At 45.5% G+C, this 138018-nt stretch overlaps 3 protein-coding genes across 4 annotated transcripts in view; 2 read left to right on the forward strand and 1 right to left on the reverse strand.

The window, feature by feature from the left end:
- Positions 1 to 3861, reverse strand: part of GRIP2 (glutamate receptor interacting protein 2) — a gene marked incomplete at its 5' end in the record, with an annotated part of 76788 nt that extends 72927 nt beyond the window's left edge. The window contains one exon of the mRNA XM_079794367.1: positions 3807 to 3861. Coding sequence (XP_079650493.1) covers positions 3807 to 3861 — 55 coding nt within the window. The remainder of the gene's footprint in view (positions 1 to 3806) is intronic.
- Positions 3862 to 30520: 26659 nt separating this feature from the next.
- Positions 30521 to 54479, forward strand: CCDC174 (coiled-coil domain containing 174). Of its 2 annotated transcripts, XR_013814814.1 has the most exons (13): positions 30521 to 30634; positions 33058 to 33162; positions 34168 to 34268; positions 35303 to 35361; positions 37358 to 37535; positions 41017 to 41112; positions 42879 to 43021; positions 43461 to 43555; positions 44102 to 44234; positions 45918 to 46070; positions 47148 to 49976; positions 54117 to 54173; positions 54423 to 54479. XR_013814814.1 is itself a non-coding variant. In XM_079794685.1 (11 exons), exons 1-11 carry the CDS (start codon positions 30593 to 30595, stop codon positions 47444 to 47446), a joined length of 1404 nt encoding a protein of 467 aa, XP_079650811.1. In that variant the 5' UTR covers positions 30521 to 30592; the 3' UTR covers positions 47447 to 52180. The 2 variants fall into 2 exon arrangements, 1 of the variants encoding a protein (XP_079650811.1); XM_079794685.1 differs by lacking the exons at positions 54117 to 54173; positions 54423 to 54479 and having other exon boundaries at positions 47148 to 52180.
- Positions 54480 to 54606: 127 nt separating this feature from the next.
- On the forward strand, positions 54607 to 112886 carry LOC307113223 (uncharacterized protein C3orf20; the record flags this gene model as incomplete). Its single annotated transcript, XM_079794681.1, has 15 exons — positions 54607 to 55072; positions 55846 to 55983; positions 60027 to 60146; positions 69302 to 69434; positions 70576 to 70839; positions 82836 to 82988; positions 83762 to 83882; positions 92701 to 92832; positions 99636 to 99759; positions 101124 to 101373; positions 104642 to 104945; positions 106852 to 106959; positions 108426 to 108571; positions 112084 to 112218; positions 112790 to 112886. The coding sequence occupies 15 exons, from the start codon at positions 54607 to 54609 to the stop codon at positions 112884 to 112886; spliced, it is 2691 nt and encodes an 896-aa protein (XP_079650807.1).
- Between the last annotated feature and the right edge of the window lie 25132 nt (positions 112887 to 138018).

Consider the following 138018-nt stretch of genomic DNA (forward strand, 5'->3'; position numbering starts at 1 on the left):
TCACCTCCCCTGGAGCTCGCCACCACATCACCCTCTGCTCCTGTGTTGTCTTCATCTCCCTGATGACTCTGAAACTATCCCATCCCTGTTTATTTGTCTCTGTCTTCCCTTCTCCCAGGATGTAAACTCCATTACAGCAGGGCCTTTGTCTTGTCCATGGCCATATTCCCAGCCCCCAACACAGGGCTCAATAAATATTTATTGACTGGCTAAAAAGTCATTTCCTCCTCACTGCTTCTGTAGTTCCCCATCTCTCTAATAAGAGGGTTGGACGTGATGACTTCTATTAACCCTCCTGGCTGATATTCTAAGAGTCCATTAGGGAGCAGAGAAGACTGGCATAAGGAGGGAAATTAACCAGGCCGCACCACGGGAAAGCTCTGCTGGTAGGAATCTGACCTCGACTGGGTCACAGCGCTCTCCTCCTCTGAGCAGCCTCCCTGAAAGGAATGTGCTGCTCTTTCCACTTCACATCCCCCAAGCCCTAGGCACCTTGAACTTTTGTTATCTGAAGGACTGGGGACAACTGGAAACTGAGGACTGGCTTCTTGCACAGAGATCATCAAATACTGGGGAGTGGGAAGGGGGGTTGCGGGGGGGGGGGAGCGGTCCTCCTGAAGTAATTACTGTGGTGAATAGAATAAAATGTTGTTGTCTTTAGGACGGTAAAATGTCAAGGTGGAGGTTCATTAGAACACAAGTCTCTCTCTCTCTCTCTCTCTCTCTCTCTCTCTCTCTCTCACACACACACACACACACACACACACACACGTCTCAAAAACATCATGAAGCTAGAGTCACAGAGTTCCCAATCCCAGTGGCTGGCTGCATGTGTCTCTCTTCAAGGGACATGACTACTACTTTAAGTTCTAAAAGCTGCAGAGTGATCCTGACACGTGTGCTGTGTAAGTGTGTGGTGCACATAACCCAAGCTTTTGGTCAGCCTCATTGGGCAAGGCTAGGTGATGTATTCAAATAGCCACATGGTAGACACAACCATGGGTCCCCCAAACCCTAGGAGTGGAGAGCCTCAAGCTGGCCACTCATAACCCAGAAATCCACCCTTAGTCCTGTTCTCCACTGATCAACGCACCAGATCATTTCCCTAAATCTGAAATTACAGTGAATGTAAAGATCAGGAAAGGAAGAGCAGGGTTAGTATTTGTCAAGCACCTATGTGCCAAGCTCTGTGCTAGGATATGTTAACATTGACTCTTCAAGAGCACCCTGCTAGGTTACCCTTTCTGCTTTATGGGTGAAAAAAAAAAACAAAACAAAAACACAAAACAACAGACACTCAGAAGAATTAATTAGCATGCCCAAGGTCACAGAGCTGGCAAGAGGAGGCGCCTAAGTTCGGGACATGAGTCTGGTCTCCAAGCCCACTCTTCTTTCCCTAGAACCTTACATTACAACACAGAATAAGAAGATAAGCTGGTCTTGTTCAAAATGTCCCTCCCCCTGGCTAAAGCTCTTCTCCGAAGATGCCAGGTTTAAGGGCCTATTTCTTCATCTCTGTCACTCTTGGGCTTGGCTGACCTACCATGAGCCTCTCATCAAGCTGGATCCACATCCCAGAACCTCTCATTTGAGACCCAGTCCACAGGAACCAATTTTCCTGTGGCCCAGAGACAGCCAGGGATTTGTCTCTTTAAAAGAGTAATTTCCTGCTGGCGCGGGTAGATGCACCAGCCGCCCTCTGATTTAGTGCTGAGCTCAAGGATCAATCTCAAGTAAGATTTTCCATGGAAAACTCAAATGCTGGGCACCTCCTGGCCTTGAGGGAGGGAGAAGTGGCCTCCTCTCAAGAGATGTGGCCAGTGGCAGGCAAAATAGCTATCAGTATCACAAGACTGCATGCCTCATACATGTGACATGTGAGCCTCATGCACACCCACACGCATCTCAAATGCATCACCCACATGCCTTCACACACAATTCACATGCACACCATCCACATGCCTCACCCATGCCACACACACACACTTGTATGCATATACTGTGTACAGACACACACACACACACACACACCACATGCACGGAATGAGGGGGGAGGATTGGGAACTAAAGAGCAACTCCCTAGAAACCCCGCAGGACAGGTGTTAGGCCCTCCTCTTAAAGACACAGAAAGTGAGCCTGGGAGAGAGGGAATGACTGTCTAAGATCAGAGCCTGCTTGTGGCTGAGCTGCCCCAATTTCTGAAGAACGGAGCTCAGAAGGTTGGTGGTGGGCACAAGGCTCTGTCAGGTTTCCTTCTTAATTTACTCCACTCTTTGGGGGCAGTTCCATTGAGTAGGGGCACGCCTCCACGATCCTCTCCTTACTAGCAACGTATTCATCTGCCTCCTCCCTTAACCCCAGGGAAGAAAACCTGGGCACCTAAAGCTGTGCCATCAGCACCTACTCCGGTGGGAGGAGGAATGAGTCAGCCCCCTGGGTTGGGCAGAGCTGCGGGCCTGCTAGGGGCTTGGGGCACCAGCTTAGGCCTGATGGGGATCTAAGCAAGACCCTCCACAGGCCCTGCTTCCTGCCCTCAGAACCTAGGGCCGCAGTCGGGGCAGGGGTTACAGACCTGACTCAGCCCTGGGGACAGGACAGGAGGGGCAGGGACCAAGTCTCAATACATCCCACCCCCAAGCCCCACACAGGAACTTGTGGTCTGCGTCGCAAATGCATCCTTTCTCATGGCGCCAGACCCAATTTGGGGGAGCAGACAGGAAGGGGGTAGGGGTGGGGGTTAGACACCACCAAAATCTCGCAGTTTGCATCTCAGCTTTACCACCTACTGGCCGTGTGACCTTGGGCAAGAGGCTTCCTCTCGCTGAGGCTCAGTATCCTCACCTGTAAAGTGGAAAGAAGAATAGCGCCCCCCTGAGCGGGTGGCTGTGAAGGTTAAACACAGAGGCAGAGGTGAGGCGCCAGGACTCAGGGCGCGGGGCCTGTAAGTCCGCCATTGTGACCCCTAAGTGAGCGGGGGTGGGCAGCCGTCATTCCGCCGCACTCCGCCCCCAACTCACAGTCTGGCGATTCTCAATTAGCACCGAATCCGAACTTTCCAGGGTTATGGCCACTGGACGCGGGTCCTTCTTCCCACTCCCTCCACTACACCCGGTTCTGACAACAGGTACAGGGGAGGAGGGGGCCCCGCCGCAGCGCTGCGGCACGGCCGGCCCGGGCCGGGGGCTGGGAGGCAGAGTCTGCCCGCCCCCAAGCCGCCTCCCGCCTTCGGCCTCTTGGCAACTTTGAGGAACTGCAGAGTCTGGGGTCGGCGCGGGGGTTCTCCCGGGCGTGCGAAGGAAAGTTGGGTACCAGCGACTGCAGCCCCGGGATCCAAAGCCCCCGCCCCCGTTCACCCCATGAGCGCCCGCACATTCCGATCCCCCGGCAAACTCGGGGCAGCCAGGAGGCACGTGGTCGCCGCGCCGGCTCGGGCAGCTCCAGGAACCGGACTCGCGGGCCGCTCGGGAGATGCGCCCTCGAGGGTTCGGAGCCTGCGCGCCAGCCCCTGAGGGTCGCCCGGTTCCGGGTCCCATCTCGGTGCGCCCTGCGGAGCTCCCCTGCACGCTTTCCGCGGGCCAGGCTGCGCTCCGCACCCGCTGTCCTGCGGTGACCCCTTCAGGCTGCCGGCTTCAGGTGCGCTCCCCTCCCGCTCCTCAGACGCGGCCGCCTGCCCTTCGCCCCCTGCGGGGACCCTCGCCGGGCGCCCCCCGCGTGCGCGCTTCTGGCCAGCTCAGCGCTGGTCCGCCCGCCCGCCCTGCCCCGCGCTGCGCCGGCGCCCCCCGGCCTGGACAGCCGCCGCGTCCTACCTTCGTCCGGCAGCCGCTGCAGGCAGAGCGTGAGGTTCCTCCGCCAGCTCCGCATCCCGGCGGCCGCCCTGCGGCCCGGCTGGGTCTCTCCAGCCCGGCCCGGGCCCCGGCCCCGGCCCCGGCCCCGCCCCCGCCGGGCCCGGAGGCGCAGAGCAGCGCTGGGGAGGGCCGCGGGCCCGGGGCACGGTGGGCATGGGCGGCCGGGGAGGGTCGGGAGTGTGGGGGCGGCCGCCAGGCGCTCCGCTCGGCTCCCGAGCTGGAGGCTGAGCAGCGACGCTCTCCGAGAACGCGCACTTTCTCGGGCGCGGGGGCGGGGCGGCGGACTCGGGCGGGAGCGGAGAGGGAGGCTGGAGAGGGACCCGACTGGGCCAGAGGCGTATAACCCCCCTGCCTCCCCTGCCCGCCCCCCACCCCCCGTCAGTAACCTCCAACAGCCCCCTCACACATCATCGCCAGTCTCCCCCACCCCCGCACTCCAATTCTCATTCTAGTAACGCTAATCACCACCAGTTAGTCAATGAATGAATGAATCAGTGAATGCATGAATAATAGGTGAATAAGTAAATGAATGAATGAATAAGGATGAGATAATGAATAACTGAGTGAATGAATGAATGAATGAGTTAGTGAGTTGATGAGTGAGTAAATGAGTAAATAAAAGATGAAGAAATATGTAAATAAGTGACTGATGAATTAATGAATTGGTGAATCAATGAATGAGTGAGTGCCCCCTGGCCTCAGGCCTGCAAGAGGCAAAGGACTCTCCACAGGCGCCCTCACCCCTGCCCTGGGAGGGAGGCCTTGGGTTGCATCTTGCAGAGGAAGCAAAGGGGACTCAGAGAGGGAGGTCCCTGTCCTTAACCACACAGCACAGGTGAAGGATAGTGAGGAGGAGGTCTGTCTGTCTGTCTGCAGGCTTTGTCTTCTGCACCCAATCTCAGTTCCTATCCTTCTGCTAGACAGCCATTGAGCTCACCAGATCTCAGAGGTTGAGGAAGAACAGCACGAGAAGGATGTGGGGGGTGCTACCCTCAGCAATCAGATTTGCTTGTTCTTGTGGGAATGAGGTGGGAAATCGGGGAGTTGTAATTAAGATAAAGGAGTACTATGCAGCCAGAAAAAGGAGAAGCATTCTTTGGAAGAGGGTAAAATGAAGAGCAGTGTTTATAATATGCACAGAAACAAAAAGGGGAGGATCTATGTTCATATTTGCTCAGGTATCTGGAAATTCTCTCCAGTGGAAAGACTGGTCTCCTCCAGACGGAAAAAAATCATGTGGCTGGGGGCAGGTGGGAGAGACTTGCTTTTCATTGAATCCCCTTTTGTGCCTCTTGAAATTTGGAACCCTGGAAATGCATCACCTACCCCCAAAAAATAAGTTAAAGTTTTTAACTAAATAAATTTTTACAATACTAAAAAGCATTCATACGTCAGTAAAGGCTGACTCCCCAACCCCAAACCCCTGCCCACCAATCAAATCAACCTATTTACCTGGACACCTTCCCTTTGTCCTCCTGCTCAGAGAAGGAGAGGGTCTTGCTGTCGACAGCAGAGTGAAATATGAACATGGTGGTCAGCACAGAGCACGTTCTACCTCCATGAGTGTTGGGAGGAGAGAAAGTGGCCTCTGCTTCAGTCCTGGGTTTGTCAGTTTTGAGCTGTGTGTCCTTGGGCAAATCTCTTTGAGCCTCAGATGTGCAAACTAGGGATCATCATAATGTCCTAATAGGATCCAGTAAAGCTGAAGTCAAGTGCTTGAATTCCAAAAGGAAGTTCAATGATGGAATTCCAGGCATCTTGATCTTTTCAAGGAAGCCACCTAAACTTTGACCTTCAGAATTACCTCTTTTGTAAGGTGAGGGTATGATTTTTATGTGACCTTAGATTTCTCACTACATTTTCGAGGTTGGTATAATTAGCCCCATTTTACACAGTCCATCTGATATACTTATTGCTTATGCGTGCTCCTAAGACCCTCAGGTGGGTCATATTCAAGCCCCATATTGACCCTGAATTATTAATCACTCAGTAAGTAGAGTTCAGGCCCAGGGTGTGAGGGTGAGAAAGGGGCAGATCAAGATGCAGACCCAAGTCTGCAGAGTGCTGACTCCAGAACTTGTCTGAATGGCTGTGAGCTTCTGACAAGGCAATGAGTCTCCCCCACAGCAGAGTTGTAAATCACTCCTGTCTACACCCAGATGGATGGCTTCCATAACCAGGATGCCCATTGCTCAGAGGATGACAGGACTGGGATCTCTGATGGGAGACACAAAGATACCAGCGTTGAGGTCAGGAGGCCCAGCAGAGGAGTCCAGTCAGGAGGGCAGGGCACAGGCCCAGTACCTCTCCTGTGTCGGGAGAGGAGGATACAAGGAGAGGAGTGCTCCAGTTACGCATCGCTGTCTAACAGGGCACTCAAAACTTAAATGGCATAAAACAACCATCTTATGATGGCTGGGAATTCTATGGGGCAGGAATTCAGGCAGGGTGGAGGGGTGTCTCAGCTCCATGATATCTGGGCCCCAGCCCAGAAGAGTGGAAGATGGCGGGGGGGGGGGGGGGGGGGGAGGCTGGCATCACCTTGACTTCCTAGAGGCTTCTTCACTCACTGTTACCTGAGCTGGAATGACTCCAAAATTACAGAGTGTCACTTCCTGCTATCCTCCAAGCAGTCACAAGCCTCCCAAATTCCAGGGAGGAGGCACACACTCTGCCTTTCATGGAAGGATTGTCAAAGAATTTGCAAGTATTTTTGAAACCCACAGAAGGGAAAAAAATATTCAAGGAAGGAAGAGGAGAAAAAAATCATAGAGGAAGTCCTATGAACTAGAGAAGTAAGGAAAAAGGTACTAGGGATGAGGAAGTCAGAAAAAAAGAAATGGAGGGAGAAGGTGCCAATAGAAGAGCAACATTTGAGGAGTAATATGAAGGAAATAGTAAAGGATGGCACCCGTGATCCACCTTTCAGTGTAATAGGAAAAGGGGGAGATGTAGTGGCAATGGGAGGAACAATAGGAGGATGTGATCAGAGAAATAAAAAAGGAAGAGGAGTACTATTGGGGGAGAGTGAATAAATGAATGAAGATGGTGACAGTGGAGTGGTAGAGCAGTGTAGGACACAGGTTCCTAGTCTCAAATCCACCTCCAAATTGCTTGGCCTCTGTTGAGTTTCTGAACTCAATTTCCTTATCTGTGAAATGGGCATGGTGATCTTCATCATACCTCTCTGATAAGGTTGTTGTAAGGGTTAATGAGTTATATGTGTAAAGCACTTAGTGCCTGGCTCATAGTGGGGCCTATGTAAGTGTTAGCTCCTGCTACAGGTTCTATTACTGCTGTAGAAATGGGAGAGGCACCCTGAAGTAGCTTGGAGGGAGGTGCGGGGGAGCAGAGAGCTGTCAGGGAAGCAGAACCAGCTGACCCAAAGCCCTGCCTGGCCTGCTGCTTTCTTGGTGGTGGCCAAGGCATCGCTCCTCCTCAAGGGCCCAGCTTGCCCACCTACCACACTTGGTTCATGGTGACTACTGAGCCTTCGGCCTCTGAGAGGGTCCATGTGCAGGAGGTGGCTGAGGACTGTGAGCCCTGCCATAGGCAGGAATCCAGAGCTAAAGCAGGGACAGAACTCAGCCAAGGTTACTCAGGGCGGCAGGACCTGGGCCATACCCAGCCTCTAGTTCCCTGGCTGGGGTTTGCTGGGAAGGAGAGGTTCAGGTTTGGCTCCAAGTGTTCAGGGATGGCACACTAGAACCTTCTTGACTTGGACTGTGACTGAACTCCCTGGGAATCTGCCGGTCAGTGGTCGGCAAACTCATTAGTCAACAGAGCCAAATAGCAACAGTACACGATTGAAATTTCTTTTGAGAGCCAAATTCTTTCAACTTAAACTTCTTCTAACGCCATTTCTTCAAAATAGACTCGCCCAGGCCGTGGTATTTTGTGGAAGAGCCACAATCAAGGGGCCAAAGAGCTGCATGTGGCTCGCGAGCCGCAGTTTGCCAACCACAGGTCTAGGTGGAGTCACAACCTAGTCTGGTGAGGCAAGGGGCACTGAGAAATCACTGTGGGGTAGGAAGGAATTATTCCTGCTTATAAGAAAGTGAGCTTTACTAATATTTAATAATTGACAGTGGTACATGTACTTAATTTATAAGTATGTGCACATTTGGGGCTACGTGCTCCGAAATTGTTTTACCAGTAGGGCTGTGAGACCACAGAAGTCAGAGAGCCCCGTGTGAAGGTGCTCACCCTCTGAGCACACCAGCCTCCGGGGGCGTGTTCTGTGTAGTCACACACTAACAGTCACCCTGCAGGGTCCCAGCAGGCTCCAGGAGGCTTTGTGCTCTGGTCGAGCTCCGGTACAAAGCCTCACACCTTGCTTCTCTTTCTGAGCTCCGAGTCTGAGACCAGCCTTCCCATCAGCCTGAGCTTTTACTTCACTCCTTCCCTGCTCATTGCTATCAAACAACTGGTATTCTACACGTTTATGTTTCCCCCTTCCAGGAAATGAATCCAAATATTTCCAACTGGATGTAACTAGAAATGGCCATTGAGGATTGGAAAGAGCCGAGTTCAGATTCCAGCTCCACCATTTTATTCCCTTACTCCGTAGACATTTGTTGAGAGCCTACTAGGTTTGCGTTACTGCACTTTGGGCAGGGGTATAGCAGTCACTTTGACAAAATTCTTGCTCTTATGCAGCTGACATTCTCAGAAAACAGCTTCTTTGCTGTGTGACTTCAGGCAGATCACTGTACCTCTCTGAATACAGTGGGGCTCATAAACCCCAACTCTGCAGCATAGCTGTCATGAGAGGAGATAAGGGGTCTGGGGTCTTTGGTGGAAGGCATCCCAGGTACCTAGAGCTGGAAGGAGCCTCAGTCCTATCCTCTTATCCTGCAGCTATTGACAAATGCAGATGACAGAGGGACAGTGATTCATCCAAGGTCACTCAGTGATGTGGGGCAGAGCAAGAACTGGGGTTCAGGGTCCTCTCTTGTCCCTCTTTCCTCAAGATTGAGGCTCCCTGCCTGGTCCAGCAAGGGCGGAGGAAGGCCATCACATTCCGGGGTGGAAAGAAAGCTCTCTGACACCAGAGTCTATCTTCATCCTCACACCAGCCAGCCAATGAACGGGGAAGCCAACTTCTCCCCGCTCATACCACCACCAAGTGGGCATTGGAGGAAACGTGCCCCAGCTCCCTTTTAGAAACAGCAGCATCTAGTGTCTGGGCCAGAACCATGAGTGGGAGCACCAGGCAGCTCAGCATTTGAGTTGCATGGAAACAACTTTTCTCTAAATATCAATTCAGCCACAGCTGCTTAGGATGAAGGCCCAGCACAGCCTGGGGAAAGGTGAGGAGAGCATGCGGGGGCCAAGATCGGTGTTCCTTTCCTCATCTCCTGCAGTTCAGCTCTGGCCACAAAACTGCACATCTTACTCAGCAAAACAAAAGGCGGATCCCTGCCCCACCCTTCGGTTAGAAGACCATTTAGTGGCCATGCTCTCAGAGGTCTCACCATTTCTTCAGGACAGGGGCTCACTAAAGGATGATTTTGTTCAACCCACAGAGGACTCTCCTCCAAGAAGTCCTGAAAAAATATATATATATATATGTATTTTTTTTCTCCATTTTGATGCATCTGTAGGCATGTTTTATGCCCTACGATTGGGGCACCAGGCAACTAACTGTCTTGCTTGTCTGACCCTTAATCCAGGTCAGTGTCCATGGGATTAGGCTAAACATGTCCAGAAAAATGTCTCTAAATCAGAGCCCATAGTTGAGATGTGGCCAGAAATGCCTAAAACCATCTCTGTTTGTCCCCTCACATTTGTACAGTTAGTTTTTTGTTTGTTTGTTTGTTTAAACCAATCATGATCTCTTCAAAAAAACAATAAGGGGAAATATTAGTAGCCCCATTTCATATTTAGTTAATGTATCAGAGGGCTGCCCAGGCACCCAGGACTTGAGGAATCAAGATCCTAGACAGAAGGGAAGCTTGTTGAGATGAGCCCAACATTCTCCCCTTAGGTCATTAGCTGATTCTTGGCACAGGTGAGAGGTGGAGAAGCCAAATGAGCTCTAAGTAGTCTCATGGGGCTGATGAGACAAAATTTGAAGTTCAGGGCTAGCAAAGCCACCAAAACTTGAAGATCCTAGAGAGATGGGAGGTCCAGAAAAGTAAGCATGACCCTCAGTACCAACTTTCCCCTCAACAATCACCAGTTCTCAGCCAAGCAAAAAGCGACTGAAGAGCAGATGGCGTATTCTTCAACCTCACAGAACTTGGGAGACAAATTAAAGTTTGAAGCTCAGCAGGGAAGATAAGCTCTAGGAACTGTCTCAGGCGTTATTTGGGATCACTGGAGGTTCATAATGCAGAATTAAGGGGTGAACCACAGGTAGATCAAGACTTACAAAAACTGCAATTCAGACTTGAATCAGTATTCAGACCCTGAGTAGATTAAGGTGATAGAGCCCAACTCCAGCCAAGTCTCAGGAAAGGGCAAATCTCCTCCGGAGGGAGATAATAGCATGAAGGCCATTCTTCAATTTTTCATGTAGAATATCTGGTATTCAATTAAATTTTTTTTTACCAGTCATACCAATAAACAGAACCAAAATAAACAAACAAAAAAAAAAGAACAACCAATAGCAATGAACCCAAAGGTGACTCAGATATTAATGTTATCTGTGACTATATGTTCAAGAAAACGTAACAAGTGCAGAATTTTAACAGAGAACTGGAATCTGTAAGAAATAACCACTAGGAAATTCAAGAACAGAAAAATACAACCACTGAAGTCAAGAACTCAAAAGATGGGTTTACAGATAACTGGATACCTGAAGAGAGGCTTTGTGGATTGGAAGAGAAGCCAGTAGAAAATATGCAGAACACATTTCCAGTATAAAGATCTGGAGTCCTAGAAAGGGGAGAGAAATAGAATGGAGCAGAAACAATAGTTCTGATAATGACTAGTAACATTCCAAAATTGATAAAAAGACATCAAACCACAGTTCCAATAAATGCTACCAGACCTAAAAGAATAAATCTATGGAAAACTATACCTAAACCCCTAAGAATAAAATTGCTAAAATTTTTTCCAAAGGCAAAAATAATAGCTTCAAAACAGTCAGGAGGGCTGGGGGAAGACACATTACCTCAGAGGAATGATAGTAATAATGACAGCTCATTTATTTTTTCTTGTTTATAATACTAACCTCAGGATATGTTTACTGATGAGAGAGAGAGAGAGAGAGAGAGAGAGAGAGAGAGAGAGAGAGAGAGAGAGAGAGAATATTGATGTGAGAATGAAACATTGATTGGATGGCTCTTACACACCCCAGGGATGGAGCCCACAACCTGGGCATGTGTCCTGACTGAGAATTGTACCAGTAACCCTTCAGTGCATGGGATGATATTCAATCAACTGAGCCACACCGACCAGGGCTGGATGACATCTTTAAAGTGCTGAAAGAAAAACAATTATCAACCTAAAATTCTGTACTCAGAGAAAGTATCCTTCAAAAGTTAAGATTAAAAAAAAAAAAAAAAAGACAGACAACTGAGAGAAATGTTACCAACAGACCACACTACAAGAAATTCCATAAGGAGATCTCCAAGGGGAAGGTAAATAATCCCAGATGGAAATATGAACATGCAGAACGGAAAGAAAGATAAATCTGGAGTGAAGTGAAATGAAACTTGATTGTACCAAAAAGCTATAATAATGTCTTCTGGGGTTTAAAATATAAAGAGCATTAAAGTGCATAACAACAATGGGAGAAGTATAAACTGAGTTAAAATAGTATAAGGTCCTAGTATTATCTATAATCTGGTAAAAGCATTAACTTACACTAGAATCTAATAAACCAAAGATGTATGTTGTACTATTGTGGGCAACCATCCCATTATGAGGGGCCACCCTCATGACCTCATCTAAACCCAGTTACCTCCCAAAGACCCCACCTCCAAATACCATCACAGTGGGGGTTAGGGTTTCAGCACGTGAACTTTGGAGGGATACAAGTCAGCTCAGAACAACCATCTCCTATGTCTTGCTGCAGGGCATAAAAGGTGAACAAGATGGACAAAGCTTACACTCTAGTGGGAAGCGGGGAAGAAAATGGGAGAAAAAATTTAAAATATATGAGATATAATATGTGGTGAGAAGAAAACAAAAAGAGGCTGAGACTGAGACAAAGCAGAATCAACTTCAGGAGGCTAAGCACAGGAGGCTTCTTGGAGGAAGTGGTGGCATTTAAGCTGAGACTTAAGTGGCAAAGAGAAGGCAGTCCTGAGAGGGGTGCACAGAGAACATTCTGGGTCCAGGGAACAGCATGTGCAGAAACCCTAAGAGAGGAACAGCTGAGCCATTCCGAGGCACAAAGTGAGGGCTCTGGTAGCTAGAAGATGCAGACGCAAGCAGGCAGTGGTCAGAAATGAAGCTGAGAAAAATGGCAAAGCCTCATCCCCATAAAGTTTGGGCATGGTCAGATTTACATTTCTAGAAGTTCCTTTGGGATTCTAGGTGTGGAATGGCCTGTAAGGGTCCATTCTGCAAGAGAACAGGGGAGGGGGTGAAAGTGGGGTGGACGTTAGAGGCCAGGCAGGGGTCTAGAGTTGAGGTAGTGGTGGTCTGGGACAAAGCAGTGGCAATGGGAATGCAGAGAAGGTGAGGGGGGTGACACCATTTGGTCCTAACGTCCTAATTCTTTGCCCCTCCTGTAGCCTCACCCTTTGTCATTTAAATTTTGAGCACCCCGCTCTGTCACCCTGGGCTTGGCCACATGGGATGATCAATGGGATGTCAGCAGAGGTGACGCCAGCAGGGGCTAAAATGGGTCCATGCACTTGCGGGGTGCTCACCCAGTTCCTCTGCCATTCCCATCCTTTGGGCTGGCCTGGCAAAGGATGAGAGACGTGGTGTTGCCCCAGGCTGAGGGTGACCTAGATCCATGCCCAGCTAGCAACCCCCAGACATACGAGTGTCAAGATCAGCAGAGCCGCTTAGCCTACCCCCGGCTGATCCTAGGCACATGAATAAACACTTATTGTCAAATGCTAGCATTGTGTGCACGAAGTGCACATTTGTTTGTTATGCAGCAGCATTGTTTTACTGGGTAGCTGATATAGGATGGAGAGCTGCTTTAGAGGCAGAGCCAGCGGAATGTGCTGATAGTTTTGCATTGCAAATAAGAGCGGAGGTGAGGGAGGAGTCAAGGAGAATCCCCAGGTTTCTGGGCGGATGGTGTGCCCTAAATCAGGATGAAGAAGAAGGGCTGGGAGGCTAGCAAGGGAACAGGATAAGATACAATGTCCCATTTTATTTGCCCGGAATCACAAAGGAGTCCGGAGGGCTATTGAAGAAGACAGGGACCCGGTGACAGTGATGAAGGGCGTGTCCAAATGCCTTTCCTGCCATAGGGATTCCCAGAGGTTGAACTTAAACAAATGCTTTTTTTTTTTTTTTTTTTTTTTGGTCCATTCTGTTCCCAGAAAGAAACAGACCGTTTCCCCCTTTCCAGTTGCTAGGACACTAATCTGTTTGAGAAAGGCATAGGAACATCTGGTTGGCGGAACAGTGCTTCTGGGAATTTCCTTTGTATCTGTGATTCCAATTGCTTCTCCTGGTTCTCCAACCAGGAAGGGGCCGTTCCCATGGGCCACGTGGGCAGCAGCGAGGAGAGCAGACAAGGGCACCCTCAGCACTGACTAGATGCCAGGACTGGGCCACACACTTCCAGTTGTATGGGTGTCACTGTTTACCCCAGAGGGGCCAACGCTCAGAGAGAAAGGGAACCACCTTAGCTTTATCCTGCTTTGTCTTTTTCTCAAAGACATATTCGTTTTGTGTGTTATTATCTGTCTCCCTCACTAGAACATAAGCTCCCTGAGGCTGCTGATCCTTTGCTTGCTCACCCCTGTATCCCTGGTGCATAGACAAGTGTCTGACGTGTAGTGATATCAGTACCTACCATCTGAGCAGTGTTTACCAGCGGGGGAGCACTTTGGTGAGTCTTTTAGGTGTACTAGGTCTTTTAGATTTTAAAATGACCCCAGAAGTGGGTATTCCTTTTGTCCCCAGTTATAGGTGAGGAAGCTGAGACACAAAGAGGTGAAATAGTTTGCCCAAGGAAGCAGGAGAACTTGGGATCCCAAGCGGTCTAGCCCCAGAACCTGTGCTCAGAGAGGTAAGATGATTTGTTGAATAAACCAATGAGCTTGTCCCCGGTCACACAGGGAAATTGGGATCAGCAGGCCCCTCCTGGGATGTTCCGTTACCCTCCCTTGCACACACACAGCTGCAGGCTTCAGCCATGATCTTCTTCACAGGTATGAGCTTCCAGCATGGTGGGCTCTGCTCAGAACCACCTAAGTGCAAGGTCACAGGCTAAGCCACCAGCATCTTGCCAGGCTCCAGGCACCTTTGCCACCTCAGATGGAGTGGGCAAGTTCATGTAGGGTGAGCCGAGAGATGCCTCGGGGCACGGATGGTGACCTTCCAGCTACTCTCCTGAGCAACAGACAGCCAGACCCCCTCAACCCTGGGCCCTTGTCTGGACCCCACTGACCTTATCCCTTATCATTGCCTCTTCTATCACCTTCCTCAATCCAGAAAACCCTTTCTTTCCTGAGGCCCACGTCACCTGGCTCTTCATCTGTTTTCCCCAGATCTATTGATTAGAACATGAACCTGTGCTCTGACGCAGGGTTTTACTTTTTGAAACCCAAAAGGCCAGACTCAGGAAAATCAAAATGGCATTTGAAACTTATCAAACTTGGCCTTGGAATTCAAAACTTCTGGCATTTGAAATTCAAAACTTTTAACTTTTCAAGCTAAAAAGTCTTAGCTTTTGAAATTCTTGGCGTTTGAAATAAAAAAGTTTAGACTTTTAAAATTCAAAACTCCGTGTGTGTGTGTGTGTGTGTGTGTGTGTGTGTGTGTGTGTTTACATCTATGGGATGGAACATCAGTAAATATTTGTGGATGAAGGGCCAACAAAATCCTTTCTCCTTCTCTTAAGAACAAATTAAACCTTGGCTTAACGTACTGTCTCTGTCAATCCTAGAAACCAGAGAAAGGTGGAATGTCATTGTGTTGCCAGGCAACATTACTTGTGTTAAAAATGAGTCTTGATTGGTGAATTGATCTAGCCTGGAAGACCCATGAATGAATTATATATGCCTATTGGGAACACCATACTGTTGAGCTTTCCTCTGTGCAAAGACTTGTGACTGGGTGTGTCCCTTGGGAGGACCTGGAAGCTTTGCATATGGAGCTGTTGTTACAGAGGCATTGGCTCCTGAGGCATGAGTCTTTGAGGCCCATACTTGCCCAATGAGGACCTCATCTCCTGGACCTAAGCTGTCACCCGGGCTCAAACGTGAGTGGCTCCTGGGCTGCTGTAGGAACTCCCAGATGTGGGAAAGGCCTGGTGCTGCCCTCGGGCAGGCTGTGTCTTGGACTGTGTCCTGAGTGACAAATGTGTCCTATGGTCAGGTGTGAATTTCATTTTCTAGTTGAACCCCTGGTGGCCTTCCCCCATTAGCTCACATCTCTATTGCAATGACAGCCAGGGAAGCACTTGGCATATAAAACTTAGCTTGGTACAACATCAAAAAGGAGGGGAAGGCAGAGTTTACTGCATGCCCAGGACTTCCACATACCATCTTATAACACTCCATTTTATACATGAGGAGACTGCGGCTCCCAGAGGCAAAGAGACTTGCTGAAGGTCGTGCAGAAAGAACTGGTGTCTGGGAGATATCAAGCACTGGCAAGAACTGGTTCAACTACTAGTTCTATTAGGTATGAGCTGGCAGACTTTGTGGGCTACTCTGAACCCCAGTTTCTTCCCTGAATAAATGAGTGTAACTACCATACATGAAAGCTGTGGGGCTTGAGATAGTCCACCTTCAGATGTCAGGTGCTATAATGCAGCAGAATTCAAAATCTCCTTCTCTCTACCCTGTCTGCTGCCAACCCACCCCAGAGATTATACCACGTGACAACGGTTTCTAGTTGGAAACAGATATTCCCAGTTCTGCAGAGCTGCATTTCGGTCATTCCCCGGGTACAGCTAGGAAAGAGGTTCTGGCCGTGTCAATAGCCAAATCTGATTCAAAATTGGGAGCTTGATTGCCAGCATTCCAGAATCACCTCTGGCAAATGTGAGTAAACACAGCTGTTGTTAAAGCAGTTGGAATGAGTCCATTCATTGAATAAATATTTGATGAACACCTAATATGCATGGGGCATTATGAATACCATTATCTGCGAGCACACATAATCCTTGCCCTTAGCATTTCCGTGAAGTTGGGGAGACAGGCATTAACAAAGAAGCTATTAAAATTAATATATAGTTTTAAATTTTTTATTTTTAATCCTCACTGAGGACATGCTTGGAGAGGGGAAAAGAGAGAGAGGGAGAGATCATTGTGAGAGAGAAACATCAATTGGTTGATCCCATAGGTATTCCAAATGGGAGATTAAACCAGGTATGTGCACTGACCAGGAATTGAACCCATAACTTTTCAGGACGATGCTCAACCAACTGAGCCAGTCTGGCTGGGTGAAATTAATATGTAGTTTTTAAAAGCCAGCAAATGTTACAAAGGCAAATTGCAGGGTGCTATGAAAAGTTGTAACAGATGGTCTGTTGTAAACTGCCTCATGCCCTCATTTTCCCACTTTTGCCTTCCATCAGTCCATGTGATTCAGGTGGGGATGAGTTTAGGGTAGGCACATGATCCTGGCCAATCAGAGCATTCCACTCCTTGACACTTCAATGATTGATCAAAGACATACATATGACTTATAGTAAGTCTGGCCAATGAGATTCAACTCTGGGACTTTTAGAGGGATAGTTGGAAAAAGAAAGTTGTTTTTCTGTTGGATTTTCTAAACAAGAGGGACAAAAATTGGGGTCTATCATGGAGGTTCCCAGGAGAGCCTACTTCAAGAGGAAGGTTGAGAAATTTGTCACAGGCAGCTTCCTGATAATGTCATTTGAGACCCTACATCCAGTGATACTTGATGCCATTTCACCCTGGACTTTTCTGTTCTCTGAACCAAGAGTCACCCTTTTTTGGCTTATGTCAGTTTAAGTTTGTTTTTCTACCACTTGCAATTGAGAGCTCTGCCTAATATAGGACTGACAAGTCTTGGAAGGCTTCCCTGAGAAGTGACATTCACACTGAGTGCTGAAGGACAAGTGAGAGTGAACTAGGCGAAGAGGCCAAATTGAAGTCAGCAGTTTTGAGGCTTGAAACCCTTGAGAATTCAGGAAAGGGGAGGGGCTTTCATCCTGTGTTGGCAGAAAAAGGATTAATGAAGGGAGATCATCATGGCGAAAAGGCAAGTCACAAATCACACTGAATGCTTCAATCATTCCTGTCTTTCATTTCAATTAACAGAAATCTCTATTTACTTTCGATAAGACCTTTATTAGAATGAGCTCCCTTTGCAGACAGAAAGATGCCCTTCCCTGCACTGGCCATTCACAAGAGGGCAAGGCCCAAGCCTGCCTTCAAAAACACCTCTGCTTCTGGCTTTGAGGCAGAAGTTTTTCTTTTTTAAATATATTTTATTGATTTTTTTTACAGAGAGGAAGGGAGAGGGATAGAGAGTCAGAAACATCGATGGGAGAGAAACATCGATCAGCTGCCTCCTGCACACCCCTTACTGGGGATGTGCCCACAACCAAGGTACATGCCCTTGACCAGAATCGAACCTGGGACCCCTCAGTCTGCAGGCCGATGCTCTATCCACTGAGCCAAACCGGTCAGGGCTCATTTTTTTTTTTTTCTAAAGGGAAGAGGGAATTAAAACAAAAAGTGATGCCCGGATGGTGTGGCTCAGTGGTTGAGCATTGACCCAGGAGCCAAGAGGTCATGGATTAGATTCCCCATCAGGGCCCATACTGGGACTGCAGGCTCAATTCCCAGTAGGGGATGTGCAGGAGGCAACCAATCAATGGTTCTCTTTCATCATTGATGTTCCTATCTCTCTCTCCCTCTTCCATCCTCTCTGAAATCAATAAAAATATCAATAAAATATATTTTAAAAAAACACAAAAAGTAATAACAGACTGAAAATGGGGCCCATTTATAATGCGAGTAACCATTTCTTAATTTACCAAATTTATAACATTGTGTAGTTTTGTGTTTCAGACTTCCTTAATTTTAAGTGTTTTTTCCCCTCATTATGAAAGTAATATAACCACATTTTGAATATGCAGAAAATAAAAAGATAACTCTTTCCAACTCCCTCATTTCAACTCAACCAAAGTTAGTGTTTTGTGTTTTATTTGGCTAGTTCAATGCAGTGCATAGCCCGGTGCTTTTAAAACTTTGATGTGCCTAAGGACCACCTGGGGATTTGTTAAAATGCAGATTCTGAGCTAGTAGGTCTGGGGTGGGGCCTGGGATTTTGCATTTCTGGTAAGCTCTTGGATGATGCTAGTGCCGTTTCAGACCATGCACTGAATCGTGCAAGCTGAGGTCAGCTCTATGCTGTGTGACCTTAGGCAACCCAGTCAGCATGTTTGCCCTAGTTCATGAGTCCTGGTTCTCAGGGGTCTCCTATTGACCCCCAGATAGGATTAAAGGGACAGGCAGTAGGAGGTGTCCAAGGCATCAATGTCTAAGCACTGCTTAGATGCTGCTGCTGCTGCTGCTGCTGCTGCTGCTGCTGCTGACTACTACTGCCAGGTGATTAGCTTATTCAGGTACCTCAGATCTCAGCTTTGACTCAGGTTCACTGGTGTGTTCCGAGCTGAAATCTTAGCATATTTGCTTGAGAGGGGGCTTCTTTCTACAAGAGATATTCATTAAGTCTCTTCAGCTTTAGAGAGGCTTGATCCACCTTCCCTTCTGCTTACCACACTCAGGCAGCTGGCCTTCCACGATCCAGCCCCTCCTAACATCTCTGCCTCATTTTCTCATGTCCCATACTCCAGGTATGAATGACTCCCAAGTCTTGCCTCTATGCCTTTGCCATGTTACTTCCTTGGCCTCAAATGCCCTTCCCTGCCTTGATCATTGAAGAACAAACGTCTATCCATCCCTCAAAACTGAGATAAGAGCTCCACTTCTTCAAAAGTCTTGTAGACCCTTTCTGGAATGGCTGACCTCTTGCCCCATGCCTCCTTTGTAATTTGGTAGTAGATGGCTTAGGAAACAAGAGGGAGGAGGACTCATTGGTTAATGTAATGGAAAAGTCCAGATGGTAGAGCTGGCTTTGGACACAGCTAAGACAAAGGGTTAAACCGTGCCACGGCAACTCTGTTTCTAGCTGTTGATCGGCTCTGCTTTCCTTTGGGTGGGCTTCTCTCTCGGGCAGCTACCAGAAGCTGCTGGAAGTTCCACACTTTACCCTTTTAGCTTTTAGTTCAGCCAAAGGAGCCACTTTCTCAGCAGCTCTGCCAAAGTCCCAGAATTGAGCCTCATTGGTCTGGCGTGGGTCACATGCTGATCCTTGAACCAATCACTGTGGCCGGCGGTCAACAGCTCTGACTGGCCCAGCCTGAGTCACATGGCCACCTCTGGAGCCAGAGGAACTAGAGTGGGGAAGGGCAGCTTCTGGAAGGAGTTTAGGGTCCTGGAACCCCAGGCTACAGGAGGGCCAGGCAGTGAAAGCCCATAAGTGCCTACCACAGATGTCTCTTGAAGCATTTTTCAAACTATTATTATTTGCTTTTATGACTCTCATCCAGCTAGGAGGGAACAGGGGTCCTTCTAATTTATAGCTCCAGAATATCATTCCAGCCCAAGGGAAGAGGAGTTTAATAAATCGCCATTAAATTGTACTTTTTAGGCATTTCCTTGCTATGTGACCTACAGAGCAGGTAAATCACAACAGAGTCTGACAAAGATTTTTGTGACGTTTATATGAAGGAAATGCTTCCTGACGCTTTTAAAATCACAAACCAAGTTTTTGCTCAGTGTCTGTGTCCACACAGGGCGAGTCCATGTGTCTCTCATGGATCCCTCACAAGCTGGGGAAGGAGGGCTCCTTCCTTGATGCGTGAGAGAACTAAATGAAGCCCAGACACCTTAAGAAGCTTATCTGAGGAAACACAGCTGGCCGGCCAGTGGCATTGCTGAGCGTTAATCCCAGGCAGGCTGACTTTCTAAGACTTTCTGATGGTTTGCTGAAGGCGTTCTCCATTCAGGAAGACAGAGAGGGAAGGATTTTGGAATCACCTCTGGGGCTCTTTGAAAGTATTCCTCTGCCTTAGTTCTGGGTTCCTCAGAGGCAGGCTCTGAGACAAGGATTCAAGTGGATGCATTTTACATGGGAGGGGACCCTGGGTGAACGCTGAGAGAGTGCCCACGGGAGACAGAGAAGGAAGGCGGCCAGTGAAGAGAGCTCTGGACGCAGACACGGCTGTGGGCACCTGGAGCGGAGTGCTGTGGAGGCTACTGCGGGGCAGGGAGGAATGTAGCTCAGAGCTGACCTCCCTGAGAGGTGAAGGAGCTGGCACGTTTGTATCCCAGCTCCTTCCAGTCATTGGTGTGGCTGCTCTCAGGGGGCGGTAATTTGCCAGCGCATTCAGCAGCCAGATGGACAGGGGTGTGGGCAGAAGCAGGCCAGAGGCCTCCCACAGCGGCTGACAGAGGCTGCGGTGACCCTGGCCTCCCAAGCTGGGACCCACTCTTTATAGAAAAACAGGCCAAAGTATTTGGAATTGGGGCCAGCCCTGACCGTTAATGGTGGAGCATGCCAGGTGCCTCATCCTTGGCACCTGAGGCGGATGTGGCCGGCTGGGCCCGTGTTTGCCTGGATTTTCTTCTCTTTGCTTTCCCGTCACTCTTCAGCTGCTTCCATGAATATTTACAAATGTCACACAAAGATGCTCATGCAGAATATACCGGGGATTGGAAGTGCAGAGACTGGGGTTTGGTAAACAACGCAGCTTAATTATTTTTCATTCCTTCTAAGAAAATTATGATAAAAGATTTCAGATGTACAAAGTGGAGGGAAGAAAATAACATAGTGAACATCCATGTACCCATCCCCAAGCTTAAGCAGCAGACCGTTTCCAGCCGATTCCATCTTTTCAGGAGGCGCATCCCTTTAGAGAGTGTGCGATGTGGAGGCAGAGCCGGAGCCTGGAGGTGTGCCCTTGAGCCTCAGTGTCCTTATCCGTGAAATGGGGGATGATGCTAGCACCTACTTTTTGCAGTTGGCAACACCAGTGAAAAGAGAACTTCTGTTTCCCAATAACTCCAGCTCAGGTCCCAGGCTTGTCTCTCCCTGGACCAACTTGGGTCATGCGCCCATCCTTAAACCAATGACTGTGACGATGGCAATGGAATTTGCTGATTGGCTAGGCCTGGGTCACATCTCCATCCTTAGAACTAGATGTGGGGGTCAGCTCCTCCCTCACCGTGTAGTCTGAGAGTGAAGGAGTAGTGGCTCCCCACAATAAAGTGGGGTGCTATCACCAGGAGGGAGAATGGACACAGGATAGACAGAAGCCTCAGGTGTCCACTAGACCTGCAGTCGCCAACCTTTCGGACCTCACAGACCACCAGTGGTCTGCGGACCACCAGTTGGCGACCGCTGCACTAGACCCCTGGACCCCACTGTCTCATCTCATTTATGACAATGTGATAGATCAATGACTGAGAATGTGCCCCAGGTGAAGTTAGTGAGATTGAAGAGCTAGCCCCCTAATGGTCCAGGGGAAGAATAAACAAAAGCCTTCATAAAACTCACTTTGGCTTGGTGTCCAAAATTGAATGTGAGAAGTAAACAACCTGCATTGATTCATTTATGCAAAGAGAAACCCAATTTCTTTAGGATAAAGTACTTCTCACAGCAATGAGTCTCCCCAAAACTTGCAAAAGTTGGGGCTTGATTTGGTTTTCCTGTTTCCTCTGAATTACCAGGAAGACATGTCCCCCTCTTAAGTAGCAGGAAGCAGCATTCCATCTGAGAAAAATCATCCTCATCAGGCTGCCCTTCCCCAGTGGCAGTAGGCTGACTCACTCACGCGGCTGCGTGAGGCTCAGCCACCCGGTGGGGGGCTGTGTGTGCATGAGTGTGCACACCCACAAATCACCCATGCACACACAGCTCCAAAACACAACCTTACTTATTTTCAATGCCAGCCGCATAAATGCAATGTGCCTGAAGGGGGCATGTCCCCCCACACCTGGCTGCCCACAGAAGCCATTCTGCTAAGGCTTGTTGATTCTTAGACAATCTGGTGTGAATACCGTGCTGACATTTATAGCATAGCGTGTCCTCTGCACTCCTTGCCCACGCTGAGCCATGCACCTGCAGGAGGTGGCACAAGCATCACTGCAGCAGAACTTGTGTGCCCTGGCAATGTTTAAATAAGTACTCTATTAAAGACACGTGTTACCTAAATAGGGGATCTGAGGGAGGAAGAGGGGGAGGAGCAGGAAGGAGAAAGGGCCCTGGCTTCCCCAAGCCTATCTCTGGGTGACCTGCATGGGGAGCCTGATAAATTCCAGCCTTGGATGAAAACAAACACTGTCCTAAATGTATTTTTTTAGGTTTAGGAAGATGTTAGATTTTATTATCCTATATAATAAAAGGCTAATATGCAAATTGACCGAATGGCAGAATGACCAGTCGCTATGATGCACACTGACCACCAGGGGGCAGATGCTCAGCACAGGAGCTGCCCCCTGATGGTCAGTGCGCTCCCACAGGGAGCGCGCTGATCAGCCAGAAGCCAGGCTCACGGCTGGCAAGTGCAGTGGCAATGGTGGGAGCCTCTCCTGCCTCCATGGCAGTGCTAAGGATGTCCAACTGACGGCTTAGGCCCGCGGGGAGCTCCCGGACTGTGAAAGGGCACAGGTCGGGCTGAGGGATTCCCCTCCCCCCCCAGTGCACGAATTTCGTGCACGGAGCCTCTAGTATAGAATAAATACTGAGTGTGCCTGATAATAACTAAAAACAAAATGCATGGGCTGTGGAGTCAGGAAAACCTGGTTTTGAGTCCCAACTCTGCCATTTAACTAGCTGGGTAACCTTGGGTCACTTGCTTAGCCTCTCTGAGCTTCCCTACCTATAAAATAGGCATCTTAGAGTTACCTATTTTTCAGAGTTGTGATCAGGGCAAGTTAGGTTAGTGATTCATATGCCAGAAGCATTATTGGATATTATCTCCTTTATCTGAGCTTTTCAATCAAAGGCGGCATGTCAGAATAACTTTGTCCTGATAATGGAGATATTACAAACCTTTTCCAGTTGCCTTCGATCTCAGCTTCCTGCCCCCCACTCTGGCCTTCCCACCCCTCCCAGAGGTGGGTCCACAGATGTCTCCCTTGCAGATTCAGCCCATTCCCAGTTCCCAGGTATCTCTGGGCTTGAGGAGAAAGTGTGTTGTTATATAGTGATTTTTTGGTTGCAAGAGACAGAAAACAGGAACTTACTGGGTTGTGTAATTCGATAGTTCAGGAGTATATCTGACTTTCAGAGTGCTTAGACACCAGGACTCAAACAGGCCACCTGTACCTGATTTTTCCTGTCTGTCTTTCTTCCCCACTTTCTCCAAGTTGGTCCCATTCTCAGACAGACTTTCCCTCATGGTCACAGATGCTGCTAGCAGCATTGGTACATGGCCAGCTGAGAAAAGGTGAGTCTCTGCCCTGAGATCCTAAGCAAAATCTTACTCTGACTGGGCAGGCACCCTCAGCATTAGATCCTCCTCCCATCACTTCCTGAGTCCCTGTTATCACACCACGTCGCCATTACCTTTTCACAGCCATGATGGTGGTTTACGATGAGGCAATGTGCTGGTTACCTGGGGTGGGGGGTGTGTATCTGTCTGTCTGTCTTTCCCCTGGCATGTGAGGGCATGAGGACAAGCACCATGTCCATCTTGTTTATTTCTGCATCTCAAGTACAATAGCTAGCACATGTGCAAGAGTCAACAATAAATGTGTAAAACAAATGAGTAAATGAACGATGGGTGGAAATAACTGAATTTTTGCAGTCAGACACCCCCGGATTGAATTCCAGTACCACCACCAACTGTGAGTCACCTTCACTCTCCAAGCCGCCATATCCTCATCTGTGAAATGGACATAAGAGTCTATCTGTGAGCTGCCGTGAGGATGAAATAGCCCATGCAGAGTGCCTGGCACGACTCCGAGTGCAGAACAGGCACTTATAGGGTGGGCTGATTATCAAACACATGAACAAAAGCATGAAGACCATAGATCCCTGTGAGCTGTCATTTTGAGGGTGAACACTTGGGGAGAAAGATGGAGTTGGGGTGCCAGGGGAGGGCTCCTTGGAGTGGAAAGATGGAGAAGGCATGCTTGTGAACAGAGCCTGTCTATCCAGGCAGCTTCTGTTTCTCCCTCTCTTTATTCTGCCCCATTCCTTTATGACCATGACCCCAGCTCCCTCATGACAAAGTCAAGGTCCTCAGGCTGACGTCCAGCCTCCCTGCAGCCTGCCTCTCCCTTGAAGGATCCAGGAGGGATGCAGACATCGTTATGGTTCCTCTTGTGGAATGTACAGCCTCTGCTAGGCGGGTGCTTCCCTGCTTTGTCTCTATCTGTGTCCATCTAGACCATGCAGGAAATGAAAGGGGGCATCGGGGCATTTGTAATAAATAGCTCATGTCCCAGGCCCTGGGACCCATGAGTGTCTGCAAAAAGGAATGGGACTCAGGGGCCTCTTTCTTTCAAGTACAGTCTCATATCAGACATGCAGTCGCAGAGGAACTTAGATTGTTCCCACCTCTAGATGTGTGAATGATGAGGATCGGCAGGCAGGATGCAGAGAAGGTGGCAAACTAGAGGAGAGATGGGTGCAGGAGCCCCATTTTCTAGGAGAGACAGGAGTGTGAGGTTGGGAGTTCCCCCACAGCCTCACGGGGGCCAGCCACCCAATCTCCCTGAGCCTCAGTTTTCTCATCTGTCAAATGGAGATAGGAGTCCCTGCCAGGTTAGGTTATTATGAAAATTAGATGAGCTAAAATACATAAAGCATCACTTGAGAGTGGGTTGACCCAGGTGACTTGCTCCAAAAGCAAGGTATTCAAAACAAATCCTTTTCAAGACGGGCACTGGGACCTCTTCTGGGATGAAACGTGTTCCTCTGTGTTGGCAACCCCAGCATCTCAAAATATGACCTTATTTGGAAATAGGGTCCTTACAGATACAACTAGTTAGATGAAGTCACACTGGAGTAGGGTGGGCCCCTAATTCAATATGACCTATGTCCTTGTAAAAATATGGCCATATGAAGACAGCGATGGAGGGAGAACATCAAGTGAAGACAAGGATTGGCGTGACATCGAAGGCTGCCGGCAAACCACCAGAAGCTAAGCAGAGGCAAGGGGGGATTCCGTATAAACTGCAGAGCGAGCATGGCCCTGCTGACACCTTGATCTTGGGCATCTAGCCTCTAGAACGACGAGACAATCAATTGCTGTTGTTTTAAGCTACCCAGTTTGGCCCTAGGATATGAATACAGGGCCCAAAGGAGGGGTCAGGGGCCAAGGGGCAGTGCTTTGGCTTTTCCAGCCTCTGTTGTTTCTTGCTTTCCCCCCAGGTTGCAGCCTTCAAGACTCTGAAGCATATCCCCACCTGACTTGCTTTCTGTGCCCCATCCTTGGAGCCTCTCACTGGGCTTCAGGCGTCCTCTGGCTCCTCCCAGCTGTCTCTGGACATGCAGTGGGACTGGGGTGGGTTTGAACATGGGAAGGCATCTTTTCCTGCTCTTAGTAAGCCACTGGGTTGAGGTTGGGGCAGCACTGGGGACCCAGTGGTTGGCATTTTTCTGGAGGCTGCAGAATTCTATCACTTCTTGTGTTCAACTTCTTGTGGCCCCAAGCACCAATTTCCCAGGCTGCAGGAAGAGCCCCACTCACCATGCTGTTACTCCAAATTTACAAGCTCGGGGCAAATAAGCTCCAGGCCACCAGATGATCTTTGTCCAGTCCCAGCCTGCACTATCAGGGCGCTGGCATTTACTGTCGATTCCTTCTGCCTACAATGACCTAATGACAGGTCCCTCCTGCATAAATATTCTGGGGCCAGCTCCTATAAAAACTTGCCCCTTCCCCAGTAGAGTTGAATGGAAGGATGAATAAGTGAATGAATGCAAAGCTAATATAGTCTCAGATCTACCAAGGAAGGACAGTGCGAGGTGCTGAAGGTAGGCTACCTGGGTTCAAGTCCAGGGACTAAGACTAGCTGTGTGACCTTGGACAAGTTACTTAACTTCTCTGTGTCCCAGTTTCCTCATCTACAGAATAAGGATAATAATAGCCCTTGCCCCTGAAGTTGCTGTGGGGATTCAATAAGATAATGCCAATAACAGATTTGTGTGCCTGATGCTAATAAAGGTTAGCTTCTTTGTCATCCAGGGCAAGAATCTCGGTATCTTTATGCCTCATCCGGTGCCTGTGCTTGGAACCTCATTTCCTTACTTAGGTCCAACCTAATCTTTTTTCACACATTGGACACAGCTAATTCATCCACTGCTGAGTAATTTATTATCAGAAGCAGTGTGCTGGAGACGGAACAAAGGCTGAGAAGCTGCAGGCTAGATGCATGGGGGAGAGAAATATTTTTATTTCAAGAAAACAGGCTATGTAGAAAAATCATTCGTGTGCCAAAAAAGGGCCTGGACTAAATTAAACCTTTTGACTTTAATCGCCGATTAAAGCATCACAATAACAGCACAGGCTATAGCCTGTAATCATGTTGCTATGAACTTTCATGTTGGAAAATGACTGCAGGGCCCCCTTTAAAAATCAGAGCATAGTTTGGTGGCTATTCTCACAGGGAAATAATTGCTGAGTGTTTCTGAAGGTCTCCTCTCTCCCCCTTTATTTAAAGCACCTAGGAGATCAGACAATTAAAACCCAGTAAGAGATGAGAAGGAAGAAGATAATGGATCTTCCACCGATCCCACCACCTTGGGACCCAGCAGGGAAGGGGACAAACTGGAGCTGAAAACACTGCAAAATATGCAGCATCATTCCACAGACCGTCATCAAGTGCATGCCTCCGGCTGCGAGAAAACTGGAGCTGAGCAAAACTTCTGTATCCCACATGTGATGCAGGCACAGCACTTTTCAGCTTGAAAGTTATTTCCATACTCTTTATTTCAAACATCCTGGGTATGAGAACCAGGCCCAGCGGATGACATGATGTTCTCAAGGTAACTCGAGGGATACAGCTGGGACTGGTCCCGGTCTCCTCAGAGGGAATCCTGTGCTTTTTCACCAGACTAATCTATCCCTGCCCTCCTCTTTCCTGCAGAACTGACCCGGGTCTGTGCATGAGACACTGGCCTGAGATCTGGTTTAGAAGATGACGCCCTAGGAAGACAGTGTGGCCTCCTAAAGAACATAAGGATCAATTTTTGTACTTGACATAGGAAGGCAATTCCAGATAGACCCAGATGTTTGGAGAGCATCGACGGAAGAGGAGAACTTGAGGAAACAGGGTAGGTGAAAAATCGTGGGTGTGCCAGGAGGGCATTCTGGTCAATCCAAGGTTAAGCCTTCCATGCTTCTCCAGACCTGGATGTGTTCGAGGGTTGGGGAGAATAAAGGAGACTCGCTGGCTTTTTCTTAGTAATTCCAATGGCTTGGAAGGTAATTAAAATCAGTTGGATGCCACTCTGGTGTGGACTTCTGGTGAAGTCCATTAGATTGTAGGGTGATGGTACAAACCTGGCTAACAAACATGCAGATGACAACATGGACACTGACAGGCATTATACAGAGAAAACAAAACTCTCAAGGTCTTCTGGGATATCCATGAACAACTAAAATTACTTTCTTTCTAGCTTCCCAAGATCAAAATACTCTGGCCTCAGTACCAACAGCCTTGCTATTGTAAGGAAACAAAAGTTCATGATTTCCAATCTGTTTACAGCCCTTCCTTCTCCCTACTTCCTCTTTCTTTTATGTAAATCCTCTTCTAGCCTTTTTTAGATGAACTCAAGCTATATCGGTTCTTCTCTTTATAAGTGAACTAGAGGCCCAGTGCACGAAATTCGTGCACGGGGGGGAGCGGGGGCGGGGGGTGTTGTCCCTCAGCCCAGCCTGCAGTCTCTCCAATCTAGGACCCCTCAAGGGACCTTCATTTTTTTCTCCAGGAGTGTGGTGGAAAAACCCTAGATCACCTTATTGGATTCTTATAATCCAAATTACCAAGAACACTGCAAGTGGCGGCCCACAGGGAGCTTAGCCAACGAGTTGTCAGAAAAGGTATTTACTCTCAACCTGGTTTGGCTCAGTGGATAGACCGTGGGCCTGCAGACTGAAGGGTCCCAGGTTTGATTCCTGTTAAGGGCATGTACCTTGGTTGGAGGCACATCTCCAGTGGGGAGTGTCCAGGAGGCAGCTAATCGATGTTTCTCTCTCATTGATATTTCTGACTGTCTATCCCTCTCCCCTCTTCTCTGTAAAAAAAATCAATAAAATATTTTTTTAAAAAAGGTGTATCCTCTGCAGCTCATGCAGACCCTGGGTTGTGACCATTGGGCTAGGGGTGTGTCCCTGCCACTCGGTGGTGGCTGCCGGGATCTCCGCACACCCCAGAGGCCAGCAGCCCTCCCCCTGTGGAGGGCGCTGGGCTGGGGGCGTGGAAACGAACTGCCACTTGGTGCTGGAGCTTGGAAAGCCTCTGGGGTGGGGCAGGAACATCCCCGTCTCCAAACGCCCCGAGGCCAGCAGCCAGTCCCACCATGGGCCCCAGGCTGGGGGCATGCAGGGACCCTGGGCAGCACGCAGCAGTGGCCGCCAGGGTCTTGGCACACCCCAGAGGCCAGCAGCCAGCCCCCGGTCCTGGGCGCCTGGCTGGGGGTGGCACCCCAAACCGCGGCATCATGCGCGAGCCTTTGCAAGCTGCTGGGGGAGGCCAGCAGCCAGCCCCACCATGGGCCCCAGGCTCGGGGCATGCAGGGACCCTGGGCAGCATGCAGCGGTGGCCACCAGGGTCTCGGCACACCCCAGAGGCCAGCAGCCAGCCCCCGGTCGTGGGCGCCTGGCTGGGGGCGTGGCCCCAAACCGTTGCTTCGTGCAAGAGCCTTTGCAAGCCGCCTGCCAGGTGGCTTGGGGCCTGCACCCATAGGCTTTGAGTGGCCAGGGGGCATTCTGGGACCCCTGCCGCTCAGGACCTAAGCGCGGGCCTACAGGCTAGGAGAGGCCTGGGTCCGGAGGATGTTTCCGGGACCCAGGCCGCTCAGCGCTCACATATGCAAATTAACCATCTTGTTCGCTCTGATTGGCTGTGGGCGTAGCGAAGGTACGGTCAATTTGCATGTTTCTCTTTTATTAGGTAGGATAGGGTGCAAACAATTAACTCAATGTCCGAGTTATTCTTTGACTCTAGGCTCCCTCACTTGCAAACTGGCAAATGCCCCTTGGCACGTCAATTAACCTTCTGGGCCTCATTTTTCCTCCTCTGTATAATGGAGATAATAGCTCCCACTAGTGGGACCATTTCAGTGATTAAACAAGGTAGTCCATGTTACACATATTTCACATGCTCCTGTCATGTAGTAATGCTTTGCTACAATCATTACCATTGGTATCAGTTTCCTATTGCTGCTGTAACACACTACCACAACTTAGTGGCTTAAAATACCACATATTTATTCTTTGTCTTTTCTTTCTTTTTCTTCTTTGAGTTCTGGAGGTGAAAAGTCTGAAACGAGCCTTACGAGGCTAGAGTCTAGTTGTCAGCAGTGCTGCATCCCTTCCGGAGCGTCCAGAGGAGGATTAATTTGGTGTGTTTTTTCCCAGCTTCTAGAGGCTGCCTGTATTTCTTGGCAGTGGTCCCATCTTCCTTCTTCAAAGCCCACTGTGGAGCATCTTCTGATCCATCTCATTGATTCTGACCCCTCTGCCTCGCTCTAACAAGGACCCTTGTGATTACATTGGGCCCACCCAAATAATCTCCCCATCTCAAGATCTTTAATCACATCTGTAAATTCCCTTTTGCCACATAAGATAACAGTCACAAATTCTGGGGATTAGAAGATGGACATCTTTGGAGGGGGGAGGGGTCATTAGTCTATCACAATTATTAATATTTTTATCGAGTAGCTCATTTAATCCTCATTAAACCCCATGAAGAAAATACTGTTTCATTCTCATGTGGGGACTGAGGCACAGAGAAGTTAAGTAACTTTCCTAAGGTCACATAGCCTATATTGTACGTGGTGAAGGAGCGTTTCCAACGAGGAAGTTGGTCTTATAAGCTGCAATATGTGAAGTGGCACAAAGTAAGCATTTTATCAAATGCTACTATTATTATTATTATTTCGACTAAAATTAATAATTCCCATATCGTATGACTCTTGTGAGAATAAAATAAAAGTGTGAAAATTGCCAGACAGTGCCTGGCATACAGCAGATCCTCAAATGGTATTTAGATCTTTCCAGTCTTTATTCGCCTTTCTTTTCGTACAGTCCATTTCTCCCTCCTTGAAATAGCGCCTTCGCCACCCCTAACTGACCCACTCAAGATGGCGCCGTTCGCGCCCAAGTTACGAGACCTTCTCAACATGGCGCCTAACAAGTCCTTTCCATCTTCCGCACTCAAGATGGCCTCCGTAGTTAGCCTCACCCCTGGGCATCCTGACCTTCTTAAAATGGTGACAGGCGCGTTTGCGTCACATCACGACCTGCCTAACTTGGCGCCAGCGTCGTAAACTCAGCGTCGCTCTAATAATAGACACTTCCGGTTGCGCCGGAGGCGGGCTTAGAACCCTGCGGGGACCTGTGAAGGATTCAGTTTGGGCTGGGACACTCTGGCTCCACCATGGACCGAAGGAAAAAGCCCCTGGACGTCACGGCCTCCTCGGTGAGTGCGGGGAGAGGTGATGCCACGGGTTCCGAGTTCTTCCGGCCCCCAAGAATCTTGGCCTGGTTTGTTTCTTAACTCGGGGTCCCAGACCCGGCCTCCCCTCAAACAGGAACCGGACTTGGCTTTTCTCCGACGGGAAACCGGACCAGCTTGCTTACCTACCGGAGCCCGAACGTGGCTCCCCCCCTCGGATGTGCCCTCGGACCGGGCTTCCCCCTCAGACACGCACCTGAGCCTGGTGTCTTTCCTCTGTCAGGAATCTCCCGGCCTCCCACTGAGACACCCAGTCCAGGCCTCCTTGCCAGCCCGCCTTCCTGCCGGTCGAGGGGGAGCCCGGGCCTGTGCTTGCTGACACACACATCCCCCTTCCTGGTTCTCCCACCCAGACACCAGGAAGGTCTCCCAAACACCAGTGTGGCCTTTCCCCTGACCAGGAACTAAATCGTTGTTAATGCAGCGCAGGATGACGCGGTGCCTGGATGCTGTCAGGTCTCACAGGGTGTAAGAGGCTGTTTTTTATTTGTTTAATTTTTTAAAAATTAATTTTAGAGAGGAAGGGAGAGAGAGAGAGAGAGAGAGACATACATCAATGATGACAGAGAGTGATTGATCGGCTGCCTCCTGCATGCAACACACTGGGGATCGAGTCTGCAACCCAGGCATGTGCCCTGACCGGGAATCGAACCGGGACCTCCTGGTTCATAGGTCGAAGCTCAACCACTGAGCCACGCTGCTGGGCAAGAGGCTTTTTTTTTTTTTTTTAAAGTTAGCTACTTCTAGGAAGAAAATCTGTTCTGTGTACTTATTTTAGTGCCACCACTTTATATGCACGGTCTCATCGACTTCTCCCAAAGTAGGTGCTGGTAAGATCCCCATTTTATACATGAGGAAGTACCAAGATGCACTGGCATTCCCAGCTTATATACAGAATTCTTGGTGATAGAGCTGGCTCACTCAGTTTGGTTGCCTTTTTCATTATATCAGAACACATTGCCTAACCTTTGGTTTAATCTTGAATTTACTGCAGAGTTATTGGGATGCAAGGGAAGTATAAGGAAAAATCTACATGTCCCAATATTTGAACCCCATTTCCTCATCTCACACTGAAAATTGGTATTAGTTATTATGTTTGAGGGTTAAGAATGAAAAAAAATTATAAATGTTAAAGTTATCCTATCCTAACAGCTTAAAATTAACAATGATAATAATAGGAAGGCCAGCTGGGAATTGACAATTTTCTGAGTAGCTTCCTTTTAAAATTCAAAAGTTGTAGAATAGGAAAATGTGTGGCTAGGTAATTGATGTGGTTAAGAGCTTAGAAGAAAAGGTGAAAGGCTTTTAATTTTATTAAATTTAGAATATTAGGTCCTGGGAAGAACTGCCCTTTGCATTATTCCTGCTAAGGCTACTTTTAAATTGATTTCTTCCATTTGGACTTAATCATTTTGGTTTCCCTTAAAATTCAGTCCATGATGCTGGGCTTTAGAAGTTGATTTACAAACGCCCACGTGTATAAGCAACTGGACCAGATCCCTAAGAAGGAAACTGCCTTTATGTCCCTTTGTGCAGAGTAGACAGTGGTGACTGATACAGCTGAGGGCTAGACCTGGGTATTCAGTCAGTTGTGCTGTTTCCTTTGCCCTGGCCTTCCCTGCTCTTGAACCCCGTGATTGAGTTGAACTTAAGAGTTTCTGGAAGATACTAAAACAGACTTGGAAGCATTCTTACCATTCACTCACTCCACTTTATGTTTGGCTGTTGAAATCTGCCTATCTTTTAAAGTTCAGCTCCAGGCTGCTTCTGATCACTCTGGACAGAAGGAAATGCTCCCTTACCTGAACTTTTATGCTACTTTCTACCACTCTTAGAGCATTAATTACTTCTTACTGGTATTATAGGTTTCCTTTCTTATTAGATTGTAGGCTTCATATGAGGCCGGAGTATGTCTAATTCATGTTTGTATCCCACTCTTCAGGTTAAGTGCCAGGTACATACTGGGGACTCAGATAGTTGCTAAACAAAGAAATTTCCCTATAGCAATAATAAATTGTGATGATCACATGAGATTATATCATATATACAAGCCAAGTACAGTGCCAATTAGAAAGGTGTTTAATGTTAGTTGAATTTTACTCTAAAAGATGCCGACTTTATTTACTTTGATTTATCAATCTCCCTTTGCCCAGAAAAAAGCCTTTGACTGTTGAAAGTTAGAGTAAAAGTACATTTCCAACCTAGCTAGGATGAAATATGACTGTTTTCTTTTAGATTGGATTCTACATGTAAACTTTTAATTTTGTATCAATTTTTGTCCATTTATAGGAACTTGGGATCTTGCTTTGAGAATTATAATAACTTAGAAATCCAGTCAGTCATAGAATTAAATAAATGTTTTTGTTTGTTTATTGGTTTTATTTTAGTTGGTAGACCTTAAGGCCGAACTCTTTCGAAAACAAGAAGAATTCAAACAAGAAAAACTTCTAAAAGATTCTGGAGTTTTGGGAAAACCAAAAACAACTAATAAGGTAAAAATAAGGTCTAATTATCTCCATTGATCTGAAATAATGCCAGGAGAGAGTTTGGGAGTTTTGTTTTTTTTAAGTGTGTGTGGTCATATAAATATTAAGGAAAAATTCCTTGTCTTGTATTTGAATATCTGCATGAGATGTCTTAAATATTAAAATAGAAATTAGTAAGGTTATTCAAAAGCACCTTTTAAAAAGATATATATATATGTCTATTTTTATATGTATATTTTTAAAATATACATATATATGTATATTTATTTAAAAACTGTTCATTTTTTTATTTAAAAACTGTTTATTTCAGAGAGGAATGGAGAGTGAGAGAGAGATAGAAACATTAATGATGAGAGAATCATTGATTGGCTGCCTCCTGCACGCCCCCTACTGGGAATCGAGCCTGCAACCTGCACATGTGCCATTGACCGGAATCAAACCCAGGACCCTCTTTAGTCACAGGCTGACACTCTATCCCCTGAGCAAAACCAGCTAGGGGAAAGCACCTTTTAATGCTCTAATTCTTAAGCACTTGTTTGAGAAAAGTACATGCTCTTAATAATTGGTTTGTTACATTCTTATGGAAGATTATCTAGTTACATATGCGTTATAAATCCAGACAGAGACAAACAGATAATATAGAAATACAACAAAAAATATCAGGGTTTGTAAGAGTTGTTTTCCAATTTTATAGGTAATGGTATCTATTATTTGTATTACTAATTATTTGTAACATATTTTCATTATAGTCTTGTGTCATTCAGGAGATAAAAGATAAAGAAGTAACCCTATGCAGTGTATAAAGAAACTTTTTATATAATTCAGGGCTTTTCTTTTTACTCCAGCTTTGCCATGTATACTCTATTTGCAGGACATAAGCTGGCTGTCAGAAGATCTAGTTATCTCCATTGATTCATAAGATCTGATGGTCCCTTTTTTTTTTTTCTGATGTACAAGTAGAGATGTTTTGCAGCCATTTGGTGGTTCTGTTTTGTTTTTTAAATTCTCCAGAAACCAAGTATCTGGAACAAACAGAATGCAGGAGTTTCAAATCGTGCTGAGAAGGATGCAGAACAGAAGATTGAGGAACAGAAGACTTTAGATAAAGCAAGGTAAAGCTGAACTCTGGTCAGTGTAGTTATCACTGAAGCTGCCCAAGCCAGGAAATGAAAATTCAACTTTTATTCTTTTTTTATTTACAATTTAAATTTTTATAATCTTTCTAGCCAAATACTCTGTAACTATAAAATAGACTCTAAAAATAATGTGATTTGCAGATGTATTTACAATCTTAGAAGAAGATAAGACATAACCTCAGTTCCACTTTGAGCCTCTTTTAGGCACTAAGATCATGGATCTTAAGAAGTACATGGGAGTGTGGTTCTGGACTAGGGGCATATGATGTTAGCATTTAAAAATAAATTTTTCCCCAAACTTTTTTTTAGTCCTCACCCGAAGATATTTTTTTCAGAGAGTGTAGGAGGGAGGGAGGGAGGAGAGAGAGACAGAGACAGAGACAGAGACAGAGACAGAGAGAGAAGAAAGAGAAGCATCGATGTGAGAGAAACATATGGATTAGTTGCCTCCTGCACATGCCCTGAGTGTGGGCAGGGAACGAACTGCAACTAGGTATGTGCCCTTGACCAGAAATCAAACCTGAGACCCTTGGGCCCTAGGGTGAACACTCTAACCACTGAATGCACCAGCCAGGGCTCCCCCAACTTTTTAATATGAAAAACTTTAAATCAACAGAATAATTGAAAGAAAAGTACAAAGAACATTTTAATACTCTTCACCTAAGTTAACAAATAAACATGTTTCTACATTCTCTTTCTATCGTGTGTATAGAGAAACTTTGTTAAGCATTATACTTTACCTTTACATATTTTGACATGTATCTTCTAACAAGGACATTCTTCTATATAACCACACTGATAAAATAGTATTATCTATTATATATTATCTATTAACTAGAGGCCCAGTGCATAAAATTGGTGCACGGGTAGGGTCCCTAGGCCTGACCGGCAATCAGGGCCGATCGGGGCCTTCCTTCCCTGGCTGCCAGCTGTGAAGCCGAGGGTGGAGCAGTCTTTTCAGGGACGTCAGTTAATAAGACATTTCTAATACTTGTTCTGTTTTCTCCAAGGGAAAAATTGGAAGAAAAAGCTAAATTATATGAAAAAATGACCAAAGGAGACTTTATAGGTAAAAAATTATTTATACTTCTTTATTTTCTATACTTCATATATCCCTATGGTATTTCGTTATTTGTAAATAACTAAGAATAAGGAGAAATTTTAAAAATCAAGCTGCTTATTTTCTGTGCCAGAGATAAGAAAATTAGCAATAATTTTCCAATTGCCTAGTGGGTGCAGGGCATATATTAGGTGCTTTGAGGGAACAAGCAAGTACAATATATGCCAGATTCTCTGCCTTAAAGAGGGGGGAGGGTGTCATCAGTAGAGGGAAATGGTACAGAACAAAGCAAAGTTAGGAAACAAGGTCTAAATAGGCCACAATTATGAACAATTACAGCTGTGTAAAGAACAAAGGAGTTATGGCTGTATCATGGTGATAGGGTTGTTTGCTATTGCTCTATTTTTCTCTATTTTCTATTTTTTGTGTGATGTGCTTATGAGTGCTTTTTAAATGATAATAATAAAAAGAGATAATCACCTTCCTCATACCCCCCCAGAGAAAGAAAACCCAAGCTACTGCTAGACAACAGTAGAAGAGCGTTTGCAAAGCAGTTTACAAAGGAGGCATATGTGGAAGTGTTTAGGGAGAAGTCAGGCTCTAATAGGGCTTTTTAAGCAGAAAGGGGGAGGGTGGTGAGAGCAGATCAGCAGAGGGAGGAGAGGGCCAGAGTTGGCAGGGCAGCCTGGTGTGGCTGAGGGGCTAGGAAGGGGAGCAGCAGGGCAGCAGGAGAGAGGTGGCTGGACCCCGATCATGGGCTGCTCACCCAGCCGAGCTCCCTCTTCTCAGACAACAGGCCATGTTCCCTGCATGGCAGGGAATCAGCATGGGGAGATCGGAAACGCCAAAGTTAGGGGCCATGAGGAGAGGCTTTGCCTTCTTGAAGCAGCAGCAGGTTGGCCATTAACCAGATATCCTCAATATTATGTGTCTTGTAACTCAGTTCTGAGAAAGTACACCTCTTTTCCATTTGAGGCATTTTGTGGCCTTTAAAAAAATTTTACTGTCTGGAAAAGCCTTTATTAAGAAAAAGTTCAAGTCTTTTTTGATTCAAACTTTACTTGAATTGTTAATATGGGATTCAGGTCCAAAAGAGTATGCTTATAGGGATTTGGTTCTGTCCAAACCGCAAGCCTACCTCCTGATAGGCATATTGGGCTTACATATTTGGGCAAATTAAGTTTTGGAGCTTCCATTATTCTTCCCTGTCCAGTGGTATAATACCGGTACCTAGTTCTAGGGAACCTAATATCTGTTCCATCTCAGACAAAAAGACTCAGGTGACTGTATCTGAAATCCCACACAGGGAAACTTCACGTCAACATTATTTGTGAATACATCAGACATCCTGGGTTAAATTAAGTCGTGGATTGCTATTTAATTTTTCATTATATGTTTTAGCTCAAGTAGATCTTAAGTCCTGAGGAAGATAGCATCTCCCACATTTCTGTATGTCCTGTAGATCCTGGCAACATGTCTTGTCTGAAAGTGCTGTTCATTGGATTGAAAAGAATTTAGATGATTATTTACCTATGTCATGACCCTTAAAACACTTATCATACCATAACAATATAATTAGGATTAAGTGATACAGATCACCTGATTAGAGAGGTCTATTGTTTTGGTCTGACAACATGAGAAATGCACTTCTCCTCTGTAGTATGTAATTGGCTGTATGAGTCTCTTGAAATCAAATGGTTTTGTTATCTTAAAATGACCTTCTGAGACAGTATTGCTTACTCAGTGTATTGACAAAGCAGCAGAAACTTCAGGCTTTTTAAAGACTTTTTGCAAGGTGTATGTTTCCAGTGGCCTATTAATAACTTCCCTGGCAGGTCCTGAGGTGGCTTTGTCTTTGTAAGTGTTCCAGGGGGTGGAGTCATCAACTAGTGAATCTTCAGGGACGTGAAGCCACCCATCGATGACTGTGACTGCTTCATATCAATTCCATGTGTGGTTTTCTTCTTAGATGTCAAGAATCTGATACTTGATTTTTATGTCCTAGATGAAGAAGTGGAGGATATGTACCTTGTGGATTTCACGCAGAAGATGATAGATAAGCACAAAGAAATGGAGTCATTTGGTGCCAATCAAGATTCTAGAAAGGCAGGAGAAAGAGATGAGGATGAAGAAAATCTTTCTGAAACAGATATCCCTCCTCCCCAGGACCCCAGTGAAGAATGGTTGGTGATATTACGTGATTTGGTCATATTAACATTGTCAGATTTGTGTTTACCTTTTAAGAGTGATTTCATTTGGTTGTTAACAAACCATTTCTCTTTATCCTTCTTTAGTTTTTTTCTTTTTTCTTTTGAGACTCCACTTGAAGTAAGATTGGATTTACAGATGTAGAAACAGTAGCTCCAATGAAGAAATAATTACAAATAAAGACTGAGCTCTCGCTCTGTGCCAGGTGCAGGAGGCATTGATGTGAAAGAGTTGCTTAGTCAGAAGCATGTCCCTTTGCTACCATGTCCTCATTCAGACTTCATGGAGAGTCTTTTGTCCAGGCAGTGGTGATCTCTGTTTCTAGTAAGCCTTACTCTGGCTGTGACATTTTCTGGCAATTTAATAAAGGCATTGTGGACTTGGACCTGGACAGCACCAGCTCCACCTTTCCCTGACAGTGGGACCTTGATTAAGTTCCTCACCAACCTGAGGCTCATTTTCCTCACGTCTAACACAGTGATGTCAATGCCTACTTCCCCTGATTGTTTGCCTTAAACTTTCTTCACAAAGTAAGAGTATTTTAGAATACCTAAGAAACTGCTGTCTGTGGAGTATAAGCAGACATTTTGTAAATCTTTATTACTGAAATTCTGAATTTTATCTACATGTAGGTGAATAATGGGGAAACCAATCTAGTTGTTTCCTTACAAAGAGACAATGTGTCAATAAGTCCAGAATGCAAATTCCATTTTGATGATATTCTCCACTTAAAATGCTGTTTAGAAACTTGTTTGTAAGTGCTTAAAACCATGTAGAGACGCACTGACCCTATGGAAACATCCTGGTAGTAACTAACTCTGCTTGCCCACCCTCGTGCCTGTGCAGAGCCCACCTATCTTCTCTTCAAGGCTCAAATATCTCCTCATCATGGCATCTTTGTCAGGAACTGCTTAGGATTGTTTGCAGCATTTGGTGACTTTTGTCAGCTTTGGGACCAGTGGACAGGGGCCATTTATGAGTTGAAGAGAGCAGTCCCTGTTGTGGAGCACAGACTGCACCTCTTCATACTTGTGAGGGTGTCCACATCGGTCCAGATAAAACGTGTTGCGATAGAACAGGTGTCTTCTTACCTACCTTCTAAAAACTTACATTTGGGGGAGATTATCTGACTGCATACTTGCTGTAAGTAACCAAGAGAGAAGTACATGCAATGCAGTCTCTTCTATCAGTGCTGCTTCATTCTTAGTGATTCTTCCCTTGAACTCTGGCAGCACTTAAATCTTTCCTGCTCCTTTGGGTCTTACCGTTTCTTTATTATTGACACACTAGAGGCCCAGTACACGAAATTCATGCACTAGGGGTGGGGGAGGGGGGCTTGTCCCTCAGTCCAGCCTGCTCCCTCTCCAATTTGGGACCCCTCGGGGAATGTCTGACTGCCGGTTTAGGCCCAATCCCACAGGCCCAACCCCCTAACCACTCCCCTGCCAGCCTGATTGATGCCTAACTGCTCCCCTGCTGGCCCAATTGCCCCCAACTGCCCTCCCCTACAGGCCCGATCGCCCCCAACTGCCCTCCCCTGCCGGCCTGGTCCCACCCACTTGCCCTCCCCTACAGGCCTGGTCCCACCCACTTGCCCTCCCTCCCCTGCAGGCCTGGTCGCCCCCAACTGCCCTTCCCTGAAGGCGTCACCCCCAACTGCCTTCCTCTGCAGGCCTGGTCCCTCCCAACTGCTCTCGCCTGCCAGCCTGGTAGCCCCTAACTGCCCTCCCCTGCTGGCCTGATCACCCACAACTGCCCTCCCCTGCCGGCCATCTTGTGCAAGGGTGTGACGGTCAATTTGCATATCACATCTTTATTATATAGGGTAACTGGCCTCATTAACAGAAAAATAATTGAGGCAAACTTTGATACTTTCAACATCCTGCCTGCTGTTATTAGTGAAGCATTTCATGGGCATGTACTTTAGCTTCCCCCAGTGTTCTTTGAAGATGACATGACTGAGGTCTCGTGTTAATTCTGGTGCTTCAAGTAATTGTTTCCCTGAGAGCTTGCTCAGTGTCTGATTACATAGAGCAGTTGCTGTTGTCTTGCATATCCCATCTATTCTATTTTGATGGGATCTGCATGTTTTGGAGGCCTTCTCCAGAAACAGAATAGCCTATGATTGCTTTTCATAGCCGAAATCCCATCTCCTTTGAAAGGTTTAGTGCCTTTTTCTTTTCCTTATTAATGCCTGTAAGATTATAGCAAATTGTCAGTGATTTGAAGAGTTTGGAGGGCAGTTGAAGGTGTCATTGCCACCATATGGAAAAGGAAGACACACTTCAAGCAGTTCTGACACTTTTTTTGTTTTTGAATTAGGCTCTAAAATTGTAACTGCTTGTGAAATCCTTTCAGTAGTTAAATTCCAGGTGGTGGAAAATGTTTCTGCAAAAATAGTGTAAATAATTATTTAGACATCTGGCTAGATGGTATTCTTCCTCCATTCATTTTTAAAAAAAGGAAAAGAAGAAAAAAGAAAGAAACTGCTTTCAGCAGTTGGAGGTTTTATTTCTTGTGCTAATCAGCTTTAGGACTGTAGCAATGGATTCCCAAACGTTCAGATTTTAAATCATGGACTGACAATTGGAATTGCATGTGTGAAAAGAAAGAAATTGCTGACAAGAGCCAGGTCACATACATGGGAATCTGACATTGAGTTGGTCCACCAGCAGTACTGGCCCCTTTCTGTGTTTTTGTCCCCTACCGAAGTCTGTGGGAAATTCCCTGCCCATAATTATAAAAATAAAATCTGTTGCATCATAATGCAAATGAAATGTTTTCTATGAAAATCTGTCTATATTACCTGTTGTGATAAGTCTAAGTGTTTCATTTGCCTTCCTCTCTGCCTGACTTCTCTAACTACTACCTAGTTTGGACAAGATTAGGAAAGAGGAATGAGTGATAAAAGATAACAGACTGGCCTACTGATATGGTGCTTTTTGGTACAAAGAGTGTGTTGCTTGGCTTCCTCCTAATTAAAAAGAGTTTCAAAATACTGTGACTTATATTAAGAAATAAATTTCTAATTCATTGGGAAGAATCATACCAATTAGAAGAAAAAAAGGAAAAAGTAAAGTGTCAGATTTGGGAAGACTGAGGAAATTAGAGTCTGGTTCAAAGCAAAGTTATGCTGATAAACTATTTGGAATTTCCTAAAGTAAGTTCTGAGATGTGGCAGCAAGGATCTGTATAGGTATTTATCTTTGAAATCAGAGACATACATGATCAATCATTTTCTGCATTTTCTAAAACTAAGATTTAATAAAGGGCACAATGTGTTTATTGTGTGTCAACTTTTAACTTTAAAAAGCATGTTATCAGTGATAGTCTCTCAGATTGGGGGGTTTTCTTGGTTGTAAGCCCTACGTTAATTTTTTACTGTGTAGCAACTTCCTAACTTAGGGAACTATATGTCCTGTACAAAGCATTCACATCTTTTCACTTTTATTTCAGGGTGGACTATGTGGATTCCTTAGGGCGATCCCGGCGTTGCATGAAAAAGGATTTGCCACATCTGCTGGAGATGGATAAAAATCTTCAGGGGAGGCTGTAAGTGTGTTATATGCAAAGTTTTGCCCAGGTCTGAAATGCAGACACAGGGCTAGGTTAGTGGGCAAGTCTGTCTTTAGTCAATTATCTTTAGTGCTCCAGTAAGGAGATCTTTTTTTAATGTATAAGAATATTTGCCGAAGCACTTATTCATGGTTAGTGTACACATACACACATAATTCACACTCAGGGAACAGCCTGAATGGATGCTCCATATCCTGTAGCTACTAAAAGGGATGAGTTAGAGCTATATCTGTTTGCAGGCATACTCCAGAGCTATTGTGGATTTAGTTCCACACCACCACAATAAAGTGAGTATCACAATAAAGCAAGTCACACAAAGTTTTTGGTTTCCCATTGCATATCAGAGTTATGTTTATGCTATACTAAAGTCTAATAAGTGTGCAATAGCATTATGTCTAAAAAAAATCAGTGTATGGAGATCAGATGTACTCAAAAGAAAGAAAAATTATGTATATGCAACTTTTTCATAAAGTTAATGGCAACCACACACAAAAACCCCCAAACTGAGACACATAGCTTTAAAAAAGAGGAAAAGGAGGAAAGAAGTTTGGAAAAATGACACCAATAGACTTGTTCGGTGCTTGGTTGCCACAAACTTTTTGAATTTGTAAAAAACACAGTATCTGCAAGTGCAATAAAGCAGAACACAATAAAGTGAAGTATGCCTGTACTTGGAAGGATGTCTAATTATAGGGTAACAAATATAGAATAAACTAAACCAAATCAACCAACAAAGCTTTGTGGAGAAAGGTGTTTAAGATATACACTTGGTTATTCCACAGCAAGTGGGGGGCAGGGAGGCAGTTAGCTTATTAACTTTTTTTTTATTTAATCCTCACCCCAATATATTTCTCCCCCCCCCCTTTTTTTTTTTTTTAGAGAGACTAGAGGGGAAGGAGGAGATGGCAGGGGGTGTGGATGGAGGGGGACATTGATGTGAAAGAGACACATCGGTTGGTTGCCTCCCACATACGCGCTCCAAGTGGGGACTGGGGATTGAGCCTGCAACTGAGGTATGCACCCTTGACCAGTATCCGAACCTGTGACCTGAACCCATGACCCTTTGGTCTGTGGGCAAATGCTCTAACCATTGAGCAACCGGCCAGGGTATTAACTTTTTCTTTATACATCTTTGGATTTTGAAGTAGGGCCTTACAGCTAGATTTTTTTTTTCTGTGAGGCCTAAGACACCTAAGAGATAACTTGCTAAAACATTCTAGGGAATAAAATTCCTCTTACTAAGAGCAGGTTTTATGTGCAGAGTATTGGGAGAAGGTCCACCCTGTCCAAGTCCTCCAGGTTTAGGTGGGCCTGGGCTTGGCACAGAGGGGGAAGGGCAGAATCCCTAAGCCATCTCAGAACACGAGGCACAGTCCAGGCCACGGCGTGAAGGAGCTTCCTCATCCCTGCACGGGAGACCATCCAGAGGAGGCCTGCACTTTCTCCTCCCTGCCTGGGTGCCTCCCTCCATTCAGCCCGGACCAGGGTGGGAAGGAAAGTGGTTTGTCTTGAGTGCAGGCAAGATTCCATTATGCTAATGTAACAAATCTGCTGCTTGATTTTTAAAAGGTGAAAATATTTTCTCCTCTCTTTCCCAATGATCTGGTGGGTCAGAAACCTCTGTAAGGAACTGTCTTTTTTATCAATTAGAGGTACTGATTCATGATTCAGTTTAATGAACTGAAGCATTGTTATCTCACAGCTCTTATTTAAAGATAGTTTTTGCTCTTTTCTCCTACTAGTTTTGTTAGTCCCGCTAATGAAAAAACCTTACTATCTGAAGACATGAGAAAAGAACTTCAGCGCCAGCAATGGGAGGAAGAAGAACGGGAGGCCCTGAAAAGGCCAATGGGGCCTATACATTATGAAGACATTCGTGAAAATGGTATAATCTCTTGCAGCTTTTAAATCATGCTTTTATCTTGAACTAATGACAAGCATAAAGGGAAGTATTCATTCATAAAGCAGCAGTTCCTATGCAGAAATAAAAGATTCTGCTTTGGAAATTGAAACTATCCCCTTTGTTTACTTCATAGCCTAAAAAATACTCATATTGGAAATATCTTAACAGAGAGTCTATTAATCTAAGGGTTTGTTCCCCAAGAGAAGTGGGGAACAGTCTATGACTGAAAATTAATGAATTTTTGTTATGTTTATCACTTGACAAACAGGATGAAAACTATTTCTAACTTGGTTTGTCTGCCTTTTCTTTTTAAAAACTTGTGCCAAATATCACTGTATTTCTTTTTGCCAAATTTCTTGTAGGATATAATTTACTGATCAGGGAAATCTATAATCTCTCGTGTAATTTTGACTTATTTCAGAGGCCCGGCAACTTGGTGTTGGATATTTTGCCTTTGCCCGAGATAAAGAGTTAAGAAACAAGCAAATGAAAACTTTAGAGATGCTGCGTGAACAGGTATAAATTAAATTCAGAGTTAATGTAAAGAAAGATTTGAGCAGTTGGTTTCTTGTTGGACCATACTGCAAAAAAAATCTAGTAAGTTAATTAGGGATTTAAATTGATATTTAGAATACAGTTATAGGTTTTTTAACTGTAATTGCCATATTATTTTGGTGTTTCAAGGTTTAAGATTATGGCTGCCCACAAGTAACTTGTGTAATTTTAAATTTGGTTTTTAATATATTTTTGGAGTGGTCTGGGTAAGAAAATAGAAAGTTGCTTGAGGGATTAAGGAATAGAACAGAATTGGTTGGTTTTCTTGAATCTTAAACCTTTCAGAATGCTCTGTGAATGCTTTCTAAACTTCAAAAACATCAGAGGCCTTGTGTAAGAGAAAACTTTACGAGTCTTCATTTTGATGATCTCAAGGATAGCTTCTTAGAGGTGGCATGAGAATCAATTAGTCTATTTTTAGAATAAAATTATTTCATCGTTCTTTAAAAAGAAGTATTATGAATTTGGCTTAAAGCAAATAATTTTATAATTTTCTGTTCTCTTCAGACAACAGACCAGAGAACAAAACGAGAAAACATAAAAGAAAAGCGAAAGGCTATGTTAGAAGCAAGACTTGCCAAACTTCGACAAAAAAAGATGAAAATATCAAAAGATGATGGAGCAGAGGAAGAAAGTAAAGGTATGTCATGGCTCATGTTAAACTTCAGAAGGAAAAGTTTTAGTTCCATTGATGTCTCAGTAATAAGGCTCAGAAATTAGCCATTAAGAAAGCACTTCTAAGGTACTGACAGGAGCAGTTTTTATAACCAGTGTGATGCGAATGACACTCTAGGGAATAATTTAGGTTATAGATAAGGACATTAACAGTACATTGAGTCACTTCATAGAACAGAACAGTTTAGTAACTCACACTTAGTTTAGTTGTGTACATGTTTAACCTAATTTGTTTTGCTGTGGCTACAGTTTTTGTTGATTATATAGTAACTTATTTTAAAGAAGAAATACACAAAGTCAGAATTAAATAATTTACAAATATGACTATGGTCAGCTTAATGAAAATACTGTTAAAACACTTGGAAATGCTGTTAACTAGTATTTTCAAACTAGTTCACTCTATGAGTTATGTTGGTCTGGGCCAAATTGTCATGACAAAGAGACCCACATAGACTGCCTCAAACTAGAGGGAAATCTGCTTCTCTCTTTTAACATTTCAGAGGTGGTGGGTGTCCAGATAGGTAGTAGATCTGCCTCAGATGGCCATCCAGTCTTCAGCTTCCTCCTGTCTTGCCATTTCTGTCATTTCCTAGAGGGTTGCTCTAACCTGAACAGTTGAAACTTGCTCCCCAGCACCTGTTCATGATTCAGCCTTGGGGAAGGAGGAAAGAAGGAAGGGAACGAGCTTCCTTTTGGGGAATGTGAGTCAGAAGTCAGGCAGAACCTATGTGTTTACATTCCAATGGCCAGAACACAGGGAGGCCAGTAGCCATAAGGCAGGGAGGCTGGGGATCAGCCTCTCTGGCGAGATGCCTTGTATCTAGCTGAAACAGGGCATTCTGGTCCCAAAGGAAGAAGGGGAGTATGGGTGCTAGAGGCATATAGAAGCCTCCAGCCTTTACAGTAGCTTGTGCTAAGCCATGGGCTGTTTTCTAATTCTGAACAGAAATTCAATTTTGGGGTGTTTCTTTTTTGTTTTGTTTTGTTTTTTAAATTCAATTTGGTTTTGAATGGAAACCAGAAACATTTAGTAATTGGAAAATCATTCATTTAGTTTCATATAACTGTTGTCTCCCTGTAACATGTTATCTCTGTATGTTGTTTATTTTTGCTCTACACCTGAACATCTATCATTTCCACAAGTTGTGAAGTGTCACCAAAGTGTTTTAAAAAATCTATTTTCATTTAAAATATGGCCAAAATTGAATAGCCTACAGCCCGTCGCCAGGCTCCAGCTCTTCATCACCCCAAGCCCCCTTGCTTTGTTTGAGATTTACTTTAGTTGAGTAACAGAGATTTCTGGTCTTTTTATTGTTGGTCTGGGGATATAGATACTTTGAAATCCATCCAGCTTGGGTTTAAGTCCTGATTCTTGTCACTTCTGACTTGTGCAGTATTTCTGAGCTTAATTTTTCTCATCTACAAAATGGGGATAAAATGGGAATACCAATACTGGCTTTATTAGGGTTGTTACAGAATTAAGTGAACTATTATATACAAAGTACTTAGCCCACTGCCTGGGACGTAGTAGGTGCTTAGTAAATACTGGTTATTACTTCTACTCCCAGGATTAGTATATTCTATTTTTAAAAAATTAAGTAGCTTTAAGCTTTATTATAATGAAGTCTTATTCCCTTGCAAAAAATAGATGGAAATGTTATTGGGCCTTTGCCACCAGAACCAGAGGCCATGCCAACTCCGCCTATTGCTGCCCAGCGTAGCAAAGTAGAAGTCATCGTTCAGGAGAGGAAGGACACCAGGCCCGGAGTGCCACACGTCCGGGAGTGGGACAGAGGAAAAGGTAAGAGGGGGTGGCTCCAAGGTGTAAAAACCTCTCCAGTAATGGGCCCTGCACAGGAAATTTTTCTGGTTCTCCTGATCCAAATGTGATTCTGATGAGTCTTAGTGGTCCTTTGAGTCTTAAAGAATTCTTCAGATCTTTGAACTTGTTTCTTCTTGATACCCAGACAGAGCTGTTTATAAACAGGACCTCTAGCCCTAACTGGTTTGGCTCAGTGGATAGAGCGTTGGCCTGCGGACTCAAGGGTCCCAGGTTCGATTCCGGTCAAGGGCATGTACCTTGGTTGCGGGCGCATCCCCAGTAAGGAGTGTGCATGAGGCAGCTGATCGATGTTTCTCTCTCATCGAGGTTTCTAACTCTCTATCCCTCTCCCTTCCTCTCTGTAAAAAATCAATAAAATATATAAAAAATAAATAAAATAAAATAAACAAGAGCTCTAGAAAGGGTGATTATAAAAGACCATGATCCATAAGGCATCATGTCGAAGGATGAGGGTTTTGTTTTTTTGAAGTACTTGGAGGAAGTTTTCTGAAGTTCATGCTGCCTCATTGCAGCTTTGGGATGTCATTTCTTAGGAACTGCTTTCAAAATTAATGAAGGTTTGATAATTTAATGTATTGTGTTTTTAGCACATTTCAGTTGGAAATAGAGATGAAAGACCAACTTAGATTTGGACAAGTTCCTTCTTGTCTAAAACTCAGAGGACAACACTTGTGTTTGTTGTGAAGTACCTGCAACATAATGTCAAGCAAATGATTGAGTGTTTAATTTTTCTGTATTTCTCTCTTAAATTTAATTTTAGTGCCTTTTTGGCAATGTTTCTAGAGTCTGCAGACTTCTCCACACAGCCTTTCTTGAACCTTGGGCCTTCAGGAAGTAGTCACTCCCTTAGCGTGGTTCCTTATACTTCAGTAGGCATTGCATGGGCCTCATACTACATTTTTGTATTGCTATCCTTGCTTTCCAGAGAATTTGAGGTGGCTTTTAAGAAATACATATAATAATTGAGAAGTAATAACAGTAAATTCATCTCATTCAATCATCAGTTCTAATAACATTCTTTCTTATTTTTACTAGAATTTTCCTTTGGGTACTGGTCGAAGAGGCAGTCAGATCTCCGGGCTGAAAGAGATCCTGAGTTTGCTCCACCGTCGGATTACTTTGTGGGTCAAAAGAGAACTGGTTCTTTCAGTAGCCAGACATGGAGCAGACCTGCACCTGCACAGAGTGACGCAGGGCAGCACCCTGGCCAAAGCCATGACCCCAGCTGTTCACATACATCACCCACTCCTGCTCCCAGCAGCCCACCACAAGCCCCCAAGGTCACTTTTGAAACTCTGGATGATATGATATCTTATTATAAACAAGTGACATGAACTTAAAAAGCATTCTGACTTGTGTCCATGCTGTTGGTGGTGTCTTTTTCTCTCAGAGCAGAGAAAATGACTTGATTTTAGGAACTGAAATGTAACTTTGTTTTCCTGCCCTTTCCCTAGAAGGTAGAGGTTGGATTTGTCAGCAAGGAAGAAGGTGAATGGTACCTTGGGAAATCTGTGGCCACATGGCCATTCATTTCTTTCTAATTTGTATGGCGAGATATTCATGTGGCTTTAAGTGTGATGGAATAGAAATATTCTATAATATTTGACACCAAGGAGTTTGTAATCCTGTCTTTCATACCTGCTCCCATGGCTTACTCAGATTTAAGGGTTCCATTCCTTCTGCAGATGTTAGCATGTAGATTTCTTTTTTCCAAGGATTCAGCTTTCAGATCAGTTGATGGAGCATCTATCAGGAGGAACTATCGCCTGTCAAAGAGTGGCAAATGAAGAGACACTGTGTGGGCGACGAAGTGGTCTAGTTTCCAAGAGGACATCTCGGTGTCATCTTTTCAGCAGCAGACAGGCAGTTGGAGTTGGCCACCAGGCCCACAAGACTCCTACAGCTACCTCCCAAGCCAGTGAGTCCTGTAAGAATGTGCTACAACAGTTCCTCAAGCACCCACAGGAGCCCACCCTCCTCTGGGCTCTGTGGTGCACATGTTTTTTGTTCCCACAGCACAGTGGCATTGACATAAGTGCCCCCATTCTCATTACAGATTGCGAATTGGAGCGTAAAGAAGGTCAATGACTTGTACAAGGTCATATGGCATCTAAATGGCAGATCTAGGACTTGAACACAGTTTAAGCTCAGGTTTGCTGTAGACTCATGCTTTCTCCAACGCCTTCTACTCTCAGTCTTGTTGCTCCAATATCAAGCAATATTAGACAAAATTTCCAAATTCCTGAGAACCTCTAGACTACATATTGGGCAAAGTTGCAGACTTATTAATGGTTATTCTGTCAGCCTAATCAGGGAAATACTTCTTATCAAATACTAGAGTCCTGGTGCACAAAATTCATGCTTTGGGGGGTAGGAGGTTCCCTCAGCCCAGCCTGCGCCCTCTCGCAGTCTGGGATCCCTCTCGCAGCGGGGCCTTGCAGTCCGGGACCCCTTGCTCCTTACCGCCTGCCTGCAGCACTCGCCAGCTGTGCCCAGCTGCCCCCTGGTGGTCAGTGCGCATCATAGCAACCAGTTCCGGTCATTCCGCTGTAAGGTTCACTTAGGCTTTTATTATATAGATACATTAAAACCAACTAACCTGGCTGCCTTTTTTATAGAAATTGGACAAACTGATCCTAAAATTTATATGGAATTGCAAGGAACCCAGGCTATCCAAAACAATCTTGAAAAAAACAAAATTGGAGGATTCACACTTTCTAATTTTAAGACTTGCTACAAAGCTATAGAAATCAAAACAATATGGTACTGACATAAAGATAAACACATAGATTAATGGACTAGAATTGAGAGTTCAAAAATAAATCCATACACTTATGGTCAACTGATTTTTGACACTGGTGCCAAAACTGTCTAATGAAAGAATAGCTTTTTCAACAGGATTCTGGGACAACTGACTACCCACATGCAAAATAATGAATTTGGATCCGTATCTCATGCCATATACAAGACCAACTCAAAGTGGGTCAAAGACCTAAATGTAAGAGCTAAAACTATAAAACCACTGGAATAGCTTGTAGAACAAAAGAAGAGGAGACAAAAAGAAAAACTGGAATATTAAAAAAAAAAAAAAAGGAATTATTAGCTCTCCTGACTCATAAGAAAAAGAAAAGAAGGAAAACAGACAAATATGAGAAAGAATATATAAAGTAAAGCAGAAGGACTCAAGGCAAATTGTGGAGAAGGGATGGGAAGGCTAGTTAGCAATAAGCCCAAGAGTATGGGTGCCAATAGTCATGGAAGAGGCCACCAAGTAACCTTTTTTAAATTTTTATTGATTTCAGAGAGGAAGGGGGAGAGAGAGAAACATCAGTGATGAGGGAATGATGGAGCAGCTGCCTCCTACAGGCCCCGCACGGGATTGAGCCCGCAACCCAGGCATGTGCCCTGACCAGTAATTGAACCGTGACCTCTTGGTTCATAGGTCAGCACTCAACCACTGAGCCATGCTGGCCAGGCTCAAATAACCTTTTGTTTCTCAGAGCACCTTGGGTGGACATAGCAAAGCAGTCCGTGGTCTGGCTCATGATCACTGTCAACTAATAACTGTAAGTGAGGTTTTCTCTAGGCTTTCAAAAACTTTTAACCTATTTTCAATGCCTTTTTTTTTTAAAATTTTTATTTTTCCCATTACCATTTATCCCCTCTATGCCCTCTTTAACAGCATATCATTTAGTGTTTTATGAACCCAGCTGTTACATTGTCTTCCATTGCAGACCCGGAGTTCAAGTGTTAACGGAATTTGTTTTACAGTTTCTCATGGGCCTGTTTTATATGAGTGCATCCAGCAGATGGCATTAGAATTCTTAGACTTCAGATCCACACTTTGCCCAATAGAAATACCATGTAAGTCTTCTGTGTTATTTCCAATTTTCTAGGAGCCACATTAAAAAAATGAAATTAATATTGTTATATACTTTTATTTCAGCATTTAATCAATGTACACAAATATTAATGAGACATTCTACATTCCTTTTCATACAAGTTTTCAGAATCCACTGTGTATCTACTGTAAAAATTTTCATCAGGAATACTTGACCTATATTTAGATTTCATAAAATAAACCATTGAAAGGGTAGATTCACATACCCTAAATTTTCCAAACATGCTTAACCATGTTTAAAGTTTCCCAATAACTGAGTCAAGTGTGAAGTTTTAAATTTAAATTAATAAAGTGAACATTTAGTTTCTTAGTCATTCTAACCACATTTCAGGTGCTCAAAAAGACGTGGTATAATGCTACTATACTGCACAGCATAACTAAATGATCTGTTTTTATATGCTCTAGGGTCTGACTACACATGATCCTCCAATTAGTAACTAAAGGATTAACAAACAATTTCTTCCAGATGTACATGAAGCATTTAATATATTTTTATGGCTGTGTTTATCTTGGGAGCAAGTAGTGGTAAAATCTCTTCTCAGAAAACATGACCACACCTTGTTCATGTCTTTGTAGAGCTAAGTGAAATGTTTTAGATCAGAAAGTGCTTTGAATTATTTGTTTTCTCTTTAATCTTTTCTTCAGGCCTTTGTGTGTTTTGATACAGTTCATTTGAATTGGCTAAATAAATCATTTTGTTTGCTTGCAAAATTCCCAAAGGAGAAACTTTAAATCCATATACATGAGATTCCTGCTATGTGTAGCCATACATTTGCCCAAACCTTGTGTATAATTTATTTCTTCTTAAAGCCATAGTGCAGCCCATGGGGTGGTTTTCAGCTAACCTTGTGACATAAATATGAGGCAATAGAACTTAGAATTTGGAACAGGGTAAGTACTGGTTTTTGCAGTTAATACAACATAGAGTAGCCACTCCATATAGGTTTAGTGTTTTTTTTTCAGTCAGTAAATTGAATTAAGTTACTTATACATCAGGCAGTTCCTGTAAAAAAACAAAAAACAAAAAATAAACGGCTAAGGTAAGGGATGATCATTGAAAAGAATTTATTGACCTGCTGAGAACTGTGAGCAAAAATGGAACTCCTCTGGCCTTCCCACCTACCCTCGCCAGCTGTCTTGGTGAGGCATTTTGTTAGTATAGGTGTGTACATTTAGCTTAATGTTTGATGTATGTGTGTGAGGAGTAGGGCAGGGGTTGGGGAAGGGAGAGAATGATGTGATAGGTGTAGATCTAGAAAAACTGAAAAATCAAAGTAATCAAATGAAGTAAGGTGTTTTTTAATGAAAATCTGTCACCCAGGTCTGGAGTTGATCTTTTGTTTCTATATTTCTTAATCAGTCCTGGGCTGCATTTACTGTATACATTCACTAGAGGCCCGGTACATGAATTCATGCATGGATGGGGTCCCTTGGGGTGGCCTGCGTAGATTTGGCCCCAGCTCATGCCCCCAGCCTCACAGCCCCACAGCCCTGCCTGGCACCCCACCTGGGCCTGACACCGCCCCCTCACCTGCTCCACTGTTAGTCACTGTCTGCAGAGTCATCAGCGGCAATCGGGCCCCTGCTTGCACCCACCTTACCCCACCTTGGCCCGCTCACCTGCTCCACCATCCTGTCACAGTCCCACTCATCAGGGCCGGCAGCACCTCCACTGCCACCTTTAATACGTGGCTTCATACTAATCTCATGGCTTGAAATGGCTGCTGGAGCTACAGTCATTTCATCCATTCCAGAAGAATGAGAATAGCAGTAGGTAAAGAAAACACAAAAATTTTTACATGAATGTTCATAGAAGCACTAATCATAGTAGCTAAAAAGTGGAAACAACCAAAATATCCATCAACAGTGCCTAGATCTGTTGATTGTGGTTTAACCATGTAATGGGATATTATTCTACTAAAAACGAAGTACTGATACCTACTATAACATAAACCTCAAAAACATGATGCTAAGTGAAAGAAGCCAGTCACAAAAGGCCACATATGATTTCATCTATATGAAATGTCCAGAACAGGCAATTATATAGAAACAGAAACTAGATTAGTAGTTGCCTAGGGATAAGGGGAATAGAATGTAACTGATAATGGGTTTCTTTATGGGGTGATGAAAATGTTCTAAAATTAGGTAGTGGTGTTGGTTGCACAACTTTGAATATACTAAAAACCATTGTATACTTTTAAAAGACTGAATTGTATGGTATGTGAATTATATCACAATAAAGCTATTGTAAAAATCAGCTTTTATCTGTAAGACATATCTTCAAAATTAACCTCAAAGGAAAGGAACTGGTAGGGGGTAGAGAAAAGTTCCTCAAACCAGTTAACATTTCAAGGATTTTATTTGTCTTCATCTGAGTCCTGGCTTAAAAAAAAATAAAAAATCAGCCCCTGTATGGTCAGGGTCAGATCCTCTGGCTGGCTGCCCTGATGACAGATTCTGAATGGTTTCTTTGTTCCGTAGCCTTATCATTTAAAAAAATGAACCTATTTTTCCGAGTCTTCAGAGCTGAGGAATAGATGCCGGGGGTCAGCAAATAGACATAGGAAGCCACTTTATCTGCAAGTCAGCCGGATGTCAGAAGGGTTTGCTCTATGGGATTCTTGTTCTTTGGAGACTTGTTGCTGATAGATGGGCAGAGGCAACTCAAAGGGCATGAGGAAGTAGTGTTGCATTTAGAACCTATGTCCTAAGAGCTCTGACTCCTCATCAGTAAAACCAGAGAGATAACAGCCTTCTCACCCCAGGGTGGTCGCACCAGATTATGGTGTGAACCTGCTCTATAAACGCGGACGGTGTGCACCAGAGGCGTGGTCCTGGAATGGTGAACTTGGGGTAGCTCCAGAGGACATGGTTTGAAAAGTGAAAGATTGAAGATTGGTGGGAGAAGATGGCCATGGATATGGTGGGGAGTAATTGTCAGGCTGAGGTGGTAGAATTGATGGTTGGCGGGCTGTGGTAACAAGAATTGTCAGAAGGCACCAGCCAGAGACCCTTCTGCTCTAAGGCCACCATTACTAGCAAGTATGCTCATGAGTCATTTAAGTCAGACAACAGAGGCGGCTCACTGACATTGTATGGAAATGCTGGCAAAGGTGATGGGGCGGGGGGCTTCTGCTCTCAGCTTCCCGTTGATCAACCTTTTTTATTTAATTTTATTTTTTAAGTAATTCTTTATTGTTGAAAGTATTACATATACCCTCTTACCCCCCATTGACCCTCTCCAGCTGATTCTTATTTATTTATTTATTTATTTATTGTTGAGAGTATTGTGTTCTGATTCTTGAGCATCTTTGACAAAGGTCATATTTGCACAAAACCCCTCAGAAATTAAATCGTTTTTGTGTGGTGTAAAATCAAGAAGTGCCTTTATATTTTTTATTAATGTATTTTAGATTGTCATATGGACAATGGTATGTCTTTATGGGATTTATTTTGATCAGATGAACGAAACTTTCAGATCTGATTACAAAACCCTAGAGGTTTATTTGCGGATTTTTATTTAGCCATTTTGTGTTCATTAAATTGTTCTTCAAACTCCCTCTCCAACCAGTGGTCTATTTTTTATATAAAGTAAGACGATAAAAATAAAACACAATTTAGAAGAATGTTAGGGTGAATACCATCTAGTAGCATCTAATGTTCAACTGACCCAGATATGAGTATGCTTGTCTGCTATCTTCACAGCCACATATGGCCATTTGATGAGCACTAGGTGCTCTCAAGAAGTTTTATTAAAGTGGGAAAATACTTATTATAGTTTGCTGATTTTAAGGTACACATTTTCCCCTTTTAACATCTCTGAAATTGTGATATGTCTTACAGTCTATGGTATCTTGCACTGATATTTTTCTTATAAGATGTTGCATTAGTTACATCAAATCTTGGGTTTTATGAAATGTGGCAAATAATATTAGTCATTAAATTAAGAAAACTCATTCTCCTCATTCTTTCCTGTCTGCCTTTGGGTGTACATGTTGAATAATTCTATACCCATCCTTTCATTGCAACCAGGAGCTTACCCACCCAGGAAGCTTATCCCCTTCATCCAGAGAAAGCCGATGAAATATCTTTTGTTTTTGCAGGTTTTTATTAATAGACCACAAGCAGATCTTCCAGTCTCGGGTCTCTAACTACAAAAGGTACGATGGAACCTTTCTCCCTTCCCCATCCTTTCCATTCCTCCAGCCCCTGGGGCTCATCCATAGGAACTTAGTTTGTGTGACTGTCCCTGGAACTATTTCTGGAACCTACTCATCCCCAGGCCCTCCCTCCCCAAAGTGAATCACTAATGTGGGTCTATCTGAGGTTTCTTTGGGAAGAAAAGGGAGGAGGGGCATCCCCTTACCCTACTGTGGAGGATGTGACCAATTATTATCCTCCCTGGATAGGACCCAGGCTCTATGACCTGTAAAGGCCATTTCAGCACTTCCATTCTGTCTGTCTCCAAGCCTTCACCTTAGGTAAGAACTTTCGCTTTCATTCACCTCTCAGGGTGCTCTGACTCTTTACAGCTGAAGGTCCCTCTTGTCCGAGATTAACAGTATTACTTAGCAGTATGCATGCTCTAGCAACATGAATGACATCAAGAGTAACCGAGAACTGTACCTGCAATACACATCCACAGCCCCTAAGCTGCTGGCCAACATCTCCAAATTACTCCTCGTGTGCCGGAACACAGGCATTGCTATACCTAAGGGCATCAGAAACATCTTTGAGTTTACTTGGGAGGAGCTCATCACTGACCCTATGGTGCCTACCCCGTCTGACATTCTGGGCCTAGAGATCAGCTTTGGGACCCCACCTGTGGTGCCTATAGAATCAGCCCCTGTGCAGATCCATGTCCAGAAGAAGCCGCCACCACCACCACCACCAGTACCACCACCACTGATGCTACCCACTGGGCCGGGCAAGTTCACCACCCGTGGCCATCGGGTGAACTCTGGCCAGGAAACCCTGTACAAGTTCCAGCGGCAGTCCATCCACCTGCTGACTGAGCTGCTCACCCTGAAGATGAAGGCCATGCTGGAGTCTGTGTCTGGTAAGACTGGCTTATCAGATTCTTCTCCATTTTTTCTGGGCATGGAATAGTCTGTCTGGACCGATGTGTCTACTACACCTACCCCAAACAGGTATATAAGGATGAACTGGGAACAGGTGGCTGCCATGGATCTGCTGTAGGAATTGAACTCCTACCATGACTACCCACAAGAATCATCCTCTCACCCCTCTCTGTTCTCCACTTTTTCTTCCATTCCATCAACTTTGCAGAGCCAAGACTGGAAGGTTGGCCGTGGAGAATTGTGCGAGGTTAGAGGTACTGATGGGTGGAGTTTGTGGAAATGACACAGAGGTGGAGAGAGGCGGCACCCAGGAGGAAGGGGCTTGTGGAGTTGCCAGTCAAGAGGGACGATTGGTGGGTAGCAAGACAGAGCCCAGTAGAGCCAGAATCAGGGAGAGTTATGAGAACAGGTCCTTCTATTGTGAGGGTATCATCTCTAGATCAAGGCCAGGACCTAGAGCCATATCAGTAAAAAAAACTTCTAAGTACTGCATTATTTTAAATACCAACAGCATTGATACCCAGGCCTATGAGTATGGAAGAGAGAAGGACAAGGCAGGGCAGAGAGTAACATGCCATTTGAGAGGTTTTGAGAGCTAGAGACCCTCCCATTAGAAGCCCCCTCACACTTTTATCCTAGATATGGATCTACACTCTACCCTTATTTCTCAGGCCATTTATGGATGCCCTTTTCTGAAAACATTAGCCCATGCTGAGAGGAAAATGAGTTGCTTTGTTGATTCCTTTATTAGGTGCCAACCCCTTGGACATCACAAGGCGCTTTGTGGAGGCCAGCCAGCTCCTCCACCTCAATGCCAAGGAGATGGCTTTTGACTCCCTGGTTGGCACATTTGGGAGAAGTAGCTTTGGTGCTGGACTGATGGGAAAAGGTGGGTACCTGAGCTTCAGCCCTTAGGTGAAAATTCAAACAGTAACAACCAGAGTGCAATGGAAAGGTCAAATCCCATTTAAATGGTTGACATTTCCAAGTGTTAAGATGGATGTGGAGCAATGGAGATTCTCAAATGCTGCGGGTGAGTGTATAAATTTGTGCCATTCCCCATGGAGAGCAGTTTGGTGGCATCTGTGAGGAGGGAGATACAAAAAACAAACATGAAGGGACTAATTTTATTGTTAACATACAACCATTCAGGAAAAAAATTAACACAGTCTTTATTTCTTATAACAATTAGCATGTGCTCCATATCAATTCATTTTTGTTAAATACAAGATAAAAGAAGGTGTGTTTTTTTTTTTTTATACATTTTGTTTTCCTTTTCTAAGATAAAATCCCAAACATTTCCTCCCACACTATTTACCATGCAATGGATGTATCTTATGCCAGTTCTGTTCAGGATCAGCTATGTCCTGGTAATACAGTCCCCTAAATTGTTCTGTAACTATTTTTGCAGATAGTTACCAGCATATATGGAGTTCTGCACCTTGTGTTCCATGTAGGGCTTAGAGATCCATCTCATTTGGGGTGGACAGCTGCCTGTTGGTCTGTTTCTGAGTAGGGAGAGTCCCACGGGGGTGTCATGGTAGCTCTGGCCCAAGCACCTACTCCCAGACCTGCCCATGGTGCTCTCCCACCCGAATATTCTGTTCCCTCACCTTGAAACGGTTGTCAGGAATCACACGCCACCTCATGAAGTCTTTAAGCATTCTTGCAGAGTCACAGGCTTTCACCTGTGCTGCAGTAACTTCTGGTGTCCCTCATAGGCTGTGGCTAATCTAGTGGAGGAGAATTTGCAGAAAGCTGAACCTTGGAGAGAGATCCTTTTAGTGATGTCTGTGCCCTGCTGCATTAGCAGAGCACTGGGAAAGCCTCCCCATCACACTCCCCAGGAATTCTCTCTCACTTGTTGCCACATCGGTTCCAGACACTCCTTTCTTTAAACCAGCCTAGAGTTTGGGGGGGAAAAATCAAAATGACAAAATATGAATGAAGAAGCTATCCATTTCTTTTGGGAAAGCATTCATCTTAGAAGGACTTGAGTTAGCTCTCCCAGGGCATTATAAAGAAGATGCTAATAAATTTATTTTGCATGAATATTGCTTTTCTAGACCATATTATTATGTGAAGTAGACCAAAGCTATAACTGAGTCTAGAGTAGTTTTGTTCCCTTAAAGCTGTTGCCAGAATATACATAGTAGTAAGACTAGTTCTAGCCTTTTCTCCTGCCCTTAATACCTGCTAGTCCTGGCTTGTCATGAAAGAAAACTACACTACTCCTTGATTTTTGGTTGATGGCAATATCTATATTAATAAAAGAGTAATATGCTAATTAGACCAGGAGACCTTCTGGAGACCTTCCGGATGTACTTCCGGACAAAGCTTGGGGCTTGGCCGGCCTGCAAACTGCCCCCAAACGGCCCTCAGCCCCTCACCAGGCTGGCCACGCCCCCCCCCGTGCGGACCCTCACCCTGATGGATGTGTGGCCAGCCTGCAAACGGCCATCAGCTGCTCGCCCAGGCTGGCCACGCCCCTCGGTGGAGACCCCCACCCTGAAGCGGGTGTGGCCAGCCTGAAAACAAACCTCAGCCCCTCACCCAGGCTGGCCCCACCCCCCAAAGGGACCCCCACCCTGATCCGGAACCCCCTTCAGGGCAGACCAGCAGCCCCCACATGTGCCTTTATTAGGCCTCTATACTAATAAAAGCAAAATATGCTAATTAGACCGGGAGACCTTCCGGATGTCTTTCCAGACAAAGCCATGGTGGTAGGGTCCAGGCAGAGGCAGTTAGGGGTGATCAGGCCAGGAGGAGAGGGCAGTTGGGGGCGAGCAGGTCGGCTGGGGGACAGTTGAGGGCAAGCAGGCTGGCATGGGGGCAATTGGGGGTGAGCAGGCCAGCAGGGGGGGGGGGGACAGTTGGGGGCAAACAGGCTAGCAGGGGGGTAGTTGGGAGCAATCAGGCCAGCAGGGAAGGCAGTTGGGGGTTATCAGGCCAGTGGGGGGGAAGTTGGGGGCAAGCAGGCCAGAAGGGGCAGTTGGGGGCGAGCAGGCCAGCAGGGGGACAGTTGGGGGCAATCAGGCCAGTGGGGGAGGGGGCAGTTGGGAGTGAGCAGGCCGGTGGGCAGTTGGTGAGCAGGCCAGCAGTGGGGCAGTTGGGGGCGAGCAGGCCAGCAGGGGGGGGGGGGTCAGTTGGGGGTGATCAGGCTAGCGGGGGGGGGGTCAGTTGGGGGCGAGCAGGCCAGCAGGGGGACAGTTGGGGGCTAGCATACCAGTGGGGGGGCAGTTGGGGGCTAGCAGGCCGGCGGGGGGGGGCAGTTGGGGGCCAGCAGGCCAGCGGGGAGGCAGTTGTGGGTGAGCAGGCCAGCAAGGGGGGCAGTTGGGGTGATCAGGCCAGTGGGGGGGGGCAGTTGGGGGTGATCAGGTCGGCAGGGGGGGCAGTTGGGGGCGAGAAGGCTGGCAGGCAGAGTGGTTAGGGGCGATCAGGCAGGCAGACAGGTGAGCTGTTAGGAGCCAGCAGTACCGGATTGTGAGAGGGTGCAGGCCGGGCAGGACACCTCTTCCCCCCACCATGCACGAATTTTGTGTACCAGGCCACTAGTCATTGTATAAAACATACCAAAAAAGAAAGCAAGTAATCTTGCCATCTTTGCATATGTAACTATTTTTCTTCCATTTATTCAATTTTCTCACTCCCTCCTTCCTTCCTTTCCCCTCTCCCTTCCTCTTTCCCTTTATCTCTTTCTCCCTGTGTGTGTATAGTTTTAAAAGAATACTGCAGTGTTCTATTTCTCAGTATCCTTGACTTAACAGACAAATGTTTTCCAACATGGCTCTATGCTTTTAATAATTGTCATTTTGAGTAGGTGTAGATTTCTTCTAATATGTATGTTTCATAATTAACCAAATGCTTAGGTTTCCAGGTTTTTTTTTGTTATTAGTATTTTGTGCATTGTAATATGCAACTTTATATATGTCACTTATTTCTGTTGTATTGGTGATTAAGATTGATTACCCAGGAGAGGGCTTATTGGGGCAGAGGGTCTCAATATGTGTTTAGCTCTTGCTAAATATTGCTTTCTTGATGGGTTTTCTCTACACCAGCAGGGTTGACTAGTTTTATTCCATCTTTACCAGCATTGGCTATTGTTAGTTCTTTTCTTTTTTGCTAAGTTAGAAGGTGCTGGAAGTTGTTCTGATTTCAATTTTTGGATCACTAATGATAGTGATTGTGTGTTACATCATCCAGTGTGCAGTCTCTGGTTATTATCTTTGTCTACTTGTCAAGTCAGGTTTGCCATTTTCTTTATGGATTTGTATAAACCATGTCAATAAATGAGATGCTTAACATTTCCTAACAATTAACCAGTGAAATGACCATATTTGGGGGGAGAATAAGGAAAGGATTTGATGAGGTTTATGTAAGAATGATTAAGATTTTCCAGAGTGATGGGGCTACTAAATTCTAATTCTTAAGTGTTCAGATAATCAAATGATTCTACAGAAGATTGCATGATTCTGCAAGAGGTTGATCTGATTGTTGGAGAAGCATCTGATTTCTATGGCTTGGATAAGGGAAAATAGGTAACTTTAAATGTCCTTCTAGTCAGCTCATTGCTTATTTTCTCTACTTTTTTTTTTTTTAATGCAGCAGTTATACCTGCATTTGCCCTTTAATCATACCATGTCACCTTTTGTGTTTGATTGCTGCTCCCTGCTCTAGTCATTTCACTCTTGAGAGGTATTTGTGGGGGGGGGGGGGGTAATGTAGAAAGGAACCTTAATTTCCCTTAATTACTCAGAGCCTGCTTGTTTATTAAAACGTCTTTTTATTCCAAGAGGTGGTTGTTTTGTACAATAGGGCACTAGAATATCTGGTCTAACATACTGCTAGAACAAAAAATCCATATTATATTTTTTGTTAAGAAAAAATAAAGTTAAAAAATTAAAAGAAGGATCCCTGTCTCTTCCACTCCAGAGCCCTTCATGAGCACCTCAATCATGGGAGTGAACTCGCCTTACCAGCTTATCTATGAAGCCTCTACTGGCTGTCTGAGCTTTTCCCTCTCAACTGGAAGGGAAGTCAAGAAGAAAGCAGGTAACAGTGGTTCCAAGCAAGACATCCTAGCCCATCTGTGGAGGTAGGGAGGTGGATGTAAGATTTCCCGTTTAGGTTAATAGCATAGTTTGATTTGGTTTTCTGATAGGAAGGATATACAGTTTCCCTGGCTGATGACAGAAGCTATTGAAACAGATTCTTTCCAATAAAGTCGACACATCTCAACCCAGTTACTCCAAAGTAGAATCTTATCATTTGAATGTTTACATGCCCTCCATTCCTGGTGATGTGGTTCTCTTCACCTGGGACAACACTTCTCTCAAACCCACATTTTCTATTCCCTCAGTAGCCCAACCTGAACCCCTTTGATCAGAGAGATCTGTGTTGCTCTTACTCACAGAGCAAGTGGGGGAACCAATATCTGAAGAGAGATATTTGTATACAAAATCTAACACTGTGTCTTAAACTGGGCCTGTTCATGTGGGCAGAGAACACAGAGAGCACTCCTATTCTATTGAGGAAGACATACAACAGAAGGAAAGGCTTAAGGGAAAGAATGGGTGGCAGATGAGGCCAAACAGTATAGCAATGACTGTGCAGACAGAAGCTTAGAGGAGACATGAGTTGGAGAAGGTAGGGTAAAGCCTCAAGGAAATTCCAGGCCTCCCCTCACCTCCCCAGGCTTTGATTGCAGAGTGGTGGAATGGGGAAGGTAGGGGAGGACTACATTCAGAAGAGGTGGTGGGAGGATCGATATAAGGTAGGAAGAAATGCTCAAAGACTGTACAATTGATTCCCACAGACACTGGAGGTAAGGCTGGAAGTTGAGAAGTTTGGATTTTATTCCTGCCCCTGCCCCTGGCTGGCTCTGTGATTTGCCTTCCTCCAGTCCTCACTCTCCGTATCAAGCTGATCCTATATCCTTTCAGTTAGTGAACAAATGTTTATTAAACAATTGCTAGTTGTCAGTCACTGTTCTAAATACCAGGGGTGCACATGTGGACTCTAAGACAAAGACTGCCTTTTCTAATGAAACTGACAACCTCAGCTTTCCTGAACAGAGTAGACTCAGCTGTCCCCTCTCATTTCCCTGCTTCCTTTACTTCTGTTGATGCGTTTTCTCTCACTGTGGTTCAATAGCCCACATTACTTCTGGAATCCTACTTTATGTATTCCTGGTTTTATCATATCCCCTCCTGACCCTAAATTGAGACAATCACTTTAAGGCAAAACAAAGTATCCTCAAGACACACAGTGATTTCATGATTTTTCTTTCTAGTGACCTCAAGTGTAATGCCTTGAGTAAGCAAAAATGAATTATGTTTGTTGGTCTCTTTGTCTTCCTCTGGTTGTTTTCCTCTGATACCCCACCAAGATGCAATTTGTCTTACTGTTTCATCATTCTCACTAGGATATATGTTCAGTGATGCTGCATTTCTTATTAATTATGGAATTATTCTCATACATACATGCTAGAATGGAACCTTCCTTAATAGTTTTTTAATTTAATTTAATTTAGCTTTATTTTATTGTTGACAGTATTACAGATGCCCCTTTATTTCCCTCCTCCTCACCTCCTCTTCTTTTCCTATCTGTTCCATGCTCATGTGCTATTACACCTCACCAGCTAACCCCATTTGGAATTATAGGGCCAGGAAGACTTGGAGCAGATAGGTTCCAGGAGTTGGACTTACTCCCAGAGGACAATAGTTCTTTCTGGAAAGTAACTCAACTTTACAAGGAGAGAACTGAGATAAGTCTGTCAACAATGGTTCCTTGTAGGGGCAAGAGACTGCCACCCTCGAGGACCCAAGGCAACCAGGTATAGGCCAGACATGGATGCTCAGACCAGCAGATGTTCCAGGAGTCAGCTAGCTGGCAATTGGTCCTCAGGGTCAAGTCTCTAGTCTCTGGTGGTAGGAAGAGTTGGGGAAGTGACCAGGAATCATGCAGGGTGTCAGAAAGCAGAGATGGCCCTCAAGCACTAGCCAGAAACCCCAAGACTTGGCTAACAGTGAGGAAAAATCCTTCTGAGGTCCTCAGAGCTGACTTGGAGCCTGATAAATGCCCCTGACATGAAGCCAGGTTTTATTCTTGAGACCAAGGTGAAGTTGAGCCTGCATATATCCAGGGAAAGCATGTGGCTCCAGCTGGGTGGGCAGTAGAAACTCAGAAGCAGGCAGGACCTGAATAGATGCCTTTGGAACTTCAGTCATGGAGGATTATCTCCAAAATTTCATGTCGTCATATCCTCAGATCACCTAACAACTGTCACACACAGAAAATAACTGTAAAAAAAATGTAAGACAAACATAAAAAACATTATTATTCACAGATTTGAACAGACAGAAGAAAGAAGCAGCACACTTGAAGATAGGGCAATAGAAATTATTGAATCTGAAAAACAGAAAGAAAAGATTGAAAAGAAATGAATAGAGCCTAAGGAACCCATGGGACACTATCAAGTGGAACAACATACATAATGTGGGAGTCCCAGAAGAAGAGAGAGAGAGAGAGAAAGGAAAAGAAAATATCTGAAGAAGAAATGGCTGAAAAATACTAAATTTGATGAAAGTCTTGAATATAAACACCAAAGATTCCATGTAAGAGGAACTTAAAGAAACTCAGATCAAGACACATTATAATCAAACTTTCAAAAGACAGAGAATCTTAAAAGCAGGAAGAGAAAAGCAAATCATTACATACAAGTAATCCTCAATAAGATTATTAACAAATTTCTCATCAGAAATTTTGGAAGCCACAGGAACTAGCACTAAAATAAAAAATAGTCAATCAAGAATTTTGTATCCATAGAAAAAGATATAAACAAGTGGAAGAATATACCGTGTTCATAGATTGGTAGAATTAACATCATTAAAATGGCCATATTACCTAAAGCAATGTATAGGTGCAATGCAATCCCTTTTAAAATACCAATGGCATACTTTAAAAATCTAGAACAAACACTCCGAAAACTTATATAGAACCAAAAAAGATTCCAAATAGCTGCAACAATCTTGAGAAAGAACAACAAAGTTGGAGGGATCACAATACTGAATATAAAGTTATAATACAAAGCCACTGTAATCAAAACAGCCTGGTACTGTCACAAGAATAGGTACATAGATCAATGGAACAGAACAGAGATCTCAGAAATCGACCCAAGCCATTATGTTCAATTAATGTTTGACAATGGAGGAAATAGCATACAAAGGAGTAGACAGTCTCTTCAATAAATGGTATTGGGAAAATTGGAGAAGTACATGCAAAAATATGAAGCTATACCACCAACTTGTACCATACACAAGGATAAACTAAAAATGGATAAAAGACTTAAATGTAAGTCATGAAACCATAAAAATCCTAGAAGAAAATGTAGACAGCAAAATATCTGACATCTCATGTAGCAGAATTTTTACAGATACATCACCTAGAGCAAGAGAAACAAAAGGAAAAACTAAACAAATTGCACTACATCAAACTAAAAAGCTTCACAGCAAAGGAAAACAGCATCAAAATTAAAAGGGAACTCACTGTATGGGAGAATATATTTGGCAATGTTACTTTTGATAAAGGGTTAATTTACAAAATACATAATTACTCATATAACTCTACAAAAAGAAGACAAACAATCCAATTTAAAAATGGGCAGAAGACCTGAATAGACACTTCTCCAAAGAGTACAGACAAATGGCCAAGAAACATATGAAAAAATGCTCAGAGTCACTAATCATCAGAGAGATGCAAATTAAAACAATAATGAGGTACCACATCATACCTGCCAGAATGGCCACCATCAATAAATCAACAAACAACAAATGCTGGCGAGGATGTGGAGAAAAAGGAATCCTACTTAGTACCCTGTTGGTGGGAATGCAGACTGGTATAACCATTATGAAAAACAGTGTGGAATTTTCTAAAAAAATTAAAAATGGAACTGCTATTTGGCTCAGTGATCCCACATCTAGGAATATATTCTAAGAAGTCTGAAACACCAATCAAAAAGAAGAGGTGCACACCTATGTTCATAGCAGCACAATTTATAATAGCTAAGATCTCAAAACAAGTGCCCATCAGTAGGTGAGTGGATAGAAAAGCTGTGGTACATTTATACCATGGAATGTTATGCAGCAGTAAAAAAGAAGAATCTCATACCCTTTGAGACAGCATGGAGGAACCTGGAGAGTATTATGCTAAGTGAAATAAACCAGACAGAGAAATAGAAGTATCACATGATCTCACTTATATGTGGAATCTAATGAACAAAATTAACTGATGAGCAAAATAGAACCAGAGACATTGAAGTATGGAACAGACTGACGTATTTCAGAGGGAAGGGGGGGGGGGTGGTGCAGGAAGAGATTAACCAAAGAACTTATATGCATAGTATATGCATTACCCATGGACATAGACAATAGTGTGGTAAAGGCATGGGGTGCGTGGTGGGTGTGGGCTAGAAAGAGTCATAGGGGGTAAAATGGGACATATGTAATACTTAAACAATAAAGATTTAATTTTAAAAAACACAATAAAGCCAAAACCGGTTTGGCTCAGTGGATAGAGCGTCGGTCTGCGGACTGAAAGGTCCCAGGTTCGATTCCGGTCAAGGGCATGTACATTGGTTGCGGGCACATCCCCGGTAGGGAGTGTGCAAGAGGCAGCTGGTCTATGTTTCTCTCTCATCGATGTTTCTAGCTCTCTGTCCCTCTCCTTTCCTCTCTGTAAAAAATCAATAAAATATATTTTAAAAAAACAATAAAGATAAAAAAATTTAAAAGAATTTTATATCCAGCAAAACTGTCCTTCAAAGTGAAATATTAAAACATTCACACATAAACAAAACCTGAGAGAGTTTGTGATCACTAGACTAACCTTGGAAGAAACGCTCAAGGGAATCCTGTAAGATGAAATGAAAATACACTGGACCCTACCTTGAAACCATGTGGAGAAATAAAGATCTCAATGAAAGTGAAAGCTTGGGCAGTTTAAAAGCTAGCGGTATTCTAACTGGCTTGTAACTGCATTTTTCTACATGATTTAAAAGGCTACTACATCCCTGGCCAGTTTGCTCAGTGGTTTGAGCATCGGTCCATGAACCAAAGGATCGAGGGTTTAATTCCCAGTCAAGGGCACTTACCTTGGTTGCAGGCTTGATCCCTGGACCCAGTTCGGGTATGAGCAGGAGGCAACCAATTGATGTGTGTCTCTCACGTCAAAAAAAAACCTCTCTCTCCACCTCCACCCCCCATCATCTCTCTCTCATATCAACAACATATTTTTGGGTGATGACTAAGAGAAAGAAAAGATCTTGCCGGAACCGGTTTGGCTCAGTGGATAGAGCATTGGCCTGCGGACTGAAAGGTCCCAGGTTCGATTCCGGTCAAGGGCATGTACCTTGGTTGCAGGCACATCCCCCAGTGGGGGGTGCTCAGGAGGCAACTGATCGATGTTTCTCTCTCATCGATGTTTCTAACTCTCTATCCCTCTCTCTTCCTCTCTGTAAAAAGTCAATAAAATATATTTTTTTAAAAAAGAAAGAAAAGATCTAAACAATCTAGCTTTACAATTATAGAAGGAAGGAAATAATAAAGATTAGAGCAGAGATAAATGAAATAGAGAATAGAAAAAAACAATAAAGACAATGAAACTAGAAGGTAATTCTTTGAAAATATGGACACATTTGACAAACTTTTAGCAAGATCAACTAAGAAGAAAAGAGAAGACTCAGATTACAAAAGTAAATGGAATTTACTAATTCTATAGAAATAAAAGAGATTACAATGAACAGTTGGACACCAATAAATTGGATAACCCACATAAAATGGAAAGATTTCTAGAAGCATAAAACCTACCAAGACTAAATCATGGATAAACAGAACATCTGAATAAACATAAATAGTCTGGAGATTGAATCAGTAGTCAAAAAAACTCCCAACAAAGAAAAGCCCTGGGCCTGGTGGTTCCAGTAGTCCAGACATTTAACGAAAAACTAATGCCAATCACTTTCAAACTTTTCCAAAAATTTGAAGAGGGAACACTTCCCAACTTATTCTATAAGGCCCTCATTATCCTGATACCAGAACCAAAGACACTACAGGAAAAAAATAACTGCAGACCTATATTCCATATGAACACTGATGCAAAATTTCTCAACAAAATGCTAGCAAATAGAATTCAGCAGCATATTAAAAGGATTATACACCATGACTCCAAGGATAGTTCAACTTACAAAAAAAAATCTATGTAATACACCACATTAAGAGCATGACAGAGGAGGGGGGAACCCCCCACATTATCATCTCAGTTAATGCAGAAAAGCCATTTGACAAAATTCAACACCCTTTCATGTTAAATACAACAACACTCAAACTAAAGGAAACTACCTCCACATAATAAAAACAATATATGACAAATTGACAGCAAACATTATACTTAATGGTAAAAGACTGAAAGCTTTTCCTCTAAGACTAGGAACAAGGCAAGGATGCCTGCTTTAACCACCTCTATTCAACATAGTACTGGAAATTCTAGCTAGAGCAATAAGACAAGAAAGGGAATAAAAGGCATCCAAATTGGAAAGGAAGAAGTAAAATTATCTGTTTGCAGATGATATTACCTTATAAATAAAAACCCTAGAGATACCATCAAAAAGCCTGTTAGAACTAAAAATATATATATATCAGAAAAGTAGCAGGATAAAGTCAACACACAGAAATCAGTTGCATTTTCATATATGAACTAGAGGCCCCCTGCATGAAATTCAGGCAAAGGGCTCAGCTCTTGCAGCCCCAGCTGGCCCTCATGGCCCTGGCTGGCCCTCGGAGCCCTGGCTTCGTCCTGAACATCGTCTGGACAGTCATCCAGAAGGTCGTCCGGATAGTTGTTTTGTTGTTCGATCTAATTAGCATATTAGCTCTTCATTATATAGGATAATAATCTGAAAAGGAAAGTAGAAAAACAATTTCATTTACAATAGCAGCAAAAAGAATAAAATACTTAGGAATTAACTTAACCAAGGAGTTGAAAAACTTGTATAATGCAAACAATAAATTGTTGTTGGAAGAAATTAAAAGAGACTAAGTAAATGGAAACATGGTCTATGTTCATGGATTGGAAGACTTCATATTGTTAAAATGTCAGTACCACCTAGAATGATCTACAGTTTTAATGCAATTGCTATTCAAACCCCAATTATGATTTTTGCAGAAATAGAAAAACTCATTCTAAAATTCATATGGACTCTCAAGGGACCCTTGAGTAGCCAAAACAGTCTTGAAAAAGAATAAAACTGGAGGACTCAGTTTCTGATTTAAAAACTTACTACAAAGCCACAGCAATCAAAGCTACAGTGTGGTATTGGTATAGAGACAGATATATAAACCAAAGAAATATAATAGAGAGCTCAGAAGTAAACTTGCATATATGATCAAATGATTTTACAAGGGTGCCCAGACCATTCAATGGGGGGGCGGGGGGTATGGAGGGGTGGGAAATACAGTCTTTTCAACAAGTAGTGCTGGAAAACTTGACAATCACTTCCAAAGGAATGAAGTTGGACCCTTACCTAACACCATATAAAAAATTAACTTCAAATAGATCAAGGACCTAAATGTAATAACCAAAACAATAAAACTCTTAGAAGAAAATATTGGTGAAAAGCTTTATGACATTGGATTTGACAATGATTTCATGGATATGACACTACAGACATAGGCAATACAAGAAAAAATAGACCAATTGAACTTCATGAAAAATTTTAAACTTTGTGCATCAAAAGACACTATCCACAGAGTAAAAAAGCAGTCCATAGATTGGAGAAAATATTTGTAAATCATATATCTCATAAGGATTAATATCCAGAATATATAGAGAACTTCTAATATTCAACAATAAAAAAAAACAAGCTGAATTAAAATGGGCAAAGCACTTGAAAATATATTTCTCCAAAGAATATATACAAATGGCCAATCAGCACATGACAGATGTTTAATATCACTAATCATTAGGGAAATACAAATCAAAACTATAGTAAGATGCTACCTCATCCTACCCTAGTAGGATATCTACTATCACAAAAACAAAAAAACAACAGTTGAAGAGGATAGAGAGACTCTTGTGCACTGCTGATGGGAATATAAAATGGTACAGCCACTGTAGAAAACTGTGTGGCAATTCTTCAAAAAAACAAAAAATGGAATTACCATAAGATCCAGCAATTTCACATCTGGGTATATATCAAGAGAATTAAAAACAGGGTCTCTGAATGATATTTGTACACCCGTGTTCATAGCAGCATTATTCACTATAGCTAAAATGTGGGAGCAACCCAAGCGTCCATCAGTGGATGAATGGATAAAGAATATGCAATCACAGTAACAATGAAATATTATTCAACCTTTAAAAGGAAGGAAATTCTGACACATGCTATAACATGGATGAACCTTGGGGACTTTGTGCTACTTGAAATAAGGCAGTCACACAAAGACAAATACTGTATGATTCTACTTATATGAGGTATATACTAGTAGAGTAGTCAAAATCATAGAGACAGAAAGTAGGATGGTGGTTTTCAGGATCTGGGAGAGGGGGAATAGAGGTTATTGTCTAATGGGTACAAAGTTTTAATTTTACAAGATGAAAAGAGTTATAGAGATGGATAGTGGTGGTAGTTGTGCAACAGTGTGAATATATTTAATACCACTGAACAGTACACTTAAAAATGTTTAAGATAGTAAAGTTATGTAAATTTTATCACAATATTAAAAAAATTATAGTTTAGTTCTCAATGGAGCCACACTGCCCTCTGCAGAAGGCCTGAGGTTAGCCAACATCAGAGAAGTGTTGAAGCCCATTGAGATGGAATGGAAACTTTTTTGTTTAATCAGAAATACCAGAAGGTAATCATATTGGCATCCACAGCAGGCCCACATCTCTGTCCTCCCCACCTACAACCAGGCTGCCCTTGGGGAAGCATAGCTGGATTCATCACTCTGCACAAGTCTGCTTCAGACACACTCTTGGTTGACTCACAGAGTGACATGTTTTATCAGTGACCAGTGCCCAGGAAGCATAAATGATTCTCTCGATTATTTTGACTCTCAGGAGAAGATGTGGTTCTCTTGCTCCCCACCCCACTACTCTTCCCCAGGAGAGACCATTTTCTAAAACTGTCCCTAACCTTTTTACAACTACAGGCAAAATGAGAAATTTTGATGAGATGAGCACATCACCCCCTCAACGAGGAACAGGAACTGCCTCTGACAATGTGGAGATCAGTGACCCCTGTCCTGAGGCCCGGGAGAAGCTGCAAGAGATGTGTCGTCATATGTGAGCACCTTAGAAGTTGGGGGTAGATCGGAGAGGAGGGCAATCACCTGTGTGAGCATAAAGGGAAAATCACAAGTGTCTGAGTACCAGGAAGTGCCAGCTACCTAGTACCCCTAATAATAGTGACAGGGTGATGACTTGTTCCCAGTCCTTTCTCACAATCCTTTTCAGTCCTTGTATGGCCTTATGAGGAAGATGGGATTGATGCCCATTTTGTGGGTGAGGAAACTGAGGCATTGCTTGAAGTCCTGCAGTCTGGTGGGCCTGACCCTAAGGCATTGATCTTTGCCTTCTCACCAGTGATACCATATCCTTTATGGGACTTCTTATAGTATACAACCTTTGTGCCCTGAATGTTTTCTTCTTAGCATAATTTGTCAGAGTTCTCCTGCAAAAAACAAAGGAAATATCTCTTAAAACAAACAGAAAATGTGACATGGATGATTAGTGGTATTTACGATAATATTAGAGGCCCGATGCATGAAATTCTTGCAAGAGTAAGCCTTCCTTCCCCGGCTGCTGGCACCGGCTTCAATCTGGCACCCTGGACCTGGGCTTCCCTCTGGCCGCCGGCAGGCACTCAGGACCTGAGCTTCCCTTGCAGCCCTGGCTTCGTCCAGAAGGTTGTCTGGAAGGATGTCCGGTCTAATTAGCATATTACGCTTTTATTATTATAGATGGATCCAACAAGTCCTAGCAAGTTAAGTCTACATTTCTCTGAAGCCCAAACTATGGGCCATAAAGGACTTGAAACTTAGTCACCTCTAAGCCATAGATGTCTTGGGCTCCCTAGGCCATTGAGTATTACTATAGCTACAGAACATGGATAAAAGGAAACCACTCAGTTTTGCTCCTTTTTATTACATTCTGGAAGGAAGCTATCTTTCCCTGTAACCTCAGGACTAGAGGGTGAGCAAAGCCTCTAGCTCCCCCAGGTTCCCCTTCAGCACACAGTTCTACTCCATGGTCCTTACCTAGTGCTAAAGATGGAAGGACTGGTCTCAAAGGAGTAAGAGGTGGGGACAGGTACTTTTGGGACAGGGAATGAGATGGGAGTCTTAGGAGCTGGGGAGGGGCTGTAGAGAACTTCCCTGGTGAGTGAGAGCCAAGTGGCTAGAAGATATGTTGGTCTTCCCTACAGAGAAACCGAAAGGACCACGTGGAAAGGGAGGAATGTCTTCTACCCCATGATGATACGCAACTACGGGGCAAAGATGCCCACTCATTCAGGGTCAACCCTGAGCTCCTATCACCCTCACCTTTCAAGTACTCAGACTCCCACTCCCTCTCTTCACCAATCTTCCATCTCCCATGCTCACTTCATTCGGCAGTCTCAGGACTGGAAGGGAGGCAAGAAGAACAACAAGTTGCATTACACCTTCTATGATGGGTCTTCCTTCGTTTAATATCCTTTTATTTGGGGCTTCCCCTTGTCCCCCGCAACTTAGCCCTAGAGAACTTCTGGGCCTGAGTATTTACTTTGGTGTTTTCAGTTAATCCAAGAAACCTGGTGACAGGTCTTCCAGGGTCTTAAGAGTAGTTTCTATGTCAGAGAGGACTCCCTTTGGAGAACGTCCGGGTGGGAAGTCACCTTGGACCCCTGTGTTCCTTGTAGGGATCCTGTCACCCACTCTCCAACATGTTCTAGAGCCTGACCAGATCACAGATGCCCAACCCATTTGTCAGTAAGGCTGAACTCAGAGAGGGCAAAACACTTATTCCAGGTTTTGCCGTCTGAGTTGGACGAGATGTCAAAGAGGGGAGACACTAAGCCATTATTCAGTCTTGTCCCTTCATTTTAGGAATGGGTAGTCTGACTCATTCAATGTCACAAAAGGAATTTGGTGGCAGAGCCAGGCCTGGATTCAGGACTGCCTCACCTCTATTTAGGGCCCTCTCTCTGGCACCGTTTTTATGCCTTTTAGGATTGTTTCCTCCAGAATAGAGAGGATGGAAGGGGATGGATAAAACCACTGGGTATTGTGTCCCCTACCTTTGGAGAATAGGGCAGTTCTCTGAGCTGTCAAACAAGCTGCCCAGATAGGCCTGCTTGGCAACACCCCCCTCAATTCATTTGGCCTCCTCTCTGCTGAGCTGGGAATTCAGAATTTACGCGCCCTGTCAAAGGAATCGTATTGTTTCTATGACCGTAAATGAGTCCATTCATCACACTCTGCTCAGCCCTGCTTCTAATGTGCCCTGTAATATTGAACACAGCAAACTCCTTCCAGGGTAGCTGCTGCTCTCTATGGGTCATGGGGCTTCCCTCTCCTCCCTTTTCTTACTCTATACTGATTGAATAGGATCATCCCCTGAGCTCCTCATGAAGCTGTGTCTGTGAATTAGGTTGTTATTAGTGGGACCAGAGAAGGTGGACTAGTTTACAATCAGGGCCCATCACCAGCCTGCTGGGCTCCATGTTTTCTCACCTGTCCCAGATTCCTAAGCCCAACCTGGGTGGGACCACCCAAAACCTGCAGGCCATTGCTACTGGCATGCTTGACTCATACCCCAACAATGAACACATCCTGGCAATTAATGTGTTTCCTCTTTGGGAGTCCCAGGAGGTCTGGGTTTGGGGCTTAGTTCTTCTTAGTGACTGTGCACAAGTCACTTTATCTCTCTGGGCCTCACTTCCCTCCATTATAAGATGAGGAAGTTAGACCCAGTGATCTTGAAGGAGAAATTCTGTTATTGTGTTAAAATGGTTAAAACACACGATGCAGCTGTTGGATCCTCTTGAGTAAAGAAAATGTTTGGAAAACACTTCTCTCTTCTCATGGCTTCACAGAACAGTAGGCTCAGCAATTGATTCTATTTTCACGGAGATACTTGGAAAAGCTCTCAGGTAGAAATAATATTTCTGCCCTTGGAATGCCAAAAAGCTCCTGATGGGCAGACCCCAGAACCATCCCAGAATGCATTTCATTTGGGTTGTCAGCATTTCCCTGAATCTCTTCCCTTAGTCGCTGATTTCCCTCCAAACTTCCCTCAAAGTCCTTTTTTATATGAAGATATAAATTTATCACATTGATATCTATATAATAAAAGCCTAAGCGATAGTTATGGCGGAACAACTGGTCACTATGATGCACACTGACCACCAGGAGCAGATGCTCAACACAGGATCTGCCCCCCTGGTGGTCAGTGAACTCCCAAAGGGGGAGCACCACGTAGCCAGAAGCCCGGCTCATGGCGCAACAGTGCCAAGGAGCAGGGAGCCAAGTGGTAAGGAGCGAGTATGCAGGTGGTAAGGAGCGAGGGTCCTGGACTGCAAGAGGGTGCAGGCCGGGCAGAGGGGACTCCCCCTCCCCTGTGCACGAATTTCATGCACTGGGCCTCTAGTGAAAATATAAACCTTGATCACTCTGTGTTCGGTACTGTGCTCAGCACTATTCCTTTAGGGATGTGTTGAGCACTCAGAACCATAGTGTGAGGTAAGCATTTTTTAACCAGAAGCCCGTTGCACGAAGTTTCGTGCAATAGACTTTTCCTTCACCTGGCTGCCGGCACCAGTTTTCCGCCAGCAGCAGTTTTCCTCTGGCCACCCGCCGATCAGAGCGCCTCCAGCCAGCACGATCGGCCACCCCCGAGAGGAACTCCGATTGGGAGGCGCTCCGATCAGCGGGTGGCCAGAGGAAAACTGCTGCTGGCGGAAAACTGGTGCTGGCAGCCACGCAATTGGCCACCCCGAGTTCCGCCACCAGCATCTTCTGCTGGCCCCATGGGTCCTTCCGCAGCGCTGGCCGTTTAGGCCGGTGGGAGGAGGGGGGGTCGGGGACTCGCGAGTCCCCACCCCCCGCTCCTACCGCCAGCCAATCGACCACCCTGAGTCCCGCCCCCCGCACCTCCAGCCAGCCCAATCGTGGGCGTAGCGGAGTGATGCAATTTGCATATTACCCTTTTATTATGTAGGATATGGTAAACTGCTCATAACATGAAATGTACCATTTTAACCATTTTTGACATGTATAATGGCATCAAGTGCATTCACAATATTATACAACCATCACCACTATTTATTTCCAGACTTTCTCCACCCCAAAGGAAACCCCATACTTTTTAAATAGTCACTTCCATTTTCCTTCCCCTATCTTTCCTGATGACCGCTAATTTGCTTTTCACCTCAATGTATTTGCCCATTCCAAATATTTCTTACAAGTAAAATCATACAACATGTGCCCTTTTATATCTGGCTGCTTTCACTTAGCATAATATTTTTGAGGTTCTTCCACAATGTACAGTTGACCCTTGAACATGGCAGGTTTTAACTCTGCAGGTCCACTGATAGGTGGATTTTTTTTTCCAATTGACTCATTCAGTTCAATTGGCCCTGCTCAGTTTAATTGTCCGAAGTTCATTTGATGGGCGAAGTTCAGTTGATCCTTGCAGTTCAAACTTGTGTTGTTCAAGGATCGACTAGAGGCTAGGAATCCTTGAATGTGGAGGGCCAGCCTAAGTTATACACGGACTTTCCCCTGCACGGGCAGTAGGCACCCTTCATCTCCATGTTTGTCAGTCAGTTGTAGTATGCATCAGTACTTCATTCCATTTTTTTTTAAAGGTGGGTAAAATTCACATAACATAAAATAGATTCTTTTAACATGTATAATTCAGCGGCATTTAGTACATTTACAATGTTGTTCAGCTACCACCTCTATCAAGTTCTGAAATGTTTTTGTCACCCCAGAAAGAAAACCCTACACCCATTAAGCATTCACTCCCCATTTCTCCCTACCCGCAGCCTGCCTGGCATCACCAATTTTCTTTCTGTGGGTTTGCCTATTGTGGACATCTCATATAAATGGAATCCTACAATATGTGGCCTTTTGGGTCTAGCTTTTTCACCTAATATAATGTTTTCAAGGTTTGTACATGTTTTAGCATTTGTCAGAATTTCCTTCTTTTTGGTAGCTAAATAATATTCTATTATGTGGATTGTAACACTTTAAAAATTAAATATTTTATTTATGGACATTAGGTTGTTTCCACCATTTGGCTATTAAGACTAATGCTGCTATGAACATTTTTGTCTGTTTTTATTTGCACACCTATTTTCAATTCTTTGGAGTTTATATCTAAGAATGGAATTGGCTCCATCATATGATAATTCTATGTTTAATTTATTAAGAGGCCTTCAAAATGTTTTTCATAGTGGCTGCACCATTTTATATTCCTATCAGCAATGTGTGAGGATTACAGTTTCTTGACATCCTTGACTATACATGATATTTTTCCTTTTTAAAAAAAAATTCCTGCCAAAACCGGTTTGGCTCAGTGGATAGAGCGTCGGTCTGCGGACTGAAAGGTCCCAGGTTCGATTCCGGTCAAGGGCATGTACATTGGTTGTGGGCACGTCCCCGGTGGGGGGTGTGCAGGAGGCAGCTGGTCGATGTTTCTCTCTCATCGACGTTTCTAACTCTCTATCCCTCTCCCTTTCTCTCTGTGAAAAATCAATAAAATATATTAAAAAAAAAAATTCCAGCCATTCTAATGAGTATGAACTGATATCTCATTATGGTTTTGACTTGCATTGCCCTAATAACTAATGATTTTGAGCATCGTCATGTGCCTTCTTTGTATATCTTTTTTTTAGAAATATGTATTCAAGTCCTTCCCCATTTGTTGATTGTCTTTTTCTTATAAGAGTTCTTTATATATTGTAGATACTAGAATCTTATCAGATATATGATTTGCAAATATTTTTCTATACTGTGAAGTGTCTTTTCATGTTCCTTTGCTGTACAAAGTTTTTAATTATGGTGAAGTTAATTTTTCTATTTTTTTTGTCCCTTGTATTTTGGTTTTCATATCTATGAACCCATTGCTTATTCCTATGTTTTCTTCTAAAAGTTTTAAAGTTATAGCTCTTACATTTAGGTTTTTGATATATTTTGAGTTGACTTTTACATTTTTGCATGGTGTGAGATAAGGGTCCAACTCATTCTTTTGCATGTGATGCTCAATTATCCCAGAATTATTTGTTGAAGAGACTATTCTTTTCCCTATTTGAATGATATTGGGACCTTCATTGGAAGGTCCTTGATGTACTATTATTATTATTTTTAACCTTTTATTTTATGTTTTATTTCTGTACAAAGTGTCCTAGCTTTTAAAAAAAAAACTAAATTCTTTTTTGTTTAAAGTATTACATATGTCTCTCTTTTCCCCCATTGATCTCTCCCCGGCCGCTCCCACCCCCATATGTCTCTGTGGATCCCTATGGGGACTATTGCCATTAGCAACATTAATTCTTCTAATCTATGAATACTAGCAACAAATGATATAAAATTCTGTATGTACAACAACAGTAAGAAACCAATGAACAAAAGAATATATTATTTATAATGGCATCAAAAAGGATATAATACTTTGGAATAAATTTAACTAAACAGCACATGCCCTCACCCTCCTACTCTCTGTGTCCATTGATTATGCTTATATGCATGCATACAAGTCGTTTGGTTGAGCTCTTAATTCTCCCCCCCTGCCTTCCCTTAGAGGTTTGACGGTCTGTTCAATGCTGCTATGTCTCTGGATCTATTTTTGTTCATCAGTTTATGTTGTTCATTATATTCCACAAATGAGTGAGATCATGTGATATTTATCTTTCTCTGACTGGCTTATTTCACTTAGCATAATGCTCTCCAGGTCCGTCCATGCTGTTGCAAATGGTAAGAGTTCTTTCTTTTTTTATAGCAGCGTGTAGTATTCCATTGGTTAGATGTACCACAGTTTTTTAACCCACTCATCTGCTGATGGCCACTTAGTTTGTTTCCAAATCTTAGCTATTGTAAATTATGCTGCTATGAACATAGGGGTGCATATATTCTTACTGATTGATGTTTCTGATTTCTTGGGATATATTTCTAGAAGTGGGATAACTGGGTCAAATGGGAGTTCGATTTTTAGTTTTTTGAGGAAGCTCCATACTGTTTTCCACAGTGGCTGCACCAGTCTGCATTTCCACCAGCAGTGCACAAGGGTTCCATTTTCTCCACATTCTCGCCAGCACTTATCGTTTGTTGATGATAGCCATTCTGATAGGTGTGAGATGGTACCTCATTGTTGTTTTGATTTGCATCTCTCGGATCATTAGTGACTTTGAGCATGTTTTCATATGTCTCTTGGCCTTATTTTTTGTATGTATACTTTCAAAAAGTGTCTATTTAGGTCCTTTGCCCATTTTTTGGATTGAATTGTTTATCTTCCTTTTGTTAAGTTGTATGAGTTCCCTATAAATTGGCAAATATGTTCTCCCATATAGTGGGCTCTCTTGTTTTGTTGATGGTTTCTTTTGCTGTGCAGAAGTTTTTTATTTTGATGTAGTCCCATTTGTTTATTTTCTCCTTAGTTTCCATTGTTCTAGGAGCTGTGTCAGTAAAGATATTGCTAGGACATATGTCTGATATGTTGCTGCCTATGGATTCTTCTAATATCTTTATGGTTTGCTTTATATATTTTACGTTTAAGTCCTTTATCCATTTTGAGTTTATTTTTGGTTTACTTTTAGACTCTCAATTCTACCATTGATCTATAAGTCTGTTATTTTGATTATTGTGGTTTTGTTGTGTTAATATCAGGAAATGTGAGTCCTTCAACTTTATTATTTTTTTCAAGATTATTTTGGTTATTTGGGGTCCCTTACAATTTTATATGAATTTTAGGATCAAGTTTTCTATTTCTGCAAAAATTATTGATGAAATTTTGATAGGATTGCATTAATTCTGTAGATCCCTATGGGGACTATTGTCATTAGCAACATTAATTCTTCTAATCTATGAATACTAGCAACAAATGATATGAAATGCTATATATACAACAACAGTAAGAAAGCAATGAACAAAGGGAAATGATATCATTTACAATAGCATCAAAAAGGATAGAATACTTTGGAATAAATTTAACCAAACAGTTTTCATTGTAGTTCACTGGAAACTATAAAATATTGTTGAAATAAATTAAAGAAGGTGGAAATGAATGGAAAGACATCTGATTTTTGTGTGTTGATGTTGTATCCTGCAACTTTGCATGTTTCTAGGAATTGGTGTCCTCTTCAACTAGGTTACCCAACTTGTAGGTGTACAGTTATTTATATAATTTTCTTATGATTATTTTTCATTTCTGTAAGGTCATTAATATCTTTAATTTCATTTATAATTTTAGAAATTTGAGTTTTCCTTTTTTTCTCACTTAGTCTAGCTAGAGTTTTGTGAATTTTGTTAATATTTTCAAAGAAATAATTTTTGGTTTTGTTTGTTCTCTTATTTTTCTATTCACTGCTTTGTTTTTCTATGCTCTAATCTTTGTTTTCTTCCTTTTGCTACCTTTAGCTTTAATTTGCTCTCCCTTCTTATAGTTCATTAAGATGGAAGTTTGGGTTATTAATTTGATATCTTTTTTCGCCTTTTTTTTTTTTGAGGACCATCTTGAAGACTGGCTGCCATTTTTTCTCCTTTAATGTCAGTATTTATAGCTATAAATTTCTTTCTGAGCATTGCATTTACTTTATTCCATAAGTTATAGTATACTGTGTTTTTGTTTTCAGTTATCACAATTTTTTTCCAATTTACCTTGTGATTGCTTCTTTATCCATTGGTTGAGTGTATTGTTTAATTTCCATCTATTTGTGAATTTTCCAAATTTTATTTTGTCTGTGACTTTTAGTTTCATTCTGTTGAGATATACTCTCTATGGTTATAATCTTTTAAAATTCATTGAGACCTATTTTAAGGCCTAACATATTGTCTGTACCAGAGAATGATCCATGTGAACTTGAGAAGAATGTTTATTTTGTTGTTGTTAGATGGGATATTCTGTATATGCCTGTGAGGTTTAGTTGGTTTATAATATTGATCGAGTCCTCTATTTCTTTATTGATTTTCTGTCTAATTGTTATATCCATTATTATTTTTTAAAAATATATTTTTATTGATTTCAGAGAGGAAGGCAGAGGGAGAGAGATGATAGAAACATCAATGAGAAAGAATCTTTGATTGGCTGCCTCCTGCACGCCCTCTACTAGGGATCAAGCCTGCAATCTGGGCATTTGCCCTTGACCGACATTGAACCCGGGACCCTTCAGTCCACAGGCTGATGCTCTGTGCACTAAGCCACACCGGCTAGGGCTGTTCTATCCATTATTGAAAGTGAGGTAGTGAAGTCTTCAACTCTTATTTTAGTACTTGTTTTTTTAATTCTCTCAGTTTTTGCTTTATATATTTTAAGCCTCTGTTGTTAGGTGTGTATGTCTGTACTTGTTATATATTCTTGAGGCATTGACCATTTTCTGAATAACGTCCTTCTTTGTCTATTGCAGAGGTCCTCAAACTTTTTAAACAGGGGCCAGTTCACTGTCCCTCAGACTGTTGGAGGGCCGGACTATAGTTTTTTAAAAAAAACTATGAACAAATTCCTATGCACACTGCATATATCTTATTTTGAAGTAAAAAAAACAAAACGGCAAAAACACCCAGCGGGCCGGATAAATGTCCTTGGCGGGCCGCAGTTTGAGGACGCCTGGTCTATTGTAAAAGAATTTTTATTTAAAATATGTTTCATTTGATATCAATATAGCCAACTTTGCTCTCTTATGTTTACGATTTGCATATCCCTCTTCATAATTTCACTTTTTAAAAAAATAGGCCCTGCCCAGTTTGGCTCAGTGGATAGAGCGTTGGCCTGTGGAATAGAGGGTCCCAGGTTTGATTCTGGCCAAGGGCACATGCCTGGGCTGCAGGTTCGATCCCCAATAGGGGGCATGCAGGAGGCAGCCGATCAATGATTCTCTCTCATCATTGATGTTTCTATCTCTCTCTCCCTCTTCCTTCCTCTCTGAAATCAATAAAGAAGAAAATATATTTAAATACATACATATATATATATATATATATATATATATATATATATATATATATATATTATTGATTTCAGAGAGGAAGGGAAAGAAAGAGAGAGATAGAAACATCAATGATGAGAATCATTGATTGGCTGCCTCCTGCATATCCCCCACTGGGGGTCAAGCCCGCAACCTGGGTATGTGCCCTGTCTGGGAACTGAACTGTGACCTCCTGGTTCATAGGTCGATGCTCAACCACAGAGCCATGCTGGCTGGGCCATAATTTCACTTTTTTTTAATATATATTTTTATTGATTTTAGAGAGGAAGGGAAAGGGAGAGAGACATAGAAACATCAATAATGAGAGAGAATCACTGATCGGCTGCCTACTGCACACCCACTACTGGAGATCGAGCCTGCAACGCAGGCATGTGCCCTTGGCCGGAATCGAACCCGGGACCCTTCAGTCCGCAGGCCAATGCTCTATCCACTGAGCCAAACCGGCTAGGGCCATAATTTCACTTTTAACCTAGTTGTGTCTTTGGATCTAAAGTGAGTCTCTTGTAGACAGAATATGTGTGGATTATGGTTTTTGTAAAAATTCATTCTCACAATCTCTGCCTTTGTTTGGAAAGTTTAATCCATTTATATTTAAAGTAATTGCTGATATGAAAGGGCTTAATTCTGCCATATTACTTTTTGTTTCTTATATCTTATATATTTTTTGTTCCTCAGTTTCTACATTACTGCCTTCTTTTGTGTTTGATTTTTTTTTTTTGGTAGTATGATATTTTTATTCCCTCCTCATTTTCTTTTCTCCATATTTTTAAGTTATTTTCTTAGTGGTTACTCTGGTATCATGGCTTGAATAGTGTCTGCCAAAAATATATGTTCACCTGAATCCTCAGAATGTGACCATATTTAGAAATAGGGTTTTGCAGATGTAATTATTAAGTTAAAATGCAGCCATGTTGGATTAGTGTGGGCTCTAATTCAACAAGAGAAAACAGTCACACACAGAGTAATTAAGTCCATGTGATGACTAAGAAAGAGATTATAATGATACACCTATAAACCAAGGAATGCCAAAGATTCCTGACAACCACTAGGAACTAGGAAGAGGCAAGGAAGTATTCTTCCCCAGAGCTTACAAAAGCATGACCCTGTCTACACCGTGCTAGTCTCCAGAACTGTGAGAGAATAAATTTCTGCTGTTCAAGTGACCCAGTTTGTGGGATTTAATTCTAGCAGTCCCAAGAAATTAATATACTTGATTATTACAAATGACAACAAACTAGTTTGAATTAATACTAAGTTAGCTGTAATGGTACACAAAACTCTGCTCCTATACAGCTTATTCCTTCTTCTTTATGTTGTTGTTTTACACATTACATCTTTATATAAAAGTATGCCATTAACATAGATTTACAATTATTATTTTATGCATTTGTTTTTTCAAATCACATAGGAAAGAAAGGAATTATAAACAAAAATACTATAATACTGGCTTTTATATTTACTTATAGAGTTACTTTGCATGTCTTTGAGTTACTGCCAAGTGTACGTTCATCTCAGCCTGCAGGACTCCATTTAACATTTCTTGTAGTGGTAAACTTCTTCGCCCTTTTTTATTTGGAAAGTCTTAATTTCTTCTTCATTTTTGAAGGATAGTTTTGCTTAATACAGAATTATTGGTTGACAGATTTTTTTTCCCTTTCAGTTCTATAAATATTCCATTCTATTGCCTTTTGGTCTCCATGGCTTCTGATGATAAATTGGCCATTAATCTTATCGAAGATCCCTTGTACAGGACAAGTATCTTTTCTCTTGCTGCTTTCAGGATTCTCTCTGTCCATGTCTATTGGCAGTTTGATACTAATGTGTCTCAGTGTGGCTATCTTTAAATTTATCATACTTGGAATTTGTTGAGTCTCTTGAATGTGTAGATTGGTGTCTTTCATGAAATTTGGAGAGTTTTTATTCATTATTTATTCAAATATTCTTTCTGCCCCCTTCTCTCTCTCATCTACTGGGGCTCTTGTTATGTATGTATTGGTCAATTTGATAGTCTCCCACAGGTCTTCTGATGTCTGTTAATTTTCTTCATTCTTTTTTTATGTTTCCATGTCTCAGACTGGATAATTTCAATTTATCTCTCTTCAAGTTCACTGATTTTTTTCTTCTACTGTGGCAATCTACTGATAAACCCATCTAGTGAATTTTTTCCATTTGATTTATTATTAATGGCCCAGTGCACAAAATTCATGCACTTGGGGCGGGGGGGGGCGTGTGTGTCCCTCAGCCTCACCTGTGCCCTGTCACAGTGCGGGAGCCCTGCGATCCATTGCCCCAAAGAGGTAGGCCCCGTCCACTCATCCGGGGCTCCTCGATGGAGTGCCCCAAAGAGATAGGCCAGAGCTAGAGGAGGCCTTGTTGCCAGGGTCTAGGATGCAAGTCTCAATGTCTCCGGGCTGGCACAGGGGGTGGATACCCGAGCCTTGCGTCCTGGGTTCATTGCCAGGGGCCGCAACATGAGCCTCATGTCCCAGGGCCATTGCCGGGGTGGAGGACGAGAGCCTCATGTCTCCAGGCCAGTGCAGGGGGTGGGGACCCAAGTCTCAAGTCCCCGTTGCCGGAGAGTGGGGACGTCAGCCTCACGCCTGGTCCGTTGCCAGGGGTGGCAACACGAGCCTCACATCCCAGGGCTCGTTGCCGGGGTTGGGGACATGAGCCTCATGTCTCTGGGCTGGCGCAGGAGGCGGGAATGCAGCCTGCTGATTGGTCATTATGTGATGGTGCCCCCAACCAATTTGCATATTATCCTATTATTAGATAGATACTATTAAGCCTCAAAATTTCTATTTGGTTACTTTTATAATTTCTGTTCATTAATTTTTTTTATCAGTTTGTGGAAAAGGATTAAGAGGGTCCTAGTACCAACCACTGAAATTTTTCCATATGGGGTACTTCTGAAATCCCTGCAAACAGGATAGTAGCTGCCCTCACTATATCCCTCTTGTTTGGGACCAATGTTTCTTGGGGCCACTTGGTAGGAAATGAGCAGCTAGACATTGACTGCTCTCCTAGATTGGTCATAAGGGGAGGCAGCCTGACAGATTAGAGAGATTACTGGCCTCAGTATACTGGCTCTGCCACTTCCTGTGGTGTGATGTGAGGCAGACCATTTCTTTGCACCTTGAATTTCTCATCTGTATGGTGATAACTCATCCTGGTTTGCCAAGGACTTCCTGATTTTAGCAGTGAAAGTCCCACATGCCAGGGACCCTCCTCAAATGCAGGGAAACCCTATTCATCTGTGAGATGGAGATGATGATAATTTACTACAGGGTTGTTGTGTGGACTATAAAGAAGATACAAGGAAGCACCAGAGGCATGGTCGGTTCCACAGTCAATGAGTTGTTATGCAAAGTTCAGGGAGGGTCTTTGAAAACTGGGAATGATATACCATTTAGAGAACAGATTTGTAGACTTGCTTTCCATGAGGCACCTGAGAATAGGACCTGGAGAGTTTTTTGTTAGTTCCACTTAACCATTTCTTCCAGCTATCCCTCCGGAAACATTGCCATGTGTCAGATCCCCACGTGCTGCAGAGGGAGAACCATCACCTTACTCTTCAATGACACACCCAACTTCTCCTTCCTGGCCCTGTTCAATGCTGAAGGCCAGGGCTGCGTTCACTACAACCTAAAGTCCTGGTGAGTGGGTTGGAGGGATTATGGCCCCATGGAAGTATCTCTGAGGGTGACAAAGGGGGGCACTGAGGTGGCAAGGGAGTCTTTGGGGAAAGGAGAGGCCAGGCAGTGTTCAGAAGTTAAGAAGGCCACAGGCAGTGCCCGCAGAAACATAGGTACTTTGAGGCCCTCACTTGCTATGTCTGTATCATAGCCAATGAGGATGACAGCTCTCCAAGACCTACTCCACTTGTACCCCACAGCACTAAGATCTTGATTTTTGGCTAGATTAATGGAACAATTCTTTAGTGGAGAGAAGTGTTTAAACCAAGAGAGAGTGAAGTAGAAGCCACAGGCACTACTCCTGTGGGGTGTTTTAAAAGAAGCACATATTTTTGTCAGACAATAGTTGGTTTTGCCTGGTCTTTCATAAGGAACGATTCTTGAAAGAAATGACTTACTTTCATGTTATAGATGTTCCCATTTTGATACCTAAGATCTTGTATACTCAGGCTCCTAGGCAACAGGGCACTCATTCCATTTCTGTCCCTCTGGGTTTGGCCTGGAGCCTCCATCATCTCTCTCAGACCTGTCCTTCCCAACAATTCTCCCAGTAGGATCAACAGGACTGAAGGGACCTCAGACCATATTAGGCAAGAGAAGTGAGGCTGCCTGCAGGAAACCATGCTGTCTCCAGCTGGGGCAGAGTCTCAGAGCCCTGCCTGCCTATTGCCAGTAGTAATGAGGGCTTCCTTCAGGGGCCTGGTGGCAGCTCCTCACCTGTGTGTCTCTCCTAGCTGCCCATATGTCTTGGTCTTGGATGAGGAAGGCGGGACCACCAACGACTACAAGGGCTATGCAGTCCACAAGTGGAGCTGGGCTTCTAAGACGGAGACTTTGCTCTCCTTGGAATATAAGGTAGGGGTTCGCAGCACAGGTGGGGCAGCCTTCCCTGGGCTGCTCAGCATCAAGAGTCAGAGGGCTACCTGTAAGACAAGAGCCCTGCTCTCCAGAAGCCTGTAGTCTCATTCCGAGGTTCCCAAGTTGGTGGGCAGTGGTCTAGGGCTGGCTAAAGTGAACCTTTCAACCTGCCTATGGCAACTGTTGGCTGCTATACTGACCTTTCTTGGTAATATCCTCCTGTGTTATTTTTATTATTAACATTACATTTTGATAGTTTAAATGTCCTTTATTTTAGGAAGTACTCATTATAGTAGTTGATAGTTTTATTTTTAATGCCTATACATGGCAATAAGAAAACTTAGCAATTCTATGTTGGTCTCTCTAGTTTTTTGTTTTTATAACTTTACTACCTATGAAATTAAAAAATCTGGGAGCCAAAGGTGGCTGATAGATCCAAACCCTTTTTTCTTTCGTTGGATTGTTCAGACAGCCATTAATCAGATTTATTAATTTATTATTCAATGTTGAATTATTAATATTAAATAGTAACTTAAGTTTAAGTATTAATAAAGCAATTATCTAAGCCTGAGTTTATCATTCTTAGGACTACTGACATTTGGGCATGGATAATTCTTTGTTACAGTGTTCCTTGAATTATAACTGTAGGATATTTAGCATGAGTCCAGTAATACACTCTCCTCCAATTGGGACAACCAAAATACATCACCAGACATTGCCAAATGTCCCCTGGAGGACAAAATTGCCCCTGGGTGAGAATAACCAATCTAGGGGATATAAAGATGAGCAACATCCATTGAGGAAGTCAAAGCTCTGGATGGGGGTAGAGACGAATAAGGGCTGTGAGAGAGGGACAACCTCATAGAGTTGGGAGTCAGAGAAAGATCACAGAACATAGAATCCACTCCAAGTGGCCTGAGAGTAAGAGCCCTAGGGTAAGGATTATGGACAGAAGCACTCTTGGAGTGCATGGTAGGGTTCAGGCATCCTACCCTAATCTCCTGTCTCTTGCCCTTCCTATTTATCCTCTGCATTCTCATGCTTATATCCTGCTTCCTTTAGATCAGTGAACCTCTGCTCAGAAACATTCCATCTCTTGAACACATATCAACCTTCCTACCCCACTTTCCCAACACCAGCCTGAAATGCACTCACTTTTTTCTCTGCCAATCCAAAATGTTCCTCCTTCAACCCTCTGCTCAGACTTTCCCTTCTTTGTGGCATCCCACCCCACACCCATTTCTCTCTTCTCACATTGCCCCACAGTCTGGATTAGTCCTCTGATGATTAGTCATGCAGTGAAGAGGTTCTCAGCTCTGGTTGCATATCAGAATCACCTATGGAACTTCAAAAATGCATATTTCCAGAGAGATTCTGATTCAGTTGGTTTGTTATGAGTTTTGGAATTTGAAGTTTTCATGAGTATTTCTGATTCTTGGCCAGGTTCAAGATTTTCAGTCTAGGGGTGTATTGAGTTGGTGTCTTAAAGTTTAACTTTTTGTAGCTGTATGGTAAGTTTATAATGCAAGATGATTATAAACTGGTTACAGGCAGACACTATATGAAGTGTATCAGTGTGGCAAGTGGACAGAGAACTGGGATGAGAGTCTGAGAGCCAAGTACTAGTGCCAGTTTTTCTGGGCTCTGGCTGTGCAGCTGTGTGAAAACCACTTAGTTTCCCTGACCTTGGTTGTCTCACCTACACAAGGTGGGTCATCAGACCTGCTCTCCTGCCTCAAACTGCTTTTGTAAGAACTGAATGAAATAATGGAGGGGAAGGTGCTTTGACATCACCAAAATGTTTTAGCAATGTATTTCAGTTTATTGTTCTGTTCCTTGGGACTGCATACAGAAATACACAAAGGCTGGGGCAGTCAGGAGCGGCCTGGAAGACAAAGTGTTCCTTGAGTTGTAACATGAGTGTGTATGCATATGATTTACATATATAGAAGAAGGAAGGGAGAGGATTTGGGGTAGAGGGAGTAGCATTTGTAAAGGCCAAAGTTGGGACTCAGTGTGGTATTGTTAAAAGTTCACAAGTGTCTCTTGTGAAAGAAATGGGGCCAAGAGGTGTATTTGTTGAGGTGTGAAGGAGAGAGGTATTGGGTGTCAGGCTGAGGAGTATGCACGCTTTCTTGAAGGCTGCAGTGGCTATTTGTTTTTAGCCAGTATAGCATTTCCAGTGTTCCTCATTCCTCCCTGAAAAATCCAAGTTTCTTTCTGGTATCATTTCTTTCCAGCCCAAAGAGCTTCCTTTAGCATTTCTTGAGTATAGATCTGCAAGCAGCACATTCTGTTTTCTTTCATCCTATATAATAGCCCAGAGACCCAACGGTGGAACAACCAGAATGACCGGTCGACCAGTCACTATGACACTCACTGACCACCAGGGGGCAGATGCTCAATGCAGGAGCTGTTCCCTGATGGTCAGTGCACTCCCACAGTGGGAGCGCCGCTCGGCTGACCGGAATGAGTGGAGCTCCCACAGCGGGCTGATCCCTGCAGGCCACGCCCCCACCAGTGCACGAATCCCATGCACCAGGCCTCTAGTGTGAAAATAATGTCTTTATTAAAGGGTATTTTTGCCAGATTTAGGATTCTGAGTTGACATTTTGTTTTGTTTTGTTTTAGCATTTAAATATGTTGTTCCACTGTGTCTGACTTCCATAGTTTATGATCAGAAGTTTGTAATTTTTCAAATCATTGTTCATTTTCTCGTTTCTTTCAAGATTTTATCTTTGTTTCTAATGTGGATATGATACCAGTATGTCTATGTGGTGTTGTCTTAATATTTATTCTGTTTGGGATTTACTGAGCTTCTTGAGTCTGTAAATTAATGTCTTTCATCATATTCAGGAAATCTTATTGCATTAGAAAAAAATTATACTCCAGTCTCTCCTTTTCTATCTCTAAATTCATTAACTTTATCCTGTCATCTCTATTCTGCTATTCTGCTAATCCTATGATTTTTTTTTAGAGAGAGAAGAAAGGGGAGAGAAGAAACATCAATGTGAGAGAGAATCCTCAATCGGTTGTCTCCCGTTCGTGCCCCAACCAGGGACTGAACTTGCAGTCTAGGTATGTGCCCTGACTTGGAATCAAACTTGTGACTTTCCAATGCATGGGACAATGTTCCAACCAACTGAGTCATAACGGCAGGAAGACTGAATTTTAAAATTTTTAAATTTCAGATGTTTTCACTACTAGAATTTCCATATAGTTCTTTTCTGTATATTCTATTTCTGATATTTTTTCATTTATTGTAAGTATATTTTCCTTTATCTCATTGACTATAGTTAAATTGGCTGCTTTAAAGTCTTTGTCTTTGACTCAACATCTGGGTCATATCAGATAGGATTGGCCTTCATTGATTATCTTTTTCCTTGAGAATGGCTTACACTTCACTGGTTATTCACATTCTGAGTAATTTTAGATTGTTGACATTGTGAATGTTATGCTGTGGAGTCTCTTGATTCTGATGTATTTCTCTGAAGAGTGTTGTTGTTTTTATTTTAACAGGCAAGGAACTTGATGAGACTCATACCACAAACTGTCTCACCTACAGTGGGCAGCAGCTCAAATCTCAGTGCAGATTTTTTGTTTCATTAGCTATAAATTATCTTGAGTCTGCCCTGCTCATGCATAGTTCAGGGATCACCCAGAGATGTGGACAGTTATGTATAGAATTCAGGGCTCTATTTCTCTCCATCTGTCCCTTTTGGAAATCTTTCCTTACAGTAGTTGCCTCGGGTTCTGTTCTTTGATTCTTTGAGCCAGAAAAAATGGTGGAGTTTGGGCCATGACTATAGCCCGTCTTTAGGCTAAAGCTGTAAAACAGAAACTCATCCCATGCTGGTTCTTTCCTTTAAATTTTGACTCTTCAAAGTCTCCCTGCTCTTTTTATTTTTATTTTATTTTTTAAATATATTTTTATTGATTTCAGAGAGGAAGGGAGAGGGAGATAGAGAGAGAAAAGTATCAATGATGAGAGAGAATCATTAATTGGCTGCCTCCTGGGGATCGAGCCTGCAACCTGGGCATGTACCCTTGACCGGAATTGAACCTGGGACCCTTCAGTCTGCAGGCTTACGCTCTATCCACTGAGCCACACCAGCTAGGGCCCTGCTCTTTTTTTTTTTTTTTTTTGGCCCAGCTCTTTTTAAACTCTTCATAGATTTGGGTGGTTTTGTAACTTATAGTAGTTTTCTTGGTGTTGTTTTTTTTTTTTTTTCTTTTTCCCAAGCCTCTTAGGAGCTGACTCAGCTATACTGGAAAGAGAACCAACTAGCTGGTTTTTTAAGTTGAGGGTTGGTATGCTCAGTCTAGCATTTGTATGGAAGGTCAGCTGGAGAGGGAAAGATCAATGGATAAGCTGATAGAAAGACCTGACATGACTAAGGGTAGTCCCAATATTTTTTTAAAAAGAACTAGTTCAATAAAAAGAATTCAGTGGCATTCAGACATGGGCTATAAAGGATACATGAGCCGAAACCGGTTTGGCTCAGTGGATAGAGCGTCGGCCTGCAGACTGAAGGGTCCCGGGTTCGATTCCGGTCAAGGGCATGTACCTTGGTTGCGGGCATATCCCCAGTGGGGGGTGTGCAGGAGGCAGCTGATCGATGATTCTCTCTCATCGTTGTTTCTGACTCTCTATCCCTCTCTCTTCCTCTCTGTAAAAAAATCAATAAAATATATTAAAAAAAATAAAAATAAATAAAATAAAAAATAAATAAATAAAGGATAAATGAGAGGAGAAGGGAATTATAGATGTCTCCATAATGGAGCATGTATCTTCTGGGTGGATATAGAGAAGTTTCTATGAGGGTCAAAGATAAATATGTTTTTAGATATTTTGATGAATTCAACAGTCATCTATCCTAGGGTGAGAGATTGGGAATGTTGGAGATTTTGTATATACAACTAGAGGCCCGTTGCAGGAAGATTCCTGCAAGAATAGGGCTTCCTCAGACCTATTCCTGCAAGAATAGGACTTCCTGTGTCCAGAGCCTTCTCCGCTGCCTCGCTCCCTCCCATCTCTGCTGCCTTGCATCCTTCTCTGCTGCTTTGCTCCCTTCTGCAGTGCTTGGCTTCCTTCTACGCTGTCTTCAGTCTTCGCTCCACGCCGGTGTATGCAAATTAACCGCCATCTTTGTTGTGTTGATTTGCATACTCAGTCCTGATTGGCTGGTGGGCATAGCGGAGGGACAGTCAATTTGCATGTTTCTCTTTTATTAGTGTAGAATGGGCTGTCTCATGAACTCCTGAGCAGATGAGCAGTAACTGGGTTTATATTGGTGGCATTTGGGGAGAGGAAGAGAAACTATCCAGGGAGCAGGGATAATAAAAACAGCTAAGCCCTTTGCATGTTTTATCTCATGAAATATGCTCAGTGCTGTAGGAGGCAGATTCTATTATTGTCCCCAGGCTCGGAGAAGGGAAGTAAATTGCCTAAAATTGCCCAACTTGTAAGTGACAATACTAGGATTTGAACCTTTTTAAAAAAATTTAATAAATCTTTATTGTTCAGATTATTACAATTGTTCCTCTTTTTTCCCCCCATAGCTCCCCTCCCCCAGGTTCCTACCCCACCCTCTGCCCTTACCTCTCCCCGACTGTCTTCATCCATAGGTGTACGCTTTTTGTCCAGTCTCTTCCCGCACCCCCCGCTCCCCTTTCCCCCCGAGAATTGTCAGTCCACTCCCTTTCTATGCCCCTGATTCTATTATAGTCACCAGTTTATTCTGTTCATCAGATTTTTTATTCCCTTGGTTTTTAGATTCACTTGTTGATAGATACGTATTTGTTGTTCATAATTTTTATCTTTTTCTTCTTCTTTCTCTTCTTAAAGAATACCTTTCAGCATTTCATATAATTCTGGTTTGGTGGTGATGAACTCCTTTAGCTTTTTTTATCTGACCTTCAATTCTGAATGATAGCTTTGCTGGGTAGAGTAATCTTGGTTGTAGTTTCTTGCTATTCATCACTTTGAATGTTTCTTGCCATTCCCGTCTGGCCTGCATAGTTTCTGTTGAGAAATCAGCTGACAGTCGTATGGGTGCTCCTTTGTAGGTAACTAACTGTTTTTCTCTTGCTGCTTTTAATATTCTCTCTTTGTCTTTTGCTCTTGGCATTTTAATTATGATAGTCTTGGTTTGGTCCTCTTTGGATTCCTTTTGTTTGGGGTTCTGTGCACTTCCTGGACTTGTAAGTCTATTTCTTTCACCAGGTGGGGGAAGTTTTCGGTCACTATTTTTTCAAATAGGTTTTCAGTATCTTACTCTCTCTCTTCTTCTGGGACCCCCATAATTCTGATGTTGGTACGCTTGAAGTTGTCCCAGAGGCTCCTTACACTATCTTCATATTTTTGGATTCTTCTTTCTTTTTTCTTTTCTGGAGGAGTGTTTTTTGCTTCTTTGTATTCCAAATCTTTGACTTGATTCTTGTGATCCTCTAGTCTGCTTTTAGGTCTCTGTATAATATTTTTTATTTCAGTCAGTATATGCTTAATTTCTAGTTGATCCTTTTTCATATCCTCGAGGGTCTCGTTAAATTAAGCCTTTTCTAGGAAATTCTTGAAAAACCTTATAACCGTGGTTTTGAACTCTAACCAGTCACTTGCTTTCCTCCATTTCCTTCATTTGTGACCTGCCTCTTTGTCTCTGCATTTTAGCTGCTTCCCTGAGTTGATGGAGTGGCTTTGTGTGCTAGGTGTCCTAGCAGGGCCCAGTGGCTCAGCCTCCCCAGTTACCTGAGGTGGACACTCTTGGTGTGCCCCTTTGTGGGCTGTGTGTGCAGTCTTGTTGTAGTTAAGCCTAGATTGTTGTTAGTATCACTGGGGGAGTTGACCTCCAGGCCAGTTGGCTGTGAGGATCAGCTGTGTCTCCACTGGGAGAGCTTCTGTGCTCAGCTTGGATGGGGCGGAGTCTCAGGGTGGAGCAGACATCCTTGGTTTCCCGTCAGCCCCACCCTAACAGGCCCCTGTGTCTCAGTGTCCCGTGGCAATGGCTGCACGTACCTCTGAGAGAAGGCTGCTCTCGAGTTTCGCCCGCTGCCAGACAGTCCAGTTTCTCCCCGAATGAGTCTGGGTACCCAAAAGTCTCACCCGGAACTGGAGTTCAGTGCAGTTGGGAGGTTTTGTTTCCCTCCCGAATGAGACAGCTAGCCACGTGCTTGCTGCCTGCCCTCTCCGCACGCCACGAGTAAGCCAGCCGCGTATTCAGCCGCCCGCCCTTTCTGTGCGCATGTCTCCGCACCTCTGTCCTCCACAGCTCCTCTGAGTCTCAGTGTCCTTTTCTCTTTCCTTCTAGTTGTAGAATTTCCACTCAGCCAGCTTTCTGGTGGTTCTGGACGATGTCCGCTCTGTCTTCCAGTTGCAGTTTTGAAATTGTTGTGCGAGGCAGCAGTATAGGTGTTTACCTATGCCACTATCTTGGTTTCTCTTAGGATTTGAACCTTAACCAACTACAGTGCTTGAACTCTTACCCACAGCTCTATTCTACATCTCTCTAGAAGGAGAATTGAAGAGGGCAGGGTTTTTCTTAAGTGTGAGTATGAGCAACAAGCTTGATGATATAAAAAGACTTGGCAAGAAGACAGCCATGGATCAAATGTTCTCATGTTGCTGGAGGGGACTAGTATCTACACTTCAGAGTGTGAGGAAGGGACTCATTGGTGAAGAAGTTAAATGTGGACCTTTGAGCTAACAAGTGAAATAATAGAAGGAAATGGAAGGAGTGAAATGGAGAGTGTTTTCTTAGTTCAGAGGAGTCCTGGCGGTGAGGGGGCTGGAGGTAATAGGTCAGGGACATTGAACATTGAAGGGAGAATCATCATGCAGCTGCCTAAGGCTTCAGACTCCTAGGGCTTTGGTAGGAGCACTGTGCATAAATAACTACATACATGAACCATCCAGGGGCTTTACATGTGAGTTGCTCTGTCACATCCTGAATATGCCTGCTCATGTTCAGTATGGGCCTTTGTGGCTCACGAAGCCACTTCCAAAATCTTTACCCCAATACTAGGGTTTCATCTATTTCATATTGAAGAATTTGCACTTCAGAGAGGCTCAATGGCTTGCTAACAGGAGGAAAAACTGGAACTTAACCCTAACCCACAGAGTTCTTAGTATGGAGTGTGTTGCTATAAGGGCAGCTCACCTTCCCTGAAATTGCTACATAGGAAATCCCACCCTTTTGGAAGTGGTGGAAAGGAGTAGTTCATTTGCTTTTCTTTCAGGGGAAGAGTGGTGACATATTTGGTGACTGTAGAGGAGGGGGACTGAGCATGTCTGGCTCGGCCCCTATTGGGTTCCCTTTTGCTATCTGCCCACCCATCTGCGGAGGGGTATGTTCTGATGCTCCCTGCCATATGGTCAACTTCCAAGGCAGCTCTGTGCTGTATAGCAAGGCTCATCGTTAGACCAGGTGCCTGAGTGGACACGGCATCTGATTCAGGGATAGTGTTGGCTTATGACCCAAGCTGTATCCCCATATGGCTCTACCAGAACCATAGCTGACTTGCCTGCCGATTTCTATGTCTCTTTCACAGTTGGTTCCAAGGTTGGGTTGAAAAGGGAATGGACAGGGGTAAGAAGACATCATTATTTTTTTTGCCCCCCCCAAAAAATACCCCAAAGAGAAACTGGAATTCTTCTCTCTTCTCCATGAAAGCTAAATTCCAACATAAGAACCAGAAAGATTTTACAGTTCCCTCAGTACCAAGCCAAGAGAGGTTTGTGCTTTGTGGTGGATCAGGGTGGATGAACAATAGAAGCACAGATCCAATGAATACTGTTTGTTTGTTTTTTCAACTACAGGTAAATGAGCAAATGAAACTGACGGTGCTGGCACAAGACTCCATCCTAGTCACCTTTACCTCCATGAATGAGACAGTAACACTTACTATATCAGCCAACAACTGTCCTCATGGGGTAGGGCATGATAAAAAGGTAAGGCGAAGCAGACCGGACACCCAGGTTTGACCCCAGGGCATCTCAGCATGTCTTGCCACTCTACATCTCAATGTCATTGTGTCTCCTTCCTGCCTAATGGATTCCTACTCATCACACACACCTGTACCCCATGCAAGGCCCTCCCTCTCTCTCTGCCTAATGGATTCCTACTCATCATTCACTGACTGTCTTTAATACCTTGTCTGTGAAACTTCGGTCAGTTAGGAGTCTTTTAGTGTGACAGAATTCAATGCAGACTGGCTTAAGCATGAAAAGAGACTATATTGGCTCAGTAAACTGAAGTCTGTCAATAGGCAGCTTCAGGCATGGCTGGATTCAGGCCCTCAACTGATTCCATCAGATCTTCCCACCTCTTGGCTCTGTTTTTTTAGGGAGTTTCTCTCCTTATGGTGACAAGATAGTCATGAGCATCTCTGTGTTCATTATTCTATCAGCTTTGGTCTTGCCAGGAGAATAGGGACTTCTGTTTCTCAAGTGCTCCAGTAGAAGTGCCAGTACCAACATCATTGACTCTGTTGGATGCCCAGGCCTGAAATGTTCCCTGTGGCCAAGAGTGTATGTTGCTCTCACTGACCAGACTCAAGTGTCATGTCCATCCTGGGAGCCATAGGGTGCAATCAGCTCCAGGTAACACCTGGGCAAAGGATGATGCAGGCGTGTTTTCCTAAAGGAAAATCATGGTGCTGTTACCAGAAGAGGAAGAGATCATTCTGGACAGAATAATTGCTAACTCTGTCACCCCCTTATTCATCTCAGGTAGAGTCCACCTCTCCTCCTCGGCCCTCCCAGACATGACTCACCTCCATTCTAGCACTCCTTTATATACAAACCAATCTTCTCCATCGAATTGGGAATTCCCTGTGATTTTTAATGATGCCTATTGCTTCAGGGCCCAGCACAAGGACTGCTTCAAATTAAGCACGTACTAAATATTTGTTGGGTGGTGAGAAAACAGTGTAGACTGGAAGCCCAATTCTCCCATTCACTGGGTCTCTCTCTCTCTCTCTCTCTCTCTCTCTCTCTCTCTCTCTCTATATATATATATATATATATATATATATGTATATATGTATATATGTATATATGTATATATATATGTGTGTATATGTGTATATGTATATGTATATGTATATGTGTATGCCTGGTCATGACTCAACATTGTGGAGAAAGATGGATGGAAGGGACGAAGGAAGGGGACACAATCCCTGATTCCTGAGGAATTTATAAGCTGGAAGAGAGCAGTTGACATACACCATGAGACTGGGGTGACCCAGGCTCATCAGTGGAGCAGGCCACTGGCACTGCACACAGGGCAGTTTTCTGGGATTGGATCACTCAGGAAGGCCCATGAATTAGCAGCAGGAGGACCACACCTCCCAGTTTGCCCAGTCCGTTTACATCTGTCACTCTCTTTCACTCTCAGAAGTATCCTAGTTTGGGTGATCAATTATATGGTCACACTGAGCAAGGCTCTTGCTCTGTGGGGGCACTTGCTATCACATGCCACAGGCTAGTAGACTCTCAGAGCTGATGGAGCCCATAAGGAGGAGCCACCCCAAAATCCTCATTTTACATGGAGATACAGGAGACAGGCATGTGTTAGGGACCCATGTTATCTGTACAAAGAACACCCATGTTTCTCCTGGAGGAAAGTGTTGCACCTGTTATTTTCCATGCATTTTTATTTCAGCAGCATTTCATCTTCATTAATTCATTAACTAATTCAATAAACATTTATTAGTACCTGCAGTGTGCCAAGTTGGCTGCTGGGAATGTAGAAATGAAAGAAGTCTCACTCCCTCTAGTCGCTGAAATACTTTCAGTCTAATGGAAGGGCAACATCATCAGCACCAGTTGCATTCCGGCTTGATGGGTACAGGGCACCAGAGAGAGGGGCTCTGAGGGAGCTGGCTGTCAGGGTTTGTTAAAGGGTTCTCATAGGAACACCCAGGAAACTCAGTTACTTCAAAGAGCAAAATAACCCCGGATTTTGAGTTCATCTGGGCAGAGATGAACAATCATGCTTGTTGATGAGTCGATCCTATTAATTTGTTTCCATGCTAGTACTCTAAAAGTCATTGTTGTATTTCACAGAACTAGAACAAATATTTCAAAAATTTATATGAAATCATAAAAGACCCCGAATAGCGACAGCAATCTTGAAAAAGAAGAACAAAGTTTGAGGAATCAATCACCCTAGCTGATATTAATCTATACTATAAGGCCATAGTAATCAAAGTAACATGGTACTGGCATAAAGACAGACATATAGATCAATGGAACAGAATAGCCCAGAAATAAACCCACACTTGATGATCAATTAATATATGACAAAAGAGTCAAGAGCATACATTGGGGTAAAGATAGTCTATTCAATAAATGATGTTGGAAATTGAACAGGTACATGCAAAAAAATGAAACTCGATCACCTTATGCCATGCACAAGAATAAACTCCAAATGGATTAAAGACTTAAATGTAAGACTTGAAACCATAAAAATCCTAGACGAAAACATAAGCAGTGAAATCTCAGACATTTTTCGTAGCAATATTTTTTTCTGATCTATCTCCTCAAGCAAGCAAAATAAATAAGTGGGACTCCATCAAACTAAAAAGTTTTTGCACAGCAAAAGAAACCACCAACAAAATGAAAACACAACCCACTGAATTGGAGAACATATTCTTTCCAATGATACATCGGATAAGGGGTTAATGTCCGAAATTTATAAAGAACTTAAACAATTCAACAAAAAAAAAAAATCCAGTTAAAGAATGGACAAAGAATCTGAATAGATACTTCTCCAAAGAGGACATACAGATGGCCAATGGACATATGAAAAGATGCTCAACATCATTAATCATCAGAGGAATGCAAATTAAAACCACCTCATACCTGTCAGAATGACTATCAATAAATCAACAAACAATAAGTGTTGGTGTGGATGTGGAGAAAAGGGAACCCTCGTGCACTGTTGGTGGGAATGCAAATTGGTGCAGCCACTGTGGAAAACAGTATGGAGTTTCCTCAAAAAATTAAAAATGGAACTGTCTGATGACCCAGCAATTCCACTTCTGGGAATATATCTGAAGTAACCAGAAACACTAATTTGAAAGAATATCACCTCTCTGTCCATTGCAGCATTACTTACAATAGCCAAGATCTGGAAGCAGCCCAAGTACCCATCAGTAGATGAGTGGATAAAAAAGCTGTGGTACATTTATACAATGGAATACTACTCGACCGTAAAAAGAAGGAAATCTCACCTTTTGTGATAGCATGGATGGACTTGGAGAATATTATACCAAGTGAAATAAGCCAGTCAGAAAAAGACAAATACCATGTGATTTCACTTATATGTGGAATCTAATAAACAAAATAAAAACAGACTCAGACAGAAAACATAAGCTGTCAGAGGGGAGGATTTTAGGGGTCTGGGTGAAAGAGGTGAAGGGATTAAGCAAAAAAAGAACAATTCAACTCACAGACATAGACAACAATGTGGTTATTACCAGAGGGAAAGGGGGTTGGAGGGAGGTAGATGAGGATAAAGGGAGGATAAATGATGACAAAAAGAGACTTGACTTTGGATGGTGAACACACAATACAGTATACAGAAGATGTATTATAGGATTGTACACTTGAAACCTACATAATTTTATTAACCAATGTCACCCCAATAAGTTCAATGAAAATGTAAAAGTAAATAAATAAAAGTCATTGTTAAGTGACTATATATGAGTTCATGTGTCTATGTTTCTTGATAACCTTTTCAGACTATGTAAAAAAAATTGAGTTTACTTATCAAAGGTAATAGATATTAGAAAATTATTCTTTCCCATAAAATTGCAGTAATGCCTTATTAGCCTGGCAACCTCTTGTCTGATAATCTCTGAAGTTTAGAACACAGCTGAGAACCAGGACATAAGGAGTTAAAGACCCCCATGAACAGCCAAGAGAAATCACTCTAAGTCCATGAACTAAACATGCCCACCCATCAGGCCTACGAAATACCCTTAGTAATTCAACACTGATTTTTTCTTACCTAAATGCAATCTTAGCATGCTAGAACTAGAAATCCAAAGCTGTGATGTCCATTATGGTAACCACAAGTTGCAAATGGCTGTTGAGCACTTGCAATGTGACAAGACTAATGGAGATGGACCATAAGTGAAAATACATGCTGCATTACCAAGACAGTATGAAAAGACAATGTAAAATTTTTCATTAATTATTTATTTTGGTTCCATGTTGAAATAATCATAATTTTTGTATAGTGGAGTAGATAAATGCTACTAAAATTAGTTCTACCTTTTAAGAATGTTTTTCTTTTAATCCTCACCAGAGGATGTTTTTCCCATTGATTTTTTTTTTTTTTTTAGAGAGAGTGGAAGGGAGGGAGAGAGGGGAAAGAGAGAGAGAAAGAAACATCGATGTGAGAGAAACACATCAATTGGTTATCTCCTGCACAAACCCTGACTGGGACCAGGAATAGGATGTGTATCTCAGGTACCTGTCCTTGACTGGGAATTAAACCCAAGACCCTTCAGTGCACGAGCCGATGCTCTAACCACTGGGAAACACTGGCCAGGGCTTAAGAAAGTTTTTAACGTGGCTACAGGATGTTTCAAACTGCTCATGTAGCTCGCATTATATTTCTACTGGACCATGTGGGGTCCGGGAAGTGAAGTGTTTGTAAAGGAAGCTCCCAGAGGCATTGACAGTACAGTAGAGACTGGAGAGTTATTGAAAAGGCATCTAACAATCTTGGGGACATTTAGCATAGAGATAAACAGACATTAAAGCAGCTTGTGAAAACACTACTGCATTCTAGACAGCAGTCATTGGTGTCGACCAAGAAGATTGACTTGCCAAAAAGCATCCAGGTCAGAATCCCTTCTGTTTGAGAGCACAGGGAGGTGCAGTATATATTACAACTCCCTAACCAGACAACAGCAAACGAAGGAAGATCAGATTTATTGTAGGTAACAGGATTTACAAACATTACCTCACCTGCCAGGTTAAGCAACTCAAAATATTTTTACATGAAATCCTCGGGACTCAGAGAATTGCCTCCTTTTGGATTATTGGACCATGACAACTGCAAGAAGCCCTTGAGAAAATTTACTGAGTGTGGGGGCTGGCCAAGAGCCTCGGCTAGGAAGAGGTCATATGGCCTTGGGAATGCAAGGCCTCCGTGTTCCCATCTGTATCATGATGTGTAAGGGTCCACCCAGCTTTCACACACTGCCATCCTGGAACCTTTATAACCCACTCAACTCCAGTGTGTGTGTGTGTGTGTGGGGGGGGGGGGGGGTTAGGACTAGTTATCACTCATCAACAAAATCCGTGGCAGTCTAGGAAAGCTGAGGCTGGGGGGTAGGGCAGCAGCCTCCTTCCAAGTCCCTGTCACTGGGACGCTTGTCAGATGGCTTCCCCAGGCACCCATCTCCCTGGAAGAAGAGCGACGGTTTCCTCTTTTACGGCCCTGCGCCTGGCTCCTCACTAAATATTTCTATTCAGGCAGCACTTTGAAAGCGAGGCAATGCTTCAATTTAAATGCTTTATTAGCCCAGAGTGCCACCTCAAATCCTTTTTGGAAGCAAGCTGGGTATAAATTACAAATAAATAAATAAAATTAGCCCAGAAGCAGCAGCTGGGGCCAGCTGTTGGAAGGATGGTTGAGGTTTTGCCATTAATTGGGGCATCCTTTACAGAAGTCCTGCCTGCAGGGGAAAGGAGGACATGTGGGCTGACTTCATTGTTCTTCAGAAAATCTGCCCAGTGCCCACCCCACTCTCTCCACCGGAGGCTTCAATTCCACAGAAGGAAATCTCTCTCACACCTCCTCTGTGTTAAGAGAGAGATGTAGAAAGCATGGTTCCTGCCTTTAAGGGGCTGACCGAGTTAAGGATAAAGAAGGTAAAAAATGACGGGGACCCAGGGCAGAAAACACAGGAATGAACAAATGTGCAAGTTTAGCATGGAGAGCAATCGCAGCTGGCTGAGGAAAGCGGCAAAGGCCTCCTGGAGAACAAGTCAAACCCTGGCTGCCAGTAACTGGAACCTGAGCCTGGTTCTGCAGTACCATTCTGATGCTCTGGCAGAGGGAGTGGTTGAACTGCAGGGCCGCCCCAGCAACTACCTTGCCACCCCACAGGGGGGCCCAGAGCCAGATGGCCCTTCAGGGTAACCTAGAATTGGGGCAGGAGGCCTGGGCCTTTGTGCTCATAGGTACCAGTCAATCCATGTAACCCTGGCTAAGGGCAGTTTTTCAGCTGAGATGCTCTGGCAGCTGGAGGGAGGAAGAGGATCTTAGGGGGTGCATACAGAAGCGGACTAGCTCCAGAGAGGCCTTTATTCATCACTTTTCACCATGCAAGTATTAACTGAACACCTTCGGCATGATGGGCCTCTGACACAAAGGGGACCAAGACTCAGTCCCTGTCCTCTAGGAACTGACAGTTCAGCAAGGAGACAGGTTCAGATGCATTCACTTACTTCATAAAGGGCTAACCTCTGTCTTCAGGCTGCTGCTGCTGGAGGTCCAAGGCAAGGGACAGTTCTGCCCAACAGAATCAGGGAAAATGTTCCAGGAGGGGACCTGCGAGTCAGGTTGGGTTGGTATGCAGGAATTCACAGGGCTGAGTGGGAGAGAGGTGTGTCTTAAGCAGAGGGGACAAAACATCCTCGAAGTCAGAGCAAGGCCTGGTTGTCACTGGTCTGGGCAGATGGCCCCTGGCAGGACAGGGGACAATGCCCTCCCCTTGGCCTCTCCCCAGGTGACACACAAGATCATCAGCGTGGACGACAAGTTGTCTAAGATGAGCCGAGCCCTGGCAGAGATCAAGAAGCGGTTTCAGAAGACAGTGTCTCAGTTCATGAATTCTGTCTTACTGGCAGCAGGTAAGGGGCAGAAAGGTAGGTGACAGCCTATCCGAGGGCTTTTCAAATCCTGAGTTACCTGCAGATTGTCTCCAAGGATAGCTCTTTACCACCCCAGGGAGGTGGGCATGACAGGGAGATTTCCCCATTGGTAGATGGAATTACTGGACTCAGAACGCCGAAGGGACTTGCTCAACACCACACAGCTACTAATGGTGACCTTGGCCACCCTCCATCTTTGAGTGCTTTCCCATGTGTCTTTAATGTCTCCATATGGTTATCTTATTTTCCTGGGTCTTATCATCTTTATGTGTCTCTGTCCCCACTCCCACACCTGGTTCACCTTTTAGATCCATCTACTATCTATCCGTTTGCAGCCCCATTCCTCTCTCCTTGTTGTAGATCTCAGCAGAGGAGAAAAAGCAGCCACCTCACCAGGCTGTCCTGTTAGGCCCACAGAGCTCCCCAGGGCCAGCATGGGGAGCCTTACGAAACCCTTCTACATCTAGACTCTCTGCTCTGCTGATGAGCCTGGGGACAAAAGAACATTGACACACACACATACCCCACACCACTCCATGACACCCCCAGGCTGGGCATGGAGGAGCTGTGCTCTCCCCATGGCCTCCCTGGGGTATTTCTCCTCACCCCTGAAGACTCAGTTCCACTGTGCCTCTTCTCTGAAAAGCCCCTGATTCCCCCAGCAGAAGGGGGCACACACTCCTCTGGGTTCCACAGTGCTTTATGTGTGCTCTAGTAAATCTTACAACCTAGCATTGTGAATATTTCTGTTTGCCCACCCCTCCTATACTGCCACTGGGAGTTTCCAGAGGCAGGGAAGCAGTTTTGGGTGATCTCTCTATGCCCAGCACCCAGCATTCAGTAAATGGTAAGTGAATGAAAGATCCCTGGCCTCAAAAGTTTTCCAGTCTAGTAGGGAAAGTAAAATAAGAATACCAATAAATGCAATGTAACAAAAAAAAAAAATAGATGGAAATGACTTAAATCTGGAGACACAGGAATAGCATCCTCAGGGAAAGGAACAACATGGATGTATTTATACCCAGCCTCTGCACTGAGTGCTGTGGCGGTCACAAAGCTGATAAAACACAGGCTCAATTCAGAGAAGAGGGATCTAAGCTGGGTATGGATGAATGAATGGGAATGGGATTGATTCGTTCTTACATTCAGCCAGCATTTACTGATGCGCTAACTGTGCTAGGCTTGGAGCACTGTGCCAGACAACAGAGGGCAGGCAGCTCAGCAGAAGAATCTACAGGAGTGAAGGAGTGGAGAGGGAGATGAGCTGAAGGGTGCCCACATGCAGAGCCTTACAGCAGGGAGGTAAGGCCACTGAGAGTAACAGCAGTGTCTTCTGTTAACAGGACTGCTCACCATCGAATATCCAGCCAGGGGCATGGGAGAAGTAAGTCGAACTAGGATGAAATCCTGGACCTTTTCCGAGCGGGTCACCAAGCTAAATCTATATTCAGAAGGCCTTGCATCACGTTATCAGTCAGCCCCACCCGAACCCTCGGCTGTAGAGACTCCGAAGGAAGAGCCTGTGTCTGCTCCAATAATCCCCACTCAGAAGAAGATCATCAAAATCCAAGCCAAAGCCCTGGCCACACTCAGGTGGGCTTGAGCCTTCATTTCCTCTAGCTTCTGTGTGCGAGCAGCTCGCATGCGTAGTGGACACACTGGATGAGGCCCCTCCCTCTCGGAGCTGGAATTCTCAGGGTGGGCAAAGATAGAAGGTAAACACGTGAATCACTGAAGTCATTTCGATGGTGAGAAGGCTAGGAAGAAAAGAATTCATGTAAAGCAGAGGTTGGCAATTTAGGGCCATGTGTAAATCTGGCCCCGCTGCCTGCCTTTTTAATGGGTGAGCTTAGAATGTTTTTTTATGTATTTAAATGCTGAGGGGGAAATCAAAAGAAGAATTTCTCATGATATGTGAAATGATATGAAATCTGAATATCAGATCAATAAGTAAGGTTTTCTTGGAACACGGCCACACCCACTCATACACATATTACCTATGGCTGCTTATCCTGCTAGGACAGAAGTCTTGAGTCTTTGTGACATACTAGTAGTCCATCTGGCCTGCAAAGATGAGAACATTTGCACTGTGGCCCTTTATAGAAAATGTTGACTAACCCCTGCGATAGAGAGTGACTAGGAAATGGGGTGCGATGTGCTACATTAGGTAGACAGGTCAGGAAAGGCAGTCCGGAGGAAATGATATTTAACTGGAGACCTGAAGGATAAGAAAGAGGCAGCCCCAAAAAGGGACGAGGAAGGAACCTCAGGCAAAAGAACCTCAGAGCAAGTACAAAAGCCCTGAGACAAGAATGAGTTTGGTATGTGTGAAGGAAAGTAAAAAGACCGGTGTGGAGCCTCATGGTGAAGGAGTGAGAGTTATATGAATTGAGGACAGAGAGTTAGGCAGGAGCTAGATAAGTACACTTGTTACTGTTATAGGAAGTCATTCCATTACTTTAAGATAAGATGTGACATCATCTGACTTATGGGTTAAAAAAAATACAGTTTTAAACCCCAGCCAGTGTTGCTCAGTGGTAAGCATCAACCCAGGAAGCAAGAGATCATGATTTGATTCCTGCTCAGGGCACATGCCCAGGTTGTGGGTTCAATCCCCAGAAGGGGGCATGCAGGAGGCAGCCAATCGATGATGTTTCTCTCTCATAGATGTTTCTATCTCTCTATCTCTCTCCTTTTCTCTCTGAAATCAATAAAAATATAAATTTTAAAAAAAGGTGACATTTTCATAAAGATGTAAAGAAGGTGAGAAAGTGAGTTGTGTGGCTATCTGGGGAAAGAGCCAAGCAGGCAGAAAGCACAGCAAGAGCAAAGACCCTGAGGTTGGAGGATAAGCACAGGCCAAAGTGGCCAGAACTCAATAAGCAAAGGTGGGAATATTGGAGAAGAATAAGAGAGGTAGCCCTAACCGGTTTGGCTCAGTGGATAGAGAGTCAGCCTGCAGACTGAAAGGTCCCAGGTTCGATTCTGGTCAAGGGCATGTACCTTGGTTGTGGGCACATCCCCAGTAGGAGGTATGCAAGAGGCAGCTGATCAATGTTTCTCTCTCATCAATGTTTCTAACTCTCTCTCCCTCTTCCTTCCTCTCTGTAAAAATCAATAAAATATATTTTTAAAAAAGGAATAAGAGAGGTAAACGGGGTAAGGCAGGGGGGACAGATCATGTACAGCCTCGAAGGACACTGTAGGGACTTTGGCTTTTATTCTATGAAAGGTGGAAAGCCACTGGAGGGTTTCAAAGAGAGTAGTGACATGGTGTGACTCAGATTTTTTTAATTGCAATTGTATTACTTTATTTCATATTTTTATTTATACATTCATTGGTTGATTCTTTTTTTTTCTTTATTGACTAAGGTATTACATATGTGTCCTTTTCCCCCCATTCCCCCTCCCCCATTCATGCCCTCACCCCCCTGGTGTCTGTGTCCATTGGTTAGGCTTATATGCATGCATACAAGTCCTTTGGTTGCTCTCTCCTCCTTACCCCCACCCTCCCCTACCTTCTCTCTGAGGTTTGACGGTCTGATCGATGCCTCTCTGTCTCTGGGTCTGTTTTTGTTCATCAGTTTTGTTGTTCATTATATTCCACAAATGAGTGAGATCATGTGATATTTATCTTTCTCTGACTGGCTTATTTCACTTAGCATAATGCTCTCCAATTCCATCCATGCTGTTGCAAATAGTAAGAATTCCTTCTTTTTTACAGCAGCATAGTATTCCATTGTGTAGATGTACCACAGTTTTTTAATCCACTCATCTGCTGATGGCCACTTAGGCTGTTTCCAAATCTTAACTATGGTAAATTGTGCTGCTATGAATATAGGGGTGCATATATCTTTTTTGATTGGTGTTTCTAGTTTCTTGGGATATAATCCTAGAAGTGGGATCACTGGGTCAAATGGGAGTTCCATTTTTAATTTTTTGAGGAAACTCCATACTGTTCTCCACAGTGGCTGCACCAGTCTGCATTCCCACCAGCAGTGCACCAGGGTTCCTTTTTTTCCGCATCCTTGCCAGCACTTGTCATTTGTTGATTTGTTGATGATAGCCATTCTGACAGGTGTGAGATGATACCACATTGTCATTTTGGTGTTATCACCGATAAGGGTTTAATCTCCAACATTTACAGGGAACTCATACAACTTAACAAAAGGAAGATAAACAACCCAATAAAAAAAATGGGCAACAGACCTAAATAGATACTTTTTGAAAGAAGACATAAGGAAGGCCAAGAGACATATGAAAACATGCTCAAAGTCACTAAATCATCCAAAAAATGCAAATCAGATTTTTTAACAACTATATATATTTTTTATTTCAGAGAGGAAGAGAGAGGGCGAAAGACAGAAACATCAATGATGAGAGAGAATCATTGATCGGCTGCCTCCTGCACAGGAGATCGAACCCACAACTGACTGGGGATCGAACCCACAACCCGGGCATGAGCCCTTGACCAAAATCAAACCCAGGACCCTTCAGTCTGCAGGCCAACGCTCCATCCACTGAGCCAAACAGGCCAGGGCTGCCTCTTTCTTGAGTGGAGAGCAGACAGGCTTGCTGATAGGTTGGATAGGACATGGGGTGTGAGAAAAAGAAAGGAGTTGAGGATGACTACAAAGCTTTTGTTGGATGGATGAACAATTGAGTTGCTTGTTACTTGAGGAAACAGAGGCCCAGAGAGATTAGGGGACCCATTCAAGGCGGTGCTGCAGGGAGATAGGGGGCATGTTGGTGGCGGAGGCCAGGGTTGAATTGCTTAAGGCCTGGACTCCACAGCAGTGGGGCCTTTGTCCATGTGGAGTCAGGGCCCACTGAGCTTTTGCCCACTTGCTCCTTCTTGCAGGGGGAGGGCCGCAGGGATGCGCAGCCACACCAGGTGGGCAGCCTCACCCTCTGACTGCCCACTGGTGCTGCGGAAGCTCATTTGTAAGGAAGACATCCGCGCTGGCTGCAAGTGCATAGTGAAGCCACCCCTGGTATCTGATGTGGAGCTGGAACGCTTCCTGTCGGCGCCACGTGACCCCAGCCAGGTGCTGGTGTTCGGAATAGTGTCAAGCCACATTCCTACCAGCTCAGGACAGCTCCATTGGCTGCTCAACACACTCTACTGTCACCGGCAGCAGGGCCGTGCCTCACCCTGCATCCAGGTGGGTCCTGGGCCCAGCAGAGGAGCCCCCAGTGTCTGGAGGTGGGGAGGTGGTGGGGGAGGGCTAGGGCTGGCTGAGTACCTGGCTGAGAGATTGCCTCTCCACCTCGGCACAGGGTCCCCTTTCACTTCCTTTGCTCCTTGGGGCCTTTGCACACACTCTTCCTACTGTTCGCTGTGGTTCTCTCCCGTTCATCCCCCTGTCCCAGGACGAATGTCACCACATCAAGTGGTTGCCCTTTCTGACCTTGAGACAAAGTCAGGCCCTGTTGTTTTCTTCCAGAGCACACACCACAGTTTGTGGTTATGTGCTGGTGTATTTAAAGCAGAGCCACACTCACCTCTAGATCCTCAGGGCTAAGGAATGTTTGTAGTACCTACTGTGTGCTGGTCCTGTGCAGGTCTCTGCTCCATGTTGATTGTGACACAGCCATGGAGGGGCTCCCAACATGGTGGGGATGAAACTACAGCAAGCCCCGATGAGGACCGTGAAAGGACAGCTCTAGGCAGGTGGGAACTGGGGAGCAAAGGAACCCCTCTCAAGGGTCTGGGAGAGCCTCCCAGGATGAAAGCGTTTGGGCAGGTGGGTGAGTGTTTCTAGCAGAGGCAGTGGCCGGTGCCAAGGTGAACAGGGGAAAGACCACTCGAGGTCCCATTTCATCATGGGTGGGTCAGTCCGGGGCACATGGAACCACCCGCCTCCTTGCTGCAGAGTCATTTCTAAATCTCATCATCATCCTGAGTCATCAGCCATTCCAGCAGTGTTAGCACAGTTCAGGGGGCCCTGTCCCCAGACCACCCTGAGCAGAGGATGCCACCTGAGCACAGAGCTATGTGTCCACTTGATGCCTTCCTTCAAACTCTCTTTGTCTTGGTGCCTCTCAAATCTATTGTCTTCACCCATCTTCCTTTGGCTGCAGCCCTTCATTCTGATTTTCGTGAATACCCTGGAGACAACCTCTCAAGCCCTCCTCCCAGGAGTGCCACCTTCCTGGCCCTGACATACCCACCCTCAGACCTGCACTCCAGCCAGTGCCAGGAGCTTGGCATTGGAACCCTTCGGATCAGACTCCAGAAGGCTTTTTTCTAGTCTTATACATCAAAGCCACATATGTTTTAAGCTTAGAATTGACTTCAGTTTATTTCAGGGCTATTCATTGTTCACTAATAATTATCCATAAGCACAGAAATGCATGGTGGTGCCGCCCAGCCATGAGCAGCATAAACAGGGTCAGGGCCTGGTAGATGGGCAGCAGGATGGAGGAGTGCAGAGAGCAGGCCTGGAGGGTGTTTTCAGATTGCACTGCCTCTGGCCCCACCACTCAGGGTCTTAAGACAGAAACCTTTCCTGATGTTCTCTTGCTCTGATAGCTAGAACACCAGGTGTGGGTCCAGGCAAATAAAACCAGAAAGTATCACATTAGCTTTATTAATGGATCCATAGCATCCAGAAAGAAGGAGAAAGAGACCAGCTTTACTCTGGATTGACCAGACCATACCTCAAGATTTGGGTTCAATTCAGTGGGTTTCATGACTGGGAGGTGTCCAGTAGGGCATCCAGCAGGGAGATAGGGGGCAGAAGAATCCTGGAAATGGGTATGCCATTCCCACCTTCAAATCTCCACACGGGGTCTCTCAGACAGAGGAGACAGGAACGTCCCACAGACTCCAGAGGACCAGGCTAGTGGTGGATGTCACATGGCGGGGCCATCATCTCTGTGACAGCTTTCACCAATAGAGGGCCCTAAGTGGATCTGGGACATTTTCTGGGATGCCATGAGTAGGGGTTGAGAAGGGGGTATTGTATGGGGCTCCAGAACTCAGTGGTAACCCGACCTGGCTGAGAACACAGGAATCTGAGTGCATCCTCTTGGCATGGAGGTGATGGGCATTCATTCTCTTGGCAGTGCCGGCATGACCCCTACCGCCTACTGCGGTATGACCTCGACAGCCCACTGCAGAAGGACCCGCCCCTGCTGGTGAAGAAGTATGCTGTGATGCAGGGGATGGTTCTGGTGAGCTGGAGCCCAGCAGGGGACTCACCACCAACTACCAGCTGCCCCGGTCTCCATAGCCCCTGCCCTTGTGGAGGCACAGATGTGGGAGGGGGTTTTCTCCCACATGTCCCCAATCCCAGGAGACTGAAGGGGCACTTAACTGGAAAGTCAAATTCTCTTCATCTGTTTGTTTATTTTAAATAACTTTTTGCTAAAAACATATACAGGGTAGGAGAAAAGTAGGTTTACAGTTGTTTATAAAAAAGAATACGATAGGCCCTGGCCAGTGTGGTTCGGTGGTTAGAGTGTCAGCCCAAATCCGAAGGATTGCGGGTTCAATTCCAGGTCAAGAGCACTTACCTTGGCTGCAGGCCGGGTGGGAGGCAACCAATCAATGTGTGTCTCTCACATGGATGTCTCTCTCTCTCTCTCTTTTCCCTCTCCCTCCCTCCCTTCCACTCTCTCTAAAAATCAATGGAAAAAAATATCCTCAGGTGAGAATTAACAAACAAAAAAATACAATAATTAGTAAATAATGTGATAATTAAAAAATTATACAAGAATAAGCTCTGTTTTGTGTACTCACAACTGTAAACCTACTTTTGCCCCACCCTTTAAATTCATGGGGAAAATTTGTAAGATACAATTTAGAATATAATTACTTCATCATATCACCCAGATTGCCTCATTTGTTACACAAGTGTGTGCCGGCATCTATGGGAGGCTCTGGGCCACTCCCATGCTAATGCTAATATTTTGGTATCTGGCCTTTTCAAGTCTTTCTCTGATTTGAGGGTTCTGTTTTTTAATTTAAAATGATATGAATATTTCCCCAAAAAAATGATGTGAAAATTTCCCCATGTCTTAAAATAATTTATGACACCTGATTTTTAACTGATGTGTAAGAATCTGTCATTCTAGTTTTTCTATCTGTGCTGCTTTTGGGGGGCCTTTTTAGGTTATTTCCTTTTTTTTTTTTTTTTTTGGTCTGTTTTTTGTTCATGACAAATAACTAATGAATATCCATACTATTGAATATCCATGCACAGAAATCTTTGTAGGAGACTGAGATGTAGAGGGTAGGGGCATGGAGAGCCATAGGGCAAGATCCTTGCCCTCAAGGGACCCCTATCCCATGGGACCAGCTGATCAGTGTATCAGAGTGGGTTTGAGGCCAGCTGCCTGGGAGCAGGAAGACACCCTCTGGCCTCAGAGTTCTGGGAGGTCTTGTATATGAAGTGACATTTGAGCTGGTCCATCTGGCAGAGGGAAGAGGCTGTGATGATGGGCTTCTGACCTGGGGGACCTAGACAGAGGACAGGCGTAGCCACACCTCAGTGGGTGAGTTGGGAAGGGCAACGCCTCTTCCCCGGCACCAAAGAGAGGCCTGGATTCTGGCACAGGCTCTGAGAGCTGTGGCCCTGTCCCGAGATTCGGTGCTGATGTGCTGAGGGCCTCTCCTTTGTTTCCTTCCTGTCTGTCAGCAGATGTTCGCTGGGGGGAAGCTCCTTTTTGGGGGCTGCGTTTTGAATGGATACGGCTTCAGCAAGCAGAATCTGCTGAAACAGATCTTCCAGGCTCGGCACGACTGCAAGATGGGCTACTTCATGCCAGAGAACTACAAATTTAGGTACAACGGGGAAAACTCAAACTCAGGAAGGATGGCAGCAGGCAAGGGTGTGGGGTGGAGGGTGGGGGAGGAGTCGGCACTGTGGAAGGGGCACTGGTGAGCCAGGGGAGTGAGTTGAGGAGGGGTCCACAGGAGACGCTGGCGTGGAAGGACTTTGCAGGTGGGCTGGGCGGGGATGAGAGCGGGCTGTGAGGGGTTGCGCCAGGCCGTGCTGCTGGTTTCTTCGGGACACAAGCCTTGGAAAAGGGCCCTCTAGGAGAAGGAGGGACACAGAATCATTTGCCCAGTGCTGGTGTCTGTAGGGAAATAATGCAGACGGGCATTTGGGTAGGGTCCCTAGTGACACCCCCGCCTTCTGTCCCGTTGCACCCCACTCCATCCTATGTGTGATCCAAGTCCTGCCTCTACTTTGTTTACTGGCAGGGCCACAGGCAAGGGCCATTCATGGCGTGATCTCAGGTCCTTGTAAAAGGAATTGGGGTGGCCTAGCTTAAGTCTGCCTCTCGGCCTCCGAGCTCTGGCTTTTCAACGAGGTGATGCTCATTACAGAGCATAACTGGGGCCCAGCTTGGGTGAGATGTACAGAGATAGGTCTCTGGACTCAAGGCATACAGCCTGGTCCAGGGAAGGAGCCTGGGGCTCTTGGCATTGCTGAAGGCTGTATGAGGAGAACGGAGCGGATTCTAGAATGCCTGGGCCATGTGGTGAGCAGAAAACTGACTGGGTCAGGGGTCCTGAGATGAAGCTGGAGCCCTGCTCTGCTCTTCACCATCTGGGCGCCCCTGGCTAATCCATTTGCCTTCCTAAGCCTACTTTCCTCCCGTTACAATGAAGTGATGATGCCCACCTCACCGGGTTGTTGTGGAGATCTTCTGAAAGTACTAGTATGTTTGCTGGAGTGCTTTATACACCTGCGTGCAGACATAGGCTTGCCTATGATTGCACCCCCACTTGGGCATCCCCCGCTCCCACAAGGCCCCTCAGCTTTCTAGGAGTCCTGACTTCAGTCTCTTCCTCATGTGCAGAGTTTGGGGCTTGTCAGAATGTCGGCCTGATCCGACAGAGGTTTTGGGGAATTCGCTCCAGAGAAACCGTGGAGGTCACACCATGACCCAAGCATCCTGGAATGCTTCAGTGGAGGAGGCAGGGTCCAGGGGAGGCTATGGATGTTAGGAAGGTGCAGAGAGAAAAGCCACTGAGAGCCTCAAGGCTTTGCTCACTCTGTCCTCGGGGACCTCTACAGCTCCTGCAAAAGAGGCGTCAAGCCAGGCCCTGGGAAGAGAGTGTGAGTTCTGTGTGTGCACAGGTCAGGGCGTGGCAGAGCTGACCCTGAACCTCCCTGTCCTAAGCTGCCTCCCCTCCTCCACACCCAGCCAGCTGTCCCTACCAGCATGGCAGTTCTCAACAGGCTTGGCTCGGCTCCAGGGTTTTGAGGCACTGTGAGAGCCTGCTGCTGACCTGCTCTGGTCAAGCCACTCTGTTAGGAGACCCAGAGACATGCGAGGTGTAGGCCAGACCTGGCTGGTGAGATAAGACTTGTCAGCTTGTGGAGAGGAGAAAGTAGAAACCTGCCAGAATGAGGCAGTGCCCGGCTCTTCATGTGTTAGGATGCCACTGTGGACCCATTCACGAGTCCTAGGAAGACCTGTTGGAGTAGGGTCCTCTGCTGAAGGAGAAGCAGGCACTGGATAAACAGGGGAAGGGTGTGTTGTGGGAAGCTTTGGTGACTTGATCATACAGGCAGTGGGGAGCCATTGAAGGTTCTTGAGCTGGGGAGAAGCTTGACCAGAATTGGCTGTTATTTATTTTATTTTATTTTATTTTTCAGTTTCTCTTTTATTTATTTATCTTTATTGTTGAAAGTATTACAATACTCACCCCCCCGACACCCTCCATCCCGTTCCTGCGCCCCCTCCCCAGGCCTTCACCGCACTATTGTCTGTGTCCATGGGTTATACATATAAGTTTTTTGGTTAATCTCTTCTTGCGCCCCATTGCGGTGTTGTGAAGTCACTTGGACTTTGTGTGCGTGCTCCCCATCGGGCAGGGCGGCAGGGTAAGCTGTGAAGGGAGACGTTAGTTTGCTAAATGCAAACATTGTGAATATACCCAGATTCTGTGACCCCATTCTGGTAGCATTCCATTTTTTTATTTTTGGGGGGCCCTTGCAATGATAGAGGAGCCCCCCCTCTCTTCTCCCTTTGTCTCTTATCTCTGAAATGCTTTTCCCTTAATCTAGTCGCATAGTGAGGGCTCAATTAATACGAAGAGACAATGAATGAAAGGGCTGGTCCTGTCTCTGCCATGAACCTTTGTGCCCTCCAGCTCCCCTCTCTGCTCTTGTCGGTAAAATGGGCACCCTGCACTTCCCGTCCCCTTCGGCCACTGCGATGCTCAAAACCATGTTGTAACCAGAACAGTGTTTGCATACAGTGAATGGCTGGAATGCCTGGGGCTGTGGTGCAAAGGTGGGGAGTGACCACACATGTTCATTAGTTTCCTAGAGCAGTGGGCCCCTTCCACAGACTGAGATGTATTGCCTTGTGGTTCAGGAGGCCAGAAGTCCGAGAAGCAGGTGTGGGCAGGGCAGGCTCCCTCTGAGGGTGCTAGGGGAGTATCTAGTTCAGCCCTCCAAGCTCTGGGCATTCCTAGGCTGCGGCTGCACCACTCATCCTTTTTTTTTTTTTTAATCCTCACCCAAAGATATTTTTTTCATTGATCCTTAGAGAGTGGAAAGGAGGAGGGAGGGAGGGAGGGAGGGGAGGGAGGGAGGGAGGGAGGGAAAGAGAGAAACATGAATGTGAGAAAGAGACATCAACTGGTTTCCTCCCCCGTGTGCCCCAACTGGGGTCGGAGATCAAACCTGCAACCGAAGTACGTGCCCTTGACCGGGAATTGAACCCACGACCCCTCAGTCCGCAGGCAAACACTCCAACCACTGAGCCAAACCAGCCAGGACAGCACCACTCATCTTCACATGGCATTCCCCTATGTGCATGTCTGTGTCCACGTGTCCCCTTTTTTATAAAGATACCAGGGATATTAGATTGAGGCCCACTCTACTCGGGTACGACTTCTCAACTCACTACATCCACAGTGACCCTATTCCCTACATCTTGGGGTACTAGGGGTTAGGACTCCTGTATATGAATTTGGGGGGATACAATCCATAACATTGTACATGATGACTTATCTTCTTGGCTTCCTGTTCTCTCCTTTGCTCGTTTGATGGTCAGGCTGGGTGTACAGGTGTCGCGGGCATGGCGTTAGGGCAATTCCACTCTGAAAGAGAAGCCAGGGAAGCCAACCCCAGTGAATCTCTGGGTCCCCAGGGGTCAGGTCTCCCTTCACTCTTCCTCTGGAGAAGCACCTGTGCCCTTTTCTCTCTAGGAACTGGAACATTGGGGGGGCAGCTCTGAGTGAGGGCTGCCTGCCCAGGCACCCCCAGCTCCGAACCCCCCCTGACTGGGCCTCTACTGAGCACTGCCCTCCCCTCCCTACCTCCCCCGCAGCGTTTTGCCCTCCTTCCTGGGCCTGGATGACACTGACTCAGACAAGAGAACAATGTTGGAAGACGTCCAAGGAAGCGTCTCTTCGTTGACCGTAGGGGACAAGATGGAGGACTACTTCTCTGAGCCTGAGAAGAAGTAGGTGGTCTCCCAGCCCGGGGGCTGAGGGGCCCTCATGTGGTTGGCAGAATAGGCATGGCTCCCAGAAGCCACAGGGGGCTAAGTGACCTTGGGGAGTCACATCTCCAACAATCTCTGACCTCTGACCTCTTTTATCAACGTGCTGGCCCAATTGCTCTGGTCTGGTTGGCGGAGATTGAAGCCTTTAAGCTTGTGGTGAAACCCCACACCCCAGACCCATTTGTCTGTCTGAGAAGGGTGGAGACCCAGGCTGTCTTCCTGCATAAACTTCCCAGACTTGTCAAGTCCACTGACTTGGCCATGTTCACTGTGAAGCGAATCACGTGCTCTGCAAGAGCGTGAAAAATCACTCACTTCTCATGAAGATAGAAAAGCAGAACTGTGAGCACCTAGAAAAGTCACAGGTGCGCTGGGACCCCCAGGTTGGAGCGATGCCCAGAGGACCTCAGCTGTTCAAGGTGGAGGCCATGCTCACCTCGGCCCAGGCCAGCTCAGGGATCAAGCGCTGTCCAGGCCAGCCCTCTCCACCCATTTCCCAGCATTTGCTTCTCTCTATTTTGATTTTTAGGATGAAACAGCCTGACGTGGATCTGCATCCTCTCATCCAAGGCAGGACGGAGAGTAAGAAGATGAACGCTTGGAAGAAACTGGCCTCCAAGAAGTGATGCAGGCCCCTTGGCCACCAGAGTGCCAGGCCTGGATGAGGCTCCTCCCGTGCCCACCCTGCCCTGCCTCCCCTGCCCCCACCCCCTTTCTCTGAGCCTCTGTGTAATAAACAAGCATGCCTCCAGCATCTGGGTGAGGCCACGGGCCAGGCTGGCTCTACAAGGCCAGAGGCCCCCAGCAGCCCGGTTCCAGGTCCGGTCCTTGGAAACTGGGGTGCTCTGACCCAGAGCTGTTTCTGTGGCCGGTGAAGCAGCCTGGATTCTCCCGCTCCCAAGGAAACAAACCCGATCAGGGGGCCAAGCCAAATGAGACATTACCATGGGAGGTCTGGGATGGGACTGAACTATGCCCTCCTCCCCTTCACTGGTTGGGAATGGCTCAGGTTCTGGCCCAAATGGAAAACGGTGTGAGAGAGAAGAGGGAGAGGGGAGACAGGAAGAAAAAAGCAGAGCAGAGGGAGACAAAACTAAGGGAGAGACAGGAGAGAGATGATGAGAAGGGAGAGCGCAGGAGGGAGGGTTGGGGGACAGGGAGCCGAATGGGAGGTGGGAGGGAAGAAGAAATGAGGGAGGAGGGAGAATAAAGGGCAGGTGGAAAGAGGAGGAGAGGGCCCTGGAGTAGGACAGAAGAGGCAGTGACAGGCCACTTCCAGGAGCCCTTTGGTGGCACCTGGAAAGCCAGAGCCCCTGTGGCCCCTTTAGCCCACCCTCATTACCCAAGCGAACAGGCCTGAAGAATCCTTACCAGCATCAGGGGCCCAGGGATGGCAGCCCGTGGGTGTGCTGATGCCTCCCTGGGGGCCCCTGAGAGGCACAGACAGCACACCTGCTCTGGCCCCTGCTTGTCTGCGGCCCTTCCCGGGAGCAGGGTGAGGACCCCGGAGGGTCTGCCTTGTCCTCCGGGCCTGGAAGAGAGACTTCAGGCCCTGAGCTGTGGGTGGCGTTCAGTGACACGCTCTATACTTGACCTCTTGTGCTCCCTTTGTAATAGATGCTTTTGAAATCTGAATTTTTGAGGTTTAATTGTTTAAAATTTATCTTTATTGTTGAAAGTGTTATAGGTGTCCCCCCCCCACCCCATTAACCTCCTCCACCCTGCACCTGCCCCCATCATTTGTATCATTGAAAGGCTTTTTTTTTGGATTATACGTTTGTCCCCTGGTAATGGATTTGAAATGACGTACTATGTTCTTAAGCCTGTGTCCTTTGATACTTCGGGTTCCTGGGCGTCTAGCCACTCTCCCGTCCTCCCCTTCTGAGCACAAGGACACACAGAATTGGAAGGAGGGGGAAGCAAGGTCCAGCTCTGTCTAGTCAGCCTCCGCATACTGGATTTACATGTATATGCTGCCTATGAGGCCTGGGAAACCCAGGGAGTGGCCTGGCAGAAGCAGATACAAATCTTCTCTGAAGATGTTTACTCTCAACCCAGACCTAATAGGATTCCCAGTTGAATATTAGCTCACAATCCAAAATTTAAAAAGACACACCAAAGTGAATGAAAACAGATATCAAATATTAAATTAGACATACAAGACTTTGGATATTGGAATTGTCAGGCACAATGTAAAGTGAATGTTTTCAGTGTTTAAATAAACAGAAGGATCTGAAAAACGTAAGCAAGGAACAAGATGTTATCAAGCAAGAAAGATATGGACTGAATTTCGCTTCCAGACATATTGTGGTAACTGGGACTGGAGTGTCCTCCTGACACAAACAACCAGGAAAGAGAAACAGAGTGTGTTCTATAATCCCTCCAGCTTCCTGCCAGACATACTTTCTGGGTCATGATGTGGAGAAGGAGAGTTCAAGCACAGAATGGAGTATTGCTGAACTGGGGAGACGGATCAGAGTTTGGAGAGACAGCAGTGAATAGAATTTGTGGAGCAGAGCATCAGAGAAGAGGGAGCTATGCAGAGAGAACTCGAAATTTACATAGGGATCTCCTTGAGTCTTCGGCGGCATGCTAAACTGCACATGCTTAGGGTGTGGCTTGGTGAGGTCTGGTAAAGTACTAGATTTCCACAGGTAAAAGAATGAAGTTGGACCCTTTCCTAACACCACATACAAAAATTAACTTTAAATGGATCAAGAACCAAATGTAAGACCTAAAACAATGAAACTCTTAGAAGAAAACAGGACAAAAGTATTGTGACATTGGATTTGGCCGTGATTTAATGGATATGACACAAAGGCACAGGCAACAAAAGAAAAAAATAGATAAATTGGACTTCATGAAAATTTTAGAAATGTGTGCATCAGAAGACACTATCCAAGGAATAAAAAGGCAGCCCACACAATGGGCAAACATACTTGAAAATCATATCCTGATAAGGGATTAATAGCCAGAATATATAGAGAACTTCTAAAACAACTTAATGCAAAACTGGGCAAAAGTATTGAATAGTCATTTTTCCAAAGAAGATATACAAATGGCCAATAAACACATGAAAAAATGCTCAATGTCAGTAGTCAGTAGAGAAATGTAAATCAAAATTATAATGAGTTACCATCTCACACCCATTAGGATAGCTACTATCAAACAGAAAACAGCAAGTGTTGGTGAAAATGTGGAGACAATGGACCCTTGTGCACTGTTGGTGGAAATGTAAAATAGTAAGCTTCTGTGGAAACCAGTATGGGGGTTCCTCAAATAATTAAAAATAGAATTACTATATGACCCAGCAATCTCACTTCTAGGCATCCAAAAGAATTGAAGGCAGGGTCTCAGATATTTGTACACCCATGTTCATAGCAACATAATTCACAACTAGAGGCCCGATGCACAAAATTCATGCAATGGCCTTGGCCCTGGCTCCCGCCGCCGCCATGGCGAGGGGCCTCTGCCACCTCTGCCTCAGCCCCCACCCACTGCGGCTTTGTCCAGAAGGAAGGATGTCTGGATGGACATCCAGTCTAATTAGCATATTACACTTTTATTATTATAGACTAGAGGCCCGGTGCACAAATACATGCACCAGTGGGATCCTTCGGCCTGGCCTGCAGGATCAGGCCAAAACAGGCTCTCTGACATCCCCTGAGGGGTCCCAGATTGCGAGAGAGCACAGGCCAGGCCAAGGGACCCCACTGGTGCACAATCAGGGCTGAGAAGGGACATGGGAGGTTGGCCAGTAGGGGAGGGACCACGGGCGGGCTCCAGGGCGTGTCTGGCTGGTCTTGCTCAGTTCCAATCGGCCAGACCCCAGCAGCAAGCTAATCTACTGGTTGACTGTCTTCCCCCTGGTGGTCAGTGCACACCATAGCAAGCGGTTGAGCAGTCTTAGCATATCATTAGCATATTACACTTTGATTGGTTGAACAGCCAACCAGTCGACCGGACACTTAGCATATTTGGCTTTTATTATATAGGATAGCTAAAACATGGCAGCAACCTGTGTCCATTGGCAGATGAATAGATAAGCAAAATATGGTATATACATTCAATGGAATATATTCAGCCTTAAAAAGTAATAAAATTCTGCAATGTACTATAACATGGATTAACCTTGAGGACATTAAGCTGAGTAAAATGAGCCACTGACAAAAAGATACTGTATTTTTCCATTCATATGAGGTTCCCTAGAGAAATCAAAATCAGAGACAGGAAGTAGAATGGTAGTTGTCAGGGACTGGTGTGAAGAGAGAAATTGTTTAATGGGTATAGAGTTTTAATTTTACAAAATTAAAATATTTATGTGGATAGATGTTGGTAGTGGTTGCAGAACAATGTGAATGTATTTAATACCAGTTAACTGTACTTAAAATCCTTAAGATGGCAAAATTTGTGTTCATTTATATTTTACCTAAAAAAAACCTTTGCCTTGGTCCATGTTGCTCAGTGGTTAGAGTGTCAGCCCATGTACTGAAGAGTCATGGGTTCAAGTCCAGTCAAGGGCACCTACCTGGGTTACAGGTTCCATCCACAGCCCTGGTCAAGTACGTGCAGGAGGCAACCAATCGATGTGTCTTTCTTAAATCTATGTTTCCTTCTTCCTCCCTCTCCTTCTCCCCTCTCCTCCCCTTCCCTCTTTCCCTCTCCCTCTCACACTCTTTCTCCCTTTTCTTCCACTCTCTCTAAAAATCAATGGAAAAATATCTTCGGGTGAGGATTAACAACAACAACAACCAAAAAGCTCTGAAGTACCATAGTCAATCCACCCCTTCTTAATGGAAACACTTTAAATGCATTCCCCTAAAGTTAGGAACAAGACACCACTATCCAAAATATATTGGAAATCCTGAACACTATATGGAAAGAAAAAGAAATAAGAGCATCTTGGTGAATTCAGTCTGCTATCCCAAACTACCATAGACTGGGTAGTTCAACAACAGAAACTTATTTCTCGCTGTCTGGAGCCTGGGAGATTAAGGTCAGAGTGCCAGCATGGTCAGGCTTTGGTGAGGACCCTCTTCCAGGGTATGGCCTTCCTCCTGATATGGCTTTCCTTGGTGTATGCTCACAGAGCTCTGTCTCTCCTTCCTCTTATAAGGTACCAATCTCATCATGAGGGCTCCACCCTGTGACAGCATCTAAACCTGATCATCCCCCAAAGACTTCACCTCCAAATGCCATCCCATGGGGCGGGGGAGTTTAGGGCTTCAGCCAAGGAACCTAGGGGATGGGAGCAAACACAAATGTTCAGTCCATAGCAGAGAGAGAAAAGGATGTGGAAGGAAGTGATAAAATTGTCAGTTTGCAGGTGATTCATCTCTCTAGAAAAATCAACCAAGAATTCATAGACACAGTATTAGAACTAATACGGATTTAAAGAGACAAGAACAACGCATAAAGTCCCTTTCACAGTGAGAAGCAGTGGGCCAAGCTGCATGCACACAGCACACGGGGTCTTAAACACACAGCACAAGCGGATGAGAAGCAGGAGGTCCATAACACAGCCAGTTGTTTTAGTGCTAGGAGCAAACTGAGGCAGAAGACAGTAGAGAAGATGGGGCCTCACTGCTGAGAGCCCAGGGGGTCTTAGGAAAATGCAAAATAAATCTGAGGCCCCAGTTACTGAGGCCACTTCCAGCCCTCACCCGGAACTGGCAAGTATCTCTCCCTTCAAAAACCGAAACCTGCTTCTCCCTGCGTTCCTCCTCCCTCCAAGCCTTGAGACTGTGGGCAAGTGACTTTGGTCTCTGGGCCTCCACGTTCTCATCTGTAAAGCGGGGATGATGACAGTTACAACTTCCCAGGGATAGGGGTGGATTGACTATGGTACTGCAGAGGCAGGACTAAGCTCACGCTCAGTAATCACAGATGAAAAGAAGTATTTATCAATAAAGTGACCAAAGAGCCCCTCACCCAACACCAACCTCCACCCAGCAAGGCCCACCTGCTGGCTGCCTCCCAGTCTCCAGCTCCATCAAGGGTTAAGGAGCTTGGCTGCCTGCCTAGGAGCAGGAATGAGGTAGCAGCCCTGGCAGCAGTCGGTGTCTCCCTATCTGTGAGCAATCTCCTCCGCCCCCAGCTCAGGCCTTCGGAAATGAAAGCCCCTCTCCCAGGCTGAAGCTGCACTGCTGGCTGCATCATAATGATTCTCCGGGACAAAGAGGGAAGGATGGGCCCCCCTCTAAGGCTGCCGGCTCTCACTTCCCCAGGTCTCTGGGATGCAGGGGCCCCTGAGCTCGCGCGTCATCGGGGAGAGATTGGGTCTTTCCATCTCCTGGCCCTGAGGGGCTGGAGAAATGGGAAATGGGGTAGGATGGGGGAAGAACTGGGAGGGGGACCTGGAGTTGGGGGGAATGCTAACAGGTTGGGGTGCCCCAGTCACTGTAGTGAGGTGGGAGCCATAGAAGGTATGGAGCAGAGGAGGGACAGGACCTGACTTGGTTTTAACAGGATCCCTCTGGCTGTTGGGGAAGACAGTCGGTCTGCGGGTAAGGTAGAGGCAGGCAGAATGTGGCTGTGTTTTGAAGATCCAGTTAATGGGGTTTCCTAACAGATCGGATTTGGGGTGGGAGAGAAGAGAAGCCTCAGGAATGACCAGTGTTCTGGGAGGGTGGAGATGCTGTTCCTGAGTTGGGAGGCTGCAGGAGGAGCCGGCTTGGGGAGGGGCACCAGGAACTAGGTTTTGGTGTGTTAATTAGGGAGGCCCTCTAGGCACCCAGGTGGAGAGGGCGGATGCCACCTTCCCTGTCCCATCATCCCATCATCCCATCAGTGCACTCCTCTGCAGGTGAAAGAGGAAGGGAGGGGACCTCTTGGGTCAGGGAGGAACTTTCTCGGGGAAGGGAGACTGGAGGGGCTGCAAGCGGTAAAGGAGGTACCAGAAAGGATCACACCTCCCCCCCCCCAAAGAGAGTGGGGAGTGGCCCAGATCCTGGACTCTTTCCCAAGCTGGTCTGGGGTCCTGTGGGGGGCAGGTCTCCCCTGAGAATGGTGGAATTCTCACTTCATTACTACTTTCAAAGGAGCTTTTCAGCTGTGTGTCTAGCTGTAAGCAATTTATTTTAGGTAGAAGCAGGCAGAGCTCAAAGTGAGAAAGGTATTCCTTGCTGTGAGGTTTGGCTTGTGTCAGTCCTTTCGTTTGGGGTACTTTCTGTGTCTGCTGTCATATCTTGCTCCCTTCTTCTTCCTGGTCCTCTAGAAAGCAGGATAGGGTGGGATCCAGCCTTTGTCCCTCCAGCCTCCGCCAGGCTCTGAAACAGCGAAGAACCTCTTTCCACACAGGCAGGTCCCCGTCCACTGGGGGGCGTCTCCACACTGGCCTGATCTGCCCGCACTGGCGCTGTTCGGACGCCCTGACTTCCCACTCCCACCCTCGGTGCTTGAGGCTTCAGAGCAGCACCGAGTTTCGCTTTCTGTCTCCCAGGGCTATCCCCGTCACGGCTCCCTGCTCTCTGCACGTCTCCGCTACCCCTCTCCCTCCGCAGCCCTGTGATGTGGGGACCAACACTGATGGTCATGAGGCTGGCGAGGTCGCCTCGGAAATGGGTGGCTGACTCCAGGTGACACAGTGATGATGGATGCTGGGCTGCCCCTCCCCTGCTCCACGGAAGAGCCAGCAGGGGATAAACAGAGGGATGGGTCGCAGACTCTGCCTCCTCCCAAATGTGTGCTCAACCACGTGGCCAGCCTTTAGTGACAAAGCCAGGTCTCGGAGGCATTGGGAATTCACTTTTCCCACTTAAATCTGACTCCAGAGATGACAACGCTTAGCACAACATGCTGTCCCATTTTGAAGATGGGGGCATTGAGGCATAGAGATGTGAAAAGAGTTGCGTAAGGTCACACAGCAGGTCAGCAGCAGAGCTGGAAGGCAAGCCCAGAGAATTTGGCCCCCTCTTAAGAAAAGCCTTGGGTCTGTGGGCAGAGGGGGCAAGGCTGTGGTCTTGGTCCTGCCGAAACCTCCAAGGCTGCTGTCCTCTCGCTGACCTGGGTGGAGGACAAAGCCCTAGAAGTCCGCCTGCCTCCCACCTGGCACTGTCAGCCTTTGACAGCTTTCTTGGTCAGTGGGCATGCCACCTCTGCTTACACACCCGCTGTGACGAGGGCTTCCTGACTCCTGCCCACCCATTTTCTCCCTGTTCTGCTCTGCCTGGGAGAAAGCTCCTCCTCTTCACCCTGTGAATCCAGTGCCCACTGGGGTCTGGCACTGTCGACCCCAGACCTGCCTGCTCGCCCTGCTCTGTAAGGGCCTCTCTGACCTCTACAGATACAGACCTGGTAGGGTTTTCCGAACTCTAAAGTTTGTGGCCCAACGGGCTCTAAGTGTGGTTTGGGGGAGTAGACTGCGGCTCCCTGAATATGTGTGTGTCAGGGCCGGAGGGGGGAGGCGGGGGGGTGGGAGAAGCACTGGCTTCAGGCTCTGCTTCCACTCAGCTCCCTACCTTTGCCCTCACCGTGAGGCCAGCCCAGTGCACCGTTTCCAGGGTCTGGCCCTTTTAAATTTAGCCGGAGGAAAAAGCAGTTTGTGCAGGCCTGGAACGCAGAGACAATCAGCAACAGGAAAAAGTCATCCGAGGGGAGTTTTCAATGAATTATGGATGCATTGTTCCTGCGCCCAAGGAGCCAGGGCTGCTGGTCCAGGCCTCACTGACCCAGCCCAGGCCTTTGGGGCCAAACATTGCCTGGAGCTGCGTCAGGACAACACAATGTGGGCGTCTGAAGGCCAAAAAAAAAAAAAAAAAAAAAAAAGCAGAGGAAGAAAAATACTGGAAATTCCCTATGTCCCAGCTATGGAAGAGCCTTTCTTGAAAATCAACAGCAAGGGAAAGGTTGCTGCCCGCCCAGGCGGGGGACCTCGGGGAGCGGGAGGAAGTCACAAGCGATATTTTGAGATATTTTCAGTCTGGTATGATGCCGGTTGATTTTCCAAAACATGAGGGCCTCATGCTGAGGGGAGAGTTGAGGTTGGACTGGGGCTGACCCGGGGGTGGGGCCCGGGTGTAGGATGGGCCAGGACGAGGGCATAAACAGAAATTGACCCAGTTGGAGCGCTCTCGTGTCCCAGCTGGCTGGCTGCAGGCCCCTGGAAGCCAGGGGAGGCCCAGGGGGTCTCCTGTTGATCCAAAGGCCCTTCTAGACCTTACCTTGATGAGAGGACCGCAGATGAATCCTGGGGTCCCCTGCACAGAAAGCCTCCTGGGTGGCCAGGAAGTTCTGTTTGTTCCTATCTCCCAATGGGGAACTCATTACTTATTGCTCAGCCCATCCCATATCTTCACAGATCGGACTGGAGACACAATAACAACACCTCTGGAAGGGACAAAGTAATGAACAAAACAGAATAAAACTGCTCATGGAGCTGACATTCTAGTGAGGAGACGCGGGCAGTACACACAATAACGTTCACAGTGTGTTGGACATTGCAAGCACGATGAGAAGATAAAGCAGGGAAAGGAGTAGGAGGTGCTTGGGATGCAATTCTGAAAATAGCGGTTTAAGGAGAAAATTTCTCCTCACTCTCAGCTGAGACCCAGCTCCCTGGGATGTCTCCCAGGCCCCCACTCTGCCCCCTGGACCCGGAGCCCTCCACTCCCTCGTCCTAGGACAGCCCTGCTCTGTTCCACGCTGAGCAGAGCCAGCTCCTCATGGGAAGGGGGTCCCAGCCCCTCCTCACCCTTCTCCAGCAGCTCAGAGATTAATGCCTTTCCCAGGAGCGGGCAGAGCATTTTAAACCCTTTATCTCAATGAATGCACCCCGCGGCCCTAATTTAGCTGTTTTAGCAGCTGATCCCACTGTTACCTCCCACTGAGCTCACCGTCCTCTGATGCCCTGTGCGGACAACAAACCCCATCTCCTCCATCCACGGGTGAGTCAGCCTTGCAGACTCACGAAGAAGAATTTGTATTTATTCCTATGGCTTCATCTTGTGCAATTCTGTCCTGGCAGCTTACTGAGACCTTTTTGGCACAGAGGTGAACCATATATGAGACAAAGAGTTAATACTAACATACAAAAAGTGCCTAAAAATAGGTAACAAAAATATAAAAAAGAAAGAACAAAAAATAAAGAAAGGAAGGTGGGTAAAGAATATAATCAGGCAATTCACTGCAGAAATGCAAATGGCCAACAAACAAATGAAAAGATGCTCAACCTCTCAGGCAGTTGTAGAAATGCAAATTAAAAGAACAATGAGAAGCCATTTTTCTCCCATCAGATTTGAAAAAAATATTAAATATTGATGACATCCAGTGCCAGCAAGGAGGGGGGCAGTCAAGCAGTTTCGGCTCTGCTGGTGGGAGTGTGAGCTGCTATAATCTTTTGGGACAGTCATCTGCAGTTTCTATTAAACTTTAAAATGTGTATGCCCTTTGATCTAGTAACTCCACTTTATAGAATTTATCCTGCAAAACCACATAAACACATAAGGTAATACCTACAAGGGTGTTTGTAGCAAAAAAAGAGAGGGGGGGGGGAGAGAGAAAACTAAGTGTTGATTAATAGCAATAATTTAATGAATCCTGGGATATTTATTCTATAATATGAGGCAGCTAATAAAAATAATTAGATATTAATGTAGGTATGTATAAATATATGAATGAACTTGGAACCATGTTTATGGTATATTATTAGACAAAAAACAAGATGCAAAGTCAGGTACATGGTGTGATCTTATTTTTGTAAATATGTTTGAAAGAGTAAACTAGAAAGAAATATTCACCAAACTGCTAACATCAGTTACCCTAAGACCTCTTGATTGCAAGGAGCAAGATATTTTTTATGTCACTTCTCTATATTTTTACTTTCACAATAACTTCTTGTACCTCTAATAATTTAAGTAGCGGACATTTTTTCTTAAAAGCCATTTTTAGCTGTTCTTATAGATATCTGCTCGTCACGTCGTCATAATGAACAAAGGACACTAGTGTGAAAGGTCATCTTCTCCCTGCTGGGCTGGGGGTGGGGGTGCAGGGAGCCAGCCCACCGTGATCCCATTCCTGGGTCTTCCAAGAGATAGGAATCCCATTGCTCACTGAGCCTCATGGGTGATCCTTGTCTCACATCTGTCGTTCTCGTGCCTCATCCTGCCTTCCCTGACCTGTGAGCAGTACAGGTGCCAGACACTGTGCAGACGGGACTAGGCCAGGTTTTCCCATCTTGGTCAGGGATTTGGGGCCACAGAGTCTAGGCTCAGGACCCCCACCAGCTTCCATCTTGCATGCCACCTCTGAACAGTGGCAGAGGCTGCTATGCAGAAAGGGATCCTGAGGCCATTTCTAGACTCCACTGGCAAGAGCGCTGTGGCTGATTAGTGATGTCTGCTCTCAGCAGGGGACTGGTGAACCAGAGCACCAAAGTTTCTGATTGGTCCTGGCTGGTCTAGGCCAGTGATTCTCAGACTGACATTATGCACGAAATGCACTGGGTATCTTATTAACATGCAGATTCAGGTCCAGCAGTTCTGGGACATGGCCCCAGATTTTGCATTTCTACCAAGTCCCTAGGAGATTCTGATGCTGCTGGCCCCAGGACCACGCCAGCACTTTGTATACCCATCACGCCACTTGATTCTTGGAACAGCCCCAGTTATTGTTATCTTCCTTGACAAATGAGAAACTGGAGGTGCAAAAGGAAACAGGACTCTCCCATGGTCCCCCAGCTGCTGGTGGCAGAGGAGGGCCTGGATGGATGGCAGATCGATCACCAACCTCCCTCATCCCTAACCATCTCCTCTCTGGAGCCAGAGACTAGCCAGAAAGACCCTGCTGCTCCCCGAAAACACTGCACTCACTGCCATCAATGTCTCCGCCAAGCCAGGTCCTTCCTCCCCGGCAACCTCTCACAGCAGGCTGGGTCTAGGGCAACCACCGCGGAAAGGGAGGTTTGCCGACAGCATGAGTTATGGGCTCCGGGAAGCCCATTAGTCACTGAAGCGAGAGGAGTTAACTGGAGCTTATTAACTCTAAGCGTTTATTATTCACATTGATCACCGCAGCAGACAGCACCCGCCACCCCCCCTCCCAGGAGCTGGCCAGCGCATTCTAATGGCAGGTTGGCGAGGCCTACATGTTGAGTCCCCAGGAAATGCAGCCAGGGCACAGTCTCACTGCCCCTTCCAAGAGGCCAAGAAGGGTTTCTCATCAGTGGCCCTGTCACTCATATGCTCCCTGCTTATTGCCAGCTCCTGAGCCAGGAGCTGGTGCCCAATCAGACACCATCTCCACTGTCATGGGCATCTCCACTGTCATGGGCTGGCCCTGAGGCGAAAGAGGTGGGGCAGCTGGTGGTCAGGAGCCCAACCTTAGGGTCTGCTTGGTTTGGTTTCCTGCTCTGCCACTTGGCAGCAGGTGAGCTGTGCCTTTTCAGAGACTCCATTTTGTCATCCATAAATATTTAGTGAACACCTACTATGTGCCCTAAAATTCAGTAGAGAACAGGAAAGCTTGCCACTCTCATAGAATTTATGTTCTGGAGATGGAGATGGGCATGAAGCTATTGAAGAAAATACACATTAATTTCAGATAGCAGTGAGTATGATGAACATAATCTGAAGTCACACGATAGTGAGTGACTAGGGGCATAGGGGGACGTTAGTGGGAGAGCTGGGGACACCTACATTTGAGCTGAGACCTGAATGACAGGAAGGAGCCAGCCAGGGAGATTTCTGGGCCAAGGAGAGTCTAGGCAGAAGGAATAAACACCAAGGACGATGGCCTTGGATCAGGCAAAGCTCAGTGTGCCTGGTGACTGGAGAGGAGGCCAGGGAGGCTGGGATTTAAATGAGATGCAGAGGAGAGAAATGGGGACCAGCAGCCATTGTAAGGACTTCAGATTTTATTGTCAGTGTAGTGGGAGCCACTGGGTGATTTTAGGTTAAAAAGGTCATTAAGGGTTTAATCATACTTGACCTCCCTCCATGGCTATTGTGAAATATAGTGGACACTGGGGGTCCTGCCTAGACTCCTAAGTGCTCCTGTTCCCCAGCGGCAGTGGTGGCTGCTGATGCTGACAACTGCCCTTTCTCCTGAGAATGGCCCTCGGCTAACACCCTTCTCCAGGGTGGGCCCCTTGCCCAGGTGGGAGCCCATCTGTGGTGCTCTTTGCACTCCAGAGCTCCCCCCGGGGAACAGGCTGAGGCCACTCTCCAGCCGGGATCACAGTCTTGCTTTGCTCCTGCCCTCCCTGCAATCCTCACTCCTGCTGACAGCACTTCTTCAATAATTCACGTGCACCTGGGTCCCTGACTCAGGCTCTGCTTCCGGCGGACCTGAGGATTAGATCAGATGGTGACTGTAAAGGCTGAACCCAGAAGCTGCCGCACAGTGGTCCTTGAGGTGCCCAACTTGTCCTGGTTTGCCCAAGATGTGGATGGTTTTAGCACTAAAAGTCCTGCATCCCTGGAAACCCCTCAGCCCTGGACAAACCAAGGCAGTTGGTCACCAGAGGTAATGGCTTGATAAAATGCATTTGTTCACTTAGCAAATATCTCCTGGTCTCCCTGTGCCAGGCTCTATCAATAGAGCCACAACAGGGTCCCATCCCCAGGAGCTCACAGACCAGTTGCAGGAGGCTCGCAATATCATCAGATGCTTCCTCAGGCCTGTGAGGAGGTCAGGAGAGTGACCTGTAGTGATGAGGTGGGGGCTGCCCAATAAATGGGGCAGGGCACCAGAGAGAGGCTATGAGAAGCAGGTTTTGGGGGTTCCATTGGTCATGTCCTCAGCTGTTCCCCCCTCAGTTCATCTAGGAAGGCCCCTCCAAATCCATCAGGAAGCCCAGAATGTCTGCAAAGCAGAGACCTCTTTGGGAGGAGCCCTCTGAAGCCACCAAGGCCCCTGGGCCCTCAGTCAAGGCAGTTAAGACAGGATAAGGAACCTCCTTTGACTCAGCAGTCACTGTACTGGTCTCTGGAGCCCCATGACAACCCAGACAAGTAGGCCTATTATCTACATTGGATAGACAGAGAAACTGAGGCTTAAAGAGTAGTAACCTGCCCAAAGTCACGTGAGTAGTGGAGCTGGGGCAGAGTCTCAGGGCTCTCAGGCGCCACAGCCACTGAGCCAGTTAATTCATTAAAGACGCTAAGAGCCCTACCTGGTTTTTCTCAGTGATAGGGCGTCAGCCTGCGGACTGAAGGGTCCCAGTTTCAATTCTGGTCAAGGGCACATACCTGGGTTGCAGGTTTGATCCCTGGCCCAGCCGGGCCTCCTGCGGGAGGCAACCAATTGACGAGTCTCTCTCCTGTCGATGTTTCTCTTTCTCTCTGTGTCTCTCCCCCTCCCTTCCACTCTCTCTCTAAAAAAAAAAAAAAAAAAAAAAAAGGAAAAAATAACCTCAGGTGAGGATTAACAACAACAACAACCAAAAAAATAAGACAAGAAAGGTATTACTGCCCACATTTGATTAATTCCTTTACACACACCCCTTTCATCCATTCTCTGATTGCAGAGGGGAATGGGTAAAAAGAGCAGGTTCCAAAGCCAGCTCCCCTGGGCAGAAGCTGTGGGATCAAAGGCAAATGATTTACCTTCTCTGTGCCCTGAGGTCCTCATCTCTCAGATTGGAGATCACAATAGCACCTCCCTCCCAGGGTTTTTGTGAAGATTAAATGAGTTAATCCCGATTAAAATAGAGCCTGGCACATCACTTCAGTTATACGTGCTTCTTTTTTTATTACTAATACTTAGTATGATACAAGTCATAATAATAAAACACTGGAAACAACCCAAACGTTCAGCAATAGAGAAATTATTGGCCAACCGTGATGTATTGATTTCAGTGGATAGAATAGTAATTAACTCAGGTGGTCTTGGAGCAAAACTAGACAAGTAGACCAAGAAAACAGACCAGAAAGTCCAGGACTGGACCAACATGTGTAGAATCACCAGATTTATGACAACCAAGATGCTGAACAGTAGGAAAATGGTGCTGGATCAGTTGGATATGCATGTGGGGAAGGCAAGGTTCTTGACCCCTACTTCACACCACCCACCTAATGTCTGTTTCAGCGAACTCCAGGCAGCCCTCCACCTTGACCGGAATAGTGGCTATGTCTGTGGGTACCCAATCCAGCACTCTGAAAAAGGTGAACTCGGAATAACGAAGCCACTTCAAAGGTGTGTACAGACTGATGAGAAAGCCAAGGTGAATTTCAGTGGTGTCGACGGCTTCCTATGAATGAAACTTTTGGTTGTGATGGTTGCCCTTTCAGTAAAACGAAGGACAGTCCTTTATTTTGAAGTTCACTCACACAACTCGCCCGATCCGACATAATCGCAGAAGGAAGATGAATTTTAGGCAACGAATAATCAATAAGAAAGTTCCAATTTCCTTTGGAAAAAAGGAAAACATGTTTTGTTGTCCCCCGACAGGGAGATGGAAAAAAATAACATAACCAAGGGAAAAGTCACCCCACGCCTTCCTCACGGTGGTAGGCCCCCACCACTGCGGCGCCGTGAGGAAGTTGAAGGTTGAGTGAGCAAAACATGTTTTCCTTCGGCAGGACGTCTGTAGGAACTGTTGGAATCAATTATTGGAAAACACAAACATAAAATAAACTTCAGCCTGTGGTAAACACTACCCCTTCTCTCTGGGATCAGGAAAACAAAGGCCAGAATGGGGGTCAGCATGGAACAGCAGGCAGGCACGCCAGGCAGGAGTCAGGGACCTGGGCTTTGAGTGAGGAGAGGTGAGACAGGAGCCTTCCTGAGCCTCAGTTTACCCATGGGCAAATCCACGATCCTGTGTCCATCTCACAGAGCTGGAATGAACTCATTCAATAAACCTGTTTAGTTCCTACCTTGTGCCTGGCTATGAGCTGGGGGTGGACACTCCGAGATGCCGCTTTCCTAGTGCTGATGTGCTGAGGCCCAGCCTCATGGTGGATGCCCAGGGCAGTCTCAGGGGGTGGGGGGTGGGGGGTGTGCACACTCAGGAGGGCCCCAGGCCTGGCTTAAACCCCCATGTTCTGCTGTCATCATTTGAAATTCTTAATTTAAAAAATATATATTTTTATTGATTTCAGAGAGGAGGAGAGAAGGAGAGAGAGATAGAAACATCAATGATGAGAATCATTGATTGACTGCTTCCTGCACGCCCCCTACTGGGGATTGAGCCCACAACCCGGACATGTGCCCTTGACCGGAATTGAACTCGGGACCCTTCAGTCTGCAGGTCGATGCTCAATCCACTGAGCCAAACCAGCTAGGGTGAAGTTCCTACTTTTTGAACAAGAAGCAATACATTTTCATTTGCACTGGGCCCCGCAAATTATGTGGCTGGTCCTACATGAGAGGCAAGAACCAATGATGCTTTTTGATTGCTCACTGAGTGTGTCTGACCCCTCTTGGTTCCCTCTAAGACTTGGCTCAAAAATGTGCTGATAAATGAGGGTGGAATGAATGTGAAAGGAGAAGCCAGGGGTTGTGAATATTGCCCTACTACCTGTCCCAGGTGGTCCCTCTACCACAGAAACCCTTAGACCCTCATAGGTGCTGTGGCTGCCACTATTTTGGGGAAAATTATCTCCATTTTGCTTGGGAAGGTCTGAGTTAAGTGCAGTGGGAAAAGCACCAACTGTGTGGTTACAATAGACCTGGGATCACAACCTTCTGCTGCTCATGGGCTGTGTATCCCTGAGCAAATCTGTGAGCCTCGGTGTCCTCATCTATTAAATGGGCATAATCATATCTGACATGGAAAGTGCTTGTGGAGATTAAATAAATAATGTTTAAAGCGCCGCAGCTCTATCATAGTGAGGAGGCATCAAGCCCCTATCTCCAAAGACAGGACCCTAAGTGAGATCGTCCTAGAGTGAAATCGTCCTCAGGCTTTAAAAGAGTTTGACTAGACCCTGGGGCACTGTCCCTGCAGAGCAAGGGCTGGATGCCGCTGCCTGGTCATAAGTGAAATGCGAAAAGATTGTATTTAAAAATAGTTAAAAAGTAGTTAACCGAACTGTCAAGTCAGTGAGACGTGGTGTGTGGATTAGACCTTCACAAACACAAGCAAATATCTACCTGCTAAAGTCATCAAATCCTAACTGATTGCCTACTATGTGCCAGGTACTTCATTAAGAATACTCAGTAATAATATCTAATGTTTACCGAGCAGTTACTATGTGCCGGGCACCGCCAGGCTAAGTGCTTGAGGGTCATTATCATATTTCATCTTCCTAACGGACATGTGCAGTAGGTGCTAGAAGCCCCCATTTGTGGGGGCTCAGAGCGGAGAAGTGGTGGGACTCGGGCTCAAATCTTAGTGTGTCATTCATACCTTTGTCCAAACTCCGAGCTGTCCAAGTTCTGTCCCAGCTCACACTGTGAGATCATCAGAATGATTCATTCATAGGTCCTACTAGGCCACACGTGAAAGGTCCTCTTGCCCTCCCCCCACACCATCCCCTCACCAGGGAACCCCCCTGAGCTGGAGAGGATCTGGCTCCAGCCTGCAGCCCCCCTGCCACAAGGCAGCTCCGAGGCAGCTCCTGCAGGAAACCATGCAAGTTGACTATAGTCTCTACTGAACGAACGGGAGGACAGCGGCCATGGGGCATGACTGGCGGCCAGAGCACAGAGCATTTTAATGGTGCTTCCAGTCTGGGCCGGATTCATTTCTCTAAGTGCCTGGGTTTCAGGCGGGAGGAGGTTCACCCCAGCAATTTATGGTGTCTGTGACAAGGGGTCACATCAGCTCCCGGGTCCCACAACCACAGGGGTGCACACGCGCTTATTAAGCTAATTAATACCGTCTTTCCAGAACCGTTATCTCCCTGACCCTCTGTCTCGGGGCCAGCCAAGAAACACAGTCTCCACTCGGGCGCTCCCTGGGGAAAATAAAACAGGAGTCCAGCCTTGTGCATTGGGAAGGTGACATTGACACCCCCGTTCTACAAAGCTATCCCAGGAGGGAAGGGTGGCCGATGAGGGTGTGAGCTCTCGCTCCCTGGGGGAACTCAAGTGCAGGTGGCATCAGAGGTAGAACCTCAGAATGGATTGCTTGGCCGGGCCTTCCCAGGACTGCCCGGCTCCCCAACGGGCAAAGGAGGGTTTGGACAAGCCTCCACCCTTCGGACATTTCTACACATTTCTTGGATTATTAATGGTCAGGTTCTTTCTTGTCTGATGACCCAGCTAGACCTTCTGGCTCTTTGGCTAAAAAGAGTCCCTGTGCTTCTCCCATGCCAACCTCCCCTGGCCTTTTAATGGGGCCACCAAAGTCTTAACTTCAAGTTTCCTCAAATGAAGAATCTCAGTCCCAACCCCAGGCAACCTTAACTCACTGGGTCTGGAATGAGGCTTTGGACTTTGTGTGGTAACCAGCCCAGAAGATTCTCCAGATGAGGACGTTCAGGTTCCATAGTTAACCCAGCCCAGTGGCTGGTAGCGTGGCCTTGACAAACCCTGGGAGGAGATTTTTCAGAAAGTCATTTGTCATTGTCTTGCCCAAGGTCCCTTTCGGCTGGTGGGAGGGAAGGAGAAAGGCACAGGCTCCTAGAAGTCCGTCTTGAATCCCCCTCACCTCTGCCACTCCCCAGCTGAGTGGTCTTGGGCACAAGACTTTGCTCCTCTGAGCCTGTGTTTCCTCATCTGAAAAATGGGGATGATAATACATTCCTCTGGGCACACTAGCCCCCCCGTGCAGTTTCTGGTGGTTGTAACATAAGGAGACAACATTAGCTTGTTCATGGTGAATAAATGCCAGTTCCTCCATAGGATGAACAGTTAATCCTGCTCCCCTCATCTCCAACCAACTCCTCAGGAGAGCTGCATCCTGCCAGGGAGACTACCAGTCCCTTCAGACTGCGGGGAGCATGGGAGTTTGGTACTCAGCCCAGGTCGAGGGGGGATACACACCTCTGTCACCTCTGTGAAAAGGTGACATGTGAGACCTGACTGATAGGGGAAGCTGGCCCAGGCATGAGAAAGTTTGAGAAGGCGTTTTCCAGAGTGCAGAAATAGCAGATGCAGAGCCCCTGCGGCTAGAGGGACTGAGCAGGGCCAGGGAGGGCGAGGAAGGCCAGTGTGGCTGGAACGGAGGGAAAGGGGTGGTGGTGGGAGATGAGGTGGAGAGGGGGCCTGATGAGGTGGGGGAGTGGCGAGTCTTGGATCCCATAGTAAGGAGAGCAGATGTTATTCCCAAAGCAACGGTTGAGCAGCTGCTACATGTACCACAATGCTGGGAGCTGTGTCCATGGCTTCCTCCCAGCAGCCCTTGGGCACGAAGAGAGGGAGGGGCGTGCCCTGGTAGGCTGTCAAGGAAAAGGTTGGGTGCCTGAATAGTGCAGGCCAAAGGGTCCCTGCCCTGCCCCACCCCCCAAAACAACACAAATGACTGCCTCTCCCTATGACTCAGGTTTCTCCAGGGTCACAGCAAAAGGTCCCCCAGAGAAGACGCCTTTTGGAGTCCCAAGTCCCTGTCACTCTGAGCTGCATCCCAGGGGTACAAACCTAAAAATGCAAATCAGAATGGGTCCCTCCATCAGGCTTGCTCTGAGAATGTACTCCCAAGGCTCTGATGACCAGCCTCTCCTTCCTTCTCTGTTTCCACTCACCTGTGCCCTGCACGGGCACAGCCCTCCCTCGCTTCCCCCTGCTGGCCCCTCGGCCTGAGCGCTGTCCTCCAGGTCTTCCCACGACAGGCTCCTTCTCATTCCCCCAGTGTCCTTGCCCCTCCTTGGCCACCAAGCTGAGGAGACCTCTCCACACGCCGCTCCACACCTACCGCTCATAGCTCTGCCCACTTACACTGATCTGTGGACTAGTTTGCTGCCTGTCTCCCCCAACTACAACACCTGTCCCATGGGGCAGGAGGTGTTTGCTAGTGTTGTTGCCACAGCTGCATGTGTGAACAGCTTACAGAAGTGAAGATGTGTTGGATGAGTGAACGGCTTCGGTAGATGCTCGCCACAGCCCTCTGCAGCCGGTGCTCTAATGGTCCCATTTTCACAGATAGAGAAACTAAGGCTGGAAGGTTAAGCCACTTGCCTAAGGGACACAGCTTGTAGTGAGTCAAGACGTCAATGGACACAGCCTGACTTCTGACCCCACGCGTGTGCCTTGCTGCACTTGACTTGCTGTGTGGCTGGCCAGGCCTTCACCCTCTGAGTGGACATCAATTTTGTCATCCACGAAATGGGTACAAAATCCCAGCCCTGCCTTTTCTTCCAAAGGTGGTGAGACTTGGAGGATATCATTGAAGAGTACCCCCCTTGTCACCTACACTGTACCACACCCACAAGAGGTTGGTGAGAAAGGGTTCTTAGCCAGGGCTGCCCTCGGAAGGGTTAATGTGGCCTCTTTGTCCCATGGTTGTCATGGGGACAGTTCCTGTCCTTCAGGAAGCAGGGAGAGCAGTTTCCTGTTTTGAAGAAGGCTTGAGGGCTGTTTTCCTCCAATCAGCCTGCCCACAGAGGGGCAGGAAGCCCTGGGCCGGCCGCCCCTGTTGCTGGGTGTGTGGTGGAGCCGTGCCCACACCCAGCCAGCCGGGAGGGGCCGTTGTGGAAATGCAGCCTCGGGAAAAAGCCAACCGGGCCAGCAGAAGGAAAAAAAAATGGCTGGCCGGAAGAGGGTGGTCACTTCCTCCACAGACCTTGGATCCCACCCAGTGGTGATAAAAACGCCAAGCTGGTCCTGCCTAACCCCAGACTCCCCTCCCCCAGAACTCAGCCCTTCCTTCAGGGGCCGAAGGCCTGCTGGACAAAGGCCTTTGAGGTCCCTACCTGCCCCTGTGACCTATGTGCACCCCCACCCTGCCCCCAGTTTCCACCCCCACCCCTGTCTTGCATGCCCTTCCCTATTCCCCTCTGCTTGTGTAATTCCTTCAGGGTGCAGAGCAAAGCCTTCCTCCTCCCGGAAGCCTTCCTGGCATGTATTCGAGCCCCCAATACTGTGGGTAAGAACATTCCTGAACTCGGGCCTAACCGCTCTTTGGGGTCCCTACCCCAGCCTCCTTGAGTCATTACCTCCAGGCTTGTCCCTCCAACTCCTCTACCACACAGGTCTCACCGTGTCACTCTGTGGCTCCTCATCACCTGCAGGGTAAAGTCCAAGCTCTTCGGCCTGCCTCTGGAGAGCGTTTCCTCACACCTGTCCCGTGCATTGACCACAGAGCGCTTCTCCCCTTGCCCCAACCCTGCCTTCCTCTCCCATCCCCACAGGCACTTGCCCAGGCTGTTTCCCTACCTGGAAGGGCAACCCTCCTCCTCCACCTTTAAAACCCAGCCAGTGCCACCTCCTCTCCTGTAGCCCTTCCGTTCAAGTCACTCCCCTGCTTTCACCCCTGGCTCCACCGTATCACTGTGAGCTGACCCCAAGCCCTTCTCTCAGATTGTGAACTCTTCAAGGTCAGGAAAGTGAAGAGAGAGGGGAACGTTTCTTTAATCCTTACCACGACCCCAGAGAAAGGTCTCATTACTCCCATGTACAGAGGAGAAAATGGAGGTGCAGAGAGATGAAGTGTCTTGCCCAAGGCCACAGAGCCAGCAACTGTTGGAGCTAGGGGTCTCCAAGCCCCGGCTCCTCATGCCTGGCCCCAGTGTGTGCAGTGGGGGTGGGGATGGGGGTGGGAGATGCCTGAGCAGAACTTATCTGAGGTTCCCTCCACCAACCTTCGGGGCACAGGAAGGGAAGGGTCGCCTTTTGAAGACACGTCCACCCAGCAGGTGTCTGGCTCAGATTTGCCCACCTCTGGAGCCAGGAAGGCAATTCAATGGCTTTCCAGGGGAAGATAAGCCCTAGAAGCTGATGCGGTAGCAGCCGGTGGCATTGCTGGGTGAGCCGCCCAAGGATGCGGGGACCTAGGGGTCAACGGCTGAAGAAGCTGCAGGACCAGGGTCATCTCCTTTTTAATGCATTTTATCCCTGGAGACAAAAGATATACCTGCTCCTTGTGGAAAGCAGGAAACCCAGGGGGATTCAGCTATAGAGTGGGATGCAATTGGGTCCAGCTTTTCGGAAGAGCCCTCATCTCAGCAGGGAAACAAAACCTCAGTGTCACCTCCTCTGGGTCAGGCCAGGAAGCAGAGCCCAGCCTGTCTCCCCATGCTCTCACAAGCCTCCCATGTTGCCCCCTCTCACCCATTCCAGGATACAGCAGGTGCTCATTCATGCTCTTCCCTGTCCCTCCCCTGATCTGATTGTGGGGTTGTGTGCCCTAGTTCCTGGAGTATTTTGTAAACATTTATTGAACACCAACTATGTAGCTGACATTTAAATAATGATTATTCTCATTCTCCCCTACTGTATGAGTTATTTCATTTAATGGACAGACACTATTTTCGTGTCCAATTGATGGGACAGTGTGCTGAAGTGGGTAAGAAAGCCGTCTCCAGAGCCAGGATAGGATCCCCACCACTTATTAGCTGTGTATCCCTGGTCGGCTGCTTCAGCCTCCCTGTGCCACGGTAGCCTCCTCTGTGGGAGCAATAACCTTGCCTACTTCATAGGTTTGTTGAGAGAATTAAATAAGCGAATAACATATGCAAAACGCTGAGTGCACAGGATAAGCACCCAGCAAATATTATTTGATTTACCGATGGGGAAACCGAGGCTGGAGCTTGCTCCTAGGTCATTGTGGCTCCCGACCACCACATTCTACTGCCTGTCCGGGAGGTTTGGCCCTGCAGAGCCTGGGTGCCCTGTTCTGGCGCACACGGCCACATCCAGCTGCGCTGCTGGCGCTGCATTTGCAGAGGCTTCAGGCAGGTGGGCTCAGGGAGCTGGATTTCAGCAGTTTTGATCTGAGGTTCCCTGAGCTGTGTGCAGGGAGGTAATTAGCCCCGATGGTCTGAGGATAATAAAAAGACAGGAGATGTTTGCTTACGTGGAGGATCCCGATTTTTTATGCTGAGTTATGTGTGTGTATGAGTGAGAGGTATGAGGTGGGGGCTTCCGTGGGGAGGAGCCTGGGTGTCTGAAAGGGTCCAGTGAGGGGTAACTGATTTCAGAGGCCCCAGGGCACTGGTCAGCCTCACACTAGGGGGTCTAAGGGCATCTAAGAGGAGTCTGTGTTTCCCCCGTGAGTGCTCTCACCAAACTTATGGGTAATTTGCCACTGAGTGTCTTGCTTTCTCAGCTGGCCTGGGAGCTCGAGAAGGCCAGAGTGAAGGTGGCCTGTTTACCGAGGACCTGACCCAGTGGTTGGCACAGAGTAGGCACTCAGTGAACTTTTGTGGAAGGAAGGAAGGAGGGAGGGAGGGAAGGAGGGAGAGAGGAAAGAAGGTTGACTGCCTAGGACTCTGGTCTTGATTCTGCCACTGTGATCTTGGACAAATGTGGTATACATGGATAGCACAGGCCTTGGGGACAGACAGACCCAGGTTTAGTCCCAACTTTATCACTAGCTCTGAGTCTTGAGTAAGTCTCACCTCTCTGACCCTCAGTTTTCTCATCTGTTAAATGGAGATAATGATAAAACCACTTCACATTCTCACAAGAAGCATGTGAAGAGAGTGTTCAGTAGATGCAGCATCAGCATTGGTCATGGTTATCGCATTATTATTGCCTGCTGCTATCCCACAGCCTTCTCATCTGGCAATGCCTGTTCCTACAAGTTCCTCAGGCTCTGAGGCTCCCACCTGGCTGCTCCTTGAACATATCAGAACCTCAGCGTCAATTCCCTTGAACACCCCTTCAAAGGCTCCTGCAGACGTGGGCTGGGTCACCACTGGAAGCTGGGAGCTTGGCCATTCTGACTATCCAAGGAGATAGCAAGAAAGGGGGGAGGAAAAGAAAGAGGGAGGGAGAAGGAAGGCCTGACTCCTACTATGGATCAGTCTTAAAGGCATTGTGCCCCAACCCTGCCAAGCTCCTTTAGAAAAGCAAGGAGGGAATCCTGCCCTCAAAAGGCAAAGCAAGAGACTGTGCCGTTGGAGAAGGAGCATGGTTTCAGGCTCCCTGTGATTCCGACTGGGGCCTCGTGTCAGCAGGCGTGGATTCCACCGCTCCCTGTCCCCCTAACTTGCTGTATGATCCCAGGCCAGTTATTTCCCCCTCTGGGCCTCCGATTCCAAGTCTGTCAAGTAGGCATAACACCTACTCTGGGTGGCTCACGGTCTGCTGAGAGGAACAGTGTAATTTGGAAAATGTGAAAACCTAGGCAGACTTTTTGGTAGTTCGGAACCCAGACTATGTTCTCAGATGATGGGGTGTGCATCCTGGCTGGGCTGTAGGGGCAAGTCATTTCCCCTGTTTGGACCTCAGTTTTCCCTTGTGTGAAATGGGGATATACTGGTAATAATTCCTTTATAGGATTCTTGAGAAGAATACACATGTGTGAAAGGCTCAAAACAGGAGAAATGGTGCCCATACCCACTTCCCCCAGCTCCATGGTCATGTCCTTTTTGGGTCTTTACAGCCATCCCCGAGCTCAGTGAGAGTTTACGGCTCAGTTCCATAAGGACTGAGCAAGTCCAAGCACCAGCATTAGCACCGGCCGTTTGTAGAGCCTTATGGTCTTCCACATCCATTTTCTCTTGTTAGGAAAAGCAAACAACGGAATGAGTGGTTCAGCTTCAGAGCCCATCACTCCACCCCAACATGTGGTTTCAGCTCAACAAGTTCAGACCTGTGTTTCTTCCCCAACTGTCATTGGTGCTGTGATCTTTTCAGGTAGACTTTGTTTAGCCTCAAATCCCAAATTCAACAGTTGTGGGAAGGGCTTAACAAGGCGTGGAGGTCTCTTCCTGCCCTCCCTCCTCCTGTGCGCAGGCCCGACAGCGAAGGGTAATGTTGGTCATTGATCAAATGTCTGAGCTGAGCCTCCTTTTTCTGCTCCTGCCCTGGGATCCTAGGTTATTTGGGTTTTATTGCTAATTCCAGAAACAAGTTCAAATTTTAAGGCATATTTTCTTTTTGCATCAAATATACCCCTACCTTCTCCACCATCAGTTCCACCACCTCCCACCTCCATGACCTCACTCAAACACATTATCTCCGCCACCTTCATCACCTTGACCAACTCTACCACCTCCATCACCTCACTCAACTCTATCACCTCCATTATCTCCTCATGTCCATCTCCATCACATCTGTCAATTCTACTACCTCTTCCACCACCAACTATATCACATCTTCCATCTTCACAATGTCTTTCTTTTTTAAAAAAACTGAATTTATTGGGGACACTGGTTAATAAAATTATATAGGTTTCAGGTATACAGTTCTACAATACATCATCTGTGCATTTCACCATGATTTTCACAGCTTCTATCACCTCACCACCTCAACCTCCTCTACCTCTTTCGACTGTAACATCATGTCTCCCACATCTACTATCACTTTCACCATCATCACCATCTCTACCATTGTTACCATAGAGTTGGAGTGAAAGTGGAGCCTCTCCTATTGGCCAAGATCGCATAAGGGGAGGTCCTTACATTTGAGCTTGATTGATGGGGGAGGGGGGAAGAGCGTGTGAGGAGAAGGGGGAAGAGCCTTTGCATCACCTAATTGAAATTCATGTATTACTGTCTTCATTGTGTGCATTAAACACCTTCTGTGTGCTAGGCATCAATTGGTTCATGTAACAATTCAAACCCGACCTTCATGCATGTCATATATTTTAGTGAGCACCTAATATATTACAGGAGTTCTGCTGGGTGCAGGCCCTCAGGTATCCAGAAACCTACCAGCTTTCCAATAATGTATTAATGAGACAGAGGTCAGGGATCACGGTCTCACCTCAGTGAGAAGTGGGGAACTGGGATTTTCTCTATCCCTGTGTGCTTGGGCAGCACATTTGGC

This window comes from Cnephaeus nilssonii (genome assembly GCF_951640355.1).
Source record: "Cnephaeus nilssonii genome assembly, chromosome: 17".
Classification (NCBI taxonomy): domain Eukaryota; kingdom Metazoa; phylum Chordata; class Mammalia; order Chiroptera; family Vespertilionidae; genus Cnephaeus; species Cnephaeus nilssonii.

What these genes read in the sequence shown, in the direction of transcription:
- CCDC174 (XM_079794685.1), top strand. Translation starts at nt 30,593, where the DNA reads ATGGACCGAAGGAAAAAGCCCCTGGACGTCACGGCCTCCTCG. An exon ending in GACCAAAGGAGACTTTATAG is followed by an intron (nt 35,362 to 37,357) that starts GTAAAAAATTAT and finishes TTTATGTCCTAG; the next exon opens with ATGAAGAAGTGGAGGATATG. An exon ending in AAAAATCTTCAGGGGAGGCT is followed by an intron (nt 41,113 to 42,878) that starts GTAAGTGTGTTA and finishes TTCTCCTACTAG; the next exon opens with TTTTGTTAGTCCCGCTAATG.